This window comes from Pleurodeles waltl, chromosome 2_2 (genome assembly GCF_031143425.1).
Source record: "Pleurodeles waltl isolate 20211129_DDA chromosome 2_2, aPleWal1.hap1.20221129, whole genome shotgun sequence".
NCBI classification, from domain to species: Eukaryota; Metazoa; Chordata; class Amphibia; order Caudata; family Salamandridae; genus Pleurodeles; species Pleurodeles waltl.
In genome coordinates this window covers 225,127,792-225,271,970 of record NC_090439.1, presented here as the reverse complement: position 1 = coordinate 225,271,970, position 144,179 = coordinate 225,127,792, and positions in this window count along the sequence as shown.

Sequence of the window (144,179 nt, the reverse complement as noted above, 5' to 3'; positions counted from 1 at the left end):
CATTTTTGAAAACTAGACAACCAGGAGAATGCAGGGTGGAGTGACTTGTGGGGCTCTCACCAAGTTCTGCTACCCAGAATCCTTTGCAAACCTAGCAATTTGGCCACAAAAACCCTTTTTCCTCACATTTGGGAGACAGAAAGTTCTGGAATCTGAGAGGAGCTACAAATTTCCTCTCAATAAAAATGTTACCTCACTTGTGTGGGTAGGCTTAGCGCCCACAACTGGAAATGCCCCAAAACAGAACGTGGACACATCACATTTTCCCAATGAAAACAGCTGTTTTTTGCAAATTGCCTAGCTGTTGATTAGGGAAACCTACCAACCCTACATATTTTTGAAAACTAGACACCTAGGGAAATCCAAGAAGGGGTGACTTGTGGGGTTGTCACCAGGTTCTGTTACCCGGAATCCCTTGCAAACCTCAACATTTGGCCCAAAGACACCGTTTAGTCACATTTTGGTGACAGAAACTTATGCAATCTGAGAGGAGCCACAAATTTCCTTCCACCCCATGCTCCCCCAAGTCTCCCAATAAAAATGGTACCTCACTTGTGTGGGTAGGCCTAGTGCCCTTGACAGGAACTGCCCCAAAACACAACGTGGACATATCACATTTTCCCAAAGAAAACAGAGCTGTTTTTTGCAAAGTGCCTAGCTGTGTATTTTGCCCTCTAGCTCAGCCAACACCTAGGGAAACCTTCCAAACCTTTGCATTTTTTTAAACTAGACACCTAGGGAAATCCAAGAAGGGGTGACTTGTGGGGCTCTCACCAGGTTCTGTTAACCGGAATCCTTTGCAAATCTCAAACTTTGTCCAAAAAAACACCTTTTCCTCACATTTTGGTGACAGAAACTTCTGCAATCTGAGAGGAGCCACAAATTTCCTCTCACCCAGCGTTCCCCCAAGTCTCCCAATAAGAATGGTACCTCACTTGTGTGGGTAGGCCTAGCGCCCACGACAGGAAATGCTCCAACACACAACGTGGACACATCACATTCTCTCAAAGAAAACTGAGCTCCTTTTTGAAAGTGCCTAGCTGTTGATTTTGGCCTCTAGCTCAGTCAGCACCTAGGGAAACCTACCAACCCTACATATTTTTGAAAACTAGACACCTAGGGAAATCCAAGAAGGGGTGACTTGTGGGGTTGTCACTAGGTTCTGTTACCCGAAATCCCTTGCAAACCTCAACATTTGGCCCAAAAACACCCTTTACTCACATTTTGGTGACAGAAACTTCTGCAATCTGAGAGGAGCCACAAATTTCCTCCCACCCCACGCTCCCCCAAGTCTCCCAATAAAAATGGTACCTCACTTGTGTGGGTAGGCCTAGCTCCCGTGACAGGAACTGTCCCAAAACACAACGTGGACACATCACATTTTCCAAAGAAAACAGAGCTGTTTTTTGCAAAGTGCCTAGCTGTGTATTTTGCCCTATAGCTCAGCCGACACCTAGGGAAACCCACCAAACCTGTGCATTTTTTAAAACTAGACACCTAGAGAATTTCAAGAAGGGGTGACTTGTGGGGCTCTCACCAGGTTCTGTTAACCGGAATCCTTTGCAAATCTCAAAATTTGGCCAAAAAAACACCTTTTCCTCACATTTTGGTGACAGAAACTTCTGCAATCTGAGAGGAGCCACAAATGTCCTTCCACCCCACGTACCCCCAAGTCTCCCAATCAAAATGGTACCTCACTTGTTTGGGTAGGCCTAACTCCTGTGACAGGAACTGTCCCAAAACACAACGTGGACACATCACATTTTCCAAAGAAAACAGAGCTGTTTTTTGCAAAGTGCCTAGCTGTGTATTTTGCCCTATAGCTCAGCCGACACCTAGGGAAACTCACCAAACCTGTGCATTTTTTTAAAACTAGACACCTAGGGAAATCCAAGAAGGGGTGACTTGTGGGGCTCTCACCAGGTTCTGTTAACCGGAATCCTTTGCAAATCTCAAAATTTGGCCAAAAAAACACCTTTTCCTCACATTTTGGTGACAGAAACTTCTGCAATCTGAGAGGAGCCACAAATGTCCTTCCACCCCACGTTCCCCCAAGTCTCCCAATAAGAATGGTACCTAGCTTGTGTGGGTAGGCCTAGCGTCTGCAATAGGATATGCCCCAAAACACAACGTGGACACGTCACATTTTCCCAAAGAAAACAGAGCTGTTTTTTGCAAAGTGCCTCACTGTGTATTTTGCCCTATACCTCAGCCGACACCTGGGGAAACCTACCAAACCTTTGCATTTTTGAAAACTAGACACCTAGGGGTGTCCAAAATGGGTTGACTTGTGGGGATCTCACCAGGTTCTGTTAACCATAATCCTTTGCAAACCTCAAAATTTGGCCCAAAAACACTTTTTCCTCACATGTTGGTGAAAGAAAGTTCTGGAATCTGAGAGGAGCCACAAATTTCCTTCCACCCAGTGTTCCCCCATGTCTCCCAATAAAAATGGTACCTCAAATGTGTGGGTAGGCCTAGCGCCCGCAACAGGAAATGCCCCAAAACACTACGTGGACACATCACATTTTCCCAATGAAAACAGCTGTTTTTTGCAAATTGCCTAGCTGTTGATTAGGGAAACCTACCAACCCTACATATTTTTGAAAACTAGACACCTAGGGAAATCCAAGAAGGGGTGACTTGTGGGGTTGTCACCAGGTTCTGTTACCCGGAATCCCTTGCAAACCTCAACATTTGGCCCAAAGACACCGTTTAGTCACATTTTGGTGACAGAAACTTATGCAATCTGAGAGGAGCCACAAATTTCCTTCCACCCCATGCTCCCCCAAGTCTCCCAATAAAAATGGTACCTCACTTGTGTGGGTAGGCCTAGTGCCCTTGACAGGAACTGCCCCAAAACACAACGTGGACATATCACATTTTCCCAAAGAAAACAGAGCTGTTTTTTGCAAAGTGCCTAGCTGTGTATTTTGCCCTCTAGCTCAGCCAACACCTAGGGAAACCTACCAAACCTTTGCATTTTTTTAAACTAGACACCTAGGGAAATCCAAGAAGGGGTGACTTGTGGGGCTCTCACCAGGTTCTGTTAACCGGAATCCTTTGCAAATCTCAAACTTTGTCCAAAAAAACACCTTTTCCTCACATTTTGGTGACAGAAACTTCTGCAATCTGAGAGGAGCCACAAATTTCCTCTCACCCAGCGTTCCCCCAAGTCTCCCAATAAGAATGGTACCTCACTTGTGTGGGTAGGCCTAGCGCCCACGACAGGAAATGCTCCAACACACAACGTGGACACATCACATTCTCTCAAAGAAAACTGAGCTCCTTTTTGAAAGTGCCTAGCTGTTGATTTTGGCCTCTAGCTCAGTCAGCACCTAGGGAAACCTACCAACCCTACATATTTTTGAAAACTAGACACCTAGGGAAATCCAAGAAGGGGTGACTTGTGGGGTTGTCACTAGGTTCTGTTACCCGAAATCCCTTGCAAACCTCAACATTTGGCCCAAAAACACCCTTTACTCACATTTTGGTGACAGAAACTTCTGCAATCTGAGAGGAGCCACAAATTTCCTCCCACCCCACGCTCCCCCAAGTCTCCCAATAAAAATGGTACCTCACTTGTGTGGGTAGGCCTAGCTCCCGTGACAGGAACTGTCCCAAAACACAACGTGGACACATCACATTTTCCAAAAAAAACAGAGCTGTTTTTTGCAAAGTGCCTAGCTGTGTATTTTGCCCTATAGCTCAGCCGACACCTAGGGAAACCCACCAAACCTGTGCATTTTTTAAAACTAGACACCTAGGGAATTTCAAGAAGGGGTGACTTGTGGGGCTCTCACCAGGTTCTGTTAACCGGAATCCTTTGCAAATCTCAAAATTTGGCCAAAAAAACACCTTTTCCTCACATTTTGGTGACAGAAACTTCTGCAATCTGAGAGGAGCCACAAATGTCCTTCCACCCCACGTACCCCCAAGTCTCCCAATCAAAATGGTACCTCACTTGTTTGGGTAGGCCTAACTCCCGTGACAGGAACTGTCCCAAAACACAACGTGGACACATCACATTTTCCAAAGAAAACAGAGCTGTTTTTTGCAAAGTGCCTAGCTGTGTATTTTGCCCTATAGCTCAGCCGACACCTAGGGAAACTCACCAAACCTGTGCATTTTTTAAAACTAGACACCTAGGGAAATCCAAGAAGGGGTGACTTGTGGGGCTCTCACCAGGTTCTGTTAACCGGAATCCTTTGCAAATCTCAAAATTTGGCCAAAAAAACACCTTTTCCTCACATTTTGGTGACAGAAACTTCTGCAATCTGAGAGGAGCCACAAATGTCCTTCCACCCCACGTTCCCCCAAGTCTCCCAATAAGAATGGTACCTAGCTTGTGTGGGTAGGCCTAGCGTCTGCAATAGGATATGCCCCAAAACACAACGTGGACACGTCACATTTTCCCAAAGAAAACAGAGCTGTTTTTTGCAAAGTGCCTCACTGTGTATTTTGCCCTATACCTCAGCCGACACCTGGGGAAACCTACCAAACCTTTGCATTTTTGAAAACTAGACACCAAGGGGTGTCCAAAATGGGTTGACTTGTGGGGATCTCACCAGGTTCTGTTAACCATAATCCTTTGCAAACCTCAAAATTTGGCCCAAAAACACTTTTTCCTCACATGTTGGTGAAAGAAAGTTCTGGAATCTGAGAGGAGCCACAAATTTCCTTCCACCCAGTGTTCCCCCATGTCTCCCAATAAAAATGGTACCTCAAATGTGTGGGTAGGCCTAGCGCCCGCAACAGGAAATGCCCCAAAACACTACGTGGACAAATCAAATTTTCCCAAAGAAAGCATTGCTGTTTTTTGCAAAGTGCTTAGCTGTGTATTTTGGGCTGTAGCTCAGCCGATACCTAGGGAAACCTACCAAACCTGTCCATTTTTTAAAACTAGATACCTAGGGGAGACCAAAATGGGTTGACTTGTGGGGCTCTCAGCAGGTTCTGTTAACCATAATCCTTTGCAAACCTCAAACTTTGGCCAAAAAAACACTTTTTCCTAACATTTCGGTGACAGAAAGTTCTGGAATCTGAGAGGAGCCACATATTTCTTTCCACCCAGCGTTCCCCCAAGTCTCACAATAAATATGGTACCTCACTTGTGTCGGTAGGCTTAGTGCCCGCAACAGAACATGCCCCAAAACACAACGTGGACACGTCACATTTTCCCAAAGAAAACAGAGCTGTTTTTTGCAAAGTGCCTAGCTGTGGATTTTGGGCTCTAGCTCAGCCGACACCCAGGGAAACCTACAAACCTCTGCATTTTTTTAAACTAGTCAACTAGGAGAATCCAGGATGAAGTGACTTGTGGGGCTCTCACCAGGTTCTGCTACCCAGAATCCTTTGCAAACCTAGCAATTTGGCCACAAAAAACCCTTTTCCTCACATTTGGGTGACTGAAAGTTCTGGAATCTGAGAGGAGCCACAAATTTTCTTCCACCCACCGTTCCCCCAAGCCTCCCAATAAAAATGGTACCTCACTTGTGTGGGTAGGCCTAGCGCCAACAACTGGAAATTCCCCAAAGCACAATGTGGACACATCACATTCTCCCAAAAAAAGCAGAGCGTTTTTTTGCAAGGTGTCTAGCTGTGGATTTTGGCTTCCAGCTCAGCTGACACCTAGGGAAACCTACCAAACCTTTCCATTTTTGAAAACTAGACACCTAGGGCTGTCCAAAATGGGTTGACTTGTGGGGCTCTCACCAGGTTCTGTTAACCATAATCCTGTGCAAACCTCAAACTTTGGCCAAAAAACACTTTCTCCTCAGATTTCGGTGACAGAAAGTTCTGGAATCTGAGATGAGCCACAAATTTCCTTCCACCCAGGGTTCCCCCAAGTCTCACAATAAAAATGGTACCTCACTTGTGTGGGTAGGCCTAGCGCCTGTGACAGGAAATACCCCAAAACACAACGTGGACACATCACATTTTCCCAAAGAAAACATTGCTGTTTTTTGCAAAGTGCCTAGCTGTGGATTTTGGCCTCTTGTCCAGCCGACACCTAGGGAAACCAACAAACCTGTGCATTTTTTAAAACTAGACAACCAGGGGAATGCAGGGTGGAGTGACTTGTGGGGCTCTCACCAAGTTCTGCTACCCAGAATCCTTTGCAAACGTAGCAATTTGGCCACAAAAACCCTTTTTCCTCACATTTGGGAGACAGAAAGTTCTGGAATCTGAGAGGAGCTACAAATTTCCTTCCACCCAGCGTTCCGCCAAGCCTCCCAATAAAAATGTTACCTCACTTGTGTGGGTAGGCCTAGCGCCCACAACTGGAAATGCCCCAAAACAGAACGTGGACACATCACATTTTCCCAATGAAAACAGCTGTTTTTTGCAAATTGCCTAGCTGTGTATTTTGGCATCTAGTTCAGCCAGCACTTAGGGAAACCTACCAACCCTGCACATTTTTTAAAACTAGACACCTAGGGAAATCCGAAATGGGGTGACTTGTGGGGCTCTCATCAGTTTCTGTTAAGAAGAATTTTTCGCAAACCTCAAAATGTGGGCAAAAAACACTTTTTCCTCACATTTTGGTGACAGAAACTTCTGCAATCTGAGAGGAGCCACAAATTTCCTTCCACCCCACGCTCCCCCAAGTCTCCCAATAAAAATGGTACCTCATTTGTGTGGGTAGGCCTAGCGCCAGTGACAGGAACTGCCCCAAAACACAACGTGGACACATCACATTTTCCCAAAGAAAACAGAGCTGTTTTTTGCAAAGTGCCTAGCTGTGTATTTTGCCCTCTAGCTCAGCCGACACCTAGGGAAACCCACCAAACCTGTGCATTTTTTGAAACTAGACACGTAGGGAAATCCAAGAAGGGGTGACTTGTGGGGCTCTCACCAGGTTCTGTTAACCGGAATCCTTTGCAAATCTCAAAATTTGGCCAAAAAAAACACCTTTTCCTCACATTTTGGTGACAGAAACTTCTGCAATCTGAGAGGAGCCACAAATTTCCTCTCACCCAGCGTTCCCCCAAGTCTCCCAATACAAATGGTACCTCACTTGTGTGGGTAGGCCTAGCGCCCGCGACAGGAAATTCCCCAAAACACAACGTGGACACATCACATTCTCTCAAAGAAAACAGAGCTCTTTTTTGAAAGTGCCTAGCTGTTGATTTTGGCCTATAGCTCAGTCAGCACCTGGGAAACCTACCAACCCTACATATTTTTGAAAACTAGACACCTAGGGAAATCCAAGAAGGGGTGACTTGTGGGGTTGTCACTAGGTTCTGTTACCCGAAATCCCTTGCAAACCTCAACATTTGGCCCAAAAACACCCTTTACTCACATTTTGGTGACAGAAACTTCTGCAATCTGAGAGGAGCCACAAATTTCCTCCCACCCCACGCTCCCCCAAGTCTCCCAATAAAAATGGTACCTCACTTGTGTGGGTAGGCCTAGCGCCCGTGACAGGAACTGCCCCAAAACACAACGTGGACATATCACATTTTCCCAAAGAAACCAGAGCTGTTTTTTGCAAAGTGCCTAGCTGTGTATTTTGCCCTCTAGCTCAGCCAACACCTAGGGAAACCTACCAAACCTTTGCATTTTTTAAAACTAGACACCTAGGGAAATCCAAGAAGGGGTGACTTGTGGGGCTCTCACCAGGTTCTGTTAACCGGAATCCTTTGCAAATCTCAAAATTTGTAAAAAAAAACACCTTTTCCTCACATTTTGGTGACAGAAACTTCTGCAATCTGAGAGGAGCCACAAATTTCCTCTCACCCAGCGTTCCCCCAAGTCTCCCAATAAAAATGGTACCTCACTTGTCTGGGTAGGCCTAGCGCCCGCGACAGGAAATGCCCCAAAACACAACGTGGACACATCACATTCTCTCAAAGAAAACAGAGCTCTTTTTTTAAAGTGCCTAGCTGTTGATTTTGGCCTCTAGCTCAGCCAACACCTAGGGAAACCTACCAAACCTTTGCATTTTTTAAAACTAGACACCTAGGGAAATCCAAGAAGGGGTGACTTGTGGGGCTCTCACCAGGTTCTGTTAACCGGAATCCTTTGCAAATCTCAAAATTTGTCAAAAAAAACACCTTTTCCTCACATTTTGGTGACAGAAACTTCTGCAATCTGAGAGGAGCCACAAATTTCCTCTCACCCAGCGTTCCCCCAAGTCTCCCAATAAAAATGGTACCTCACTTGTCTGGGTAGGCCTAGCGCCCGCGACAGGAAATGCCCCAAAACACAACGTGGACACATCACATTCTCTCAAAGAAAACAGAGCTCTTTTTTTAAAGTGCCTAGCTGTTGATTTTGGCCTCTAGCTCAGTCAGCACCTAGGGAAACCTACCAACCCTACATATTTTTGAAAACTAGACACCTAGGGAAATCCAAGAAGGGGTGACTTGTGGGGTTGTCACCAGGTTCTGTTACCCGAAATCCCTTGCAAACCTCAACATTTGGCCCAAAAACACCCTTTACTCACATTTTGGTGACAGAAACTTTTGCAATCTGAGAGGAGCCACAAATTTCCTCCCACCCCACGCTCCCCCAAGTCTCCCAATAAAAATGGTACCTCACTTGTGTGGGTAGGCCTAGCGCCCGTGACAGGAACTGTCCCAAAACACAACGTGGACACATCACATTTTCCCATGGAAACACAGCTGTTTTTTGCAAAGTGCCTAGCTGTGTATTTTGCCCTCTAGCTCAGCCGACACCTAGGGAAACCCACCAAACCTGTGCATTTTTTAAAACTAGACACCTAGGGAAATCCAAGAAGGGGTGACTTGTGGGGCTCTCACCAGGTTCTGTTAACCAGAATCCTTTGCAAATCTCAAAATTTGGCCAAAAAAAACACCTTTTCCTCACATTTTGGTGACAGAAACTTCTGCAATCTGAGAGGAGCCACAAATTTCCTCTCACCCAGCGTTCCCCCAAGTCTCCCAATACAAATGGTACCTCACTTGTGTGGGTAGGCCTAGCGCCCGCGACAGGAAATGCCCCAAAACACAACGTGGACACATCACATTCTCTCAAAGAAAACAGAGCTCTTTTTTGAAAGTGCCTAGCTGTTGATTTTGGCCTATAGCTCAGTCAGCACCTAGGGAAACCTACCAACCCTACATATTTTTGAAAACTAGACACCTAGGGAAATCCATGAAAGGGTGACTTGTGGGGTTGTCACCAGGTTCTGTTACCCGGAATCCCTTGCAAACCTCAATATTTGGCCCCAAAACACCTTTCACTCACATTTTGGTGACAGAAACTTCTGCAAACTGAGAGGAGCCACAAATTTCGTTCCACCCCACGCTCCCCCAAGTCTCCCAATAAAAATGGTACCGCACTTGTGTGGGTAGGCCTAGCGCCCGTGACAGGAACTGCCCCAAAACACAACGTGGACATATCACATTTTCCCAAAGAAAACAGAGCTGTTTTTTGCAAAGTGCCTATCTGTGTATTTTGCCCTCTAGCTCAGCCAACACCTAGGGAAACCTACCAAACCTTTGCATTTTTTTAAACTAGACACCTAGGGAAATCCAAGAAGGGGTGACTTGTGGGGCTCTCACTAGGTTCTGTTAACCGGAATCCTTTGCAAATCTCAAAATTTGGCCAAAAAAACACCTTTTCCTCACATTTTGGTGACAGAAACTTCTGCAATCTGAGAGGAGCCACAAATTTCCTTCCACCCCACGTTCCCCCAAGTCTCCCAATAAAAATGGTACCTCACTTGTGTGGGTAGGCCTAGCGCCTGCGATAGGAAATGCCCCAAAACAGAACGTGGACACATCACATTTTCCCAATGCAAACAGCTGTTTTTTGCAAAGTGCCTAGCTGTGAATTTTGGCCTCTAGCTCAGCCAGCACTTAGGGAAACCTACCAACCCTACACATTTTTTAAAACTAGACACCTAGGGAAATCCCAAATAGGGTGACTTGTGGGGCTCTCATCAGTTTCTGTTAAGAAGAATTTTTCGCAAACCTCAAAATGTGGGCAAAAAACACTTTTTCCTCACATTTTGGTGACAGAAACTTCTGCAATCTGAGAGGAGCCACAAATGTCCTTCCACCCCACGCTCCCCCAAGTCTCCCAATAAAAATGGTACCTCACTTGTGTGGGTAGGCCTAGCGCCCGCGACAGGAAATGTTCCAAAACACAACGTGGACACATCACATTCTCTCAAATAAAACAGAGCTCTTTTTTGAAAGTGCCTAGCTGTTGATTTTGGCCTATAGCTCAGTCAGCACCTAGGGAAACCTACCAACCCTACATATTTTTTAAAACTAGACACCTAGGGAAATCCAAGAAGGGGTGACGTGTGGGGTTGTCACCAGGTTCTGTTACCCGGAATCCCTTGCAAACCTCAACATTTGGCCCAAAAACACCCTTTACTCACATTTTGGTGACAGAAACTTCTGCAATCTGAGAGGAGCCACAAATTTCCTTCCACCCCACGCTCCCCCAAGTCTCCCAATAAAAATGGTACCTCACTTGTGTGGGTAGGCCTAGCGCCCGTGACAGGAACTGCCCCAAAACACAACGTGGACACATCACATTCTCTCAAAGAAAACAGAGCTCTTTTTAGCAAAGTGCCTAGCTGTGTATTTTGCCCTCTAGCTCAGCCAGCAACTAGGGAAACCCACCAAACCTTTGCATTTTTTAAAACTAGACACCTAGGGAAATCCAAGAAGGGGTGACTTGTGTGGCTCTCACCAGGTTCTGTTAACCGGAATCCTTTGCAAATCTCAAACTTTGTCCAAAAAAACACCTTTTCCTCACATTTTGGTGACAGAAACTTCTGCAATCTGAGAGGAGCCACAAATTTCCTCTCACCCAGCGTTCCCCCAAGTCTCCCAATAAGAATGGTACCTCACTTTTGTGGGTAGGCCTAGCGCCCGTGACAGGAAATGCCCCAACACACAACGTGGACACATCACATTCTCTCAAAGAAAACAGAGCTCCTTTTTGAAAGTGCCTAGCTGTTGATTTTGGCCTCTAGCTCAGTCAGCACCTAGGGAAACCTACCAACCCTACATATTTTTGAAAACTAGACACCTAGGGAAATCCAAGAAGGGGTGACTTGTGGGGTTGTCACCAGGTTCTGTTACCCGAAATCCCTTGCAAACCTCAACATTTGGCCCAAAAACACCCTTTACTCACATTTTGGTGACAGAAACTTCTGCAATCTGAGAGGAGCCACAAATGTCCTTCCACCCCACGTTCCCCCAAGTCTCCCAATAAAAATGGTACCTAACTTGTGTGGGTAGGCCTAGCGCCTGCAATAGGATATGCCCCAAAACACAACGTGGACACGTCACATTTTCCCAAAGAAAACAGCTGTTTTTTGCAAAGTGTCTATCTATGAATTTTGGCCTCTAGCTCAGCCGACACCTAGGGAAACCTACCAAACCTTTGCATTTTTGAAAACTAGACACCTAGGGGAGTCCAAAATGCGTTGACTTGTGGGGCTCTCACCAGGTTCTGTTAACCATAATCCTTTCCAAACCTCAAAATTTGGCCCAAAAACACATTTTCCTCACATGTTGGTGAAAGAAAGTTCTGGAATCTGAGAGGAGCCACAAATTTCCTTCCACCCAGTTTTCCCCCATGTCTCCCAATAAAAATGATACCTCAAATATATGGGTAGGCCTAGCGCCAGCAACAGGAAATGCCCCAAAACACAACGTGGACAAATCAAATTTTCCCAAAGAAAACATTGCTGTTTTTTTAAAAGTGCCTAGCTGTGCATTTTGGGCTCTAGCTCAGCCGACACCTAGGGAAACCTACCAAACCTGTTCATTTTTTAAAACTAGTCAACTAGGAGAATCCAGGATGAAGTGACTTGTGGGGCTCTCACCAGGTTCTGCTACCCAGAATCCTTTGCAAACCTAGCAATTTGGCCACAAAACCCCCTTTTCCTCACATTTGGGTGACTGAAAGTTCTGGAATCTGAGAGGACCCACAAATTTTCTTCCACCCACCGTTCCCCCAAGCCTCCCAATAAAAATGGTACCTCACTTGTGTGGGTAGGCCTAGCGCCCACAACTGGAAATTCCCCAAAACACAATGTGGAGACATCACATTTTCCCAAAAAAAGCAGAGCAGTTTTTTTGCAAGGTGCCTAGCTGTGGATTTTGGCTTCCAGCTCAGCTGACACCTAGGGAAACCTACCAACCCTTTCCATTTTTGAAAACTAGACACCTAGGGGAGTCCAAAAAGGGTTGACTTGTGGGGCTCTCACCAGGTTCTTTTAACCATAATCCTTTGCAAACCTCAAACTTTGGCCAAAAAACACTTTCTCCTCAGATTTCGGTGACAGAAAGTTCTGGAATCTGAGAGGAGCCACAAATTCCTTCCACCCAGTGTTCCCCCAAGTCTCCCAATAAAAATGGTACCTCACTTGTTTGGGTAGGCCTAGCGCCCAGGACACAAAATGCCCCAAATCACAACATGGACACATCACATTTTCCCAAAGAAAACAGAGCTGTTTTTTGCAAAGTGCCTAGCTGTGGATTTTGGCCTCTAGCTCAGCCGACACCTAAGGAAACCTACCAATCCTGTGCATTTTTTAAAACTAGACACCTAGGGGAGTCCAATATGGGTTGACTTGTGGGGCTCTCACCAGGTTCTGTTAACCATAATCCTGTGCAAACCTCAAAATGTGGTAAAAAAAACACTTTTTCCTCAAATTTTGGTGACAGAAAGTTCTGGAATCTGAGAAGAGCCACAAATTTCCTTCTACCCAGTGTTCCCCCAAGTCTCCCAATAAAAATGGTACCTCACTTGTGTGGGTAGGCCTAGCGCCCGCGACAGGAAATGCCCCAAAACACAACGTGCACACATCACATTCTCTCAAAGAAAACAGAGCTCTTTTTTCACAGTACCTAGCTGTTGACTTTGGCCTCTAGCTCGGTCAGCACCTAGGTAAACCTACCAACCCTACACATTTTTGAAAATTAGACACCTAGGGAAATCCAAGAAGGGGTGACTTGTGGGGTTGTCACCAGGTTCTGTTACCCGGAATCCCTTCAAACCCCAACATTTGGCCCAAAAACACCCTTTACTCACATTTTGGTTACAGAAACTTCTGCAATCTGAGAGGAGCCACAAATTTCCTTCCACCCCACGTTCCCCCAAGTCTCCCAATAAAAATGGTGCCTAACTTGTGTGGGTAGGCCTAGCGCCTCCAATAGGATATGCCCCAAAACACAACGTGGACACGTCACATTTTCCCAAAGAAAACAGCTGTTTTTTGCAAAGTGTCTATTTGTGAATTTTGGCCTCTAGCTCAGCCGACACCTAGGGAAACCTACCAAACCTTTGCATTTTTTAAAACTAGGCACCTAGGGGAGTCCAAAATGCGTTGACTTGTGGGGCTCTCACCAGGTTCTGTTAACCATAACCCTTTCCAAACCTCAAAATTTGGCCCAAAAACACTTTTTCCTCACATTTTGGTGAAAGAAAGTTCTGGAATCTGAGAGGAGCCACAAATTTCCTTCCACCCAGCGTTCCCCCATGTCTCCCAATAAAAATGGTATCTCAAATATATGGTTAGGCCTAGCGCCCGCAACAGGAAATGCCCCAAAACACTACGTGGACAAATCAAATTTTCCCAAAGAAAACATTGCTGTTTTTTGCAAAGTGCCTAGCTGTGTATTTTGGGCTCTAGCTCAGCCGACACCTAGGGAAACCTACCAAACCTGTTCATTTTTTTAAACTAGTCAACTAGGAGAATCCAGGATGAAGTGACTTGTGGGGCTCTCACCAGGTTCTGCTACTCAGAATCCTTTTCAAACCTAGCAATTTGGCCACAAAAAACCCTTTTCCTCACATTTGGGTGACTGAAAGTTCTGGAATCTGAGAGGAGCCACAAATTTTCTTCCACCAATCGTTCCCCCAAGCCTCCCAATAAAAATGGTACCTCACTTGTGTGGGTAGGCCTAGCGCCCACAACTGGAAATTCCCCAAAACACAATGTGGACACATCACATTTTCCCAAAAAAAGCAGAGCATTTTTTTGCAAAGTGCCTAGCTGTGGATTTTGGCTTCCAGCTCAGCTGACACCTAGGGAAACCTACCAAACCTTTCCATTTATGAAAACTAGACACCTAGGGGAGTCCAAAAAGGGTTGACTTGTGGGGCTCTCACCAGGTTCTGTTAACCATAATCCTTTGCAAACCTCAAACTTTGCCCAAAAAACACTTTCTCCTCAGATTTCGGTGACAGAAAGTTCTGGAATCTGAGAGGAGCCACAAATTCCTTCCACCCAGTGTTCCCCCAAGTCTCCCAATAAAAATGGAACCTCACTTGTTTGGGTAGGCCTAGCGCCCAGGACAAAAAATGCCCCAAATCACAACATGGACACATCACATTTTCCCAAAGAAAACAGAGCTGTTTTTTGCAAAGTGCCTAGCTGTGGATTTTGGCCTCTAGCTCAGCCGACACCTAAGGAAACCTACCAATCCTGTGCATTTTTGAAAACTAGACACCTAGTGGAGTCCAATATGGGTTGACTTGTGGGGCTCTCACCAGGTTCTGTTAACCATAATCCTGTGCAAACCTCAAAATGTGGTAAAATAAACACTTTTTCCTCAAATTTCGGTGACAGAAAGTTCTGGAATCTGAGAAGAGCCACAAATTTCCTTCCACCCAGGGTTCCCCCAAGTCTCACAATACAAATGGTACCTCACTTGTGTGGGTAGGCCTAGCGCCCGTGACAGGAAATACCCCAAAACACAACGTGGACACATCACATTTTCCCAAAGAAAACATTGCTGTTTTTTGCAAAGTGCCTAGCTGTGGATTTTGGCCTCTTGTCCAGCCGACACCTAGGGAAACCAACAAACCTGTGCATTTTTGAAAACTAAACAACCAGGGGAATGCAGGGAGGAGTGGCTTGTGGGGCCCTCACCAAGTTCTGCTACCCAGAATCCTTTGCAAACCTAGCAATTTGGCCACAAAAAACCCTTTTTCCTCACATTTTGGTGAAAGAAAGTTCTGGAATCTGAGAGGAGCCACAAATTTCCTTCCACCCAGCGTTCCCCCATGTCTCCCAATAAAAATGGTACCTCAAATATGTGGGTAGGCCTAGCGCCCGCAACAGGAAATGCCCCAAAACACTACGTGGACAAATCAAATTTTCCCAAAGAAAACATTGCTGTTTTTTGCAAAGTGCCTAGCTGTGTATTTTGGGCTCTAGCTCAGCCGACACCTAGGGAAACCTACCAAACCTGTTCATTTTTTAAAACTAGTCAACTAGGAGAATCCAGGATGAAGTGACTTGTGGGGCTCTCACCAGGTTCTGCTACCCAGAATCCTTTGCAAACCTAGCAATTTGGCCACAAAAAACCCTTTTCCTCACATTTGGGTGACTGAAAGTTCTGGAATCTGAGAGGAGCCACACATTTTCTTCCACCCACCGTTCCCCCAAGCCTCCCAATAAAAATGGTACTTCACTTGTGTGGGTAGGCCTAGCGCCCACAACTGGAAATTCCCCAAAACACAATGTGGACACATCACATTTTCCCAAAAAAAGGAGAGCATTTTTTTGCAAGGTGCCTAGCTGTGGATTTTGGCTTCCAGCTCAGCTGACACCTAGGGAAACCTACCAAACCTTTCCATTTTTTAACACTAGACACCTAGGGGAGTCCAAAAAGGGTTGACTTGTGGGGCTCTCACCAGGTTCTGTTAACCATAATCCTTTGCAAACCTCAAACGTTGGCCAAAAAACACTTTCTCCTCAGATTTCGGTGACAGAAAGTTCTGGAACCTGAGAGGAGCCACAAATTCCTTCCACCCAGTGTTCCCCCATGTCTCCCAATAAAAATGGTACCTCACTTGTGTGGGTAGGCCTAGCGCCCAGGACACAAAATGCCCCAAATCACAACAGGGACACATGACATTTTCCCAAAGAAAACAGAGCTGTTTTTTGCAAAGTGCCTAGCTGTGGATTTTGGCCTCTAGCTCAGCCGACACCTAAGGAAACCTACCAATCCTGTGCATTTTTGAAAACTAGACACCTAGGGGAGTCTAAAATGGGTTGACTTGTGGGGCTCTCACCAGGTTCTGTTAACCATTATCCTGTGCAAACCTTAAAATGTGGTAAAATAAACACTTTTTCCTCAAATTTCGGTGACAGAAAGTTCTGGAATCTGAGAAGAGCAAAATTCCTTCCACCCAGGGTTCCCCCAAGTCTCACAATAAAAATGGTACCTCAAATATGTGGGTAGGCCTAGCGCCCGCAACAGGAAATACCCCAAAACACAACGTGGACACATCACATTTTCCCAAAGAAAACATTGCTGTTTTTTGCAAAGTGCCTAGCTGTGGATTTTGGCCTCTTGTCCAGCCGACACCTAGGGAAACCAACAAACCTGTGCATTTTTGAAAACTAGACAACCAGGAGAATGCAGGGTGGAGTGACTTGTGGGGCTCTCACCAAGTTCTGCTACCCAGAATCCTTTGCAAACCTAGCAATTTGGCCACAAAAACCCTTTTTCCTCACATTTGGGAGACAGAAAGTTCTGGAATCTGAGAGGAGCTACAAATTTCCTCCCAATAAAAATGTTACCTCACTTGTGTGGGTAGGCTTAGCGCCCACAACTGGAAATGCCCCAAAACAGAACGTGGACACATCACATTTTCCCAATGAAAACAGCTGTTTTTTGCAAATTGCCTAGCTGTTGATTAGGGAAACCTACCAACCCTACATATTTTTGAAAACTAGACACCTAGGAAAATCCAAGAAGGGGTGACTTGTGGGGTTGTCACCAGGTTCTGTTACCCGGAATCCCTTGCAAACCTCAACATTTGGCCCAAAGACACCGTTTAGTCACATTTTGGTGACAGAAACTTATGCAATCTGAGAGGAGCCACAAATTTCCTTCCACCCCATGCTCCCCCAAGTCTCCCAATAAAAATGGTACCTCACTTGTGTGGGTAGGCCTAGTGCCCTTGACAGGAACTGCCCCAAAACACAACGTGGACATATCACATTTTCCCAAAGAAAACAGAGCTGTTTTTTGCAAAGTGCCTAGCTGTGTATTTTGCCCTCTAGCTCAGCCAACACCTAGGGAAACCTACCAAACCTTTGCATTTTTTTAAACTAGACACCTAGGGAAATCCAAGAAGGGGTGACTTGTGGGGCTCTCACCAGGTTCTGTTAACCGGAATCCTTTGCAAATCTCAAACTTTGTCCAAAAAAACACCTTTTCCTCACATTTTGGTGACAGAAACTTCTGCAATCTGAGAGGAGCCACAAATTTCCTCTCACCCAGCGTTCCCCCAAGTCTCCCAATAAGAATGGTACCTCACTTGTGTGGGTAGGCCTAGCGCCCACGACAGGAAATGCTCCAACACACAACGTGGACACATCACATTCTCTCAAAGAAAACAGAGCTCCTTTTTGAAAGTGCCTAGCTGTTGATTTTGGCCTCTAGCTCAGTCAGCACCTAGGGAAACCTACCAACCCTACATATTTTTGAAAACTAGACACCTAGGGAAATCCAAGAAGGGGTGACTTGTGGGGTAGTCACTAGGTTCTGTTACCCGAAATCCCTTGCAAACCTCAACATTTGGCCCAAAAACACCCTTTACTCACATTTTGGTGACAGAAACTTCTGCAATCTGAGAGGAGCCACAAATTTCCTCCCACCCCACGCTCCCCCAAGTCTCCCAATAAAAATGGTACCTCACTTGTGTGGGTAGGCCTAGCTCCCGTGACAGGAACTGTCCCAAAACACAACGTGGACACATCACATTTTCCAAAGAAAACAGAGCTGTTTTTTGCAAAGTGCCTAGCTGTGTATTTTGCCCTATAGCTCAGCCGACACCTAGGGAAACCCACCAAACCTGTGCATTTTTTAAAACTAGACACCTAGGGAAATCCAAGAAGGGGTGACTTGTGGGGCTCTCACCAGGTTCTGTTAACCGGAATCCTTTGCAAATCTCAAAATTTGGCCAAAAAAACACCTTTTCCTCACATTTTGGTGACAGAAACTTCTGCAATCTGAGAGGAGCCACAAATGTCCTTCCACCCCACGTACCCCCAAGTCTCCCAATCAAAATGGTACCTCACTTGTTTGGGCAGGCCTAACTCCCGTGACAGGAACTGTCCCAAAACACAACGTGGACACATCACATTTTCCAAAGAAAACAGAGCTGTTTTTTGCAAAGTGCCTAGCTGTGTATTTTGCCCTATAGCTCCGCCGACACCTAGGAAAACTCACCAAACCTATGCATTTTTTAAAACTAGACACCTAGGGAAATCCAAGAAGGGGTGACTTGTGGGGCTCTCACCAGGTTCTGTTAACCGGAATCCTTTGCAAATCTCAAAATTTGGCCAAAAAAACACCTTTTCCTCACATTTTGGTGACAGAAACTTCTGCAATCTGAGAGGAGCCACAAATGTCCTTCCACCCCACGTTCCCCCAAGTCTCCCAATAAGAATGGTACCTAACTTGTGTGGGTAGGCCTAGCGTCTGCAATAGGATATGCCCCAAAACACAACGTGGACACGTCACATTTTCCCAAAGAAAACAGAGCTGTTTTTTGCAAAGTGCCTCACTGTGTATTTTGCCCTATACCTCAGCCGACACCTGGGGAAACCTACCAAACCTTTGCATTTTTGAAAACTAGACACCTAGGGGTGTCCAAAATGGGTTGACTTGTGGGGATCTCACCAGGTTCTGTTAACCATAATCCTTTGCAAACCTCAAAATTTGGCCCAAAAACACTTTTTCCTCACATGTTGGTGAAAGAAAGTTCTGGAATCTGAGAGGAGCCACAAATTTCCTTCCACCCAGTGTTCCCCCATGTCTCCCAATAAAAATGGTACCTCAAATGTGTGGGTAGGCCTAGCGCCCGCAACAGGAAATGCCCCAAAACACTACGTGGACAAATCAAATTTTCCCAAAGAAAACATTGCTGTTTTTTGCAAAGTGCTTAGCTGTGTATTTTGGGCTGTAGCTCAGCCGATACCCAGGGAAACCTACCAAACCTGTCCATTTTTTAAAACTAGATACCTAGGGGAGACCAAAATGGGTTGACTTGTGGGGCTCTCAGCAGGTTCTGTTAACCATAATCCTTTGCAAACCTCAAACTTTGGCCAAAAAAACACTTTTTCCTAACATTTCGGTGACAGAAAGTTCTGGAATCTGAGAGAAGCCACATATTTCTTTCCACCCAGCGTTCCCCCAAGTCTCACAATAAATATGGTACCTCACTTGTGTCGGTAGGCTTAGTGCCCGCAACAGAACATGCCCCAAAACACAACGTGGACACGTCACATTTTCCCAAAGAAAACAGAGCTGTTTTTTGCAAAGTGCCTAGCTGTGTATTTTGCCCTCTAGCTCAGCCAACACCTAGGGAAACCTACCAAACCTTTGCATTTTTTTAAACTAGACACCTAGGGAAATCCAAGAAGGGGTGACTTGTGGGGCTCTCACCAGGTTCTGTTAACCGGAATCCTTTGCAAATCTCAAACTTTGTCCAAAAAAACACCTTTTCCTCACATTTTAGTGACAGAAACTTCTGCAATCTGAGAGGAGCCACAAATTTCCTCTCACCCAGCGTTCCCCCAAGTCTCCCAATAAGAATGGTACCTCACTTGTGTGGGTAGGCCTAGCGCCCACGACAGGAAATGCTCCAACACACAACGTGGACACATCACATTCTCTCAAAGAAAACAGAGCTCCTTTTTGAAAGTGCCTAGCTGTTGATTTTGGCCTCTAGCTCAGTCAGCACCTAGGGAAACCTACCAACCCTACATATTTTTGAAAACTAGACACCTAGGGAAATCCAAGAAGGGGTGACTTGTGGGGTAGTCACTAGGTTCTGTTACCCGAAATCCCTTGCAAACCTCAACATTTGGCCCAAAAACACCCTTTACTCACATTTTGGTGACAGAAACTTCTGCAATCTGAGAGGAGCCACAAATTTCCTCCCACCCCACGCTCCCCCAAGTCTCCCAATAAAAATGGTACCTCACTTGTGTGGGTAGGCCTAGCTCCCGTGACAGGAACTGTCCCAAAACACAACGTGGACACATCACATTTTCCAAAGAAAACAGAGCTGTTTTTTGCAAAGTGCCTAGCTGTGTATTTTGCCCTATAGCTCAGCCGACACCTAGGGAAACCCACCAAACCTGTGCATTTTTTAAAACTAGACACCTAGGGAAATCCAAGAAGGGGTGACTTGTGGGGCTCTCACCAGGTTCTGTTAACCGGAATCCTTTGCAAATCTCAAAATTTGGCCAAAAAAACACCTTTTCCTCACATTTTGGTGACAGAAACTTCTGCAATCTGAGAGGAGCCACAAATGTCCTTCCACCCCACGTACCCCCAAGTCTCCCAATCAAAATGGTACCTCACTTGTTTGGGTAGGCCTAACTCCCGTGACAGGAACTGTCCCAAAACACAACGTGGACACATCACATTTTCCAAAGAAAACAGAGCTGTTTTTTGCAAAGTGCCTAGCTGTGTATTTTGCCCTATAGCTCCGCCGACACCTAGGAAAACTCACCAAACCTATGCATTTTTTAAAACTAGACACCTAGGGAAATCCAAGAAGGGGTGACTTGTGGGGCTCTCACCAGGTTCTGTTAACCGGAATCCTTTGCAAATCTCAAAATTTGGCCAAAAAAACACCTTTTCCTCACATTTTGGTGACAGAAACTTCTGCAATCTGAGAGGAGCCACAAATGTCCTTCCACCCCACGTTCCCCCAAGTCTCCCAATAAGAATGGTACCTAACTTGTGTGGGTAGGCCTAGCGTCTGCAATAGGATATGCCCCAAAACACAACGTGGACACGTCACATTTTCCCAAAGAAAACAGAGCTGTTTTTTGCAAAGTGCCTCACTGTGTATTTTGCCCTATACCTCAGCCGACACCTGGGGAAACCTACCAAACCTTTGCATTTTTGAAAACTAGACACCTAGGGGTGTCCAAAATGGGTTGACTTGTGGGGATCTCACCAGGTTCTGTTAACCATAATCCTTTGCAAACCTCAAAATTTGGCCCAAAAACACTTTTTCCTCACATGTTGGTGAAAGAAAGTTCTGGAATCTGAGAGGAGCCACAAATTTCCTTCCACCCAGTGTTCCCCCATGTCTCCCAATAAAAATGGTACCTCAAATGTGTGGGTAGGCCTAGCGCCCGCAACAGGAAATGCCCCAAAACACTACGTGGACAAATCAAATTTTCCCAAAGAAAACATTGCTGTTTTTTGCAAAGTGCTTAGCTGTGTATTTTGGGCTGTAGCTCAGCCGATACCCAGGGAAACCTACCAAACCTGTCCATTTTTTAAAACTAGATACCTAGGGGAGACCAAAATGGGTTGACTTGTGGGGCTCTCAGCAGGTTCTGTTAACCATAATCCTTTGCAAACCTCAAACTTTGGCCAAAAAAACACTTTTTCCTAACATTTCGGTGACAGAAAGTTCTGGAATCTGAGAGGAGCCACATATTTCTTTCCACCCAGCGTTCCCCCAAGTCTCACAATAAATATGGTACCTCACTTGTGTCGGTAGGCTTAGTGCCCGCAACAGAACATGCCCCAAAACACAACGTGGACACGTCACATTTTCCCAAAGAAAACAGAGCTGTTTTTTGCAAAGTGCCTAGCTGTGGATTTTGGGCTCTAGCTCAGCCGACACCCAGGGAAACCTACAAACCTCTGCATTTTTTTAAACTAGTCAACTAGGAGAATCCAGGATGAAGTGACTTGTGGGGCTCTCACCAGGTTCTGCTACCCAGAATCCTTTGCAAACCTAGCAATTTGGCCACAAAAAAACCTTTTCCTCACATTTGGGTGACTGAAAGTTCTGGAATCTGAGAGGAGCCACAAATTTTCTTCCACCCACCGTTCCCCCAAGCCTCCCAATAAAAATGGTACCTCACTTGTGTGGGTAGGCCTAGCGCCAACAACTGGAAATTCCCCAAAGCACAATGTGGACACATCACATTCTCCCAAAAAAAGCAGAGCGTTTTTTTGCAAGGTGCCTAGCTGTGGATTTTGGCTTCCAGCTCAGCTGACACCTAGGGAAACCTACCAAACCTTTCCATTTTTGAAAACTAGACACCTAGGGCTGTCCAAAATAGGTTGACTTGTGGGGCTCTCACCAGGTTCTGTTAACCATAATCCTGTGCAAACCTCAAACTTTGGCCAAAAAACACTTTCTCCTCAGATTTCGGTGACAGAAAGTTCTGGAATCTGAGAAGAGCCACAAATTTCCTTCCACCCAGGGTTCCCCCAAGTCTCACAATAAAAATGGTACCTCACTTGTGTGGGTAGGCCTAGCGCCTGTGACAGGAAATACCCCAAAACACAACGTGGACACATCACATTTTCCCAAAGAAAACATTGCTGTTTTTTGCAAAGTGCCTAGCTGTGGATTTTGGCCTCTTGTCCAGCCGACACCTAGGGAAACCAACAAACCTGTGCATTTTTTAAAACTAGACAACCAGGGGAATGCAGGGTGGAGTGACTTGTGGGGCTCTCACCAAGTTCTGCTACCCAGAATCCTTTGCAAACGTAGCAATTTGGCCACAAAAACCCTTTTTCCTCACATTTGGGAGACAGAAAGTTCTGGAATCTGAGAGGAGCTACAAATTTCCTTCCACCCAGCGTTCCGCCAAGCCTCCCAATAAAAATGTTACCTCACTTGTGTGGGTAGGCCTAGCGCCCACAACTGGAAATGCCCCAAAACAGAACGTGGACACATCACATTTTCCCAATGAAAACAGCTGTTTTTTGCAAATTGCCCAGCTGTGTATTTTGGCCTCTAGTTCAGCCAGCACTTAGGGAAACCTACCAACCCTGCACATTTTTTAAAACTAGACACCTAGGGAAATCCGAAATGGGGTGACTTGTGGGGCTCTCATCAGTTTCTGTTAAGAAGAATTTTTCGCAAACCTCAAAATGTGGGCAAAAAACACTTTTTCCTCACATTTTGGTGACAGAAACTTCTGCAATCTGAGAGGAGCCACAAAGTTCCTTCCACCCCACGCTCCCCCAAGTCTCCCAATAAAAATGGTACCTCACTTGTGTGGGTAGGCCTAGCGCCAGTGACAGGAACTGCCCCAAAACCCAACGTGGACACATCACATTTTCCCAAAGAAAACAGAGCTGTTTTTTGCAAAGTGCCTAGCTGTGTATTTTGCCCTCTAGCTCAGCCGACACCTAGGGAAACCCACCAAACCTGTGCATTTTTTTTAACTAGACACGTAGGGAAATCCAAGAAGGGGTGACTTGTGGGGCTCTCACCAGGTTCTGTTAACCGGAATCCTTTGCAAATCTCAAAATTTGGCCAAAAAAACACCTTTTCCTCACATTTTGGTGACAGAAACTTCTGCAATCTGAGAGGAGCCACAAATTTCCTCTCACCCAGCGTTCCCCCAAGTCTCCCAATACAAATGGTACCTCACTTGTGTGGGTAGGCCTAGCGCCCGCGACAGGAAATGCCCCAAAACACAACGTGGACACATCACATTCTCTCAAAGAAAACAGAGCTCTTTTTTTAAAGTGCCTAGCTGTTGATTTTGGCCTATAGCTCAGTCAGCACCTAGGGAAACCTACCAACCCTACATATTTTTGAAAACTAGACACCTAGGGAAATCCAAGAAGGGGTGACTTGTGGGGTTGTCACCAGGTTCTGTTACCCGGAATCCCTTGCAAACCTCAACATTTGGCCCAAAAACACCCTTTACTCACATTTTGGTGACAGAAACTTCTGCAATCTGAGAGGAGCCACAAATTTCCTTCCACCCCACGCTCCCCCAAGTCTCCCAATAAAAATGGTACCTCACTTGTGTGGGTAGGCCTAGCGCCCGTGACAGGAACTGCCCCAAAACACAACGTGGACATATCACATTTTCCCAAAGAAAACAGAGCTGTTTTTTGCAAAGTGCCTAGCTGTGTATTTTGCCCTCTAGCTCAGCCAACACCTAGGGAAACCTACCAAACCTTTGCATTTTTTAAAACTAGACACCTAGGGAAATCCAAGAAGGGGTGACTTGTGGGGCTCTCACCAGGTTCTGTTAACCGGAATCCTTTGCAAATCTCAAAATTTGTCAAAAAAAACACCTTTTCCTCACATTTTGGTGACAGAAACTTCTGCAATCTGAGAGGAGCCACAAATTTCCTCTCACCCAGCGTTCCCCCAAGTCTCCCAATAAAAATGGTACCTCACTTGTCTGGGTAGGCCTAGCGCCCGCGACAGGAAATGCCCCAAAACACAACGTGGACACATCATATTCTCTCAAAGAAAACAGAGCTCTTTTTTTAAAGTGCCTAGCTGTTGATTTTGGCCTCTAGCTCAGTCAGCACCTAGGGAAACCTACCAACCCTACATATTTTTGAAAACTAGACACCTAGGGAAATCCAAGAAGGGGTGACTTGTGGGGCTCTCACCAGGTTCTGTTAACCGGAATCCTTTGCAAATCTCAAAATTTGTCAAAAAAAACACCTTTTCCTCACATTTTGGTGACAGAAACTTCTACAATCTGAGAGGAGCCACAAATTTCCTCTCACCCAGCGTTCCCCCAAGTCTCCCAATAAAAATGGTACCTCACTTGTCTGGGTAGGCCTACCGCCCGCGACAGGAAATGCCCCAAAACACAACGTGGACACATCACATTCTCTCAAAGAAAACAGAGCTCTTTTTTTAAAATGCCTAGCTGTTGATTTTGGCCTCTAGCTCAGCCAACACCTAGGGAAACCTACCAAACCTTTGCATTTTTTAAAACTAGACACCTAGGGAAATCCAAGAAGGGGTGACTTGTGGGGCTCTCACCAGGTTCTGTTAACCGGAATCCTTTGCAAATCTCAAAATTTGTCAAAAAAAACACCTTTTCCTCACATTTTGGTGACAGAAACTTCTGCAATCTGAGAGGAGCCACAAATTTCCTCTCACCCAGCGTTCCCCCAAGTCTCCCAATAAAAATGGTACCTCACTTGTCTGGGTAGGCCTAGCGCCCGCGACAGGAAATGTCCCAAAACACAACGTGGACACATCACATTCTCTCGAAGAAAACAGAGCTCTTTTTTTAAAGTGCCTAGCTGTTGATTTTGGCCTCTAGCTCAGTCAGCACCTAGGGAAACCTACCAACCCTACATATTTTTGAAAACTAGACACCTAGGGAAATCCAAGAAGGGGTGACTTGTGGGGTTGTCACCAGGTTCTGTTACCCGAAATCCCTTGCAAACCTCAACATTTGGCCCAAAAACACCCTTTACTCACATTTTGGTGACAGAAACTTCTGCAATCTGAGAGGAGCCACAAATTTCCTCCCACCCCACGCTCCCCCAAGTCTCCCAATAAAAATGGTACCTCACTTGTGTGGGTAGGCCTAGCGCCCGTGACAGGAACTGTCCCAAAACACAACGTGGACACATCACATTTTCCCATGGAAACACAGCTGTTTTTTGCAAAGTGCCTAGCTGTGTATTTTGCCCTCTAGCTCAGCCGACACCTAGGGAAACCCACCAAACCTGTGCATTTTTTAAAACTAGACACCTAGGGAAATCCAAGAAGGGGTGACTTGTGGGGCTCTCACCAGGTTCTGTTAACCAGAATCCTTTGCAAATCTCAAAATTTGGCCAAAAAAAACACCTTTTCCTCACATTTTGGTGACAGAAACTTCTGCAATCTGAGAGGAGCCACAAATTTCCTCTCACCCAGCGTTCCCCCAAGTCTCCCAATACAAATGGTACCTCACTTGTGTGGGTAGGCCTAGCGCCCGCGACAGGAAATGCCCCAAAACACAACGTGGACACATCACATTCTCTCAAAGAAAACAGAGCTCTTTTTTGAAAGTGCCTAGCTGTTGATTTTGGCCTATAGCTCAGTCAGCACCTAGGGAAACCTACCAACCCTACATATTTTTGAAAACTAGACACCTAGGGAAATCCATGAAAGGGTGACTTGTGGGGTTGTCACCAGGTTCTGTTACCCGGAATCCCTTGCAAACCTCAATATTTGGCCCCAAAACACCTTTCACTCACATTTTGGTGACAGAAACTTCTGCAAACTGAGAGGAGCCACAAATTTCGTTCCACCCCACGCTCCCCCAAGTCTCCCAATAAAAATGGTACCGCACTTGTGTGGGTAGGCCTAGCGCCCGTGACAGGAACTGCCCCAAAACACAACGTGGACATATCACATTTTCCCAAAGAAAACAGAGCTGTTTTTTGCAAAGTTCCTATCTGTGTATTTTGCCCTCTAGCTCAGCCAACACCTAGGGAAACCTACCAAACCTTTGCATTTTTTTAAACTAGACACCTAGGGAAATCCAAGAAGGGGTGACTTGTGGGGCTCTCAGTAGGTTCTGTTAACCGGAATCCTTTGCAAATCTCAAAATTTGGCCAAAAAAACACCTTTTCCTCACATTTTGGTGACAGAAACTTCTGCAATCTGAGAGGAGCCACAAATTTCCTCTCACCCAGCGTTCCCCCAAGTCTCCCAATAAAAATGGTACCTCACTTGTGTGGGTAGGCCTAGCGCCCGCGACAGGAAATGCCCCAAAACACAACGTGGACACATCACATTCTCTCAAAGAAAACAGAGCTCTTTTTTTAAAGTGCCTCGCTGTTGATTTTCGCCTATAGCTCAGTCAGCACCTAGGGAAACCTACCAACCCTACATATTTTTGAAAACTAGACACCTAGGGAAATCCAAGAAGGGGTGATTTGTGGGGTTGTCACCAGGTTCTGTTACCCGGAATCCCTTGCAAACCTCAACATTTGGCCCCAAAACACCCTTTACTCACATTTTGGTGACAGAAACTTCTGCAATCTGAGAGGAGCCACAAATTTCCTTCCACCCCACGCTCCCCCAAGTCTCCCCATAAAAATGGCACCTCACTTGTGTGGGTAGGCCTAGCGCCCGCAACAGGAAATGCCCCAAAACACAACGTGGACATATCACATTTTCCCAAAGAAAACTGAGCTGTTTTTTGCAAAGTGCCTAGGTGTGTATTTTGCCCTCTAGCTCAGCCAACACCTAGGGAAACATACCAAACCTTTGCATTTTTTTAAACTAGACACCTAGGGAAATCCAAGAAGGGGTGACTTGTGGGGCTCTCACCAGTTTCTGTTAACCGGAATCCTTTGCAAATCTCAAAATTTGTCCAAAAAAAACCTTTTCCTCTCATTTTGGTGACAGAAACTTCTGCAATCTGAGAGGAGCCACAAACTTCCTCTCACCCAGCGTTCCCCCAAGTCTCCCAATAAGAATGGTACCTCACCTGTGTGGGTAGGCCTAGCGCCCACGACAGGAAATGCCCCAACACACAACATGCACTCATCACATTCTCTCATAGAAAACAGAGCTCCTTTTTGAAAGTGCCTAGCTGTTGATTTTGGCCTCTAGCTCAGTCAGCACCTAGGGAAACCTACCAACCCTACATATTTTTGAAAACTAGACACCTAGGGAAATCCAAGAAGGGGTGGCTTGTGGGGTTGTCACCAGGTTCTGTTACACGAAATCCCTTGCAAACCTCAACATTTGTCCCAAAAACACCCTTTACTCACATTTTGGTGACAGAAACTTCTGCAATCTGAGAGGAGCCACAAATTTCCTTCCACCCCACGCTCCCCCAAGTCTCCCAATAAAAATGGTACCTCACTTGTGTGGGTAGGCCTAGCTCCCGTGACAGGAACTGTCCCAAAACACAACGTGGACACATCACATTTTCCCAAAGAAAACAGAGCTGTTTTTTGCAAAGTGCCTAGCTGTGTATTTTGCCCTCTAGCTCAGCCGACACCTAGGGAAACCCACCAAACCTGTGCATTTTTTAAAACTAGACACCTAGGGAAATCCAAGAAGGGGTGACTTGTGGGGCTCTCACCAGGTTCTGTTAACCGGAATCCTTTGCAAATCTCAAAATTTGGCCAAAAAAACACCTTTTCCTCACATTTTGGTGACAGAAACTTCTGCAATCTGAGAGGAGCCACAAATGTCCTTCCACCCCACGTACCCCCAAGTCTCCCAATAAAAATGGTACCTCACTTGTGTGGGTAGGCCTAGCTCCCGTGACAGGAACTGTCCCAAAACACAACGTGGACACATCACATTTTCCCAAGGAAACACAGCTGTTTTTTGCAAAGTGCCTAGCTGTGTATTTTGCCCTATAGCTCAGCCGACACCTAGGGAAACCCACCAAACCTGTGCATTTTTTAAAACTAGACACCTAGGGAAATCCAAGAAGGGGTGACTTGTGGGGCTCTCACCAGGTTCTGTTAACCGGAATCATTTGCAAATCTCAAAATTTGGCCAAAAAAACACCTTTTCCTCACATTTTGGTGAAAGAAACTTCTGCAATCTGAGAGGAGCCACAAATGTCCTTCCACCCCACGTTCCCCCAAGTCTCCCAATAAAAATGGTACCTAACTTGTGTGGGTAGGCCTAGCGTCTGCAATAGGATATGCCCCAAAACACAACATGGACACGTCACATTTTCCTAAAGAAAGCAGAGCTGTTTTTTGCAAAGTGCCTAGCTGTGTATTTTGCCCTATAGCTCAGCCGACACCTAGGGAAACCTACCAAACCTTTGCATTTTTGAAAACTAGACACCCAGGGGAGTCCACAATGGGTTGACTTGTGGGGCTCTCACCAGGTTCTGTTAACCATAATCCTTTGCAAACCTCAAAATCTAGCCCAAAAACACTTTTTCCTCACATGTTGGTGAAAGAAAGTTCTGGAATCTGAGAGGAGCCACAAATTTCCTTCCACCCAGTGTTCCCCCATGTCTCCCAATAAAAATGGTACCTCAAATGTGTTGGAAGGCCTAGCGCCCGCAACAGGAAATGCCCCAAAACACTACGTGGACAAATCAAATTTTCCCAAAGAAAACATTGCTGTTTTTTGCAAAGTGCCTAGCTGTGTATTTTGGGCTCTAGCTCAGCCGATACCTAGGGAAACCTACCAAACCTGTCCATTTTTTTAAACTAGATTCCTAGGGGAGTCCAAAATGGGTTGACTTGTGGGGCTCTCAGCAGGTTCTGTTAACCATAATCCTTTGCAAACTTCAAACTTTGGCCAAAAAAACACTTTTTCCTCACATTTCGGTGACAGAAAGTTCTGGAATCTGAGAAGAGCCACATATTTCTTTCCACCCAGCGTTCCCCCAAGTCTCACAATAAATATGGTACCTCACTTGTGTTGGTAGGCTTAGTGCCCGCAACAGAACATGCCCCAAAACACAACGTGGACACGTCACATTTACCCAAAGAAAACAGAGCTGTTTTTTGCAAAGTGCCTAGCTGTGGATTTTGGCCTCTAGCTCAGCCGACACCCAGGGAAACCTACAAACCTCTGCATTTTTTTAAACTAGTCAACTAGGAGAATCCAGGATGAAGGGACTTGTGGGGCTCTCACCAGGGACTGCTACCCAGAATCCTTTGCAAACCTAGCAATTTGGCCACAAAAAACCCTTTTCCTCACATTTGGGTGACTGAAAGTTCTGGAATCTGAGAGGAGCCACAAATATTCTTCCACCCACCGTTCCCCCAAGCCTCCCAATAAAAATGGTACCTCACTTGTGTGGGTAGGCCTAGCGCCCACAACTGGAAATTCCCCAAAACACAATGTGTACACATCACATTTTCCCAAAAAAAGCAGAGCATTTTTTTGCAAGGTGCCTAGCTGTGGATTTTGGCTTCCAGCTCAGCTGACACCTAGGGAAACCTACCAAACCTTTCCATTTTTGAAAACTAGACACCTAGGGGAGTCCAAAAAGGGTTGACTTGTGGGGCTCTCACCAGGTTCTGTTAACCATAATCCTTTGCAAACCTCAAGCTTTGGCCAAAAAACACTTTCTCCTCAGATTTATGTGACAGAAAGTTCTGGAATCTGAGAGGAGCCACAAATTCCTTCCACCCAGTGTTCCCCCAAGTCTCCCAATAAAAATGGTACCTCACTTGTGTGGGTAGGCCTAGCGCCCAGGACACAAAATGCCCCAAATCACAACATGGACACATCACATTTTCCCAAAGAAAACAGAGCTGTTTTTTGCAAAGTGCCTAGCTGTGGATTTTGGCCTCTAGCTCAGCCGACACCTAAGGAAACCTACCAATCCAGTGCATTTTTGAAAACTAGACACCTAGGGGAGTCCAATATGGGTTGACTTGTGGGGCTCTCACCAGGTTCTGTTAACCATAATCCTGTGCAAACCTCAAAATGTGGTAAAATAAACACTTTTTCCTCAAATTTCGGTGACAGAAAGTTCTGGAATCTGAGAAGAGCCACAAATTTCCTTCCACCCAGGGTTCCCCCAAGTCTCACAATACAAATGGTACCTCACTTGTGTGGGTAGGCCTAGCGCCCGTGACAGGAAATACCCCAAAACACAACGTGGACACATCACATTTTCCTAAAGAAAACATTGCTGTTTTTTTCAAAGTGCCGAGCTGTGGATTTTGGCCTCTTGTCCAGCCGTCACCTAGGGAAACCAACAAACCTGTGCATTTTTCAAAACTAGACAACCAGGGGAATGCAGGGTGGAGTGACTTGTGGGGCTCTCACCAAGTTCTGCTACCCAGAATCCTTTGCAAACCTAGCAATTTGGCCACAAAAACCCTTTTTCCTCACATTTTGGTGAAAGAAAGTTCTGGATTCTGAGAGGAGCCACAAATTTCCTTCCACCCAGCGTTCCCCCATGTCTCCAATAAAAATGGCACCTCAAATATGTGGGTAGGCCTAGCACCCGCAACAGGAAATGCCCCAAAAACTACGTGGACAAATCAAATTTTCCCAAAGAAAACATTGCTGTTTTTTGCAAAGTGCCTAGCTGTGTATTTTGGGCTCTAGCTCAGCCGACACCTAGGGAAACCTACCAAACCTGTTCATTTTTTAAAACTAGTCAACTAGGAGAATCCAGGATGAAGTGACTTGTGGGGCTCTCACCAGGTTCTGCTACCCAGAATCCTTTGCAAACCTAGCAATTTGGCCACAAAAACCCCTTTTCCTCACATTTGGGTGACTGAAAGTTCTGGAATCTGAGAGGAGCCACAAATTTTCTTCCACCCACCGTTCCCCCAAGCCTCCCAATAAAAATGGTACCTCACTTGTGTGGGTAGGCCTAGCGCCCACAACTGGAAATTCCCCAAAACACAATGTGGACACATCACATATTCCCCAAAAAAGCAGAGCATTTTTTTGCAAGGTGCCTAGCTGTGGATTTTGGCTTCCAGCTCAGCTGACACCTAGGGAAACCTACCAAACCTTACCATTTTTGAAAACTAGACACCTAGGGGAGTCCAAAAAGGGTTGACTTGTGGGGCTCTCACCAGGTTCTGTTAACCATAATCCTTTGCAAACCTCAAACTTTGGCCAAAAACACTTTCTCCTCAGATTTCGGTGACAGAAAGTTCTGGAACCTGAGAGGAGCCACAAATTCCTTCCACCCAGTGTTCCCCCAAGTCTCCCAATAAAAATGGTACCTCACTTGTGTGGGTAGGCCTAGCGCCCAGGACACAAAATGCCCCAAATCACAACATGGACACATCACATTTTCCCAAAGAAAACAGAGCTGTTTTTTGCAAAGTGCCTTGCTGTGGATTTTGGCCTCTAGCTCAGCAGACACCTAAGGAAACCTACCAATCCTGTGCATTTTTTTAAACTAGACACCTAGGGGAGACCAATATGGGTTGACTTGTGGGGCTCTCACCAGGTTATGTTAACCATAATCCTGTGCAAACCTCAAAATGTGGTAAAATAAACACTTTTTCCTCAAATTTCGGTGACAGAAAGTTCTGGAATCGGAGAAGAGCCACAAATGTCCTTCCACCCAGGGTTCCCCCAAGTCTCACAATAAAAATTGTACCTCACTTGTGTGGGTAGGCCTAGCGCCCGTGACAGGAAATACCCCAAAACACAACGTGGACACATCACATTTTCCCAAAGAAAACATTGCTGTTCTTTGCAAAGTGCCTAGCTGTGGATTTTGGCCTCTTGTCCAGCCGACACATAGGGAAACCAACAAACCTGTGCATTTTTGAAAACTAGACAACCAGGGGAATGCAGGGTGGAGTGACTTGTGGGGCTCTCATCAGTCTCTGTTAAGAAGAATTTTTTGCAAACCTAGCAATTTGGCCGCAAAAACCCTTTTTCCTCACATTTGGGAGACAGAAAGTTCTGGAATCTGAGAGGAGCTACAAATTTCCTTCCACCCCACGTTCCCCCAAGTCTCCCAATAAAAATGGTGCCTAACTTGTGTGGGTAGGCCTAGCGCCTGCAATAGGATATGCCCCAAAACACAACGTGGACACGTCACATTTTCCCAAAGAAAACAGCTGTTTTTTGCAAAGTGTCTATTTGTGAATTTTGGCCTCTAGCTCAGCCAACACCTAGGGAAACCTACCAAACCTTTGCATTTTTGAAAACTAGACACCTAGGGGAGTCCAAAATGGGTTGACTTGTGGGGCTCTCACCAGGTTCTGTTAACCATAATCCTTTGCAAACCTCAAAATTTGGCCCAAAAACACTTTTTCCTCACATTTTGGTGAAAGAAAGTTCTGGAATCTGAGAGGAGCCACAAATTTCCTTCCACCCAGCGTTCCCCCATGTCTCCCAATAAAAATGGTACCTCAAATATATGGGTAGGCCGGTAAACAACATTTATGCCGAATTTTTTATAACGAAGTCCTGGTTAACGAAAGCGGAACAACGCTTTCTTTAACCACGACTTCGTTATTTTGTGCCTTAACCACGCATGTCCTGAACAACGAACATGCATGGTTAAGGTACAAACAAGGGAGTCGGCTGAGGAGGACGACGCAGATGACAAGGTGACGAATCAGGTAAGTGGGGGGTTTTAGGTTTTGGGGAGGGGGACGGGGTCAGGGGGTTTTAGGTTTTGGGGTGGGGTTGGGGGGGTGGGGTGTTTTTGGTTTTGGGGAGGGGGTGGGGGGTCGGGGATTTTAGGTTTTGGGGTGGGGCGTTTTTGGTTTTGGGGAGGGGGTGGGGGGTCGGGGGTTTTAGGTTTTTTGGGTGGGGTTGGGGGGTGGGGCGTTTTTGGTTTTGGGGAGTGGGTGGGGGTCAGGGGGTTTTAGGTTTTAGGGTGGGGTTGGGGGGTAGGGCGTTTTTGGTTTTGGGGAGTGGGTGGGGGGGTCAGGGGGTTTTAGGTTTTAGGGTGGGGTTGGGGGTGGGGCGTTTTTGGTTTTGGGGAGTGGGTGGGGGGTCAGGGGGTTTTAGGTTTTGGGGTGGGGTTGGGGGGGTGGGGTTGTGGGATATAGGGTGAATGGTGCCTATTGCTAATGATTTTATCAGGAATGCCTTTACAACGAAATATCGTTGTTAAGGCATTCGTGGTGAAATCATTAGTAGTAAAGACGAGGTCGGTGTTCCGACCTCGTTGTTAAGGTTAGTAGTAGTTTAAGATTCGGTGTTCCGTCATATAACCGGGCAGGCCTAGCACCCGCAACAGGAAATGCCCCAAAACACTACGTGGACAAATCAAATTTTCCCAAAGAAAACATTGCTGTTTTTTGCAAAGTGCCTAGCTGTGTATTTTGGGCTCTAGCTCAGCCGACACCTAGGGAAACCTACCAAACCTGTTCATTTTTTAAAACTAGTCAACTAGGAGAATCCAGGATGAAGTGACTTGTGGGGCTCTCACCAGGTTCTGCTACCCAGAATCCTTTGCAAACCTAGTAATTTGGCCACAAAAACCCCTTTTCCTCACATTTGGGTGACTGAAAGTTCTGGAATCTGAGAGGAGCCACAAATTTTCTTCCACCCACCGTTCCCCCAAGCCTCCCAATAAAAATGGTACCTCACTTGTGTGGGTAGGCCTAGCGCCCACAACTGGAAATTCCCCAAAACACAATGTGGACACATCACATTTTCCCAAAAAAAGCAGAGCATTTTTTTGCAAGGTGCCTAGCTGTGCATTTTGGCTTCCAGCTCAGCTGACACCTAAGGAAACCTACCAATCCTGTGCATTTTTGAAAACTAGACACCTAGGGGAGTCCAATATGGGTTGACTTGTGGGGCTCTCACCAGGTTCTGTTAACCTTAATCCTTTGCAAACCTCAAACTTTGGCCAAAAAACACTTTCTCCTCAGATTTCGGTGACAGAAAGTTCTGGAATCTGAGAGGAGCCACAAATTCCTTCCACCCAGTGTTCCCCCAAGTCTCCCAATAAAAATGGTACCTCACATGTGTGGGTAGGCCTAGCGCCCAGGACACAAAATGCCCCAAATCACAACATGGACACATCACATTTTCCCAAAGAAATCAGAGCTGTTTTTTGCAAAGTGCCTAGCTGTGGATTTTGGCCTCTAGCTCAGCTGACACCTAAGGAAACCTACCAATCCTGTGCATTTTTGAAAACTAGACACCTAGGGGAGTCCAATATGGGTTGACTTGTGGGGCTCTCACCAGGTTCTGTTAACCATAATCCTGTGCAAACCTCAAAATGTGGTAAAATAAACACTTTTTCCTCAAATTTCGGTGACAGAAAGTTCTGGAATCTGAGAAGAGCCACAAATTTCCTTCCACCCAGGGTTCCCCCAAGTCTCACAATAAAAATGGTACCTCACTTGTGTGGGTAGGCCTAGCGCCCGTGATAGGAAATACCCCAAAACACAACGTGGACACATCACATTTTCCCAAAGAAAACATTGCTGTTTTTTTCAAAGTGCCTAGCTGTGGATTTTGGCCTCTTGTCCAGCCGACACCTAGGGAAACCAACAAACCTGTGCATTTTTTAAAACTAGACAACCAGGGGAATGCAGGGTGGAGTGACTTGTGGTGCTCTCACCAAGTTCTGCTACCCAGAATCCTTTGCAAACCTAGCAATTTGGCCACAAAAACCCTTTTTCCTCACATTTTGGTGAAAGAAAGTTCTGGAATCTGAGAGGAGCCACAAATTTTCTTCCACCCACCGTTCCCCCAAACCTCCCAATAAAAATGGTACCTCACTTGTGTGGGTAGGCCTAGCGACCACAACTGGAAATTCCCCAAAACACAATGTGGACACATCACATTTTCCCAAAAAAAGCAGAGCATTTTTTTGCATGGTGCCTAGCTGTGGATTTTGGCTTCAAGCTCAGCTGACACCTATTGAAACCTACCAAACCTTTCCATTTTTGAAAACTAGACACCTAGGGGAGTCCAAAAAGGGTTGACTTGTGGGGCTCTCACCAGGTTCTGTTAACCATAATCCTTTGCAAACCTCAAACTTTGGCCAAAAACACTTTCTCCTCAGATTTCGGTGACAGAAAGTTCTGGAACCTGAGAGGAGCCACAAATTCCTTCCACCCAGTGTTCCCCCAAGTCTCCCAATAAAAATGGTACCTCACTTGTGTGGGTAGGCCTAGCGCCCAGGACAAAAAATGCCCCAAATCACAACATGGACACATCACATTTTCCCAAAGAAAACAGAGCTGTTTTTTGCAAAGTGCCTTGCTGTGGATTTTGGCCTCTAGCTCAGCAGACACCTAAGGAAACCTACCAATCCTGTGCATTTTTTTAAACTAGACACCTAGGGGAGACCAATATGGGTTGACTTGTGGGGCTCTCACCAGGTTATGTTAACCATAATCCTGTGCAAACCTCAAAATGTGGTAAAATAAACACTTTTTCCTCAAATTTCGGTGACAGAAAGTTCTGGAATCGGAGAAGAGCCACAAATGTCCTTCCACCCAGGGTTCCCCCAAGTCTCACAATAAAAATTGTACCTCACTTGTGTGGGTAGGCCTAGCGCCCGTGACAGGAAATACCCCAAAACACAACGTGGACACATCACATTTTCCCAAAGAAAACATTGCTGTTTTTTGCAAAGTGCCTAGCTGTGTATTTTGGGCTCTAGCTCAGCCGACACCTAGGGAAACCTACCAAACCTGTTCATTTTTTAAAACTAGTCAACTAGGAGAATCCAGGATGAAGTGACTTCTGGGGCTCTCACCAGGTTCTGCTACCCAGAATCCTTTGCAAACCTCGCAATTTGGCCACAAAAACCCCTTTTCCTCACATTTGGGTGACTGAAAGTTCTGGAATCCCCCAAGCCTCCCAATAAAAATGGTAGCTCACTTGTGTGGGTAGGCCTAGCGCCCACAACTGGAAATTCCCCAAAACACAATGTGGACACATCACATTTTCCCAAAAAAAGCAGAGCAATTTTTTGCAAAGTGCCTAGCTGTGGATTTTGGCTTCCAGCTCAGCTGACACCTAGGGAAACCTACCAAACCTTTCCATTTTTGAAAACTAGACACCTAGGGGAGTCCAAAAAGGGTTGACTTGTGGGGCTCTCACCAGGTTCTGTTAACCATAATCCTTTGCAAACCTCAAACTTTGGCCCAAAAACACTTTCTCCTCAGATTTTGGTGACAGAAAGTTCTGGAACCTGAGAGGAGCCACAAATTCCTTCCACCCAGTGTTCCCCCAAGTCTCCCAACAAAAATGGTACCTCACTTGTGTAGGTAGGCCTAGCGCCCAGGACACAAAATGCCCCAAATCACAACATGGACACATCACATTTTCCCAAAGAAAACAGAGCTGTTTTTTGCAAAGTGCCTAGCTGTGGATTTTGACCTCTAGCTCAGCCGACACCTAATGAAACCTACCAATCCTGTGCATTTTTTAAAACTAGACACCTAGGGGAGTCCAATATGGGTTGACTTGTGGGGCTCTCACCAGGTTCTGTTAACCATAATCCTTTGCAAACCTCAAAATGTGGTAAAATAAACACTTTTTCCTCACATTTCGGTGACAGAAAGTTCTGGAATCTGAGAAGAGCCACAAATTTCCTTCCACCCAGGGTTCCTCCAAGTCTCACAATAAAAATGGTACCTCACTAGTGTGGGTAGGCCTAGCGCCCGTGACAGTAAATACCCCAAAACACAACGTGGACACATCACATTTTCCCAAAGAAAACATTGCTTTTTTTTTCAAAGTGCCTAGCTGTGGATTTTGGCCTCTTGTCCAGCCGACACCTAGGGAAACCAACAAACCTGTGCATTTTTCAAAACTAGACAACCAGGGGAATGCAGGGTGGAGTGACTTGTGGGGCTCTCACCAAGTTCTGCTACCCAGAATCCTTTGCAAACCTAGCAATTTGGCCACAAAAAACCTTTTTCCTCACATTTTGGTGAAAGAAAGTTCTGGAATCTGAGAGGAGCCACAAATTTCCTTCCACCCAGCGTTCCCCCATGTCTCCCAATAAAAATGGTACCTCACTTGTGTGGGTAGGCCTAGCACCCGCGACAGGAAATGCCCCAACACACAACGTGGACACATCACATTCTCTCAAAGAAAACAGAGCTCCTTTTTGAAAGTGCCTAGCTGTTGATTTTGGCCTCTAGCTCAGTCAGCACCTAGGGAAACCTACCAACCCTACATATTTTTGAAAACTAGACACCTAGGGAAATACAAGAAGGGGTGACTTGTGGGGTTGTCACCAGGTTCTGTTACCCGAAATCCCTTGCAAACCTCAACATTTGGCCCAAAAACACCCTTTATTCACATTTTGGTGACAGAAACTTCTGCAATCTGAGAGGAGCCACAAATTTCCTCCCACCCCACGCTCCCCCAAGTCTCCCAATAAAAATGGTACCTCACTTGTGTGGGTAGGCCTAGCGCCCGTGACAGGAACTGTCCCAAAACACAACGTGGACACATCACATTTTCCCAAAGAAAACAGAGCTGTTTTGTGCAAAGTGCCTAGCTGTGTATTTTGCCCTATAGCTCAGCCAACACCTAGGGAAACCCACCAAACCTGTGCATTTTTTAAAACTAGACACCTAGGGAAATCCAAGAAGGGGTGACTTGTGGGGCTCTCACCAGGTTCTGTTAACCGGAATCCTTTGCAAATCTCAAAATTTGGCCAAAAAAACACCTTTTCCTCACATTTTGGTGACAGGAACTTCTGCAATCTGAGAGGAGCCACAAATGTCCTTCCACCCCACGTTCCCCCAAGTCTCCCAATAAAAATGGTACCTAACTTGTGTGGGTAGGCCTAGCGTCTGCAATAGGATATGCCCCAAAACACAACATGGACACGTCACATTTTCCCCCAAAAAACAGCTGTTTTTTGCAAAGTGTCTAACTGTGAATTTTGGCCTCTAGCTCAGCCGACACCTAGGGAAACCTACCAACCTTTTGCATTTTTGAAAACTAGACACCTAGGGGAGTCCAAAATGGGTTGACTTGTGGGGCTCTCACCAGGTTCTGTTAACCATAATCCTTTGCAAACCTCAAAATTTGGCCCAAAAACACTTTTTCCTCACATGTTGGTGAAAGAAAGTTCTGGAATCTGAGAGGAGCCACAAATTTCCTTCCACCCAGTGTTCCCCCATGTCTCCCAATAAAAATGGTACCTCAAATGTGTGGGTAGGCCTAGCGCCCACAACAGGAAATGCCCCAAAACACAACGTGGACAAATCAATTTTTCCCACAGAAAACATTGCTGTTTTTTGCAAAGTGCCTAGCTGTGTATTTTGGGCTCTAGCTCAGCCGACACCTAGGGAAACCTACCAAACCTGTCCATTTTTTTAAACTATATACCTAGAGGAGTCCAAAATGGGTTGACTTGTGGGGCTCTCAGCAGGTTCTGTTAACCATAATCCTTTGCAAACCTCAAACTTTGGCCAAAAAAACACTTTTTCCTCAAATTTCGGTGACAGAAAGTTCTGGAATCTGAGAAGAGCCACATATTTCTTTCCACCCAGCGTTCCCCCAAGTCTCACAATAAATATGGTACCTCACTTGTGTCGGTAGGCTTAGTGCCCGCAACAGAACATGCCCCAAAACACAACGTGGACACGTCACATTTTCCCAAAGAAAACAGAGCTGTTTTTTGCAAAGTGCCTAGCTGTGGATTTTGGCCTCTAGCTCAGCCGACACCCAGGGAAACCTACAAACCTCCGCATTTTTCAAAACTAGTCAACTAGGAGAATCCAGGATGAAGTGACTTGTGGGGCTCTCACCAGGTTCTGCTACCCAGAATCCTTTGCAAACCTAGCAATTTGGTCACAAAAAACCCTTTTCCTCACATTTGGGTGACTGAAAGTTCTGGAATCTGAGAGGAGCCACAAATTTTCTTCCACCCACCGTTCCCCCAAGCCTCCCAATACAAATGGTACCTCACTTGTGTGGGTAGGCCTAGCGCCAACAACTGGAAGTTCCCCAAAACACAATGTGGACACATCACATTTTCCCCAAAAAAGCAGAGCATTTTTTTGCAAAGTGCCGAGCTGTGGATTTTGGCTTCCAGCTCAGCTGACACCTAGGGAAACCTACCAAACCTTTCCATTTTTGAGAACTAGACACCTAGGGGTGTCCAAAATGGGTTGACTTGTGGGGCTCACACCAGGTTCTGTTAACCACAATGCTTTGCAAACCTCAAACTTTGGCCAAAAAACACTTTCTCCTCAGATTTCGGTGACAGAAAGTTCTGGAATCTGAGAGGAGCCACACATTCCTTCCACCCAGTGTTCCCCCAAGTCTCCCAATAAAAATGGTACCTCACTTGTGTGGGTAGGCCTAGCGCCCAGGCACAAAATGCCCCAAATCACAACGTGGACACATCAAATTTTCCCAAAGAAAACAGAGCTGTTTTTTGCAAAGTGCCTAGCTGTGGATTTTGGCCTCTAGCTCAGCCGACACCTAAGGAAACCTACCAATCCTGTGCATTTTTGAAAACTAGACACCTAGGGGAGTCCAATATGGGTTGACTTGTGGGACGCTCACCAGGTTCTGTTAACCCTAATCCTGTGCAAACCTCAAAATGTAGTAAAATAAACACTTTTTCCTCAAATTTCGGTGACAGAAAGTTCTGGAATCTGAGAAGAGCCACAAATTTCCTTCCACCCAGGGTTCCCCCAAGTCTCACAATAACAATGGTACCTCACTTGTGTGGGTAGGCCTAGCGCCCGCGACAGGAAATGCCCCAAAACACAACGTGGACACATCACATTCTCTCAAAGAAAACAGAGCTCTTTTTTGAAAGTGCCTAGCTGTGAATTTTGGCCTCTAGCTCAGCCAGCACTTAGGGAAACCTACCAACCCTACACATTTTTTAAAACTAGACACCTAGGGAAATCCGAAATGGGGTGACTTGTGGGGCTCTCATCAGTTTCTGTTAAGAAGAATTTTTCGCAAACCTCAAAATGTGGACAAAAAACACTTTTTCCTCACATTTTGGTGACAGAAACTTCTGCAATCTGAGAGGAGCCACAAATTTCCTTCCACCCCACGCTCCCCCAAGTCTCCCAATAAAAATGGTACCTCACTTGTGTGGGTAGGCCTAGCGCCCGCGACAGGAAATGCCCCAAAACACAACGTGGACACATCACATTCTGTCAAAGAAAACAGAGCTCTTTTTTGAAAGTGCCTAGCTGTGAATTTTGGCCTCTAGCTCAGCCAACACTTAGGAAAACCTACCAACCCTACACATTTTTTTAAACTAGACACCTATGGAAATCCGAAATGGGGTGACTTGTGGGGCTCTCATCAGTTTCTGTTAAGAAGAATTTTTCGCAAACCTCAAAATGTGGGCAAAAAACACTTTTTCCTCACATTTTGGTGACAGAAACTTCTGCAATCTGAGAGGAGCCACAAATTTCCTTCCACCCCACGCTCCCCCAAGTCTCCCAATAAAAATGGTACCTCACTTGTGTGGGTAGGCCTAGCGCCCGCGACAGGAAATGCCCCAAAACATAACGTGGACACATCACATTCTCTCAAAGAAAACAGAGCTCTTTTTTGAAAGTGCCTAGCTGTTGATTCTGGCCTATAGCTCAGTCACCACCTAGGGAAACCTACCAACCCTACACATTTTTTAAAACTAGACACCTAGGGAAATCCAAGAAGGGGTGACTTGTGGGGTTGTCACCAGGTTCTGTTAACCGCAACCCCTTGCAAACCTCAACATTTGGCCCAAAAACACCTTTGACTCACATTTTGGTGACAGAAATTTCTGGACTCTGAGAGGACCCACAAATTTCCTTCCACCCCACGTTCCCCCAAGTCTCCCAATAAAAATGGTACCTCACTTGTGTGGGTAGGCCTAGCGCCTGCGATAGGAAATGCCCCAAAACAGAACGTGGACACATCACCTTTTCCCAATGCAACAGCTGTTTTTTGCAAAGTGCCTAGCTGTGGATTTTGGCCTCTAGCTCAGCCAGCACTTAGGGAAACCTACCAACCCTACACATTTTTTAAAACTAGACGCCTAGGGAAATCCGAAATGGGGTGACTTGTGGGGCTCTCATCAGTTTCTGTTAAGAAGAATTTTTCGCACACCTCAAAATGTGGGCAAAAAACACTTTTTCCTCACATTTTGGTGACAGAAACTTCTGCAATCTGAGAGGAGCCACAAATTTCCTTCCACCCCACGCTCCCCCAAGTCTCCCAATAAAAATGGTACCTCACTTGTGTGGGTAGGCCTAGCGCCCGCGACAGGAAATGCCCCAAAACACAACGTGACACATCACATTCTCTCAAAGAAAACAGAGCTCTTTTTTGAAAGTGCCTAGCTGTTGATTTTGGCCTATAGCTCAGTCAGCACCTAGGGAAACCTACCAACCCTACATATTTTTGAAAATTAGACACCTAGGGAAATCCAAGAAGGGGTGACTTGTGGGGTTGTCACCAGGTTCTGTTACCCGGAATCCCTTGCAAACCTCAACATTTGGCCCAAAAACACCCTTTACTCACATTTTGGTGACAGAAACTTATGCAATCTGAGAGGAGCCACAAATTTCCTTCCACCCCACGCTCCCCCAAGTCTCCCAATAAAAATGGTACCTCACTTGTGTGGGTAGGCCTAGCGCCCGTGACAGGAACTGCCCCAAAACACAACGTGGACACATCACATTTTCTCAAAGAAAACAGAGCTGTTTTTAGCAAAGTACCTAGCTGTGTATTTTGCCCTCTAGCTCAGCCAACAACTAGGGAAACCCACCAAACCTTTGCATTTTTTAAAACTAGACACCTAGGGAAATCCAAGAAGGGGTGACTTGTGTGGCTCTCACCAGGTTCTGTTAACCGGAATCCTTTGCAAATCTCAAAATTTGTCCAAAAAAACACCTTTTCCTCAAATTTTGGTGACTGAAACTTCTGCAATCTTAGAGGAGCCACAAATTTCCTCTCACCCAGCGTTCCCCCAAGTCTCCCAATAAGAATGGTACCTCACTTGTGTGGGTAGGCCTAGCGCCCGCGACAGGAAATGCCCCAACACACAACGTGGACACATCACATTCTCTCAAAGAAAACAGAGCTCCTTTTTGAAAGTGCCTAGCTGTTGATTTTGGCCTCTAGCTCAGTCAGCACCTAGGGAAACCTACCAACCCTACATATTTTTGAAAACTAGACACCTAGGGAAATACAAGAAGGGGTGACTTGTGGGGTTGTCACCAGGTTCTGTTACCCGAAATCCCTTGCAAACCTCAACATTTGGCCCAAAAACACCCTTTACTCACATTTTGGTGACAGAAACTTCTGCAATCTGAGAGGAGCCACAAATTTCCTCCCACCCCACGCTCCCCCAAGTCTCCCAATAAAAATGGTACCTCACTTGTGTGGGTAGGCCTAGCGCCCGTGACAGGAACTGTCCCAAAACACAACGTGGACACATCACATTTTCCCAAAGAAAACAGAGCTGTTTTTTGCAAAGTGCCTAGCTGCGTATTTTGCCCTATAGCTCAGCCAACACCTAGGGAAACCCACCAAACCTGTGCATTTTTTAAAACTAGACACCTAGGGAAATCCAAGAAGGGGTGACTTGTGGGGCTCTCACCAGGTTCTGTTAACCGGAATCCTTTGCAAATCTCAAAATTTGGCCAAAAAAACACCTTTTCCTCATATTTTGGTGACAGAAACTTCTGCAATCTGAGAGGAGCCACAAATGTCCTTCCACCCCACGTTCCCCCAAGTCTCCCAATAAAAATGGTACCTAACTTGTGTGGGTAGGCCTAGCGTCTGCAATAGGATATGCCCCAAAACACAACATGGACACGTCACATTTTCCCAAAGAAAACAGCTGTTTTTTGCAAAGTGTCTATCTGTGAATGTTGGCCTCTAGCTCAGCTGACACCTAGGGAAACCTACCAACCCTTTGCATTTTTGAAAACTAGACACCTAGGGGAGTCCAAAATGGGTTGACTTGTGGGGCTCTCACCAGGTTCTGTTAACCATAATCCTTTGCAAACCTCAAAATTTGGCCCAAAAACACTTTTTCCTCACATGTTGGTGAAAGAAAGTTCTGGAATCTGAGAGGAGCCACAAATTTCCTTCCACCCAGTGTTCCCCCATGTCTCCCAATAAAAATGGTACCTCAAATGTGTGGGTAGGCCTAGCGCCCAAAACAGGAAATGCCCCAAAACACAACGTGGACAAATCAAATTTTCCCAAAGAAAACATTGCTGTTTTTTGCAAAGTGCCTAGCTGTGTATTTTGGGCTCTAGCTCAGCCGACACGTAGGGAAACCTACCAAACCTGTCCATTTTTTAAAACTAGATACCTAGAGGAGTCCAAAATGGGTTGACTTGTGGGGCTCTCAGCAGGTTCTGTTAACCATAATCCTTTGCAAACCTCAAACTTTGGCCAAAAAAACACTTTTCCTCAAATTTCAGTGACAGAAAGTTCTGGAATCTGAGAAGAGCCACATATTTCTTTCCACCCAGCGTTCCCCCAAGTCTCACAATAAATATGGTACCTCACTTGTGTCGGTAGGCTTAGTGCCCGCAACAGAACATGCCCCAAAACACAACGTGGACACGTCACATTTTCCCAAAGAAAACAGAGCTGTTTTTTGCAAAGTGCCTAGCTGTGGATTTTGGCCTCTAGCTCAGCCGACACCCAGGGAAACCTACAAACCTCTGCATTTTTCAAAACTAGTCAACTAGGAGAATCCAGGATGAAGTGACTTGTGGGGCTCTCACCAGGTTCTGCTACCCAGAATCCTTTGCAAACCTAGCAATTTTGCCACAAAAACCCCTTTTCCTCACATTTGGGTGACTGAAAGTTCTGGAATCTGAGAGGAGCCACAAATTTTCTTCCACCCACCGTTCCCCCAAGCCTCCCAATACAAATGGTACCTCACTTGTGTGGGTAGGCCTAGCGCCAACAACTGTAAATTCCCCAAAACACAATGTGGATACATCACATTTTCCCAAAAAAGCAGAGCGTTTTTTTGCAAGGTGCCTAGCTGTGGATTTTGGCTTCCAGCTCAGCTGACACCTAGGGAAACCTACCAAACCTTTCCATTTTTGAAAACTAGACACCTAGGGGTGTCCAAAATGGGTTGACTTGTGGGGCTCTCACCAGGTTCTGTTAACCATAATGCTTTGCAAACCTCAAACTTTGGCCAAAAAACACTTTCTCCTCAGATTTCGGTGACAGAAAGTTCTGGAATCTGAGAGGAGCCACATATTCCTTCCACCCAGTGTTCCCCCAAGTCTCACAATAAAAATGGTACCTCACTTGTGTGGGTAGGCCTAGCGCCCAGGACACAAAATGCCCCAAATCACAACGTGGACACATCAAATTTTCCCAAAGAAAACAGAGCTGTTTTTTGCAAAGTGCCTAGCTGTGGATTTTGGCCTCTAGCTCAGGCGACACCTAAGGAAACCTACCAATCCTGTGCATTTTTGAAAACTAGACACCTAGGGGAGTCCAATATGGGTTGACTTGTGGGACGCTCACCAGGTTCTGTTAACCATAATCCTGTGCAAACCTCAAAATGTAGTAAAATAAACACTTTTTCCTCAAATTTCGGTGACAGAAAGTTCTGGAATCTGAGAAGAGCCACAAATTTCCTTCCACCCAGGGTTCCCCCAAGTCTCACAATAAAAATGGTACCTCACTTGTGTGGGTATGCCTAGCGCCCGTGACAGGAAATACCCCAAAACACAACGTGGACACATCACATTTTCCCAAAGAAAACATTGCTGTTTTTTGCAAAGTGCCTACCTGTGGATTTTGGCCTCTTGTCCAGCCGACACCTAGGGAAACCAACAAACCTGTGCATTTTTTAAAACTAGACAACTGGGGGAATGCAGGGTGGAGTTACTTGTGGGGCTCTCACCAAGTTCTGCTACCCAGAATCCTTTGCCAACCTAGCAATTTGGCCACAAAAACACTTTTTCCTCACATTTGGGAGACAGAAAGTTCTGGAATCTGAGAGGAGCTACAAATTTCGTTCCACCCAGCGTTCCGCCAAGCCTCCCAATAAAAATGTTACCTCACTTGTGTGGGTAGGCCTGGCGCCCACAACTGGAAATGCCCCAAAACAGAACGTGGACACATCACATTTTCCCAAAGAAAACAGAGTTGTTTCTTACAAAGTGCCTAGTTGTGGATTTTGGCCTCTAGCTCAGTCGACACCAAGGGATACCTACCAAATCTGTCCTATTTTGAAAACTAGACACCTAGGGGAGTCCAAAATGGGATGACTTGTGGGGCTCTCACCAGGTTCTGTTAACCATAATCCTTTGCAAACCTCAAAAGTTGGCCAAAAAGCACTTTCTAATCATATTTCGATGACAGAAAGGTCTGGAATCTGAGAGGAGCCACAAATTTCCTCTTACCCAGCGTTCCCCCAAGTCTCCCAACAAAAATGGTACCTCACTTGTGTGGGTAGGCCTAGCCACCGCGACAGAAAATGCCCCAAAACACAACGTGGACACATCACATTCTCTCAAAGAAAACAGAGCTCTTTTTTGAAAGTGCTTAGCTGTTGATTTTGGCCTCTAGCTCAGTCAGCACCTAGGGAAACCTACCAACCCTACACATTTTTGAAAACTAGACACCTAGGGAAATCCAAGAAGGGGTGACTTGTGGGGTTGTCACCAGGTTCTGTTAACCGGAATCCCTTGCAAACCTCAACGTTTGGCCCAAAAACACTTTCACTCACATTTTGGTGACAGAAAGTTCTGGAATCTGAGAGGAGCCACAAATTTCCTTCCACCCCACGTTCCCCCAAGTCTGCCAATAAAAATGGTACCTCACTTGTGTGGGTAGGCCTAGCGCCTGCGATAGGAAATGCCCCAAAACACAACGTGGACACATCACATTTTCCCAATGAAAACAGCTCTTTTTTGCAAAGTGCCTAGCTCTGAATTTTGGCTTCTAGCTCAGCCAGCACTTAGGGAAACCTACCAACCCTACACATTTTATAAAACTAGACACCTAGGGAAATCCAAAATGGGGTGACTTGTGGGGCTCTCATCAGTTTCTGTTAAGAAGAATTCTTTGCAAACCTCAAAATGTGGGCAAAAAACACTTTTTCCTCACATTTTGGTGACAGAAACTTTTGCAATCTGAGAGGAGCCACAAATTTCCTTCCACCCCACCCTCCCCCAAGTCTCCCAATAAAAACGGTACCTCACTTGTGTGGGTACGCCTAGCGCCCGTGACAGGAACTGCCCCAAAACACAACGTGGACACATCACATTTTCCCAAAGAAAACAGAGCTGTTTTTTGCAAAGTGCCTAGCTGTGGATTTTGGCCTCTAGCTCAGCCGACACCTAGGGAAACCCACCAAACCTGTGCAGTTTTTTAAAACTAGACACCTAGGGAAATCCAAGAAGGAGTGACTTGTGGGGCTCTCACCAGGTTCTGTTAACCGGAATCCTTTGCAAATCTCAAAATGTGGCCAAAAAAACACCTTTTCCTCACATTTTGGTGACAGAAACTTCTGCAATCTGAGAGGAGCCACAAATTTCCTCTCACCCAGCGTTCCCCCAAGTCTCCCAATAAAAATGGTACCTCACTTGTGTGGGTAGGCCTAGCGCCCGCGACAGGAAATGCCCCAAAACACAACGTGGACACATCACATTCTCTCAAAGAAAACAGAGCTCTTTTTTTAAAGTGCCTAGCTGTTGATTTTGGCCTATAGCTCAGTCAGCACCTAGGGAAACCTACCAACCCTACATATTTTTGAAAACTAGACACCTAGGGAAATCCAAGAAGGGGTGACTTGTGGGGTTGTCACCAGGTTCTGTTACCTGGAATCCCTTGCAAACCTCAACATTTGGCCCAAAAACACCCTTTACTCACATTTTGGTGACAGAAACTTCTGCAATCTGAGAGGAGCCACAAATTTCCTTCCACCCCACGCTCCCCCAAGTCTCCCAATAAAAATGGTACCTCACTTGTGTGGGTAGGTCTAGCGCCCGTGACAGGAACTGCCCCAAAACACAACGTGGACACATCACATTTTCCCAAAGAAAACAGAGCTGTTTTTTGCAAAGTGCCTAGCTGCGTATTTTGCCCTATAGCTCAGCCAACACCTAGGGAAACCCACCAAACCTGTGCATTTTTTAAAACTAGACACCTAGGGAAATCCAAGAAGGGGTGACTTGTGGGGCTCTCACCAGGTTCTGTTAACCGGAATCCTTTGCAAATCTCAAAATTTGGCCAAAAAAACACCTTTTCCTCATATTTTGGTGACAGAAACTTCTGCAATCTGAGAGGAGCCACAAATGTCCTTCCACCCCACGTTCCCCCAAGTCTCCCAATAAAAATGGTACCTAACTTGTGTGGGTAGGCCTAGCGTCTGCAATAGGATATGCCCCAAAACACAACATGGACACGTCACATTTTCCCAAAGAAAACAGCTGTTTTTTGCAAAGTGTCTATCTGTGAATGTTGGCCTCTAGCTCAGCTGACACCTAGGGAAACCTACCAACCCTTTGCATTTTTGAAAACTAGACACCTAGGGGAGTCCAAAATGGGTTGACTTGTGGGGCTCTCACCAGGTTCTGTTAACCATAATCCTTTGCAAACCTCAAAATTTGGCCCAAAAACACTTTTTCCTCACATGTTGGTGAAAGAAAGTTCTGGAATCTGAGAGGAGCCACAAATTTCCTTCCACCCAGTGTTCCCCCATGTCTCCCAATAAAAATGGTACCTCAAATGTGTGGGTAGGCCTAGCGCCCACAACAGGAAATGCCCCAAAACACAACGTGGACAAATCAAATTTTCCCAAAGAAAACATTGCTGTTTTTTGCAAAGTGCCTAGCTGTGTATTTTGGGCTCTAGCTCAGCCGACACGTAGGGAAACCTACCAAACCTGTCCATTTTTTAAAACTAGATACCTAGAGGAGTCCAAAATGGGTTGACTTGTGGGGCTCTCAGCAGGTTCTGTTAACCATAATCCTTTGCAAACCTCAAACTTTGGCCAAAAAAACACTTTTTCCTCAAATTTCAGTGACAGAAAGTTCTGGAATCTGAGAAGAGCCACATATTTCTTTCCACCCAGCGTTCCCCCAAGTCTCACAATAAATATGGTACCTCACTTGTGTCGGTAGGCTTAGTGCCCGCAACAGAACATGCCCCAAAACACAACGTGGACACGTCACATTTTCCCAAAGAAAACAGAGCTGTTTTTTGCAAAGTGCCTAGCTGTGGATTTTGGCCTCTAGCTCAGCCGACACCCAGGGAAACCTACAAACCTCTGCATTTTTCAAAACTAGTCAACTAGGAGAATCCAGGATGAAGTGACTTGTGGGGCTCTCACCAGGTTCTGCTACCCAGAATCCTTTGCAAACCTAGCAATTTTGCCACAAAAACCCCTTTTCCTCACATTTGGGTGACTGAAAGTTCTGGAATCTGAGAGGAGCCACAAATTTTCTTCCACCCACCGTTCCCCCAAGCCTCCCAATACAAATGGTACCTCACTTGTGTGGGTAGGCCTAGCGCCAACAACTGTAAATTCCCCAAAACACAATGTGGATACATCACATTTTCCCAAAAAAAGCAGAGCGTTTTTTTGCAAGGTGCCTAGCTGTGGATTTTGGCTTCCAGCTCAGCTGACACCTAGGGAAACCTACCAAACCTTTCCATTTTTGAAAACTAGACACCTAGGGGTGTCCAAAATGGGTTGACTTGTGGGGCTCTCACCAGGTTCTGTTAACCATAATGCTTTGCAAACCTCAAACTTTGGCCAAAAAACACTTTCTCCTCAGATTTCGGTGACAGAAAGTTCTGGAATCTGAGAGGAGCCACATATTCCTTCCACCTAGTGTTCCCCCAAGTCTCACAATAAAAATGGTACCTCACTTGTGTGGGTAGGCCTAGCGCCCAGGACACAAAATGCCCCAAATCACAACGTGGACACATCAAATTTTCCCAAAGAAAACAGAGCTGTTTTTTGCAAAGTGCCTAGCTGTGGATTTTGGCCTCTAGCTCAGGCGACACCTAAGGAAACCTACCAATCCTGTGCATTTTTGAAAACTAGACACCTAGGGGAGTCCAATATGGGTTGACTTGTGGGACGCTCACCAGGTTCTGTTAACCATAATCCTGTGCAAACCTCAAAATGTAGTAAAATAAACACTTTTTCCTCAAATTTCGGTGACAGAAAGTTCTGGAATCTGAGAAGAGCCACAAATTTCCTTCCACCCAGGGTTCCCCCAAGTCTCACAATAAAAATGGTACCTCACTTGTGTGGGTATGCCTAGCGCCCGTGACAGGAAATACCCCAAAACACAACGTGGACACATCACATTTTCCCAAAGAAAACATTGCTGTTTTTTGCAAAGTGCCTACCTGTGGATTTTGGCCTCTTGTCCAGCCGACACCTAGGGAAACCAACAAACCTGTGCATTTTTTAAAACTAGACAACTGGGGGAATGCAGGGTGGAGTTACTTGTGGGGCTCTCACCAAGTTCTGCTACCCAGAATCCTTTGCCAACCTAGCAATTTGGCCACAAAAACACTTTTTCCTCACATTTGGGAGACAGAAAGTTCTGGAATCTGAGAGGAGCTGCAAATTTCGTTCCACCCAGCGTTCCGCCAAGCCTCCCAATAAAAATGTTACCTCACTTGTGTGGGTAGGCCTGGCGCCCACAACTGGAAATGCCCCAAAACAGAACGTGGACACATCACATTTTCCCAAAGAAAACAGAGTTGTTTCTTACAAAGTGCCTAGTTGTGGATTTTGGCCTCTAGCTCAGTCGACACCAAGGGATACCTACCAAATCTGTCCTATTTTGAAAACTAGACACCTAGGGGAGTCCAAAATGGGATGACTTGTGGGGCTCTCACCAGGTTCTGTTAACCATAATCCTTTGCAAACCTCAAAAGTTGGCCAAAAAGCACTTTCTAATCATATTTCGATGACAGAAAGGTCTGGAATCTGAGAGGAGCCACAAATTTCCTCTTACCCAGCGTTCCCCCAAGTCTCCCAACAAAAATGGTACCTCACTTGTGTGGGTAGGCCTAGCCACCGCGACAGAAAATGCCCCAAAACACAACGTGGACACATCACATTCTCTCAAAGAAAACAGAGCTCTTTTTTGAAAGTGCTTAGCTGTTGATTTTGGCCTCTAGCTCAGTCAGCACCTAGGGAAACCTACCAACCCTACACATTTTTGAAAACTAGACACCTAGGGAAATCCAAGAAGGGGTGACTTGTGGGGTTGTCACCAGGTTCTGTTAACCGGAATCCCTTGCAAACCTCAACGTTTGGCCCAAAAACACTTTCACTCACATTTTGGTGACAGAAAGTTCTGGAATCTGAGAGGAGCCACAAATTTCCTTCCACCCCACGTTCCCCCAAGTCTGCCAATAAAAATGGTACCTCACTTGTGTGGGTAGGCCTAGCGCCTGCGATAGGAAATGCCCCAAAACACAACGTGGACACATCACATTTTCCCAATGAAAACAGCTCTTTTTTGCAAAGTGCCTAGCTCTGAATTTTGGCTTCTAGCTCAGCCAGCACTTAGGGAAACCTACCAACCCTACACATTTTATAAAACTAGACACCTAGGGAAATCCAAAATGGGGTGACTTGTGGGGCTCTCATCAGTTTCTGTTAAGAAGAATTCTTTGCAAACCTCAAAATGTGGGCAAAAAACACTTTTTACTCACATTTTGGTGACAGAAACTTTTGCAATCTGAGAGGAGCCACAAATTTCCTTCCACCCCACCCTCCCCCAAGTCTCCCAATAAAAATGGTACCTCACTTGTGTGGGTACGCCTAGCGCCCGTGACAGGAACTGCCCCAAAACACAACGTGGACACATCACATTTTCCCAAAGAAAACAGAGCTGTTTTTTGCAAAGTGCCTAGCTGTGGATTTTGGCCTCTAGCTCAGCCGACACCTAGGGAAACCCACCAAACCTGTGCAGTTTTTTAAAACTAGACACCTAGGGAAATCCAAGAAGGAGTGACTTGTGGGGCTCTCACCAGGTTCTGTTAACCGGAATCCTTTGCAAATCTCAAAATGTGGCCAAAAAAACACCTTTTCCTCACATTTTGGTGACAGAAACTTCTGCAATCTGAGAGGAGCCACAAATTTCCTCTCACCCAGCGTTCCCCCAAGTCTCCCAATAAAAATGGTACCTCACTTGTGTGGGTAGGCCTAGCGCCCGCGACAGGAAATGCCCCAAAACACAACGTGGACACATCACATTCTCTCAAAGAAAACAGAGCTCTTTTTTGAAAGTGCCTAGCTGTTGATTTTGGCCTATAGCTCAGTCAGCACCTAGGGAAACCTACCAACCCTACATATTTTTGAAAACTAGACACCTAGGGAAATCCAAGAAGGGGTGACTTGTGGGGTTGTCACCAGGTTCTGTTACCTGGAATCCCTTGCAAACCTCAACATTTGGCCCAAAAACACCCTTTACTCACATTTTGGTGACAGAAACTTCTGCAATCTGAGAGGAGCCACAAATTTCCTTCCACCCCACGCTCCCCCAAGTCTCCCAATAAAAATGGTACCTCACTTGTGTGGGTAGGTCTAGCGCCCATGACAGGAACTGCCCCAAAACACAACGTGGACACATCACATTTTCCCAAAGAAAACAGAGCTGTTTTTTGCAAAGTGCCTAGCTGTGTATTTTGCCCTCTAGCTCAGCCAACACCTAGGGAAACCTACCAAACCTGTGCATTTTTTAAAACTAGACACCTAGGGAAATCCAAGAAGGGGTGACTTGTGGGACTCTCACCAGGTTCTGTTAACCGGAATCCTTTGCAAATCTCAAAATTTGGCCAAAAAAACACCTTTTCCTCACATTTTGGTGACAGAAACTTCTGCAATCTGAGAGGAGCCACAAATTTCCTTCCACCCACGTTCCCCCAAGTCTCCCAATAAAAATGGTACCTAACTTCTGTGGGTAGGCCTAGCGCCTGCAATAGGATATGCCCCAAAACACAACGTGGACACGTCACATTTTCCCAAAGAAAACAGCAGTTTTTTCCAAAATGTCTATCTGTTTATTTTGGCCTCTAGCTCAGCCGACACCTAGGGAAACATACCAAACCTTTGCATTTTTTAAAACTAGACACCTAGGGGAGTCCAAAATGGGTTGACTTGTGGGGCTCTCACCAGGTTCTGTTAACAATAATCCCTTGCAAACCTCAAAATTTGGCCCCAAAACACTTTTTCCTCACATGTTGGTGAAAGAAAGTTCTGGAATCTGAGAGGAGCCACAAATTTCCTTCCACCCAGCGTTCCCCCTTGTCTCCCAATAAAAATGGTACCTCAAATGTGTGGGTAGGCCTAGCGCCCGTAACAGGAAATGCCCCAAAACACTACGTGGACAAATCAAATTTTCCCAAAGAAAACATTGCTGTTTTTTGCAAAGTGCCTAGCTGTGTATTTTGGGCTCTAGCTAAGCCGACAACTAGGGAAACCTGCCAAACCTGTCCATTTTTTAAAACTAGACACCTAGGGGAGTCCAAAATCGGTTGACTTGTGGGGCTCTCAGCAGGTTCTGTTAACCATAATCCTTTGCAAACCTCAAACTTTGGCCAAAAAAACACTTTTTCCTCACATTTCGGTGACAGAAAGTTCTGGAATCTGAGAAGAGCCACATATTTCTTTCCACCCAGCATTCCCCCAAGTCTCACAATAAATATGGTACCTCACTTGTGTCGGTAGGCTTAGTGCCCGCAACAGAACATGCCCAAAACACAACGTGGACACGTCACGTTTTCCCAAAGAAAACAGAGCTGTTTTTTGCAAAGTGCCTAGCTGTGGATTTTGGCCTCTAGCTCAGCCGACACCTAGGGAAACCTACAAACCTCTGCATTTTTTAAAACTAGTCAACTAGGAGAATCCAGGAAGAAGTGACTTGTGTGGCTCTCACCAGGTTCTGCTACCCAGAATCCTTTGCAAACCTAGCAATTTGGCCACAAAAACCACTTTTCCTCACATTTGGGTGACTGAAAGTTATGATATCTGAGAGGAGCCACAAATTTTCTTCCACCCACCGTTCCCCCAAGCCTCCCAATAAAAATGGTACCTCACTTGTGTGGGTAGGCCTAGCGCCCACAACTGGAAATTCCCCAAAACACAATGTGGACGCATCACATTTTCCCAAAAAAAGCAGACTGTTTTTTGGCAAGGTGCCTAGCTGTGGATTTTGGCTTCCAGCTCAGCTGACACCTAGGGAAACCTTCCAAACCTTTCCATTTTTGAAAACTATACACCTAGGGGAGTCCAAAATGGGTTGACTTGTGGGGCTCTCACCAGGTTCTGTTAACCATAATCCTTTGCAAACCTCAAACTTTGGCCAAAAAACACTTTCTCCTCAGATTTCGGTGACAGAAAGTTCTGGAATCTGAGAGGAGCCACAAATTCCTTCCACCTAGTGTTCCCCCAAGTCTCCCAAAAAAAATGGTACCTCACTTGTGTGGGTAGGCCTAGTGCCCAGGACACAAAATGCCCCAAATCACAACGTGGACACATCACATTTTCCCAAAGAAAACAGAGCTGTTTTTTGCAAAGTGCCTAGCTGTGGATTTTGGCCTCTAGCTCAGCCGAAACCTAAGGAAACCTACCAATCCTGTGCAATTCTTAAAACTAGACACCTAGGGGAGTCCAATATGGGTTGACTTGTGGGGCTCTCACCAGGTTCTGTTAACTATAATCCTGTGCAAACCTCAAAATGTGGTAAAATAAACACTTTTTCCTCAAATTTCGGTGACAGAAAGTTCTGGAATCTGAGAAGAGCCACAAATTTCCTTCCACCCAGGGTTCCCCCAAGTCTCACAATAAAAATGGAACCTCACTTGTGTGGGTAGGCCTAGCACCCGTGACAGGAAATGCCCCAAAACACAACGTGGACACATCACGTTTTCCCAAAGAAAACATTGCTGTTTTTTGCAAAGTGCCTACCTGTGGATTTTGGCCTCTTGTCCAGCCGACACCTAGGGAAACCAACAAACCTGTGCATTTTTTAAAACTAGACAACTGGGGGAATGCAGGGTGGAGTTACTTGTGGGGCTCTCACCAAGTTCTGCTACCCAGAATCCTTTGCCAACCTAGCAATTTGGCCACAAAAACACTTTTTCCTCACATTTGGGAGACAGAAAGTTCTGGAATCTGAGAGGAGCTGCAAATTTCGTTCCACCCAGCGTTCCGCCAAGCCTCCCAATAAAAATGTTACCTCACTTGTGTGGGTAGGCCTGGCGCCCACAACTGGAAATGCCCCAAAACAGAACGTGGACACATCACATTTTCCCAAAGAAAACAGAGTTGTTTCTTACAAAGTGCCTAGTTGTGGATTTTGGCCTCTAGCTCAGTCGACACCAAGGGATACCTACCAAATCTGTCCTATTTTGAAAACTAGACACCTAGGGGAGTCCAAAATGGGATGACTTGTGGGGCTCTCACCAGGTTCTGTTAACCATAATCCTTTGCAAACCTCAAAAGTTGGCCAAAAAGCACTTTCTAATCATATTTCGATGACAGAAAGGTCTGGAATCTGAGAGGAGCCACAAATTTCCTCTTACCCAGCGTTCCCCCAAGTCTCCCAACAAAAATGGTACCTCACTTGTGTGGGTAGGCCTAGCCACCGCGACAGAAAATGCCCCAAAACACAACGTGGACACATCACATTCTCTCAAAGAAAACAGAGCTCTTTTTTGAAAGTGCTTAGCTGTTGATTTTGGCCTCTAGCTCAGTCAGCACCTAGGGAAACCTACCAACCCTACACATTTTTGAAAACTAGACACCTAGGGAAATCCAAGAAGGGGTGACTTGTGGGGTTGTCACCAGGTTCTGTTAACCGGAATCCCTTGCAAACCTCAACGTTTGGCCCAAAAACACTTTCACTCACATTTTGGTGACAGAAAGTTCTGGAATCTGAGAGGAGCCACAAATTTCCTTCCACCCCACGTTCCCCCAAGTCTGCCAATAAAAATGGTACCTCACTTGTGTGGGTAGGCCTAGCGCCTGCGATAGGAAATGCCCCAAAACACAACGTGGACACATCACATTTTCCCAATGAAAACAGCTCTTTTTTGCAAAGTGCCTAGCTCTGAATTTTGGCTTCTAGCTCAGCCAGCACTTAGGGAAACCTACCAACCCTACACATTTTATAAAACTAGACACCTAGGGAAATCCAAAATGGGGTGACTTGTGGGGCTCTCATCAGTTTCTGTTAAGAAGAATTCTTTGCAAACCTCAAAATGTGGGCAAAAAACACTTTTTACTCACATTTTGGTGACAGAAACTTTTGCAATCTGAGAGGAGCCACAAATTTCCTTCCACCCCACCCGCCCCCAAGTCTCCCAATAAAAATGGTACCTCACTTGTGTGGGTACGCCTAGCGCCCGTGACAGGAACTGCCCCAAAACACAACGTGGACACATCACATTTTCCCAAAGAAAACAGAGCTGTTTTTTGCAAAGTGCCTAGCTGTGGATTTTGGCCTCTAGCTCAGCCGACACCTAGGGAAACCCACCAAACCTGTGCAGTTTTTTAAAACTAGACACCTAGGGAAATCCAAGAAGGAGTGACTTGTGGGGCTCTCACCAGGTTCTGTTAACCGGAATCCTTTGCAAATCTCAAAATGTGGCCAAAAAAACACCTTTTCCTCACATTTTGGTGACAGAAACTTCTGCAATCTGAGAGGAGCCACAAATTTCCTCTCACCCAGCGTTCCCCCAAGTCTCCCAATAAAAATGGTACCTCACTTGTGTGGGTAGGCCTAGCGCCCGCGACAGGAAATGCCCCAAAACACAACGTGGACACATCACATTCTCTCAAAGAAAACAGAGCTCTTTTTTGAAAGTGCCTAGCTGTTGATTTTGGCCTATAGCTCAGTCAGCACCTAGGGAAACCTACCAACCCTACATATTTTTGAAAACTAGACACCTAGGGAAATCCAAGAAGGGGTGACTTGTGGGGTTGTCACCAGGTTCTGTTACCTGGAATCCCTTGCAAACCTCAACATTTGGCCCAAAAACACCCTTTACTCACATTTTGGTGACAGAAACTTCTGCAATCTGAGAGGAGCCACAAATTTCCTTCCACCCCACGCTCCCCCAAGTCTCCCAATAAAAATGGTACCTCACTTGTGTGGGTAGGTCTAGCGCCCATGACAGGAACTGCCCCAAAACACAACGTGGACACATCACATTTTCCCAAAGAAAACAGAGCTGTTTTTTGCAAAGTGCCTAGCTGTGTATTTTGCCCTCTAGCTCAGCCAACACCTAGGGAAACCTACCAAACCTGTGCATTTTTTAAAACTAGACACCTAGGGAAATCCAAGAAGGGGTGACTTGTGGGACTCTCACCAGGTTCTGTTAACCGGAATCCTTTGCAAATCTCAAAATTTGGCCAAAAAAACACCTTTTCCTCACATTTTGGTGACAGAAACTTCTGCAATCTGAGAGGAGCCACAAATTTCCTTCCACCCACGTTCCCCCAAGTCTCCCAATAAAAATGGTACCTAACTTCTGTGGGTAGGCCTAGCGCCTGCAATAGGATATGCCCCAAAACACAACGTGGACACGTCACATTTTCCCAAAGAAAACAGCAGTTTTTTCCAAAGTGTCTATCTGTTTATTTTGGCCTCTAGCTCAGCCGACACCTAGGGAAACATACCAAACCTTTGCATTTTTTAAAACTAGACACCTAGGGGAGTCCAAAATGGGTTGACTTGTGGGGCTCTCACCAGGTTCTGTTAACCATAATCCCTTGCAAACCTCAAAATTTGGCCCCAAAACACTTTTTCCTCACATGTTGGTGAAAGAAAGTTCTGGAATCTGAGAGGAGCCACAAATTTCCTTCCACCCAGCGTTCCCCCTTGTCTCCCAATAAAAATGGTACCTCAAATGTGTGGGTAGGCCTAGCGCCCGTAACAGGAAATGCCCCAAAACACTACGTGGACAAATCAAATTTTCCCAAAGAAAACATTGCTGTTTTTTGCAAAGTGCCTAGCTGTGTATTTTGGGCTCTAGCTAAGCCGACAACTAGGGAAACCTGCCAAACCTGTCCATTTTTTAAAACTAGACACCTAGGGGAGTCCAAAATCGGTTGACTTGTGGGGCTCTCAGCAGGTTCTGTTAACCATAATCCTTTGCAAACCTCAAACTTTGGCCAAAAAAACACTTTTTCCTCACATTTCGGTGACAGAAAGTTCTGGAATCTGAGAAGAGCCACATATTTCTTTCCACCCAGCATTCCCCCAAGTCTCACAATAAATATGGTACCTCACTTGTGTCGGTAGGCTTAGTGCCCGCAACAGAACATGCCCAAAACACAACGTGGACACGTCACGTTTTCCCAAAGAAAACAGAGCTGTTTTTTGCAAAGTGCCTAGCTGTGGATTTTGGCCTCTAGCTCAGCCGACACCTAGGGAAACCTACAAACCTCTGCATTTTTTAAAACTAGTCAACTAGGAGAATCCAGGAAGAAGTGACTTGTGTGGCTCTCACCAGGTTCTGCTACCCAGAATCCTTTGCAAACCTAGCAATTTGGCCACAAAAACCACTTTTCCTCACATTTGGGTGACTGAAAGTTATGATATCTGAGAGGAGCCACAAATTTTCTTCCACCCACCGTTCCCCCAAGCCTCCCAATAAAAATGGTACCTCACTTGTGTGGGTAGGCCTAGCGCCCACAACTGGAAATTCCCCAAAACACAATGTGGACGCATCACATTTTCCCAAAAAAAGCAGACTGTTTTTTGGCAAGGTGCCTAGCTGTGGATTTTGGCTTCCAGCTCAGCTGACACCTAGGGAAACCTTCCAAACCTTTCCATTTTTGAAAACTATACACCTAGGGGAGTCCAAAATGGGTTGACTTGTGGGGCTCTCACCAGGTTCTGTTAACCATAATCCTTTGCAAACCTCAAACTTTGGCCAAAAAACACTTTCTCCTCAGATTTCGGTGACAGAAAGTTCTGGAATCTGAGAGGAGCCACAAATTCCTTCCACCTAGTGTTCCCCCAAGTCTCCCAAAAAAAATGGTACCTCACTTGTGTGGGTAGGCCTAGTGCCCAGGACACAAAATGCCCCAAATCACAACGTGGACACATCACATTTTCCCAAAGAAAACAGAGCTGTTTTTTGCAAAGTGCCTAGCTGTGGATTTTGGCCTCTAGCTCAGCCGAAACCTAAGGAAACCTACCAATCCTGTGCAATTCTTAAAACTAGACACCTAGGGGAGTCCAATATGGGTTGACTTGTGGGGCTCTCACCAGGTTCTGTTAACTATAATCCTGTGCAAACCTCAAAATGTGGTAAAATAAACACTTTTTCCTCAAATTTCGGTGACAGAAAGTTCTGGAATCTGAGAAGAGCCACAAATTTCCTTCCACCCAGGGTTCCCCCAAGTCTCACAATAAAAATGGAACCTCACTTGTGTGGGTAGGCCTAGCGCCCGTGACAGGAAATGCCCCAAAACACAACGTGGACACATCACGTTTTCCCAAAGAAAACATTGCTGTTTTTTGCAAAGTGCCTAGCTGTGGATTTTGGACTCTTGTCCAGCCGACACCTAGGGGAACCAACAAACCTGTGCATTATTTAAAACTAGACAACTAGGGGAATGCAGGGTGGAGTGACTTGTGGGGCTCTCACCAAGTTCTGCTACCCAGAATCCTTTGCAAACCTAGCAATTTGGCCACAAAAACCCTTTTTCCTCACATTTGGGTGACTGAAAGTTCTGGAATCTGAGAGGAGCTACAAATTTCCTTCCACCCAGCGTTCCCCCAAGCCTCCCAATAAAAATGGTACCTCACTTGTGTGGGTAGGCCTAGCGCCCACAACTGGAAATTCCCCAAAACACAATGTGGACACATCACATTTTCCCCAAAAAAGCAGAGCGTTTTTTTGCAAGGTGCCTAGCTGTGGATTTTGGCTTCCAGCTCAGCTGACACCTAGGGAAACCTACCAAACCTTTCCATTTTTGAAAACTAGACACCTAGGGGATTCCAAAATGGGTTGACTTGTGGGGCTCTCACCAGGTTCTGTTAACCATAATCCTTTGCAAACCTCTAACTTTGGCCAAAAAACACTTTCTCCTCAGATATCGGTGACAGAAAGTTCTGGAATCTGAGAGGAGCCACAAATTCCTTCCACCCAGTGTTCCTCCAAGTCTCCCAATAAAAATGGTACCTCACTTGTGTGGGTAGGCCTAGTGCCCAGGACACAAAATACCCCAAATCACAACATGGACACATCACATTTTCCCAAAGAATACAGAGCTGTTTCTTGCAAAGTGCCTAGTTGTGGATTTTGGCCTCTAGCTCAGTCGACACCAAGGGATATCTACCAAATCTGTCCTATTTTGAAAACTAGACACCTAGGGGAGTCCAAATTGGGATGACTTGTGGGGCTCTCACCAGGTTCTGTTAACCATAATCCTTTGCAAACCTCAAACTTTGGCCATAAAACACTTTCTCCTCAGATATCGGTGACAGAAAGTTCTGGAATCTGAGAGGAGCCACAAATTCCTTCCACCCAGTGTTCCTCCAAGTCTCCCAATAAAAATGGTACCTCACTTGTGTGGGTAGGCCTAGTGCCCAGGACACAAAATACCCCAAATCACAACGTGGACACATCACATTTTCCCAAAGAATACAGAGCTGTTTTTTGCAAAGTGCCTAGCTGTGGATTTTGGCCTCTAGCTCAGCCGACACCTAAGGAAACCTACCAATCCTGTGCATTTTTTAAAACTAGACACCTAGGGGGGTCCAATATGGGTTGACTTGTGGGGCCCTCACCAGGTTCTGTTAACTATAATCCTGTGCAAACCTCAAAATGTGGTAAAATAAACACTTTTTCCTCAAATTTCGGTGACAGAAAGTTCTGGAATCTGAGAAGAGCCACAAATTTCCTTCCACCCTGGGTTCCCCCAAGTCTCACAATCAAAATTGTACCTCACTTGTGTGGGTAGGTCTAGCGCCCGTGACAGGAAATGCCCCAAAACACAACGTGGACACATCACATTTTCCCAAAGAAAACATTGCTGTTTTTTGCAAAGTGCCTAGCTGTGGATTTTGGCCTCTTGTCCAGCCGACACCTAGGGAAACCAACAAACCTGTGCATTTTTGAAAACTAAACAACTAGGGGAATGCAGGGTGGAGTGACTTGTGGGGCTCTCACCAAGTTCTGCTACCCAGAATCCTTTGCAAACCTAGCAATTTGGCCACAAAAACCCTTTTTCCTCACATTTGGGAGACAGAAAGTTCTGGAATCTGAGAGGAGCTACAAATTTCCTTCCACCCAGCGTTCCGCCAAGCCTCCCAATACAAATGTTACCTCACTTGTGAGGGTAGGCTTAGCGCCCACAACTGGAAATGCCCCAAAAAAGAACGTGGACACATCAAATTTTCCCAAAGAAAAAAGAGCTGTGAGGTACTGGGTTTTTCAGAACCGGTACTGATCCGGTAACCCAGCGGTGCCAGGGTACACCCAAAGACCTCGGGTACTTTCCTGATTCAGACCACAGAAACTCAGAGTCTTCTAGGTGAAGTCAAAGATCGAATTTATTGGCTGCAGCCAAGTAACAAGCGTCCTAGAAGTACAACAGCACGGTTTGTATGTTCTCAGGAGACTGTGTGTCAATGCAAAATCAGGTTTCCTTATATACAGTTTTTTAAGCTTCAGGCAAACATTCTTGACATTTTGGTTGGTCATTCACATGTTTTCACTACAAAGGAAAAAACAGTGTCATGATGAAACCTCATATTTCATGTCATTCAACCCATAATAAATTACCCGGCAAGGCCTAGTATTTTACATCAGATAAGTGTGGACCCCCAATAAAAACGGGCACCTCCCCCTCGTAAAGTAAGAAGAAGAAAAGAGCAGGTGCAGGTGTGAGCAAGATTAGGCAGGGTGTGTGAGCGATAATAAGGGTTTTATGGCATGGTGTGCCTTGATGCTATCTGATTCGGCCACTGGGAGAGGGACTGACCAAACAGGTTTGGCCTGAGGCAATGGTTCCAGCTTGCCCAGGTCAGAGAAAAGTCAATCAAGGTGTACGTGTCCTTGGAATCAAATCTGACTGTATTATAAGCCTATGTGAGGGCAACTTTTAAAAATGGGAGCCACGAGTGCAGGACGAAAATGGCGATTTCGAGGTGAAAACGCTGCTGGAATTGAGCGAAAATGCTCATGCTTAGTGTACTAGTCATTATCGGTCTTTTGATACTAAAATCGTACTCCTGTGGCAAAGTAGATTACATGGGTCCAGAATTTTTAGAACCACAAACCCTCCTTTTGCCCTTACATAGGCAATAAACCTATTCTCATGCTAATCTGAGTCCAGGTCTATGTTTCTAAAGTCGTTGAGATGTTGCTGTAACATCATCCTAGTATTTAGCTCGTCTCTTGGTGCAGGTTTCCTTATGCATGATGTAACACAGAAACCACATATCGCAGGAGCACACTGCACGCATAGACAGAACAGGAAAAGAATGGCCAAGATCATCCCAATGACCATCAGAATCTTCCATCCCCATGCTGATATCAGTTCCCAGAACCATCCCATTAATGACCAATCTCCTTTATCTTAATGAATAGATTCGGAAATTCTATGCAGTTTGGAGATGGCCTGGTATACTGTTGGAGCGTTATCTGGGACAAAAACACAGCAACTCGATTGGATCAATGTACATACTCCACCCCGGTCTGCAAGTATGACATCTAATGCGACCCTGTTCTGAAGGGTCATAAGACGATCCGACTGGAGCTCAGCAGTCAAGTTACCAAGGGCACCAGCGGTTTCAGCCACGGTGGATTCAACCACTCTTACCAGTTGCCTTATGCTCCTGCTGTTACTTATTTGTCCCCAGAACGGCAGAAAACCCTTTACGAAGTCCCCAAATTCTTGTCCTGCAGTGTCTTCTTCACTGAAGACGCCTCTAACTATGCTTGTCTTGTGGTAATCTGCCGCTGCTGTGTAGGTAGGGGGCAACAGGAACGAAACGAAGCATGTGCCCGAAAAGTCAGGGGGCAACCATGTAAAGGCTCTATCATGGCAGATGAAATAGGTTCCTTCATCATGTCTATGATACCTTTAACTAAAGCATTTTTCTTAGGGTTGTCTTCCGCAAAACGTAGGGGGTAGTGTGCATAGATGAATATCGTTCTGAATGCCCACACGGAACCATTGAGGCTAAAAGGCAGGATCAGATAAGGGATACCTTTATCTGCTGTGTGAGGCATAAGGCCACACACCCAACAGTTAGTTGTATTTATCACTAGTTGGTGTTGGTGCAAAAGCTGGATGAAGGAGTTATTAATGAACTCTAGTCTCCTAGCAGATTTATGTTTAGGGAGGAGTTGAAAAGAATGTGGGGAAACAGTGGAAGGAGGAGGTATAGACGAGGTAGTGGGTGCCAATATCACGTTAAAACAGAATAAAATATATCCTATAAAAAACATAAGTATACTAAATAACATAAAAATGCACAGCAGCAAAAACCGTTTCCTGGTTATCGTTTCACATATTCTCTTCTTGAAACTCAGTCTTTCAACATGTTCTCCATTTTGGAAAGATTCCATCCTCTAACCGTTGCCGTTCGAGGCGGTTGGTTTACTTCACTTAGGAGTGTTCTGAATGTTCCAGGCCACCCTAGAACAAACCAGACCTGTAGACCTTGTGTCCACAGGCTACCCCCCTAAGTCTTTTCAGCCACGATCCTACAGCTGAACCCGGATGGAGGTTCAAAAAATACAAAAAGCAAAAAGTCATTCAAAAATAATTTTCCATATTGGAGAACTTTGCTAAAGAGAAGAAAAGTAAACTGTTTTATTTGTCCTTTATTCTTGGTCGTAGATTATAACGGTTAGTCCCAGGTATCGTGTGGTCCTGAAAAAGGAGTTCAGGTTCTGTAGTGTCCAATCGAACTGACGGTGATACTGCTGATTGTAAAATGTCATCACTTTCTTTCTCAGTGAGTGTTCCTTTTATTCGTGCATCGCTGAAAGGCAGAAAACGTGGCACGGTTTCAGTCTCTGAGTCGGCGACACCTTCCTGGATCCACCGGTCATATGGCAGAGGTAGGGGTACCCTTTTGCAATGGGTCCCATGGATCCAGTGTTTCTTCCCTTCTACTCGAACAGCTGATCTTGTGGAGAGAAGAACGAGGTGCGGTCCGGTCCACCTGGGCTGCTCGTTTTTGGTTCGCTGAAAGTTCTTTATTAAAACCCAGGATCCAGGCTCAATAGGATGACCTGGAGATTCAGAGACCGGGGGCAGGGTGTCGTGGACCTGTTGATGTAAGACACGCAATGTAGCCGTCAATTCATACAGATAGTCAAGCAAAACAGGATGCTCTATCTCGCTAAACTTCTTGGGCCTAGGCACTCCCCATAGATTGGCCGGGCAGCCGAAGACTATTTCATAAGGACTAAGTTTCACTCGTGAATGCACAGTCATTCTGGTTGATAGGAGTGCTAAGGGTAGAGCGTCAGGCCATTTGAGACCAGAGCTCGCTTGTATCTTGGCCAATTTTAGCTTTAGAGTGCCATTATAGCACTCCACTAATCCAGCTGATTGGGGGTGATTTGCAGCGTGAAACTTTTGGTTTATGCCTAGCCCTTCGCATACTTTCTTCATCACTTGACCCACAAATTCACTTCCATTGTCACTCCAGATCATTCTCGGCATTCCGAATCTAGGGAAGAACTCTTTCACAAGGGCTTTGGCTGTGGATAGCGCAGTATTGTCTTTTAGGGGATAGGCTTCCACCCATCTTGAAAAGGCACAAACAACAACAAGTACGTATTTTAAGTTGTTGCACCTCTCCATGTGGATGAAATCTAGCTGCAAAACCTCAAACGGATACGTAGGAGGTGCAAAATGACCAGCTGGAGTTGGGGTTCCTCTACCAGGGTTGTGTTTCAGGCATACCATGCAATTTTTAACCACATTTTCGGCGCACTTGGGAATTCCTGCATTTTGCCATACTGGGGCCAACAACTTACAAATCCCTTTCACACTGATGTGAGCCATTCCATGAGCCATTGTAACTACTGCAAGCACATACGCATCGGGTAGCAACCATCTCTGATGTTCTGACAACTCGACCCAACAACCATTCGCATCCAATTTACCCGTACTTTCTCTCCACACACTCAATTCTCTCTCTGTGGCTTCAGCTTGAATCGATTTCACGCTTTCTATCGTGTCTTCACACATTCCAACATCACCAATCCATCTTGCAGGGCCCGCAACATACATTCGGCTCATCATATTCCTTGCCGTCTCTTTTGCGACCTCGTCAGCAAATGCATTCCCACGACCAACATCATCAGTCACCTTTTTATGTGCGCTACACTTCACAATCGCAACTTGCAACGGTAAAGTAAGTGAATCAAGGAGCTCATTTACCAACTGACCATGCTGTATTTTAGTTCCATGCGAGGTCAGGAACCCACGTTCCTTCCACAAACGCCCAAAACTATGGGCCACACCAAACGCATATTGGCTATAGATAGTCCCTTTCATTCCTTTTGATACTGTACATGCTCTTGTTAGGGCTATTAACTCAGCTGCTTGGGCTGAATTATGTGGGATACGTGCAGCTTCAACAATCGTACACAAAGTTGTCACAGCATACGCCGCAGTCGTGTCACCATTCGGGAGCTTAAAGCATGAACCATCCACCCACAAAGTACCATCACTCTTTGCAATGGGAGTGTCCAGAAGGTCTATTCTCCCTTTCGTTTCTTCTTCTGTTCTATGGAGACAATCATGTTGTTCAGAAGTATCTAACTCCGTCACAATTGGCAATAACGTAGCTGGGTTAAGTGTAGTGCATCTTTTTATATGTACATGGCTTGCTAACAATGTCAACTCGTAACCTGACAATCGAGCACTAGTTAAATGCTGTGTCTTGGTTCTGTTTAACAACGTGTCCACTGCATGTGGAACCATTACGATTAATGTGTTATTCATCACTAAACCAGCAGACTGTCGGATAGAAACAGCAGCTGCCGCTCTTAAGCAGCTCGGTAGTGCCTTAGCTACTGGGTCTAAGGTTGAAGAGAAATAGGCGCATGGACGCTCCCTGTCTCCAAACTGTTGTGTCAAAACTGCTAATGCACATCCTTCTTTCTCATGGACATACAATGTAAAAGGCTTGCTGTAGTTGGGGGTACCCAACACAGGAGCTGAACATAATGCATCACGTAATTCGACAAAACTTTTCTGACAATCTTCAGACCATGGGACGGGATTTGGTATATCTTTACAAGTTAATGCCACCAAGGGTTTGGCTATTAACGAAAAATTAGGTATCCATTGTCTGCAATATGATGTAATACCCAAGAAAGCACGCACTTCTCTTTGTGTTCTTGGCACACTCATTGCTGCAACAGCCCTGATTCTCTCTGGGGTTAGTTGCCTTCCCTCCTTCGAAAAGAGATGACCTAAATAGGTCACTTCTTTTTGACAATACTGTAACTTTGAAAGGGACACTTTGTGGTGTAAATCAGTCAAATGACGCAATAATGACAATGTTGCTTCTTTGCAGATCTCCTTAGTATCTGCGGCAACTAGCAAATCATCGACATATTGAATGAGAGTGGCACCATCAGGTAACATAAGAGTGTCAAGTTGTGCTTTCAAAGCCTGACTATAGATAGATGGACTTTCACAATAGCCTTGAGGAACTCTCTTAAATCTGAAGCTTCGTCCTCCCAAATTGAAGCCAAAAATGTCCCTGCTCTCTTCTGCAATAGGGATGCTGAAGAAAGCATTTTTCAGGTCTATTACTGAAAACCAAGTGGCTGAAGCTGGAATCATTGTCAACAATGCAGTGATATCGGGGACGACTGGAAACTGTGGCACAACTATTTTGTTCACCTCTCTAAGATCAATTACAAACCTATAAACAGGTGGCTGAGTAGGGTCAGTATGCTTCAAGACAGGCAAAACAGGACTATTGCAAACGTTGCCTCTTGTCTCTTCAATTACATCCTTCTCAATCAGATCACGAATAATTGCCATCAACGCTTTTTCCCCTTCACCAGAGATCTTGTATTGGGGAATACGTGGCATTTTAACATTGGCTTTTAATGTTATCACATATGGCTGAATTTCCAAAAGACCTACATCATTAGGTCCAGTAGCCCAAAGAGTATTAGGAAGAGACGAAAATTCTGGTGGAAATCTGTCCTTTGACAAATACATTGGTGAAACCACTTTCTTACCCAATGTGAGTTGCACTCCAGAAGGAGAGCAATACAATGTCGCATACAATCTCTTTAACAGATCTAATCCTAACAAGTTCTCGCCACAACCTGTTGTCAAAATAAGGGGTGTTTCAAATTTACAAGGTCCAACAGAAAGAGATATAGGGTTAGAAATCGGATTTCTAACTGGGGCGCCGGAAAACCCTACTGATACATTTGTTTCGCCAGACAAAGGTGCGCCAGGGAGTTTTGAGTGCATAATAGAACTCTTGGTAGCACCAGTGTCCAACAGAAAAGGTTCTGACACACCTGATGCAATCACCTTAACATAAGGCCCACTCTGATCTACTGGAACTGAAACAACTCCCTCTCTTTGTCTATGGCTGTCCTAGCAATCATTACTGTCCAAATGCTCATCTTCTGTATGGTAATCATCAGTATAGTACTGAGCCGTCCTACCAGATGCATTAACCTGTTGATCAAATCTGTTCATTGAGTTTTGAGGGAGGAATGGGCGTGCGCTCTGGGGAACATATCCACGTCCTCTTCCTCTAGGTGCTTGTGGAACACCTCGACCTCTTAAACCGGAAGTACCATTTGCGCTCTGTAGCAAAGCAGGGCAACTATACTTGAAATGACCCTCTTCCTTGCAATATGAACACTGATTGGGACCTACTGGGATACGTGAATGAGCATACTCGGTTCTTTGCGAGTTTCTCTGAAACGGTTGGGGCTGATAGTTATTCTGATAGTTGTTCTGTGCACCACTATTCTGACCACCATGTGGCGGGTACGCTTGTTGTAACAGAACCTTCGTTTTCAATTCTTTTGTTTTCTTCTCTACTCTATCTCTCTCATCTTTATCTCTATTTTCGTAGTATTGTGCAGTAGCCAATATCTGCGCTGAAGAGGAAACTGCCCAAGAACTTTCTGAATCTTTTAACTTTTTACACAACTCAGGAAGCAGATTATGCACAAATTTATCGACGAACAAACGTTGACCACCTTCCGTGCTCATATCTTGACCACTGTGGTCCACAAACGTTTCTTCAAACCTGGTGAAGAAATCTGATACCGTTTCTTCTTTCTTTTGCTTACATGCAGACAATTTATCCCAGTTTACACGCATCGCAGGCATTATAGTTTTCATGTAATCAATAATCCTACCAGGAAGCTCTGTCACTAAAGGCTCAGGTTTAGCACCACCAATTTGTCGGGCATCTGCAGCAGCAATATTAGCCCATGTGTCACCTAACTCTTAAGCATGGTCTGTATGGCGAATCTTTCCCCATAAAGGCTGTGGAACAACATTCCCAAACAACATGTCTATGTCAGCTAAATTCATAATGCAAGACCCCGCAGTCTGTGTCAATTCCTTGTAATACCCTGTAGGATTCTTACGGGGATCAGGCAATGTCTGCTTAAGGGCTAAAACTTCAGCTCGCTTCCATGGAACGTGTACCCATACACGCTGGAAGTGAGGCAGGACAGGTGGATTAGCATTTGGATCCCCTTCCCTCCACTGTGGGGGAACTTCTCTCATGGGGTACTGTTTCCCTTTCTTTTTAGCAGAAGAATCATATTTAAACAATAACCTGGAAACACCTTCAGTCCTAAACGACAATAACATCGCAACTGCTTTCTCGACATCTGAACCCACAATCAAACCTGTCGCAAAATCGAACCGTACACGACACAACTTAGGCGGATTGGGCTCCAAACCATTTTCCTCTAAATCCTCAGAAAGAAAAGTACACATTTTCTCAAAAACGTATCTCTGTTTCGGTTCTTCCCACTGATGGAAGACATCCATAACAGACTCTAGTTCATATCTCGCTGGTTCAGTAACCCATTTATGCGCCAAATAATTCAGTGTCTCTTTCTCCATACCATCAGGCAATTGGCTACGCAATTGTTTACGCTCTGTAACTGGGGTCGTAGCTAATGACCCAAAGAGAGGGGATAAAAGACTAGTCACAGTGTTTGTCATTCTCTGACGGATAGAGGGAGAGGTTGACAAATGAACAGCAGGAAAAACAGAATGAGACAAGGCAGAGACAGAAGCAGTGTCAGAAACAGTACCAGGAGTGGTAGTCGCTATAGTAGTCAAAGTTGTAGGAAGTAAAGGCAGAGCAGATGTCAAAGCCGGTGGCCCTTGAGGAGGCTGCACCGTAGAAATAGGAACCAACTGAAGAATAGCTGGTGGGTGCTGGGGAGGAGCAGGAGGCAATGCAACCACTGGTTGTGCAACTAGAGGTTGCGGAGGTGCCGTTGCATTCTGCGCATAGGGTGGTGGCGAACTTAGCAAATGCGACATTAGGGGATCTTTTTCAGAGTCTTTTGCTGCATCTTGCTGAAGAGGCGGCAAAACTGGATAGCATTTATCTACTGTCATTTTATGTCGCCTATGCAACTGTTCATTCAACTGTTCTACTTCGTTATCTTTAAACTGTATAGCAGCTTGCATAATCGAAATACCTTTTTCTCTCTTATTTTTCTTAGCTAATTTAATTTCCTTTTGCTTGGCTTCCTTACGCCATAAGCGGAAAGAATCAAACATTTCCGGCCGGGCTTTCTTCTTAAAAAGTCTAACTTCGAGGTTATCTAAGATTTCTGTGTCAAAGCTACCATTTTGGCGCCATTTTAAAACACCATCTTTTCTGGTGTAACGGATCCATACTTCATTATATGTGATGGGGCCTACTCCGTGCTTCACATATAGTTCATAGGTTGGAGTTCCAATCGGAGGAACCGGACATGAGTCCTCCAACCGGGAGTCCCTTTTACAACCAAGACAAAACAAATTTCCAAGTCTGCTAAAACCAGGCATCTTCGCTCACTAGTCTAGCTTCAAACTTCAAAGGATTATCGTTTACGATAGTCTCGTGAATACACGAGTCCTTGGGCTTTGGTACTTGCAAGTTCCAAATCAAAGTGATCCCGAAGGGATACCAAACCAAATGTCCAACTTAAGGACCAAACCAAGTGTCCAACTAAGGACTGGGAGACGCTCCACTTATACTTAACTGAAAATATCAATGACGTCACCAGAAGACTCGTCTTATCGTTTCGCTCTACCAAACATCAAGGGTCCAAATCAGGGCGATAGCCAGGGCAGCAGTCCTTCGTAGCCGTCGGGAAGCGGGGAACCTCGCAGCAAAGACTTTTGGACCACGTCGACATGCAGGGGTCGATGAAGTGGCGGCCTTCCTCCAGAATTTTCACACGAAGCTCCCCACGGACCTCAGGCTTGGACCGGTACCGCTGGTATCGCCCCACGTTGGACGCCAACTGAGGTACTGGGTTTTTCAGAACCGGTACTGATCCGGTAACCCAGCGGTGCCAGGGTACACCCAAAGACCTCGGGTACTTTCCTGATTCAGACCACAGAAACTCAGAGTCTTCTAGGTGAAGTCAAAGATCGAATTTATTGGCTGCAGCCAAGTAACAAGTGTCCTAGAAGTACAACAGCACGGTTTGTATGTTCTCAGGAGACTGTGTGTCAATGCAAAATCAGGTTTCCTTATATACAGTTTTTTAAGCTTCAGGCAAACATTCTTGACATTTTGGTTGGTCATTCACATGTTTTCACTACAAAGGAAAAAACAGTGTCATGATGAAACCTCATATTTCATGTCATTCAACCCATAATAAATTACCCGGCAAGGCCTAGTATTTTACATCAGATAAGTGTGGACCCCCAATAAAAACGGGCACCTCCCCCTCGTAAAGTAAGAAGAAGAAAAGAGCAGGTGCAGGTGTGAGCAAGATTAGGCAGGGTGTGTGAGCGATAATAAGGGTTTTATGGCATGGTGTGCCTTGATGCTATCTGATTCGGCCACTGGGAGAGGGACTGACCAAACAGGTTTGGCCTGAGGCAATGGTTCCAGCTTGCCCAGGTCAGAGAAAAGTCAATCAAGGTGTACGTGTCCTTGGAATCAAATCTGACTGTATTATAAGCCTATGTGAGGGCAACTTTTAAAAATGGGAGCCACGAGTGCAGGACGAAAATGGCGATTTCGAGGTGAAAACGCTGCTGGAATTGAGCGAAAATGCTCATGCTTAGTGTACTAGTCATTATCGGTCTTTTGATACTAAAATCGTACTGCTGTGGCAAAGTAGATTACATGGGTCCAGAATTTTTAGAACCACAGCTGTTTCTTGCAAAGTGCCTAGCTGCAGATTTTGGCCTCTAGCTCAGTCGACACCAAGGGATACCTACCAAACCTGTGCTTTTTTGAAAACTAGACACCTAGGGGAGTCCAAAATGGGATGACTTGTGGGGCTATCACCAGGTTCTGTTAACCATAATCCTTTGCAAACCTCAAAAGTTGGCCAAAAAAACACTTTCTAATCATATTTCGGTGACAGAAAGGTCTGGAATCTGAGAGGAGAAACAAATTTCCTCTCACCCAGCGTTCCCCCAAGTCTCCCAATAAAAATGGTACCTCACTTGTGTGGGTAGGCCTAGCGCCCGCAACAGGAAATGCCCCAAAACACAACGTGGACACATCACATTCTCTCAAAGAAAACAGAGCTCTTTTTTTAAAGTGCCTAGCTGTTGATTTTGCCCTCTAGCTCAGTCAGCACCTAGGGAAACCTACCAACCCTACACATTTTTGAAAACTATACACCTAGGGAAATCCAAGAAGGGGTGACTTGTGGGGTTGTCACCAGGTTCTGTTAACCGGAATCACTTGCAAACCTCAACATTTGGCCCAAAAACACCTTTCACTCACATTTTGGTGACAGAAAGTTCTGGAATCTGAGAAGAGCCACAAATTTCCTTCCACCCAGGGTTCATCCAAGTCTCACAATAAAAATGGTACCTCACTTGTGTGGGTAGGCCTAGCGCCCGTGACAGGAAATACCCCAAAACACAACGTGGACACATCACATTTTCCCAAAGAAAACATTGCTGTTTTTTGCAAAGTGCCTAGCTGTGGATTTTGGCCCCTTGTCCAGCCGACACCTAGGGAAACCAACAAACCTGTGCATTTTTTAAAACTAGACAACCAGGGGAATACAGGGTGGAGTGACTTGTGGGGCTCTCACCAAGTTCTGCTACCCAGAATCCTTTGCAAACCCAGCAATTTGGCCACAAAAACCCTTTTTCCTCACATTTGGGAGACAGAAAGTTCTGGAATCTGAGAGGAGCCACAAATTTCCTTCCACCCAGCGTTCCCCCATGTCTCCCAATAAAAATGGTACCTCAAATATGTGGGTAGGCCTAGCGCCCGCAACAGGAACTGCCCCAAAACACTACGTGGACAAATCAAATTCTCCCAAAGAAAACATTGCTGTTTTTTGCAAAGTGCCTAGCTGTGGATTTTGGCCTCTTGTCCTGCCGACACCTAGGGAAACCAACAAACCTGTGCATTTTTTAAAACAAGACAACCAGGGGAATGCAGGGTGGAGTGACTTGTGGGGCTCTCACCAAGTTCTGCTACCCAGAATCCTTTGCAAACCTAGCAATTTGGCCACAAAAACCCTTTTTCCTCACATTTGGGAGACAGAAAGTTCTGGAATCTGAGAGGAGCTACAAATTTCCTCCCAATAAAAATGTTACCTCACTTGTGTGGGTAGGCTTAGCGCCCACAACTGGAAATGCCCCAAAACAGAACGTGGACACATCACATTCTCTCAAAGAAAACAGAGCTCTTTTTTGAAAGTGCCTAGCTGTTGATTTTGGCCTATAGCTCAGTCAGCACCTAGGGAAACCTACCAAACCTACATATTTTTGAAAACTAGACACCTAGGGAAATCCAAGAAGGGGTGACTTGTGGGGTTGTCACCAGGTTCTGTTAACCGGAATCCCTTGCAAACCTCAACATTTGGCCCAAAGACACCCTTTACTCACATTTTGGTGACAGAAACTTCTGCAATCTGAGAGGAGCCACAAATTTCCTTCCACCCCACGTTCCCCCAAGTCACCCAATAAAAATGGTACCTCACTTGTGTGGGTAGGCCTAGCGCCTGCAATAGGAATTGCCCCAAAACACAACGTGGACACATCACAATTTCCCAATGAAAACAGCTGTTTTTTGCAAAGTGCCTAGCTGTGAATTTTGGCCTCTATCTCAGCCAGCACTTAGGGAAACCTACCAACCCTACACATTTTTTAAAACTAGACACCTAGGGAAATCCGAAATAGGGTGACTTGTGGGGCTCTCATCAGTTTCTGTTAAGAAGAATTTTTCGCAAACCTCAAAATCTGGGCAAAAAAACCTTTTTCCTCACATTTTGGTGACAGAAACTTCTGCAATCTGAGAGGAGCCACAAATTTCCTTCCACCCCACGCTCCCCCAAGTCTCCCAATAAAAATGGTACCTCACTTGTGTGGGTAGGCCCAGCGCCCGTGACAGGAACTGCCCCAAAACACAACGTGGACACATCACATTTTCCCAAAGAAAACAGAGCTGTTTTTTGCAAAGTGCCTAGCTGTGTATTTTGCCCTCTAGCTCAGCCGACACCTAGGGAAACCCACCAAACCTGTGCATTTTTTAAAACTAGACACCTAGGGAAATCCAAGAAGGGGTGACTTGTGGGGCTCTCACCAGGTTCTGTTAACTGGAATCCTTTGCAAATCTCAACATTTGGCCAAAAACACACCTTTTACTCACATTTTGGTGACAGAAACTTCTGCAATCTGAGAGGAGCCACAAATTTCCTCTCACCCAGCGTTCCCCCAAGTCTCCCAATAAAAATGGTACCTCACTTGTGTGGGGGTAGGCCTAGCGCCCGTGACAGGAAATGCCCCAAAACACAACGTGGACACATCACATTCTCTCAAAGAAAACAGAGCTCTTTTTTGAAAGTGCCTAGCTGTTGATTTTGGCCTATAGCTCAGCCAGCACTCAGGGAAACCTACCAACCCTACACATTTTTTAAAACTAGACACCTAGGGAAATCCAAGAAGGGGTGACTTGTGGGGCTCTCATCAGTTTCTGTTAAGAAGAATTATTTGCAAACCTCAAAATGTGGGCAAAAAACACTTTTTCCTCACATTTTGGTGACAGAAACTTCTGCAATCTGAGAGGATCCACAAATTTCCTTCCACCCCACGCTCCCCCAAGTCTCCCAATAAAAATGGTACCTCACTTGTGTGGGTAGGCCTAGCGCCCGTGACAGGAACTGCCCCAAAACACAACGTGGACACATCATATTTTCCCAAAGAAAACAGAGCTGTTTTTTGCAAAGTGCCTAGCTGTGTATTTTGCCCTCTAGCTCAGCCGACATCTAGGGAAACCCACCAAACCTGTGCATTTTTTTAAACTAGACACCTAGGGAAATCCAAGAAGGGGTGACTTGTGGGGCTCTCACCAGGTTCTGTTAACCGGAATCCTTTGCAAATCTCAAAATTTGGCCAAAAAAACACCTTTTCCTCACATTTTGGTGACAGAAACTTCTGCAATCTGAGAGGAGCCACAAATTTCCTCTCACCCATCATTCCTCCAAGTCTCCCAATAAAAATGGTACCTCACTTGTGTGGGTAGGCCTAGCGCCCGCGACAGGAAATGCCCCAAAACACAACGTGGACACATCACATACTCTCAAAGAAAACAGAGCTCTTTTTTCAAAGTGCCTAGCTGTTGACTTTGGCCTCTAGCTCGGTCAGCACCTAGGTAAACCTACCAACCGTACACATTTTTGAAAATGAGACACCTAAGGAAATCCAAGAAGGGGTGATTTGTGGGGTTGTCACCAGGTTCTGTTAACCGGAATCCTTTCCAAGCCTCAAAATTTGGCCCCAAAACACTTTTTCCTCACATTTGGGTGACTGAAAGTTCTGGAATCTGAGAGGAGCCACAAATTTTCTTCCACCTATCGTTCCCCCAAGCCTCCCAATAAAAATGGTACCTCACTTGTGTGGGTAGGCCTAGCGCCAACAACTGGAAATTCCCCAAAACACAATGTGGACACATCACATTTTCCCAAAAAAAAGCAGAGCATTTTTTTGCAAGGTGCCTAGCTGTGGATTTTGGCTTCCAGCTCAGCTGACACCTAGGGAAACCTACCAAACCTTTCCATTTATGAAAACTAGACACCTAGGGGAGTCCAAAAAGGGTTGACTTGTCGGGCTCTCACCAGGTTCTGTTAACCATAATCCTTTGCAAACCTCAAACTTTGGCCAAAAAACACTTTCTCCTCAGATTTCGGTGACAGAAAGTTCTGGAATCTGAGAGGAGCCACAAATTCCTTCCACCCAGTGTTCCCTCAAGTCTCCCAATAAAAATGGTACCTCACTTGTGTGGGTAGGCCTAGCGCCCGCGACAGGAAATGCCCCAAAACACAACGTGGACACATCACATTCTCTCAAAGAAAACAGAGCTCTTTTTTTAAAGTGCCTAGCTGTTGATTTTGGCCTATAGCTCAGTCAGCACCTAGGGAAACCTACCAACCCTACATATTTTTGAAAACTAGACACCTAGGGAAATCCAAGAAGGGGTGACTTGTGGGGTTGTCACCAGGTTCTGTTACCCGGAATCCTTTGCAAACCTCAACATTTGGCCCAAAAACTTCGTTTACTCACATTTTGGTGACAGAAACTTCTGCAATCTGAGAGGAGCCACAAATTTCCTTCCACCCCACGCTCCCCCAAGTCTCCCAATAAAAATGGTACCTCACTTGTGTGGGTAGGCCTAGCGCCCGTGACAGGAACTGCCCCAAAACACAACGTGGACATATCACATTTTCCCAAAGAAAACAGAGCTGTTTTTTGCAAAGTGCCTAGCTGTGTATTTTGCCCTCTAGCTCAGCCAACACCTAGGGAAACCTATCAAACCTTTGCATTTTTTAAAACTAGACACCTAGGGAAATCCAAGAAGGGGTGATTTGTGGGGCTCTCACCAGGTTCTGTTAACCGGAATCCTTTGCAAATCTCAAAATTTGTCCAAAAAAACACCTTTTCCTCACATTTTGGTGACAGAAACTTCTGCAATCTGAGAGGAGCCACAAATTTCCTCTCACCCAGCGTTCCCCCAAGTCTCCCAATAAAAATGGTACCTCACTTGTGTGGGTAGGCCTAGCGCCCGCGACAGGAAATGCCCCAACACACAATGTGGACACATCACATTCTCTCAAAGAAAACAGAGCTCCTTTTTGAAAGTGCCTAGCTGTTGATTTTGGCCTCTAGCTCAGTCAGCACCTAGGGAAACCTACCAACCCTACATATTTTTGAAAACTAGACACCTAGGGAAATCCAAGAAGGGGTGACTTGTGGGGTTGTCACCAGGTTCTGTTACCCAAAATCCCTTGCAAACCTCAACATTTGGCCCAAAAACACCCTTTACTCACATTTTGGTGACAGAAACTTCTGCAATCTGAGAGGAGTCACAAATTTCCTTCCACCCCCCGCTCCCCCAAGTCTCCCAATAAAAATGGTACCTCACTTGTGTCGGTAGGCCTAGCGCCCGTGACAGGAACTGCCCCAAAACAAAACGTGGACACATCACATTTTCCCAAAGAAAACAGAGCTGTTTTTTGCAAAGTGCCTAGCTGTGTATTTTGCCCTCTAGCTCAGCCGACACCTAGGGAAACCCACCAAACCTTTGCATTTTTTAAAACTAGACACCTAGAGAAGTCCAAGAAGGGGTGACTTGTGGGGCTCTCACCAGGTTCTGTTAACCGGAATCCCTTGCAAATCTCAAAATTTGGCCAAAAAAACACCTTTTCCTCACATTTTGGTGACAGAAACTTCTGCAATCTGAGAGGAGCCACAAATTTCCTCTCACCCAGCGTTCCCCCAAGTCTCCCAATAAAAATGGTACCTCACTTGTGTGGGTAGGCCTAGCGCCCGCGACAGGAAATGCCCCAACACACAACGTGGACACATCACATTCTCTCAAAGAAAACAGAGCTCTTTTTTGAAAGTGCCTAGCTGTTGATTTTGGCCTATAGCTCAGTCAGCACCTAGGGAAACCTACCAACCCTACATATTTTTGAAAACTAGACACCTAGGGAAATCCAAGAAGAGGTGACTTGTGGGGTTGTCACCAAGTTCTGTTACCCGGAATCCCTTGCAAACCTCAACATTTGGCCCAAAAACACCCTTTACTCACATTTTGGTGACAGAAACTTCTGCAATCTGAGAGGAGCCACAAATTTCCTTCCACCCCACGCTCCCCCAAGTCTCCCAATAAAAATGGTACCTCACTTGTGTGGGTAGGCCCAGCGCCCGTGACAGGAACTGCCCCAAAACACAACGTGGACACATCACATTTTCCCAAAGAAAACAGAGCTGTTTTTTGCAAAGTGCCTAGCTGTGTATTTTGCCCTCTAGCTCAGCCGACACCTAGGGAAACCCACCAAACCTGTGCATTTTTTAAAACTAGACACCTAGGGAAATCCAAGAAGGGGTGACTTGTGGGGCTCTCACCAGGTTCTGTTAACTGGAATCCTTTGCAAATCTCAACATTTGGCCAAAAACACACCTTTTCCTCACATTTTGGTGACAGAAACTTCTGCAATCTGAGAGGAGCCACAAATTTCCTCTCACCCAGCGTTCCCCCAAGTCTCCCAATAAAAATGGTACCTCACTTGTGTGGGGGTAGGCCTAGCGCCCGTGACAGGAAATGCCCCAAAACACAACGTGGACACATCACATTCTCTCAAAGAAAACAGAGCTCTTTTTTGAAAGTGCCTAGCTGTTGATTTTGGCCTATAGCTCAGCCAGCACTCAGGGAAACCTACCAACCCTACACATTTTTTAAAACTAGACACCTAGGGAAATCCAAGAAGGGGTGACTTGTGGGGCTCTCATCAGTTTCTGTTAAGAAGAATTATTTGCAAACCTCAAAATGTGGGCAAAAAACACTTTTTCCTCACATTTTGGTGACAGAAACTTCTGCAATCTGAGAGGATCCACAAATTTCCTTCCACCCCACGCTCCCCCAAGTCTCCCAATAAAAATGGTACCTCACTTGTGTGGGTAGGCCTAGCGCCCGTGACAGGAACTGCCCCAAAACACAACGTGGACACATCATATTTTCCCAAAGAAAACAGAGCTGTTTTTTGCAAAGTGCCTAGCTGTGTATTTTGCCCTCTAGCTCAGCCGACATCTAGGGAAACCCACCAAACCTGTGCATTTTTTTAAACTAGACACCTAGGGAAATCCAAGAAGGGGTGACTTGTGGGGCTCTCACCAGGTTCTGTTAACCGGAATCCTTTGCAAATCTCAAAATTTGGCCAAAAAAACACCTTTTCCTCACATTTTGGTGACAGAAACTTCTGCAATCTGAGAGGAGCCACAAATTTCCTCTCACCCATCATTCCTCCAAGTCTCCCAATAAAAATGGTACCTCACTTGTGTGGGTAGGCCTAGCGCCCGCGACAGGAAATGCCCCAAAACACAACGTGGACACATCACATACTCTCAAAGAAAACAGAGCTCTTTTTTCAAAGTGCCTAGCTGTTGACTTTGGCCTCTAGCTCGGTCAGCACCTAGGTAAACCTACCAACCGTACACATTTTTGAAAATGAGACACCTAAGGAAATCCAAGAAGGGGTGATTTGTGGGGTTGTCACCAGATTCTGTTAACCGGAATCCTTTCCAAGCCTCAAAATTTGGCCCCAAAACACTTTTTCCTCACATTTGGGTGACTGAAAGTTCTGGAATCTGAGAGGAGCCACAAATTTTCTTCCACCTATCGTTCCCCCAAGCCTCCCAATAAAAATGGTACCTCACTTGTGTGGGTAGGCCTAGCGCCAACAACTGGAAATTCCCCAAAACACAATGTGGACACATCACATTTTCCCAAAAAAAGCAGAGCATTTTTTTGCAAGGTGCCTAGCTGTGGATTTTGGCTTCCAGCTCAGCTGACACCTAGGGAAACCTACCAAACCTTTCCATTTATGAAAACTAGACACCTAGGGGAGTCCAAAAAGGGTTGACTTGTCGGGCTCTCACCAGGTTCTGTTAACCATAATCCTTTGCAAACCTCAAACTTTGGCCAAAAAACACTTTCTCCTCAGATTTCGGTGACAGAAGTTCTGGAATCTGAGAGGAGCCACAAATTCCTTCCACCCAGTGTTCCCCCAAGTCTCCCAATAAAAATGGTACCTCACTTGTTTGGGTAGGCCTAGCGCCCAGGACACAAAATGACCCAAATCACAACATGGACACATCACATTTTCCCAAAGAAAACAGAGCTGTTTTTTGCAAAGTGCCTAGCTGTGGATTTTGGCCTCTAGCTCAGCTGACTCCTAAGGAAACCTACCAATCCTGTGCATTTTTGAAAACTAGACACCTAGGGGAGTCCAATATGGGTTGACTTGTGGGGCTCTCACCAGGTTCTGTTAACCATAATCCTGTGCAAACCTCAAAATGTGGTAAAATAAACACTTTTTCCTCAAATTTCGGTGACAGAAAGTTCTGGAATCTGAGAAGAGCCACAAATTTCCTTCCACCCAGGGTTCCCCCAAGTCTCACAATAAAAATGGTACCTCACTTGTGTGGGTAGGCTAGCGGCCCGTGACAGGAAATACCCCAAAACACAACGTGGACACATCACATTTTCCCAAAGAAACATTGCTGTTTTTTGCAAAGTGCCTAGCTGTGGATTTTGGCCTCTTGTCCAGCCGACACCTAGGGAAACCAACAAACCTGTGCATTTTTGAAAACTAGACAACCAGGGGAATGCAGGGAGGAGTGGCTTGTGGGGCTCTCATCAAGTTCTGCTACCCAGAATCCTTTGCAAACCTAGCAATTTGGCCACAAAAACCCTTTTTCCTCACATTTTGGTGAAAAAAAGTTCTGGAATCTGAGAGGAGCCACGAATTTCCTTCCACCCAGCGTTCCCCCATGTCTCCCAATAAAAATGGTTCCTCAAATATGTGGGTAGGCCTAGCGCCCACAACAGGAAATGCCCCAAAACACTACGTGGACAAATCAAATTTTCCCAAAGAAAACATTGCTGTTTTTTGCAAAGTGCCTAGCTGTGTATTTTGGGCTCTAGCTCAGCCGACACCTAGGGAAACGTACCAAACCTGTTCATTTTTTAAAACTAGTCAACTAGGAGAATCCAGGATGGGGTGACTTGTGGGGCTCTCACCAGGTTCTGCTACCCAGAATCCTTTGCAAACCTAGCAATTTGGCCACAAAAACCCCTTTTCTCACATTTGGGTGACTGAAAGTTCTGGAATCTGAGAGGAGCCACAAAATTTTCTTCCACCCACCGTTCCCCCAAGCCTCCAATAAAAATGGTACCTCACTTGTGTGGGTAGGCCTAGCGCCCACAACTGGAAATTCCCCAAAACACAATGTGGACACATCACATTTTCCCCAAAAAAGCAGAGCATTTTTTTGCAAGGTGCCTAGCTGTGGATTTTGGCTTCCAGCTCAGCTGACACCTAGGGAAACCTACCAAACCTTTCGATTTTTGAACACTAGACACCTAGGGGAGTCCAAAAAGGGTTGACTTGTGGGGCTCTCACCAGGTTCTGTTAACCACAATCCTTTGCAAACCTCAAACGTTGGCCAAAAAACACTTCTCCTCAGATTTCGGTGACAGAAAGTTCTGAAACCTGAGAGGAGCCACAAATTCCTTCCACCCAGTGTTCCCCATGTCTCCCAATAAAAATGGTACCTCACTTGTGTGGGTAGGCCTAGCGCCCAGGTCACAAAATGCTCCAAATCACAACATGGACACATGACATTTTCCCAAAGAAAACAGAGCTGTTTTTTGCAAAGTGCCTAGCTGTGGATTTTGGCCTCTAGCTCAGCCGACACCTAAGGAAACCTACCAATCCTGTGCATTTTTGAAAACTAGACACCTAGGGGAGTCCAATATGGGTTGACTTGTGGGGCTTCACCAGGTTCTGTTAACCATAATCCTGTGCAAACCTCAAAATGTGGTAAAATAAACACTTTTTCCTCAAATTTCGGTGACAGAAAGTTCTGGAATCTGAGAAGAGCCACAAATTTCCTTCCACCCAGGGTTCCTCCAAGTCTCACAATAAAAATGGTACCTCACTTGTGTGGGTAGGCTAGCGCCCGTGACAGGAAATACCCCAAAACACAACGTAGACACATCACATTTTCCCAAGAAATCATTGCTGTTTTTTGCAAAGTGCCTAGCTGTGGATTTTGGCCCCTTGTCCAGCCGAAACCTAGGGAAACCAACAAACCTGTGCATTTTTTAAAACTAGACAACCAGGGGAATACAGGGTGGAGTGACTTGTGGGGCTCTCACCAAGTTCTGCTACCCAGAATCCTTTCCAAACCTAGCAATTTGGCCACAAAAACCCTTTTTCCTCACATTTGGGGAGACAGAAAGTTCTGGAATCTGAGAGGAGCTACAAATTTCCTCCCAATAAAAATGTTACCTCACTTGTGTGGGTAGGCTTAGCGCCACAACTGGAAATGCCCAAAACAGAACGTGGACACATCACATTTTCCCAATGAAAACAGCTGTTTTTTGCAAATTGCCTAGCTGTTGATTTTGGCCTATAGCTCAGTCAGCACCTAGGGAAACCTACCAACCCTACATATTTTTGAAAACTAGACACCTAGGGAAATCCAAGAAGGGGTGACTTGTGGGGTTGTCACCAGGTTCTGTTACCCGGAATCCCTTGCAAACCTCAACATTTGGCCCAAAGACACTGTTTAGTCACATTTTGGTGACAGAAACTTCTGCAATCTGAGAGGAGCCACAAATTTCCTTCCACCCCACGCTCCCCCAAGTCTCCCAATAAAAATGGTACCTCACTTGTGTGGGTAGGGCTAGCGCCCTTGACAGGAACTGCCCCAAAACACAACGTGGACATATCACATTTTCCCAAAGAAAACAGAGCTGTTTTTTGCAAAGTGCCTAGCTGTGTATTTTGCCCTCTAGCTCAGCCACCACCTAGGGAAACCTACCAAACCTTTGCATTTTTTTTAAACTAGACACCTAGGGAAATCCAAGAAGGGGTGACTTTTGGGCTCTCACCAGGTTCTGTTAACCGGAATCCTTTGCAAATCTCAAATTTGGCCAAAAAAACACCTTTTCCTCACATTTTGGTGACAGAAACTTCTGCAATCTGAGAGGAGCCACAAATTTCCTCTCACCCAGCGTTCCCTCAAGTCTCCCAATAAAAATGGTACCTCACTTGTGTGGGTAGGCCTAGCGCCCGCGACAGGAAATGCCCCAAAACACAACGTGGACACATCACATTCTCTCAAAGAAAACAGAGCTCTTTTTTTAAAGTGCCTAGCTGTTGATTTTGGCCTATAGCTCAGTCAGCACCTAGGGAAACCTACCAACCCTACATATTTTTGAAACTAGACACCTAGGGAAATCCAAGAAGGGGTGACTTGTGGGGTTGTCACCAGGTTCTGTTACCCGGAATCCTTTGCAAACCTCAACATTTGGCCCAAAAACTTCGTTTACTCACATTTTGGTGACAGAAACTTCTGCAATCTGAGAGGAGCCACAAATTCCTTCCACCCCACGCTCCCCCGAGTCTCCCAATAAAAATGGTACCTCACTTGTGTGGGTAGGCCTAGCGCCCCGTGACAGGAACTGCCCCAAAACACAACGTGGACATATCACATTTTCCCAAAGAAAACAGAGCTGTTTTTTGCAAAGTGCCTAGCTGTGTATTTTGCCCTCTAGCTCAGCCAACACCTAGGGAAACCTATCAAACCTTTGCATTTTTTTAAACTAGACACCTAGGGAAATCCAAGAAGGGGTGATTTGTGGGCTCTCACCAGGTTCTGTTAACCGGAATCCTTTGCAAATCTCAAAATTTGTCCAAAAAAACACCTTTTCCTCACATTTTGGTGACAGAAACTTCTGCAATCTGAGAGGAGCCACAAATTTCCTCTCACCCAGCGTTCCCCCAAGTCTCCCAATAAAAATGGTACCTCACTTGTGTGGGTAGGCCTAGCGCCCGCGACAGGAAATGCCCCAACACACAACGTGGGACACATCACATTCTCTCAAAGAAAACAGAGCTCCTTTTTGAAAGTGCCTAGCTGTTGATTTTGGCCTCTAGCTCAGTCAGCACCTAGGGAAACCTACCAACCCTACATATTTTTGAAAACTAGACACCTAGGGAAATCCAAGAAGGGGTGACTTGTGGGGTTGTCACCAGGTTCTGTTACCCAAAATCCCTTGCAAACCTCAACATTTGGCCCAAAAACACCCTTTACTCACATTTTGGTGACAGAAACTTCTGCAATCTGAGAGGAGTCACAAATTTCCTTCCACCCCCCGCTCCCCCAAGTCTCCCAATAAAAATGGTACCTCACTTGTGTCGGTAGGCCTAGCGCCCGTGACAGGAACTGCCCCAAAACAAAACGTGGACACATCACATTTTCCCAAAGAAAACAGAGCTGTTTTTTGCAAAGTGCCTAGCTGTGTATTTTGCCCTCTAGCTCAGCCGACACCTAGGGAAACCCACCAAACCTTTGCATTTTTTAAAACTAGACACCTAGAGAAGTCCAAGAAGGGGTGACTTGTGGGGCTCTCACCAGGTTCTGTTAACCGGAATCCCTTGCAAATCTCAAAATTTGGCCAAAAAAACACCTTTTCCTCACATTTTGGTGACAGAAACTTCTGCAATCTGAGAGGAGCCACAAATTTCCTCTCACCCAGCGTTCCCCCAAGTCTCCCAATAAAAATGGTACCTCACTTGTGTGGGTAGGCCTAGCGCCCGCGACAGGAAATGCCCCAACACACAACGTGGACACATCACATTCTCTCAAAGAAAACAGAGCTCTTTTTTGAAAGTGCCTAGCTGTTGATTTTGGCCTATAGCTCAGTCAGCACCTAGGGAAACCTACCAACCCTACATATTTTTGAAAACTAGACACCTAGGGAAATCCAAGAAGAGGTGACTTGTGGGGTTGTCACCAAGTTCTGTTACCCGGAATCCCTTGCAAACCTCAACATTTGGCCCAAAAACACCCTTTACTCACATTTTGGTGACAGAAACTTCTACAATCTGAGAGGAGCCACAAATTTCCTTCCACCCCACGCTCCCCCAAGTCTCCCAATAAAAATGGTACCTCACTTGTGTGGGTAGGCCTAGCGCCCGTGACAGGAACTGCCCCAAAACACAACGTGGACATATCACATTTTCCCAAAGAAAACAGAGCTGTTTTTTGCAAAGTGCCTAGCTGTGTATTTTGCCCTCTAGCTCAGCCAACACCTAGGGAAACCTACCAAACCTTTGCATTTTTTAAAACTAGACACCTAGGGAAATCCAAGAAGGGGTGACTTGTGGGGCTCTCACCAGGTTCTGTTAACCGGAATCGTTTGCAAATCTCAAAATTTGTCCCAAAAAAACCTTTTCCTCACATTTTGGTGACAGAAACTTCTGCAATCTGAGAGGAGCCACAAATTTCCTCTCACCCAGCGTTCCCCCAAGTCTCCCAATAAAAATGGTACCTCACTTGTGTGGGTAGGCCTAGCGCCCGCGACAGGAAATGCCCCAAAACACAACGTGGACACATCACATTCTCTCAAAGAAAACAGAGCTCTTTTTTGAAAGTGCCTAGCTGTTGATTTTGGCCTCTAGCTCAGTCAGCACCTAGAGAAACCTACCAACCCTACATATTTTTGAAAACTAGACACCTAGGGAAATCCAAGAAGGGGTGACTTGTGGGGTTGTCACCAGGTTCTGTTACCCGAAATACCTTGCAAACCTCAACATTTGGCCCCAAAACACCCTTTACTCACATTTTGGTGACAGAAACTTCTGCAATCTGAGAGGAGCCACAAATTTCCTCCCACCCCACGCTCCCCCAAGTCTCCCAATAAAAATGGTACCTCACTTGTGTGGGTAGGCCTAGCTCCCGTGACAGGAACTGTCCCAAAACACAACGTGGACACATCACATTTTCCCAAAGAAAACAGAGCTGTTTTTTGCAAAGTGCCTAGCTGTGTATTTTGCCCTCTAGCTCAGCCGACACCTAGGGAAACCCACCAAACCTGTGAATTTTTTAAAACTAGACACCTAGGGAAATCCAAGAAGTGGTGACTTGTGGGGCTCTCACCAGGTTCTGTTAACCGGAATCCTTTGCAAATCTCAAAATTTGGCCAAAAAAAACACCTTTTCCTCACATTTTCGTGACAGAAACTTCTGCAATCTGAGAGGAGCCACAAATTTCCTCTCACCCAGCGTTCCCCCAAGTCTCCCCAAAAAATGGTACCTCACTTGTGTGGGTAGGCCTAGCGCCCGCGACAGGAAATGCCCCAAAACACAACATGGACACATCACATTCTCTCAAAGAAAACAGAGCTCTTTTTTTAAAGTGCCTAGCTGTTGATTTTGGCCTATAGCTCAGTCAGCACCTAGGGAAACCTACCAACCCTACATATTTTTGAAAACTAGACACCTAGGGAAATCCATGAAAGGGTGACTTGTGGGGTTGTCACCAGGTTCTGTTACCCAGAATCCCTTGCAAACCTCAATATTTGGCCCCAAAACACCGTTTACTCACATTTTGGTGACAGAAACTTCTGCAATCTGAGAGGAGCCACAAATTTCCTTCCACCCCACGCTCCCCCAAGTCTCCCAATAAAAATGGTACCTCACTTGTGTGGGTAGGCCTAGCATCCGTGACAGGAACTGCCCCAAAACACAACGTAGACATATCACATTTTCCCAAAGAAAACAGAGCTGTTTTTTGCAAAGTGCCTATCTGTGTATTTTGCCCTCTAGCTCAGCCAACACCTAGGGAAACCTATCAAACCTTTGCATTTTTTAAAACTAGACACCTAGGGAAATCCAAGAAGGGGTGATTTGTGGGGCTCTCACCAGGTTCTGTTAACCGGAATCCTTTGCAAATCTCAAAATTTGTCCAAAAAAACACATTTTCCTCACATTTTGGTGACAGAAACTTCTGCAATCTGAGAGGAGCCACAAATTTCCTCTCACCCAGCGTTCCCCCAAGTCTCCCAATAAAAATGGTACCTCACTTGTGTGGGTAGGCCTAGCGCCCGCGACAGGAAATGCCCCAACACACAACGTGGACACATCACATTCTCTCAAAGAAAACAGAGCTCCTTTTTGAAAGTGCCTAGCTGTTGATTTTGGCCTCTAGCTCAGTCAGCACCTAGGGAAACCTACCAACCCTACATATTTTTGAAAACTAGACACCTAGGGAAATACAAGAAGGGGTGACTTGTGGGGTTGTCACCAGGTTCTGTTACCCGAAATCCCTTGCAAACCTCAACATTTGGCCCAAAAACACCCTTTACTCACATTTTGGTGACAGAAACTTCTGCAATCTGAGAGGAGCCACAAATTTCCTTCCACCCCCCGCTCCCCCAAGTCTCCCAATAAAAATGGTACCTCACTTGTGTGGGTAGGCCTAGCGCCCGTGACAGGAACTGCCCCAAAACACAACGTGGACACATCACATTTTCCCAAAGAAAACAGAGCTGTTTTTTGCAAAGTGTCTAGCTGTGTATTTTGCCCTCTAGCTCAGCCGACACCTAGGGAAACCCACCAAACCTGTGCATTTTTTAAAACTAGACACCTAGAGAAATCCAAGAAGGGGTGACTTGTGGGGCTCTCACCAGGTTCTGTTAACCGGAATCCTTTGCAAATCTCAAAATTTGGCCAAAAAAACACCTTTTCCTCACATTTTGGTGACAGAAACTTCTGCAATCTGAGAGGAGCCACAAATTTCCTCTCACCCAGCGTTCCCCGAAGTCTCCCAATAAAAATGGTACCTCACTTGTGTGGGTAGGCTTAGCGCCCGCGACAGGAAATGCCCCAAAACACAACGTGGACACATCACATTCTCTCAAAGAAAACAGAGCTCTTTTTTTAAAGTGCCTCGCTGTTGATTTTGGCCTATAGCTCAGTCAGCACCTAGGGAAACCTACCAACCCTACATATTTTTTAAAACTAGACACCTAGGGAAATCCAAGAAGGGGTGACTTGTGGGGTTGTCACCAGGTTCTGTTACCCGGAATCCCTTGCAAACCTCAACATTTGGCCCAAAAACACCCTTTACTCACATTTTGGTGACAGAAACTTCTGCAATCTGAGAGGAGCCACAAACTTCCTTCCACCCCACACTCCCCCAAGTCTCCCCATAAAAATGGTACCTCACTTGTGTGGGTAGGCCTAGCGCCCGCGACAGGAAATGCCCCAAAACACAACGTGGACATATCACATTTTCCCAAAGAAAACAGAGCTGTTTTTTGCAAAGTGCCTAGCTGTGTATTTTGCCCTCTAGCTCAGCAAACACCTAGGGAAACCTACCAAACCTTTGCGTTTTTTAAAACTAGACACCTAGGGAAATCCAAGAAGGGGTGACTTGTGGGGCTCTCACCAGGTTCTGTTAACCGGAATCCTTTGCAAATCTCAAAATTTGTCCAAAAAAACCTTTTCCTCACATTTTGGTGACAGAAACTTCTGCAATCTGAGAGGAGCCACAAATTTCCTCTCACCCAGCGTTCCCCCAAGTCTCCCAATAAGAATGGTACCTCACTTGTGTGGGTAGGCCTAGCGCCCACGACAGGAAATGCACCAACACACAACGTGCACACATCACATTCTCTCAAAGAAAACAGAGCTCCTTTTTTAAAGTGCCTAGCTGTTGATTTTGGCCTCTAGCTCAGTCAGCACCTAGGGAAACCTACCAACCCTACATATTTTTGAAAACTAGACACCTAGTGAAATCCAAGAAGGGGTAGCTTGTGGGGTTGTCACCAGGTTCTGTTACCCGAAATCCCTTGCAAACCTCAACATTTGGCCCAAAAACACCCTTTACTCACATTTTGGTGACAGAAACTTCTGCAATCTGAGAGGAGCCACAAATTTCCTTCCACCCCACGCTCCCCCAAGTCTCCCAATAAAAATGGTACCTCACTTGTGTGGGTAGGCCTAGCTCCCGTGACAGGAACTGTCCCAAAACACAACGTGGACACATCACATTTTCCCAAAGAAAACATTGCTGTTTTTTTGCAAAGTGCGTAGCTGTGGATTTTGGCCTCTTGTCCAGCCGACACCTAGGGAAACCAACAAACCTGTGCATTTTTTTTAAAACTAGACAACTGGGGAATGCAGGGTGGAGTGACTTGTGGGGCTCTCACCAAGTTCTGCTACCCAGAATCCTTTGCAAACCTAGCAATTTGGCCACAAAATCCCTTTTTCCTCACATTTGGGAGACAGAAAGTTCTGGAATCTGAGAGGAGCTACAAATTTCCTTCCACCCAGCGTTCCGCCAAGCCTCCCAATAAAAATGTTACCTCACTTGTGTGGGGTAGGCCTAGCGCCCGTGACAGGAAATACCCCAAAACACAACGTGGACACATCACATTTTCCAAAGAAAACATTGCTGTTTCTTGCAAAGTGCCTAGTTGTGGATTTTGGCCTCTAGCTCAGTCGACACCAAGGGATACCTACCAAACCTGTACTTTTTTGAAAACTAGACACCTAGGGGAGTCCAAAATGGGATGACTTGTGGGGCTCACCCCAGATTCTGTTAACCATAATCCTTTGCAAACCTCAAAAGTTGGCCAAAAAACACTTTCTAATCATATTTCGGTGACAGAAAGGCCTGGAATCTGAGAGGAGCCACAAATTTCCTCTCACCCAGTGTTCCCCCAAGTCTCCCAATAAATATGGTACCTCACTTGTGTGGGTAGGCCTAGCGCCCGCGACAGGAAATGCCCCAAAACACAACGTGGGCACATCACATTCTCTCAAAGAAAACAGAGCTCTTTTTTTTAAAGTGCCTAGCTGTTGATTTTGGCCTCTAGCTCAGTCAGCACCTAGGGAAACCTACCAACCCTACACATTTTTGAAAACTAGACACCTAGGAAAATCCAAGAAGGGGTGACTTGTGGGGTTGTCACCAGGTTCTGTTAACCGGAATCCCTTGCAAACCTCAACATTTGGCCCAAAAACACCTTTCACTCACATTTTGGTGACAGAAATTTCTGGAATCTGAGAGGAGCCACAAATTCTCTTCCACCCCACGTTCCTCCAAGTCTCCCAATAAAAATGGTACCTCACTTGTGTGGGTAGGCCTAGCGCCTGCGATAGGAAATGCCCCAAAACACAATGTGGACACATCACATTTTCCAATGAAAACAGCTGTTTTTTTGCAAAGTGCCTAGCTGTGAATTTTGGCCTCTAGCTCAGCCAGCACTTAGGGAAACCTACCAACCCTACACATTTTTTAAAACTAGACACCTAGGGAAATCCGAAATGGGGTGACTTGTGGGGCTCTCATCAGTCTCTGTTAAGAAGAATTTTTTGCAAACCTCAAATGTGGGCAAAAAAAACTTTTTCCTCACATTTTGGTGACAGAAACTTCTGCAATCTGAGAGGAGCCACAAATTTCCTTCCACCCCACGCTCCCCCAAGTCTCCCAATAAAAATGGTACCTCACTTGTGTGGGTAGGCCTAGCGCCCGTGACAGGAACTGCCCCAAAACACAACGTGGACACATCACATTTTCCCAAAGAAAACGGAGCTGTTTTTTGCAAAGTGCCTAGCTGTGTATTTTGCCCTCTAGCTCAGCCGACACCTAGGGAAACCCACCAAACCTGTGCATTTTTTAAAACTAGACACCTAGGGAAATCCAAGAAGGGGTGACTTGTGTGGCTCTCACCAGGTTCTGTTAACCGGAATCCTTTGCAAATCTCAAAATTTGGCCAAAAAAACACCTTTTCCTCACATTTTGGTGACAGAAACTTCTGCAATCTGAGAGGAGCCACAAATTCCTTCCACCCCCACGTTCCCCCAAGTCTCCCAATAAAAATGGTGCCTAACTTGTGTGGGTAGGCCTAGCGCCTGCAATAGGATATGCCCCAAAACACAACGTGGACACGTCACATTTTCCCAAAGAAAACAGCTGTTTTTTGCAAAGTGTCTATTTGTGAATTTTGGCCACTAGCTCAGCCGACACCTAGGGAAACCTACCAAACCTTTGCATTTTTGAAAATTAGACACCTAGGGGAGTCCAAAATGGGTTGACTTGTGGGGCTCTCACCAGGTTCTGTTAACCATAATCCTTTGCAAACCTCAAAATTTGGCCCAAAAACACTTTTTCCTCACATTTTGGTGAAAGAAAGTTCTGGAATCTGAGAGGAGCCACAAATTTCCTTCCACCCAGCGTTTCCCCCATGTCTCCCAATAAAAATGGTACCTCAAATATATGGGTAGGCCTAGTGCCTGCAACAGGAAATGCCCCAAAACACTACGTGGACAAATCAAATTTTCCCAAAGAAAACATTGCTGTTTTTTGCAAAGTGCCTAGCTGTGTATTTTGGGCTCTAGCTCAGCCGACACCTAGGGAAACCTACCAAACCTGTTCATTTTTTAAAACTAGTAAACTAGGAGAATCCAGGATGAAGTGACTTGTGGGGCTCTCACCAGGTTCTGCTACCCAGAATCCTTTGCAAACCTAGCAATTTGGCCACAAAAAACCCTTTTCCTCACATTTGGGTGACTGAAAGTTCTGGAATCTGAGAGGAGCCACAAATTTTCTTCCACCCACCGTTCCCCAAGCCTCCCAATAAAAATGGTACCTCACTTGTGTGGGTAGGCCTAGCGCCCACAACTGGAAATTCCCCAAAACACAATGTGGACACATCACATTTTCCCAAAAAAAGCAGAGCATTTTTTTGCAAGGTGCCTAGCTGTGGATTTTGGCTTCCAGCTCAGCTGACACCTAGGGAAACCTACCAAACCTTTCCATTTTTGAAAACTAGACACATAGGGGAGTCCAAAAAGGGTTGACTTGTGGGGCTCTCAGCAGGTTCTGTTAACCATAATCCTTTGCAAACCTCAAACTTTGGCCAAAAAACACTTTCTCCTCAGATTTCGGTGACAGAAAGTTCTGGAATCTGAGAGGAGCCACAAATTCCTTCCACTCAGTGTTCCCCCAAGTCTCCCAATAAAAATGGTACCTCACTTGTGTGGGTAGGCCTAGCGCCCAGGACACAAAATGCCCCAATCACAACATGGACACATCACATTTTCCCAAAGAAAACAGAGCTGTTTTTTGCAAAGTGCCTAGCTGTGGATTTTGGCCTCTAGCTCAGCCGACACCTAAGGAAACCTACCAATCCTGTGCATTTTTGAAAACTAGACACCTAGGGGAGTCCAATATGGGTTGACTTTTGCGGCTCTCACCAGGTTCTGTTAACCATAATCCTGTGCAAACCTCAAAATGTAGTAAAATAAACACTTTTTCCTCAAATTTCGGTGACAGAAAGTTATGGAATCTGAGAAGAGCCACAAATTTCCTTCCACCCAGGGTTCCCCCAAGTCTCACAATACAAATGGTACCTCACTTGTGTGGGTAGGCCTATCGCCCCGTGACAGGAAATACCCCAAAACACAACGTGGACACATCACATTTTCCTAAAGAAAACATTGCTGTTTTTTTCAAAGTGCCTAGCTGTGGATTTTGGCCTCTTGTCCAGCTGACACCTAGGGAAACCAACAAACCTGTGCATTTTTTAAAACTAGACAACCAGGGGAATGCAGGGTGGAGTGACTTGTGGGGCTCTCACCAAGTTCTGCTACCCAGAATCCTTTGCAAACATAGCAATTTGGCCACAAAAACCCTTTTTCCTCACATTTTGGTGAAAGAAAGTTCTGGAATCTGAGAGGAGCCACGAATTTCCTTCCACCCAGCGTTCCCCCATGTCTCCAATAAAAATGGCACCTCAAATATGTGGGTAGGCCTAGCGCCCACAACAGGAAATGCCCCAAAACACTACGTGGACAAATCAAATTTTCCCAAAGAAAACATTGCTGTTTTTTGCAAAGTGCTTAGCTGTGTATTTTGGCTCTAGCTCAGCCGACACCTAGGGAAACCTACCAAACCTGTTCATTTTTTAAAACTAGTCAACTAGGAGAATCCAGGATGAAGTGACTTGTGGGGCTCTCACCAGGTTCTGCTACTCAGAATCCTTTGCAAACCTAGCAATTTGGCCACAAAAACCCTTTTCCTCACATTTGGGTGACTGAAAGTTCTGGAATCTGAGAGGAGCCACAAATTTTCTTCCACCCACCGTTCCCCCAAGCCTCCCAATAAAAATGGTACCTCACTTGTGTGGGTAGGCCTAGCGCCCACAACTGGAAATTCCCCAAAACACAATGTGGACACATCACATTTTCCCAAAAAAAGCAGAGCAATTTTTTTGCAAGGTGCCTAGCTGTGGATTTTGGCTTCCAGCTCAGCTGACACCTAGGGAAACCTACCAAACCTTTCCATTTTTTAAACTAGACACATAGGGGAGTCGAAAAAGGGTTGACTTGTGGGGCTCTCAGCAGGTTCTGTTAACCAAAATCCTTTGCAAACCTCAAACTTTGGCCAAAAAACACTTTCTCCTCAGATTTCGGTGACAGAAAGTTCTGGAATCTGAGAGGAGCCACAAATTCCTTACACCCAGTGTTCCCCCAAGTCTCCCAATAAAAATGGTACCTCACTTGTGTGGGTAGGCCTAGCGCCCAGTACACAAAATGCCCCAAATCACAACATGGACACATCACATTTTCCCAAAGAAAACAGAGCTGTTTTTTGCAAAGTGCCTAGCTGTGGATTTTGGCCTCTAGCTCAGCCGACACCTAAGGAAACCTACCAATCCTGTGCATTTTTGAAAACTAGACACCTAGGGGAGTCCAATATGGGTTGACTTTTGGGGCTCTCACCAGGTTCTGTTAACCATAATCCTGTGCAAATCTCAAAATGTGGTAAAATAAACACTTTTTCCTCAAATTTCGGTGACAGAAAGTTCTGGAATCTGAGAAGAGCCACAAATTTCCTTCCACCCAGGGTTCCCCCAAGTCTCACAATACAAATGGTACCTCACTTGTGTGGGTAGGCCTATCTCCCGTGACAGGAAATACCCCAAAACACAACGTGGACACATCACATTTTCCTAAAGAAAACATTGCTGTTTTTGTCAAAGTGCCTAGCTGTGGATTTTGGCCTCTTGTCCAGCTGACACCTAGGGAAACCAACAAACCTGTGCATTTTTGAAAACTAGACAACCAGGGGAATGCAGGGTGGAGTGACTTGTGGGGCTCTCACCAAGTTCTGCTACCCAGAATCCTTTGCAAACCTAGCAATTTGGCCAAAAAAAACCTTTTTCCTCACATTTTGGTGAAAGAAAGTTCTGGAATCTGAGAGGAGCCACGAATTTCCTTCCACCCAGCGTTCCCCCATGTCTCCAATAAAAATGGCACCTCAAATATGTGGGTAGGCCTAGCGCCCGCAACAGGAAATGCCCCAAAACACTACGTGGACAAATCAAATTTTCCCAAAGAAAACATTGCTGTTTTTTGCAAAGTGCCTAGCTGTGTATTTTGGGCTCTAGCTCAGCCGACACCTAGGGAAACCTACCAAACCTGTTCATTTTTTAAAACTAGTCAACTAGGAGAATCCAGGATGAAGTGACTTGTGGGGCTCTCACCAGGTTCTGCTACCCAGAATTCTTTGCAAACCTAGCAATTTGGCCACAAAAACCCCTTTTCCTCACATTTGGGTGACTGGAAGTTCTGGAATCTGAGAGGAGCCACAAATTTTTTTCCACCCACCGTTCCCCCAAGCCTCCCAATAAAAATGGTACCTCACTTGTGTGGGTAGGCCTAGCGCCCACAACTGGAAATTACCCAAAACACAATGTGGACACATCACATTTTCCCAAAAAAAGCAGAGCATTTTTTTGCAAGGTGCCTAGCTGTGGATTTTGGCTTCCAGCTCAGCTGACACCTAGGGAAACCTACCAAACCTTTCCATTTTTGAAAACTAGACACCTAGGGGAGTCCAAAAAGGGTTGACTTGTGGTGCTCTCACCAGGTTCTGTTAACCATAATCCTTTGCAAACCTCAAACTTTGGCCAAAAACACTTTCTCCTCACATTTTGGTGACAGAAACTTCTGCAATCTGAGAGGAGCCACAAGTTTCCTCTCACCCAGCGTTCCCCCAAGTCTCCCAATAAGAATGGTTCCTCACTTGTGTGGGTAGGCCTAGCGCCCGCGACAGAAAATACCCCAACACACAACGTGGACACATCACATTCTCTCAAAGAAAACAGAGCTCCTTTTTGAAAGTGCCTAGCTGTTGATTTTGGACTCTAGCTCAGTAAACACCTAGGGAAACCTACCAACCCTACATATTTTTGAAAACTAGACAGCTAGGGAAATCCAAGAAGGGGTGACTCGTGGGTTGTCACCAGGTTCTGTTACCCGAAATCCCTTGCAAACCTCAACATTTGGCCCAAAAACACCCTTTACTCACATTTTGGTGACAGAAACTTCTGCAATCTGAGAGGAGCCACAAATTTCCTCCCACTGCACGCTCCCCCAAGTCTCCAAATAAAAATGGTACCTCACTTGTGTGGGTAGGCCTAGCGCCCGTGACAGGAACTGTCCCAAAACACAACGTGGACACATCACATTTTCCCAAAGAAAACAGAGCTGTTTTTTGCAAACTGCCTAGCTGTGTTTTTTGCCCTATAGCTCAGCCGACACCTAGGGAAACCCACCAAACCTGTGCATTTTTTAAAACTAGACACCTAGGGGTGTCCAAAATGGGTTGACTTGTGGGGATCTCACCAGGTTCTGTTAACCATAATCCTTTGCAAACCTCAAACTTTGGCCAAAAAACACTTTCTCCTCAGATTTCGGTGACAGAAAGTTCTGGAATCTGAGAAGAGCCACAAATTTCCTCCCACACAGGGTTCCCCCAAGTCTCACAATAAAAATGGTACCTCACTTGTGTGGGTAGGCCTAGCGCCCGTGACAGGAAATACCCCAAAACACAACGTGGACACATCACATTTTCCCAAACAAAACATTGCTGTTTCTTGCAAAGTGCCTAGTTGTGGATTTTGGCCTCTAGCTCAGTCGACACCAAGGGATACCTACCAAACCTGTGCTTTTTTGAAAACTAGACACCTAGGGGAGTCCAAAATGGGATGACTTGTGGGGCTCTCACCAGATTCTGTTAACCATAATCCTTTGCAAACCTCAAAAGTTGGCCAAAACACACTTTCTAATCATATTTCGGTGACAGAAAGGTGTGGAATCTCAGAGGAGCCACAAATTTCCTCACACCCAGTGTTCCCCCAAGTCTCCCAATAAAAATGGTACCTCACTTGTGTGGGTAGGCCTAGCGCCCGCGACAGGAAATGCCCCAAAACACAACATGGGCACATCACATTCTCTCAAAGAAAACAGAGCTCTTTTTTTTAAAGTGCCTAGCTGTTGATTTTGGCCTCTAGCTCAGTCAGCACCTAGGGAAACCTACCAACCCTACACATTTTTGAAAACTAGACACCTAGGGAAATCCAAGAAGGGGTGACTTGTGGGGTTGTCACCAGGTCCTGTTAACCGGAATCCCTTGCAAACCTCAACATTTGGCCCAAAAACACCTTTCACTCACATTTTGGTGACAGAAATTTCTGGAATCTGAGAGGAGCCACAAATTCTCTTCCACCCCACGTTCCCCCAAGTCTCCCAATAAGAATGGTACCTCACTTGTGTGGGTAGGCCTAGCGCCTGCGATAGGAAATGCCCCAAAACACAACGTGGACACATCACATTTTCCCAATGAAAACAGCTGTTTTTTGCAAAGTGCCTAGCTGTAAATTTTGGCCTCTAGCTCAGCCAGCACTTAGGGAAACCTACCAACCCTACACATTTTTTTAAACTAGACACCCAGGGAAATCCGAAATGGGGTGACTTGTGGGGCTCTCATCAGTCTCTGTTAAGAAGAATTGTTCGCAAACCTCAAAATGTGGGCAAAAAACACTTTTTCCTCACATTTTGGTGACGGAAACTTCTGCAATCTGAGAGGAGCCACAAATTTCCTTCCACCCCACGCTCCCCAAGCCTCCCAATAAAAATGGTACCTCACTTGTGTGGGTAGGCCTAGCGCCCGTGACAGGAACTGCCCCAAAACACAACGTGGACCCATCACATTTTCCCAAAGAAAACAGAGCTGTTTTTTGCAAAGTGCCTAGCTGTGTATTTTGCCCTTTAGCTCAGCCGACACCTAGGGAAACCCACCAAACCTGTGCATTTTTTAAAACTAGACACCTAGGGAAATCCAAGAAGGGGTGACTTGTGGGGCTCTCACCAGGTTCTGTTAACCGGACTCCTTTGCAAATCTCAAAATTTGGCCAAAAAAACACCTTTTCCTCAAATTTTGGTGACAGAAACTTCTGCAATCTGAGAGGAGCCACAAATTTCCTTCCACCCCACGTTCCCCCAAGTCTCCCAATAAAAATGGTGCCTAACTTGTGTGGGTAGACCTAGCTCCTGCAATAGGATATGCCCCAAAACACAACGTGGACACGTCACATTTTCCCAAAGAAAACAGAGCTGTTTTTTGCAAAGTGCCTAGCTGTGTATTTTGCCCCATAGCTCAGCTGACACCTAGGGAAACCTACCAAACCTTTCCATTTTTGAAAACTAGACACCTAGGGGTGTCCAAAATGGGTTGACTTGTGGGGATCTCACCAGGTTCTGTTAACCATAATCCTTTGCAAACCTCAAACTTTGGCCAAAAAACACTTTGTCCTCAGATTTCGGTGACAGAAAGTTCTGGAATCTGAGAAGAGCCACAAATTTCCTCCCACACAGGGTTCCCCCAAGTCTCACAATAAAAATGGTACCTCACTTGTGTGGGTAGGCCTAGCGCCCGTGACAGGAAATACCCCAAAACACAACGTGGACACATCACATTTTCCCAAACAAAACATTGCTGTTTCTTGCAAAGTGCCTAGTTGTGGATTTTGGCCTCTAGCTCAGTCGACACCAAGGGATACCTACCAAACCTGGGCTTTTTTTAAAACTAGACACCGAGGGGAGTCCAAAATAGGATGACTTGTGGGGCTCTCACCAGATTCTGTTAACCATAATCCTTTGCAAACCTCAAAAGTTGGCCAAAAAACACTTTCTAATCATATTTCGGTGACAGAAATTTCTGGAATCTGAGAGGAGCCACAAATTCTCTTCCACCCCACATTCCCCCAAGTCTCCCAATAAAAATGGTACCTCACTTGTGTGGGTAGGCCTACCGCCTGCGATAGGAAATGCCCCAAAACACAACGTGGACACATCACATTTTCCCAATGAAAACAGCTGTTTTTTGCAAAGTGCCTAGCTGTGAATTTTGGCCTCTAGCTCAGCCAGCACTTAGGGAAACCTACCAACCCTACAAATTTTTTAAAACTAGACACCTAGGGAAATCCGAAATGGGGTGACTTGTGGGGCTCTCATCAGTCTCTGTTAAGAAGAATTTTTCGCAAACCTCCAAATGTGGGCAAAAAACACTTTTTCCTCACATTTTGGTGACAGAAACTTCTGCAATATGAGAGGAGCCACAAATTTCCTTCCACCCCACGCTCCCCCAAGTCTCCCAATAAAAATGGTACCTCACTTGTGTGGGTAGGCCTAGCGCCCGTGACAGGAACTGCCCCAAAACACAACGTGGACCCATCACATTTTCCCAAAGAAAACAGAGCTGTTTTTTGCAAAGTGCCTAGCTGTGTATTTTGCCCTCTAGCTCAGCCGACACCTTGGGAAACCCACCAAACCTGTGCATTTTTTAAAACTAGACACCTAGGGAAATCCAAGAAGGGGTGACTTGTGGGGCTCTCACCAGGTTCTGTTAACCGGAATCCTTTGCAAATCTCAAAATTTGGCCAAAAAAACACCTTTTCCTCACATTTTGGTGACAGAAACTTCTGCAATCTGAGAGGAGCCACAAATTTCCTCTCACCCAGCGTTCCCCCAAGTCTCCCAATAAAAATGGTGCCTAACTTGTGTGGGTTTGCCTAGCGCCTGCAATAGGATATGCCCCAAAACACAACGTGGACACGTCACATTTTCCCAAAGAAAACAGCTGTTTTTTGCAAAGTGTCTATTTGTGAATTTTGGCCACTAGCTCAGCCGACACCTAGGGAAACCTACCAAACCTTTGCATTTTTGAAAACTAGACACCTAGGGGAGTCCAAAATGGGTTGACTTGTGGGGCTCTCACCAGGTTCTGTTAACCATAATCCTTTGCAAACCTCAAAATTTGGCCCAAAAACACTTTTTTCTCACATTTTGGTGAAAGAAAGTTCTGGAATCTGAGAGGAGCCACAAATTTCCTTCCACCCAGCGTTCCCCCATGTCTCCCAATAAAAATGGTACCTCAAATATATGGGTAGGCCGGTAAACAACCTTTATGCCGAATTTTTTATAACGAAGTCCTGGTTAACGAAAGCGGAACAACGCTTTCTTTAACCACGACTTTGTTATTTTGTGCCTTAACCACGCATGTCCTGAACAACGAACATGCATGGTTAAGGTACAAACAAGGGAGTCGGCTGAGGAGGACGACGCAGATGACAAGGTGACGAATCAGGTAAGTGGGTGGTTTTAGGTTTTGGGGAGGGGGTGGGGGTCAGGGGGTGTTAGGTTTTGGGGTGGGGTTTGGGGGGGTGGGGCGTTTTTGGTTTTGGGGAGGGGGTGGGGGGTCGGGGATTTTAGGTTTTGGGGTGGGGTTGGGGGGGTGGGGCGTTTTTCGTTTTGGGGAGGGGGTGGGGGGTCGGGGGTTTTAGGTTTTAGGGTGGGGTTGGGGGGGGTGGGGCGTTTTTGGTTTTGGGGAGTGGGTGGGGGGTCAGGGGGTTTTAAGTTTTGGGGTGGGGTTGGGGGGGTGGGGTGAGGGATATAGGGTGAATGGTGCCTATTGCTAATGATTTTATCAGGAATGCCTTTACAACGAAATATCGTTGTTAAGGCATTCGTGGTAAAATCATTAGTAGTAAAGACGAGGTCGGTGTTCCGACCTCGTTGTTAAGGTTAGTAGTAGTTTAAGATTCAGTGTTCCGTCATATAACCGGGTAGGCCTAGCACCCGCAACAGGAAATGCCCCAAAACACTACGTGGACAAATCAAATTTTCCCAAAGAAAACATTGCTGTTTTTTGCAAAGTGCCTAGCTGTGTATTTTGGGCTCTAGCTCAGCCGACACCTAGGGAAACCTACCAAACCTGTTCATTTTTTAAAACTAGTCAACTAGGAGAATCCAGGATGAAGTGACTTGTGGGGCTCTCACCAGGTTCTGCTACCCAGAATCCTTTGCAAACCTAGTAATTTGGCCACAAAAACCCCTTTTCCTCACATTTGGGTGACTGAAAGTTCTGGAATCTGAGAGGAGCCACAAATTTTCTTCCACCCACCGTTCCCCCAAGCCTCCCAATAAAAATGGTACCTCACTTGTGTGGGTAGGCCTAGTGCCCACAACTGGAAATTCCCCAAAACACAATGTGGACACATCACATTTTCCCCAAAAAAGCAGAGCATTTTTTTGCAAGGTGCCTAGCTGTGGATTTTGGCTTCCAGCTCAGCTGACACCTAAGGAAATCTACCAATCCTGTGCATTTTTGAAAACTAGACACCTAGGGGAGTCCAATATGGGTTGACTTGTGGGGCTCTCACCAGGTTCTGTTAACCATAATCCTTTGCAAACCTCAAACTTTGGCCAAAAAACACTTTCTCCTCAGATTTCGTGACAGAAAGTTCTGGAATCTGAGAGGAGCCACAAATTCCTTCCACCCAGTGTTCCCCCAAGTCTCCCAATAAAAATGGTACCTCACATGTGTGGGTAGGCCTAGCGCCCAGGACACAAAATGCCCCAAATCACAACATGGACACATCACATTTTCCCAAAGAAAACAGAGCTGTTTTTTGCAAAGTGCCTAGCTGTAGATTTTGGCCTCTAGCTCAGCTGACACCTAAGGAAACCTACCAATCCTGTGCATTTTTGAAAACTAGACACCTAGGGGAGTCCAATATGGGTTGACTTGTGGGGCTCTCACCAGGTTCTGTTAACCATAATCCTGTGCAAACCTCAAAATGTGGTAAAATAAACACTTTTTCCTCAAATTTCGGTGACAGAATGTTCTGGAATCTGAGAAGAGCCACAAATTTCCTTCCACCCAGGGTTCCCCCAAGTCTCACAATAAAAATGGTTCCTCACTTGTGTGGGTAGGCCTAGCGCCCGTGACAGGAAATACCCCAAAACACAACGTGGACACATCACATTTTCCCAAAGAAAACATTGCTGTTTTTTTCAAAGTGCCTAGCTGTGGATTTTGGCCTCTTGTCCAGCCGACACCTAGGGAAACCAACAAACCTGTGCATTTTTGAAAACTAGACAACCAGGGGAATGCAGGGTGGAGTGACTTGTTGGGCTCTCACCAAGTTCTGCTACCCAGAATCCTTTGCAAACCTAGCAATTTGGCCACAAAAACCCTTTTTCCTCACATTTTGGTGAAAGAAAGTTCTGGAATCTGAGAGGAGCCACAAATTTCCTTCCACCCAGCGTTCCCCCATGTCTCCCAATAAAAATGGTACCTCAAATATGTGGGTAGGCCTAGCACCCACAACAGGAAATGCCCCAAAACACTACGTGGACAAATCAAATTTTCCCAAAGAAAACATTGCTGTTTTTTGCAAAGTGCCTAGCTGTGTATTTTGGGCTCTAGCTCAGCCGACACCTAGGGAAACCTACCAAACCTGTTCATTTTTTAAAACTAGTCAACTAGGAGAAGGCAAGATGAAGTGACTTGTGGGGCTCTCACCAGGTTCTGCTACCCAGAATCCTTTGCAAACCTAGCAATTTGGCCACAAAAACCCCTTTTCCTCACATTAGGGTGACTGAAAGTTCTGGAATCTGAGAGGAGCCACAAATTTTCTTCCACCCACCGTTCCCCCAAACCTCCCAATAAAAATGGTACCTCACTTGTGTGGGTAGGCCTAGCGCCCACAACTGGAAATTCCCCAAAACACAATGTGGACACATCACATTTTCCCAAAAAAAGCAGAGCATTTTCTTGCAAGGTGCCTAGCTGTGGATTTTGGCTTCAAGCTCAGCTGACACCTAGGGAAACCTACCAAACCTTTCCATTTTTGAAAACTAGACACCTAGGGGAGTCCAAAAAGGGTTGACTTGTGGGGCTCTCACCAGGTTCTGTTAACCATAATCCTTTCCAAACCTCAAACTTTGGCCAAAAAACACTTTCTCCTCAGATTTCGGTGACAGAAAGTTCTGGAACCTGAGAGGAGCCACAAATTCCTTCCACCCAGTGTTCCCCCAAGTCTCCCAATAAAACTGGTACCTCACTTGTGTGGGTAGGCCTAGCGCCCAGGACACAAAATGCCCCAAATCACAACATGGTCACATCACATTTTCCCAAAGAAAACAGAGCTGTTTTTTGCAAAGTGCCTAGCTGTGGATTTTGGCCTCTAGCTCAGCCGACACCTAAGGAAACCTACCAATCCTGTGCATTTTTGAAAACTAGACACCTAGGGGAGTCCAATATGGGTTGACTTGTGGGGCTCTCACAAGGTTCTGTTAACCATAATCCTGTGCAAACCTCAAAATGTGGTAAAATAAACACTTTTTCCTCAAATTTCGGTGACAGAAAGTTCTGGAATCTGAGAAGAGCCACAAATTTCCTTCCACCCAGGGTTCCCCCAAGTCTCCCAATAAAAATGGTACCTCACTTGTGTGGGTAGGCCTAGCGCCCGTGACAGGAAATACCCCAAAACACAACGTGGACACATCACATTTTCCCAAAGAAAACATTGCTGTTTTTTCAAAGTGCCTAGCTGTGGATTTTGGCCTCTTGTCCAGTCGACACCTAGGGAAACCAACAAACCTGTGCATTTTTGAAAACTAGACAACCAGGGGAATGCAGGGTGGAGTGACTTGTGGGGCTCTCATCAAGTTCTGCTACCCAGAATCCTTTGCAAACCTAGCAATTTGGCCACAAAAACCCTTTTTCCTCACATTTTGGTGAAAGAAACTTCTGGAATCTGAGAGGAGCCACAAATTAACTTCCACCCAGCGTTCCCCCATGTCTCCCAATAAAAATGGTACCTCAAATATGTGGGTAGGCCTAGCACCCACAACAGGAAAAGCCCCAAAACACTACGTGGACAAATCAAATTTTCCCAAAGAAAACATTGCTGTTTTTTGCAAAGTGCCTAGCTGTGTATTTTGGGCTCTAGCTCAGCCGACACCTAGGAAAACCTACCAAACCTGTTCATTTTTTAAAACTAGTCAACTAGGAGAATCCAGGATGAAGTGACTTGTGGGGCTCTCACCAGGTTCTGCTACCCAGAATCCTTTGCAAACCTAGCAATTTGGCCACAAAAAACCCTTTTCCTCACATTTGGGTGACTGAAAGTTCTGGAATCTGAGAGGAGCCACAAATTTTCTTCCACCCACCGTTCCCCCAAACCTCCCAATAAAAATGGTACCTCACTTGTGTGGGTAGGCCTAGCGCCCACAACTGGAAATTCTCCAAAACACAATGTGGACACATCACATTTTCCCAAAAAAAGCAGAGCATTTTTTTGCAAGGTGCCTAGCTGTGGATTTTGGCTTCAAGCTCAGCTGACACCCAGGGAAACCTACCAAACCTTTCCATTTTTGAAAACTAGACACCTAGGGGAGTCCAAAAAGGGTTGACTTGTGGGGCTCTCACCAGGTTCTGTTAACCATAATCCTTTGCAAACCTCAAACTTTGGCCAAAAAACACTTTCTCCTCAGATTTCGGTGACAGAAAGTTCTGGAACATGAGAGGAGCCACAAATTCCTTCCACCCAGTGTTCCCCCAAGTATCCCAATAAAAATTGTACCTCACTTGTGTGGGTAGGCCTAGCGCCCAGGACACAAAATGCCCCAAATCACAACATGGACACATCACATTTTCCCAAAGAAAACAGAGCTGTTTTTTGCAAAGTGCCTAGCTGTGGATTTTGGCCTCTAGCTCAGCCGACACCTAAGGAAACCTACCAATCCTGTGCATTTTTGAAAACTAGACACCTAGGGGAGTCCAATATGGGTTGACTTGTGGGGCTCTCACCAGGTTCTGTTAACCATAATCCTGTGCAAACCTCAAAATGTGGTAAAATAAACACTTTTTCCTCAAATTTCGGTGACAGAAAGTTCTGGAATCGGAGAAGAGCCACAAATTTCCTTCCACCCAGGGTTCCCCCAAGTCTCACAATAAAAATGGTACCTCACTTGTGTGGGTAGGCCTAGCGCCCGTGACAGGAAATACCCCAAAACACAACGTGGACACATCACATTTTCCCAAAGAAAACATTGCTGTTTTTTTCAAAGTGCCTAGCTGTGGATTTTGGCCTCTTGTCCAGCCGACACCTAGGGAAACCAACAAACCTGTGCATTTTTGAAAACTAGACAACCAGGGGAATGCAGGGTGGAGTGACTTGTGGGGCTCTCACCAAGTTCTGCAACCCAGAATCCTTTGCAAACCTAGCAATTTGGCCACAAAAACCCTTTTTCCTCACATTTTGGTGAAAGAAACTTCTGGAATCTGAGAGGAGCCACAAATTTCCTCCACCCAGCGTTCCCCCATGTCTCCCAATAAAAATGGTACCTCAAATATGTGGGTAGGCCTAGCACCCGCAACAGGAAATGCCCCAAAACACTACGTGGACAAATCAAATTTTCCCAAAGAAAACATTGCTGTTCTTTGCAAAGTGCCTAGCTGTGTATTTTGGGCTCTAGCTCAGCCGACACCTAGGGAAACCTACCAAACCTGTTCATTTTTTAAAACTAGTCAACTAGGAGAATCCAGGATGAAGTGACTTGTGGGGCTCTCACCAGGTTCTGCTACCCAGAATCCTTTGCAAACCTAGCAATTTGGCCACAAAAAACCATTTTCCTCACATTTGGGTGACTGAAAGTTCTGGAATCTGAGAGGAGCCACAAATTTTCTTCCACCCACCGTTCCCCCAAGCCTCCCAATAAAAATGGTACCTCACTTGTGTGGGTAGGCCTAGCGCCCACAACTGGAAATTCCCCAAAACACAATGTGGACACATCACATTTTCCCAAAAAAAGCAGAGCAATTTTTTGCAAGGTGCCTAGCTGTGGATTTTGGCTTGCAGCTCAGCTGACACATAGGGAAACCTACCAAACCTTTCCATTTTTGAAAACTAGACACCTAGGGGAGTCCAAAAAGGGTTGACTTGTGGGGCTCTCACCAGGTTCTGTTAACCATAATCCTTTGCAAACCTCAAACTTTGGCCCAAAAACACTTTCTCCTCAGATTTCGGTGACAGAAAGTTCTGGAACCTGAGAGGAGCCACAAATTCCTTCCACCCAGTGTTCCCCCAAGTCTCCCAATAAAAATGGTACCTCACTTGTGTGGGTAGGCCTAGCGCCCAGGACACAAAATGCCCCAAATCACAACATGGACACATCACATTTTCCCAAAGAAAACAGAGCTGTTTTTTGCAAAGTGCCTAGCTGTGGATTTTGGCCTCTAGCTCAGCTGACACCCAGGGAAACCTACAAACCTCTGCATTTTTTAAAACTAGTCAACTAGGAGAATCCAGGATGAAGTGACTTGTGGGGCTCTAACCAGGTTCTGCTACCCAGAATCCTTTGCAAACCTAGCAATTTTAGCCACAAAAACCCCTTTTCCTCACATTTGGGTGACTGAAAGTTCTGGAATCTGAGAGGAGCCACAAATTTTCTTCCACCCACCGTTCCCCCAAGCCTCCCAATACAAATGGTACCTCACTTGTGTGGGTAGGCCTAGCGCCAACAACTGGAAATTCCCCAAAACACAATGTGGACACATCACATTTTCCCCAAAAAAGCAGAGCGCTTTTTTGCAAGGTGCACAGCTGTGGATTTTGGCTTCCAGCTCAGCTGACACCTAGGAAACCTACCAAACCTTTCCATTTTTGAAAACTAGACACCCAGGGGAGTCCAAAATGGGTTGACTTGTGGGGCTCTCACCAGGTTCTGTTAACCATAATGCTTTGCAAACCTCAAACTTTGGCCAAAAAACACTTTCTCCTCAGATTTTGGTGACAGAAAGTTCTGGAATCTGAGATGAGCCACAAATTCCTTCCACCCAGTGTTCCCCCAAGTCTCCCAATAAAAATGGTACCTCACTTGTGTGGGTAGGCCTAGCGCCCAGGACACAAAATGCCCCAAATCACAACGTGGACACATCACATTTTCACAAAGAAAACAGAGCTGTTTTTTGCAAAGTGCCTAGCTGTGGATTTTGGCCTCTAGCTCAGCCGACACCTAAGGAAACCTACCAATCCTGTGCATTTTTGAAACCTAGACACCTAGGGGAGTCCAATATGGGTTGACTTGTGGGGCTCTCACCAGGTTCTGTTAACCATAATCCTGTGCAAACCTCAAAATGTGGTAAAATAAACACTTTTCCCTCAAATTTCGGTGACAGAAAGTTCTGGAATCTGAGAAGAGCCACAAATTTCCTTCCACCCAGGGTTCCCCCAAGTCTCACAATAAAAATGGTACCTCACTTGTGTGGGTAGGCCTAGCGCCCGTGACAGGAAATACCCCAAAACACAACGTGGACACATCACATTTTCCCAAAGAAAACATTGCTGTTTTTTTCAAAGTGCCTAGCTGTGGATTTTGGCCTCTTGTCCAGTCGACACCTAGGGAAACCAACAAACCTGTGCATTTTTTAAAACTAGACAACCAGGGGAATGCAGGGTGGAGTGACTTGTGGGGCTCTCACCAAGTTCTGCTACCTAGAATCCTTTGCAAACCTAGCAATTTGGCAATAAAAACCCTTTTTCCTCAAATTTTGGTGAAAGAAACTTCTGGAATCTGAGAGGAGCCACAAATTTCCTTCCACCCAGCGTTCCCCCATGTCTCCCAATAAAAATGGTACCTCAAATATGTGGGTAGGCCTAGCACCCGCAACAGGAAATGCCCCAAAACACTACGTGGACAAATCACATTTTCCCAAAGAAAACATTGCTGTTTTTTGCAAAGTGCCTAGCTGTGTATTTTCGGCTCTAGCTCAGCCGACACCTAGGGAAACCTACCAAACCTGTTCACTTTTTAAAACTAGTCAACTAGGAGAATCCAGGATGAAGTGACTTGTGGGGCTCTCACCAGGTTCTGCTACCCAGAATCCTTTGCAAACCTAGCAATTTGGCCACAAAAACCCCTTTTCCTCACATTTGGGTGACTGAAAGTTCTGGAATCTGAGAGGAGCCACAAATTTACTTCCACCCACCGTTCCCCCAAGCCTCCCAATAAAAATGGTACCTCACTTGTGTGGGTAGGCCTAGCGCCCACAACTGGAAATTCCCCAAAACACAATGTGGACACATCACATTTTCCCAAAAAAAGCAGAGCAATTTTTTGCAAGGTGCCTAGCTGTGGATTTTGGCTTCCAGCTCAGCTGACACCTAGGGAAACCTACCAAACCTTTCCATTTTTGAAAACTAGACACCTAGGGGAGTCCAAAAAGGGTTGACTTGTGGGGCTCTCACCAGGTTCTGTTAACCATAATCCTTTGCAAACCTCAATCTTTGGCCAAAAAACACTTTCTCCTCAGATTTCGGTGACAGATAGTTCTGGAACCTGAGAGTAGCAACAAATTCCTTCCACCCACTGTTCCCCCAAGTCTCCCAATAAAAATGGTACCTCACTTGTGTGGGTAGGCCTAGCGCCCAGGACACAAAATGCCCCAAATCACAACATGGACACATCACATTTTCCCAAAGAAAACAGAGCTGTTTTTTGCAAAGTGCCTTGCTGTGGATTTTGGCCTCTAGCTCAGCCGACACCTAAGGAAACCTACCAATCCTGTGCATTTTTGAAAACTAGACATCTAGGGGAGTCCAATATGGGTTGACTTGTGGGGCTCTCACCAGGTTATGTTAACCATAATCCTGGGCAAACCTCAAAATGTGGTAAAATAAACACTTTTTCCTCAAATATCGGTGACAGAAAGTTCTGGAATCTGAGAAGAGCCACAAATTTCCTTCCACCCAAGGTTCCCCCAAGTCTCACAATAAAAATGGTACCTCACTTGTGTGGGCAGGCCTAGCGCCCGTGACAGGAAATACCCCAAAACACAACGTGGACACATCACATTTTCCCAAAGAAACCATTGCCGTTTTTTGCAAAGTGCTTAGCTGTGGATTTTGGCCTCTTGTCCAGCCGACACCTAGGGAAACCAACAAACCTGTGCATTTTTGAAACTAGACAACCAGGGGAATGCAGGGTGGAGTGACTTGTGGGGCTCGCACCAAGTTCTGCTACCCAGAATCCTTTGCAAACCTAGATATTTGGCCACAAAAACCCTTTTTCCTCACATTTGGGAGACAGAAAGTTCTGGAATCTGAGAGGAGCTACAAATTTCCTTCCACCCAGCGTTCCGCCAAGCCTCCTAATAAAAATGTTACCTCACTTGTGTGGGTAGGCCTAGCGCCCACAACTGGAAATGCCCCAAAACAGAACGTGGACACATCACATTTTCCCAATGAAAACAGCTGTTTTTTGCAAATTGCCTAGCTGTGAATTTTGGCCTCAAGATCAGCCAGCACTTAGGGAAACCTACCAACCCTACACATTTTTTAAAACTAGACACCTAGGGAAATCCGAAATGGGGTGACCTGTGGGGCTCTCATCAGTTTCTGTTAAGAAGAATTTTTCGCAAACCTCAAAATGTGGGCAAAAAACACTTTTTCCTCACATTTTGGTGACAAAAAATTCTGCAATCTGAGAGGAGCCACAAATTTCCTTCCACCCCACGCTCCCCCAAGTCTCCCAATAAAAATGGTACCTCACTTGTGTGGGTAGGCCTAGCGCCCGTGACAGGAACTGCCCCAAAACACAACGTGGACACATCACATTTTCCCAAAGAAAACAGAGCTGTTTTTTGCAAGGTGCCTAGCTGTGTATTTTGCCCTCTAGCTCAGCCGACACCTAGGGAAACCCACCAAACCTGTGCATTTTTTAAAACTAGACACCTAGGGAAATCCAAGAAGGGGTGACTTGTGGGGCTCTCACCAGGTTCTGTTAACCGGAATCCTTTGCAAATCTCAAAATTTTGCCAAAATATCACCTTTTCCTCACATTTTGGTGACAGAAACTTCAGCAATCTGAGAGGAGCCACAAATTTCCTCTCACCCAGCGTTCCCCCAAGTCTCCCAATAAAAATGGTACCTCACTTGTGTGGGTAGGCCTAGCACCAGCGACAGGAAATGCCCCAAAACACAACGTGGACACATCACATTCTCTCAAAGAAAACAGAGCTCTTTTTTTAAAGTGCCTAGCTGTTGATTTTGGCCTATAGCTCAGTCAGCACCTAGGGAAACCTACCAACCCTACATATTTTTGAAAAATAGACATCTAGAGAAATCCAAGAAGGGGTGACTTGTGGGGTTGTCACCAGGTTCTGTTACCCGGAATCCCTTGCAAACCTCAACATTTGGCCCAAAAACACCCTTTACTCACATTTTGGTGACAGAAACTTCTGCAATCTGAGGGGAGCCACAAATTTCCTTCCACCCCACGCTCCCCCAAGTCTCCCAATACAAATGGTACCTCACTTGTGTGGGTAGGCCTAGCACCCGTGACAGGAACTGCCCCAAAAAACAACGTGGACATATCACATTTTCCCAAAGAAAACAGAGCTGTTTTTTTCAAAGTGCCTAGCTGTGTATTTTGCCCTCTAGCTCAGCCAACACCTAGGGAAACCCACCAAACCTTTGCATTTTTTAAAACTAGACACCTAGGGAAATCCAAGAAGGGGTGACTTGTGGGGCTCTCACCAGGTTCTGTTAACCGGAATCCTTTGCAAATCTCAAAATTTGTCCAAAAAAACACCTTTTCCTCACATTTTGGTGACAGAAACTTCTGCAATCTGAGAGGAGCCACAAATTTCCTCCCACCCCACGCTCCCCCAAGTCTCCCAATAAAAATGGTACCTCACTTGTGTGGGTAGGTCTAGCGCCCGTGACAGGAACTGTCCCAAAACACAACGTGGACACATCACATTTTCCCAAAGAAAACAGCTGTTTTTTGCAAAGTGTCTATTTGTGAATTTTGGCCACTAGCTCAGCCGACACCTAGGGAAACCTACCAAACCTGTCCATTTTTGAAAACTAGACACCTAGGGGAGTCCAAAATGGGTTGACTTGCGGGGCTCTCACCAGGTTCTGTTAACCATAATCCTTTGCAAACCTCAAAATTTGGCCCAAAAACACTTTTTCCTCACATTTTGGTGAAAGAAAGTTCTGGAATCTGAGAGGAGCCACAAATTTCCTTCCACCCAGCGTTCCCCCATGTCTCCCAATAAAAATGGTACCTCAAATATGTGGGTAGGCCTAGCAACCGCAACAGGAAATGCCCCAAAACACTACGTGGACAAATCAAATTTTCCGAAAGAAAACATTGCTGTTTTTTGCAAAGTGCCTAGCTGTGTATTTTGGGCTCTACCTCAGCCGACACCTAGGGAAACCTACCAAACCTGTTCATTTTTTAAAACTAGTCAACTAGGAGAATCCAGGATGAAGTGACTTGTGGGGCTCTCACCAGGTTCTGCTACCCAGAATCCTTTGCAAACCTAGCAATTTGGCCACAAAAACCCCTTTTCCTCACATTTGGGTGACTGAAAGTTCTGGAATCTGAGAGGAGCCACAAATTTTTTTCCACCCACCGTTTCCCCAAGCCTCCCAATAAAAATGGTACCTCACTTGTGTGGGTAGGCCTAGCGCCCACAACTGGAAATTCCCCAAAACACAATGTGGACACATCACATTTTCCCAAAAAAAGCAGAGCATTTTTTTGCAAGGTGCCTAGCTGTGGATTTTGGCTTCCAGCTCAGCTGACACCTACGGAAACCTACCAAACCTTTCCATTTTTGAAAACTAGACACCTAGGGGAGTCCAAAAAGGGTTGACTTGTGGGTCTCTCACCAGGTTCTGTTAACCATAATCCTTTGCAAACCTCAAACTTTGGCCAAAAAACACTTTCTCCTCAGATTTCGGTGACAGAAAGTTCTGGAATCTGAGAGGAGCCACAAATTCTTTCTACCCAGTGTTTCCCCAAGTCTCCCAATAAAAATTGTACCTCACTTGTGTTGGTAGGCCTAGCGCCCAGGACACAAAATGCCCCAAATCACAACATGGACACATCACATTTTCCCAAAGAAAACAGAGCTGTTTTTTGCAAAGTGCCTAGCTGTGGATTTTGGCCTCTAGCTCAGCCGACACCTAAGGAAACCTACCAATCCTGTGCATTTTTGAAAACTAGACACCTAGGGGAGTCCAATATGGGTTGACTTGTGGGGCTCTCACCAGGTTCTGTTAACCATAATCCTGTGCAAACCTCAAAATGTGGTAAAATAAACACTTTTCCCTCAAATTTCGGTGACAGAAAGTTCTGGAATCTGAGAAGAGCCACAAATTTCCTTCCACCCAGGGTTCCCCCAAGTCTCACAATAAAAATGGTACCTCACTTGTGTGGGTAGGCCTAGCGCCCGTGACAGGAAATACCCCAAAACACAACGTGGACACATCACATTTTCCCAAAGAAAACATTGCTGTTTTTTTCAAAGTGCCTAGCTGTGGATTTTGGCCTCTTGTCCAGCCGACACCTAGGGAAACCAACAAAACTGTGCATTTTTTAAAACTAGACAACCAGGGGAATGCAGGGTGGAGTGACTTGTGGGGCTCTCACCAAGTTCTGCTACCCAGAATCCTTTGCAAACCTAGCAATTTGGCCACAAAAACCCTTTTTCCTCACATTTTGGTGAAAGAAAGTTCTGGAATCTGAGAGGAGCCACAAATTTCCTTCCACCCAGCGTTCCCCCATGTCTCCCAATAAAAATGGTACCTCAAATATGTGGGTAGGCCTAGCACCCGCAACAGGAAATGCCCCAAAACACTACGTGGACAAATCAAATTTTCCCAAAGAAAACATTGCTGTTTTTTGCAAAGTGCCTAGCTGTGTATTTTGGGCTCTAGCTGAGCCGACACCTAGGGAAACCTACCAAACCTGTTCATTTTTTAAAACTAGTCAACTAGGAGAATTCAGGATGAAGTGACTTGTGGGGCTCTCACCAGGTTCTGCTACCCAGAATCCTTTGCAAACCTAGCAATTTGGCCACAAAAAACCCTTTTCCTCACATTTGGGTGACTGAAAGTTCTGGAATCTGAGAGGAGCCACAAATTTTCTTCCACCCACCGTTCCCCCAAGCCTCCCAATAAAAATGGTACCTCACTTGTGTGGGTAGGCCTAGCGCCCACAACTGGAAATTCCCCAAAACACAATGTGGACACATCACATTTTCCCAAAAAAAGCAGAGCAATTTTTTGCAAGGTGCCTAGCTGTGGATTTTGGCTTCCAGCTCAGCTGACACCTAGGGAAACCTACCAAACCTTTCCATTTTTGAAAACTAGACACCTAGGGGAGTCCAAAAAGGGTTGACTTGTGGGGCTCTCACCAGGTTCTGTTAACCATAATCCTTTGCAAACCTCAAACTTTGGCCAAAAAACACTTTCTCCTCAGATTTCGGTGACAGAAAGTTCTGGAACCTGAGAGGAGCCACAAATTCATTCCACTCAGTGTTCCCCCAAGTCTCCCAATAAAAATGGTACCTCATTTGTGTGGGTAGGCCTAACGCCCAGGACACAAAATGCCCCAAATCACAACATGGACACATCACATTTTCCCAAAGAAAACAGAGCTGTTTTTGGCAAAGTGCCTTGCTGTGGATTTTGGCCTCTAGCTCAGCCGACACCTAAGGAAACCTACCAATCCTGTGCATTTTTTAAAACTAGACATCTAGGGGAGTCCAATATGGGTTGACTTGTGGGGCTCTCACCAGGTTATGTTAACCATAATCCTGTGCAAACCTCAAAATGTGGTAAAATAAACACTTTTTCCTCAAATTTCGGTGACAGAAAGTTCTGGAATCTGAGAAGAGCCACAAATTTCCTTCCACCCAGGGTTCCCCCAAGTCTCACAATAAAAATGGTACCTCACTTGTGTGGGTAGGCCTAGCGCCCGTGACTGGAAATACCCCAAAACACAACGTGGACAAATCAAATTTTCCCAAAGAAAACATTGCTGTTTTTTGCAAAGTGCCTAGCTGTGTATTTTGGGCTCTAGCTCAGCCGACACCTAGGGAAACCTACCAAACCTGTTCATTTTTTAAAACTAGTCAACTAGGAGAATCCAGGATGAAGTGACTTGTGGGGCTCTCACCAGGTTCTGCTACCCAGAATCCTTTGCAAACCTAGCAATTTGGCCACAAAAACCCCTTTTCCTCACATTTGGGTGACTGAAAGTTCTGGAATCTGAGAGGAGCCACAAATTTTCTTCCACCCACCGTTCCCCCAAGCCTCCCAATAAAAATGGTACCTCACTTGTGTAGGTAGGCCTAGCGCCCACAACTGGAAATTCCCCAAAACACAATGTGGACACATCACATTTTCCCAAAAAAAGCAGAGCAATTTTTTGCAAGGTGCCTAGCTGTGGATTTTGCCTTCCAGCTCAGCTGACACCTAGGGAAACCTACCAAACCTTTCCATTTTTGAAAACTAGACACCTAGGGGAGTCCAAAAAGGGTTGACTTGTGGGGCTCTCACCAGGTTCTGTTAACCATAATCCTTTGCAAACCTCAAACTTTGGCCAAAAAACACTTTCTCCTCAGATTTCGGTGACAGAAAGTTCTGGAACCTGAGAGGAGCCACAAATTCATTCCACTCAGTGTTCCCCCAAGTCTCCCAATAAAAATGGTACCTCATTTGTGTGGGTAGGCCTAGCGCCCAGGACACAAAATGCCCCAAATCACAACATGGACACATCACATTTTCCCAAAGAAAACAGAGCAGTTTTTGGCAAAGTGCCTTGCTGTGGATTTTGGCCTCTAGCTCAGCCGACACCTAAGGAAACCTACCAATCCTGTGCATTTTTTAAAACTAGACATCTAGGGGAGTCCAATATGGGTTGACTTGTGGGGCTCTCACCAGGTTATGTTAACCATAATCCTGTGCAAACCTCAAAATGTGGTAAAATAAACACTTTTCCCTCAAATTTCAGTGACAGAAAGTTCTGGAATCTGAGAAGAGCCACAAATTTCCTTCCACCCAGGGTTCCCCCAAGTCTCACAATAAAAATGGTACCTCACTTGTGTGGGTAGGCCTAGCGCCCGTGACTGGAAATACCCCAAAACACAACGTGGACACAGCACATTTTCCCAAAGAAAACATTGCTGTTTTTTGCAAAGTGCTTAGCTGTGGATTTTGGCCTCTTGTCCAGCCGACACCTAAGGAAACCAACAAACCTGTGCATTTTTTAAAACTAGACAACCAGGGGAATGCAGGGTGGAGTGACTTGTGGGGCTCTCACCAAGTTCTGCTACCCAGAATCCTTTGCAAACCTAGCAATTTGGCCACAAAAACCCTTTTTCCTCACATTTGGGAGACAGAAAGTTCTGGAATCTGAGAGGAGCTACAAATTTCCTTCCACCCAGCGTTCCGCCAAGCCTCCCAATAAAAATGTTACCTCACTTGTTTGGGTAGGCCAGCGCCCACAACTGGAAATTCCCCAAAACAAAATGAGAACACATCACATTTTCCCTAAAAAGCAGAGCGTTTTTTTGCAAGGTGCCTAGCTGTGGATTTTGGCTTCCAGCTCAGCTGACAGCTAGGGAAACCTACCAAACCTTTCCATTTTTTAAAACTAGACACCTAGGGGTGTCCCAAATGTGTTGACTTGTGGGGATCTCACCAGGTTCTGTTAACCATAATCCTTTGCAAACCTCAAACTTTGGCCAAAGAACACTTTCTCCTCAGATTTCGGTGACAGAAAGTTCTGGAATCTGAGAAGAGCCACAAATTTCCTTCCACACAGGGTTCCCCCAAGTCTCACAATAAAAATGGTACCTCACTTGTGTGGGTAGGCCTAGCGCCCGTGACAGGAAATACCCCAAAACACAAGGTGGACACATCACATTTTCCCAAAGAAAACATTGCTGTTTCTTGCAAAGTGCCTAGTTGTGGATTTTGGCCTCTAGCTAAGTCGACACCAAGGGATACCTACCAAACCTGTGCTTTTTTGAAAACTAGACACCTAGGGGAGTCCAAAATGGGATGACTTGTGGGGCTCTCACCAGGTTCTGTTAACCATAATCCTTTGCAAACCTCAAAAGTTGGCCAAAAAACACTTTCTAATCATATTTCGGTGACAGAAAGGTCTGGAATCTGAGAGGAGCCACAAATTTCCTCTCACCCAGTGTTCACCCAAGTCTCCCAATACAAATGGTACCTCACTTGTGTGGGTAGGCCTAGCGCCCGTGACAGGAATTGCCCCAAAACACTACGTGGACAAATCAAATTTTCCCAAAGAAAACATTGCTGTTTTTTGCAAAGTGCCTAGCTGTGTATTTTGGGCTCTAGCTCAGCCGACACCTAGGGAAACCTACCAAACCTGTCCATTTTTTTAAACTAGATACCTAGGGGAGTCCAAAATGGGTTGACTTGTGGGGCTCTCAGCAGGTTCTGTTAACCATAATCCTTTGCAAACCTCAAACTTTGGCCAAAAAAATACTTTTTCCTCACATTTCGGTGACAGAAAGTTCTGGAATCTGAGAAGAGCCACATATTTCTTTCCACCCAGCGTTCCCCCAAGTCTCACAATAAATATGGTACCTCACTTGTGTCGGTAGGCTTAGTGCCCGCAACAGAACATGCCCCAAAACACAACGTGGACACGTCACATTTTCCCAAAGAAAACAGAGCTGTTTTTTGCAAAGTGCCTAGCTGTGGATTTTGGCCTCTAGCTCAGCCGACACCCAGGGAAACCTACAAACCTCTGCATTTTTTAAAACTAGTCAACTAGGAGAATCCAGGATGAAGTGACTTGTGGGGCTCTCACCAGGTTCTCCTACCCAGAATCCTTTGCAAACCTAGCAATTTGGCCACAAAAACCCCTTTTCCTCACATTTGGGTGACTGAAAGTTCTGGAATCTGAGAGGAGCCACAAATTTTCTTCCACCCACCGTTTCCCCAAGCCTCCCAATACAAATGGTACCTCACTTGTGTGGGTAGGCCTAGCGCCAACAACTGGAAATTCCCCAAAACACAATGTGGACACATCACATTTTCCCCAAAAAAGCAGAGCGTTTTTTTGCAAGGTGCCTAGATGTGGATTTTGGCTTCCAGCTCAGCTGACACCTAGGGAAACCTACCAAACCTTTCCATTTTTTTAAACTAGACAGCTACGGGTGTCCAAAATGGGTTGACTTGTGGGGCTCTCACCAGGTTCTGTTAACCATAATGCTTTGCAAACCTCAAACTTTGGCCAAAAAACACTTTCTCCTCAGATTTCGGTGACAGAAAGTTCTGGAATCTGAGATGAGCCACACATTCCTTACACCCAGTGTTCCCCCAAGTCTCCCAATAAAAATGGTACCTCACTTGTGTGGGTACGCCTAGCGCCCAGGACACAAAATGCCCCAAATCACAACGTGGACACATCACATTTTCCCAAAGAAAACAGAGCTGTTTTTTGCAAAGTGCCTAGCTGTGGATTTTGGCCTCTAGCTCAGCCGACACCTAAGGAAACCTACCAATCCTGTGCATTTTTGAAAACTAGACACCTAGGGAGTTCAATATGGGTTGACTTGTGGGGCTCTCACCAGGTTCTGTTAACCATAATCCTGTGCAAACCTCTAAATGTGGTAAAATAAACACTTTTTCCTCAGATTTCGGTGACAGAAAGTTCTGGAATCTGAGAAGAGCCACAAATTTCCTTCCACCCAGGGTTCCCCCAAGTATCACAATAAAAATGGTACCTCACTTGTGTGGGTAGGCCTAGCGCCCGTGACAGGAAATACCCCAAAACACAACGTGGACACATCACATTTTCCCAAAGAAAACATTGCTGTTTTTTGCAAAGTGCCTAGCTGTGGATTTTGGCCTCTTGTCCAGCCGACACCTAGGGAAACCAACAAACCTGTGCATTTTTGAAAACTAGACAACTAGGGGAATGCAGGGTGTAGTGTCTTGTGGGGCTCTCACCAAGTTCGGCTACCCAGAATCATTTGCAAACCTAGCAATTTGGCCACAAAAACCCTTTTTCCTCACATTTGGGAGACAGAAAGTTCTGGAATCTGAGAGGAGCTACAAATTTCCTTCCACCCAGCGTTCCGCCAAGCCTCCCAATAAAAATTTTACCTCACTTGTGTCGGTAGGCCTAGCGCCCACAACTGGAAATTCCCCAAAACACAATGTGGACACATCACATTTTACCAAAAAAAGCAGAGCGTTTTTTTGCAAGGTGCCTAGCTGTGGATTTTGGCTTCCAGCTCAGCTGACACCTAGGGAAACCAACAAACCTTTCCATTTTTGAAAACTAGACACCTAGGGGTGTCCAAAATGGGTTGACTTGTAGGGATCTCACCAGGTTCTGTTAACCATAATCCTTTGCAAACCTCAAACTTTGGCCAAAAAACACTTTCTCCTCAGATTTCGGTGACAGAAAGTTCTGGAATCTGAGAAGAGCCTCAAATTTCCTTCCACCCATGGTTCCCCCAAGTCTCACAATAAAAATGGTACCTCACTTGTGTGGGTAGGCCTAGCGCCCGTGACAGGAAATACCCCAAAACACAACGTGGACACATCACATTTTCCCAAAGAAAACATTGCTGTTTCTTGCAAAGTGCCTAGTTGTGGATTTTGGCCTCTAGCTCAGTCGACACCAAGGGATACCCACCAAACCTGTGCTTTTTTTAAAACTAGACACCTAGGGGAGTCCAAAATGGGATGACTTGTGGGGCTCTCACCAGGTTCTGTTAACCATAATCCTTTGCAAACCTCAAAAGTTGGACAAAAAACACTTTCTAGTCATATTTCGGTGACAGAAAGGTCTGGAATCTGAGAGGAGCCACATATTTCCTCTCACCCAGTGTTCCCCCAAGTCTCCCAATAAAAATGGTACCTCACTTGAGTGGGTAGGCCTAGCGCCCGCGACAGGAAATACCCCAAAACACAACGTGGACACATCACATTCTCTCAAAGAAAACAGAGCTCTTTTTTAAAAGTGCCTAGCTGTTGATTTTGGCCTCTAGCTCAGTCAGCACCTAGGGAAACCTACCGACCCTACACTTTTTTGAAAACTAGACACCTAGGGAAATCCAAGAAGGGGTGACTTGTGGGGTTGTCACCAGGTTCTGTTAACCGGAATCCCTTGCAAACCTCAACATTTGGCCCAAAAACACCTTTCACTCACATTTTGGTGACAGAAAATTCTGGAATCTGAGAGGAGCCACAAATTTCCTTCCACCCCACGTTCCCCCAAGTCTCCCAATAAAAATGGTACCTCACTTGTGTGGGTAGGCCTAGCGCCCGTGACAGGAACTGCCCCAAAACACAACGTGGACACATCACATTTTCCCAATGAAAACAGCTGTTTTTTGCAAAGTGCCTAGCTGTGAATTTTGGCCTCTAGCTCAGCCAGCACTTAGGGAAACCTACCTACCCTACACATTTTTTAAAACTAGACACCTAGGGAAATCCGAAATGGGGTGACTTGTAGGGCTCTCATCAGTTTCTGTTAAGAAGAATTTTTCGCAAACCTCAAAATGTGGGCAAAAAACACTTTTTCCTCACATTTTGGTGACAGAAACTTCTGCAATCTGAGAGGAGCCACAAATTTCCTTCCACCCCACGCTCCCCCAAGTCTCCCAATAAAAATGGTACCTCACTTGTGTGGGTAGGCCTAGCACCCGTGACAGGAACTGCCCCAAAACACAACGTGGACACATCACATTTTCCCAAAGAAAACAGAGCTGTTTTTTGCAAAGTGCTTAGCTGTGTATTTTGCCCTCTAGCTCAGCCGACACCTAGGGAAACCCACCAAACCTGTGCATTTTTTAAAATTAGACACCTAGGGAAATCCAAGAAGGGGTGACTTGTGGGGCTCTCACCAGGTTCTGTTAACCGGAATCATTTGCAAATCTCAAAATCTGGCCAAAAAAACACCTTTTCCTCACATTTTGGTGACAGAAACTTCTGCAATCTGAGAGGAGCCACAAATTTCCTCTCACCCAGTGTTCCCCCAAGTCTCCCAATAAAAATGGTACCTCACTTGTGTGGGTAGGCCTAGCGCCCGCGACAGGAAATGCCCCAAAACACAACGTGGACACATCACATTCTCTCAAAGAAAACAGAGCTCTTTTTTGAAAGTGCCTAGCTGTTGATTTTGGCCTATAGCTCAGTCAGCACCTAGGGAAACCTACCAACCCTACATATTTTTGAAAACTAGACACCTAGGGAAATCCAAGAAGGGGTGACTTGTGGGGTTGTCACCAGGTTCTGTTACCCGGAATCTCTAGCAAACCTCAACATTTGGCCCAAAAACACCCTTTACTCACATTTTGGTGACAGAAACTTCTGCAATCTGAGAGGAGCCACAAATTTCCTTCCACCCCACGCTCCCCCAAGTCTCCCAATATAAAAAATGGTACCTCACTTGTGTGGGTAGGCCTAGGGCGCGTGACAGGAACTGCCCCAAAACACAACGTGGACACATCACATTCTCTCAAAGAAAACAGAGCTCCTTTTTGAAAGTGCATAGCTGTTGATTTTGGCCTCTAGCTCAGTCAGCACCTAGGCAAACCTACCAACCCTACATATTTTTGAAAACTAGACACCTAGGGAAATCCAAGAAGGGGTGACTTGTGGGGTTGTCACCAGGTTCTGTTACCCGAAATCCCTTGCAAACCTCAACATTTGGCCCCAAAACACCCTTTACTCACATTTTGGTGACAGAAACTTCTGCAATCTGAGAGGAGCCACAAATTTCCTCCCACCCCACGCTCCCCCAAGTCTCCCAATAAAAATGGTACCTCACTTGTGTGGGTAGGCTTAGCGCCAGTGACAGGAACCGTCCCAAAACACAACGTGGACACATCACATTTTCCCAAAGAAAACAGAGCTGTTTTTTGCAAAGTGCCTAGCTGTGTATTTTGCCCTCTAGCTCAGCCGACACCTAGGGAAACCCACCAAACCTGTGCATTTTTTAAAACTAGACACCTAGGGAAATCCAAGAAGGGGTGACTTGTGGGGCTCTCACCAGGTTCTGTTAACCGGAATCCTTTGCAAATCTCAAAATTTGGCCAAAAAAACACCTTTTCCTCACATTTTGGTGACAGAAACTTCTGCAATCTGAGAGGAGCCACAAATGTCCTTCCACCCCACGTTCCCCCAAGTCTCCCAATAAAAATGGTACCTAACTTGTGTGGGTAGGCCTAGCGTCTGCAATAGGATATGCCCCAAAACACAACGTGGACACATCACATTTTCCCAAAGAAAACAGCTGTTTTTTGCAAAGTGTCTATCTGTGAATTTTGGCCTTTAGCTCAGCCGACACCTAGGGAAACCTACCAAACCTTTGCTTTTTTGAAAACTAGACACCTAGGGGAGTCCAAAATGGGTTGACTTGTGGGGCTCTTACCAGGTTCTGTTAACCATAATCCTTTGCAAACCTCAAAATTTGGCCCAAAAACACTTTTTCCTCACATGTTGGTGAAAGAAAGTTCTGGAATCTGAGAGGAGCCACAAATTTCCTTCCACCCAGTGTTCCCCCATGTCTCCCAATAAAAATGGTACCTCAAATGTGTGGCTAGGCCTAGCGCCCGCAACAGGAAATGCCCCAAAACACTACGTGGACAAATCAAATTTTCCGAAAGAAAACATTGCTGTTTTTTGCAAAGTGCCTAGCTGTGTATTTTGGGCTCTAGCTCAGCCGACACCTAGGGAAACCGACCAAACCTGTCCATTTTTTAAAACTAGATACCTAGGGGAGTCCAAAATGGGTTGACTTGTGGGGCTCTCAGCAGGTTCTGTTAACCATAATCCTTTGCAAACCTCAAACTTTGGCCAAAAAAACACTTTTTCCTCACATTTCGGTGACAGAAAGTTCTGGAATCTGAGAGGAGCCACAAATTTCCTTCCACCCAGCGTTCCCCCATGTCTCCCAATAAAAATGGTACCTCAAATATGTGGGTAGGCCTAGCGCCCGCAACAGGAAATGCCCCAAAACACTACGTGGACAAATCAAATTTTCCCAAAGAAAACATTGCTGTTTTTTGCAAAGTGCCTAGCTGTGTATTTTGGGCTCTAGCTCAGCCGACACCTAGGGAAACCTACCAAACCTGTTCATATTTTAAAACTAGTCAACTCAGCAAATCCAGGATGAAGTGACTTGTGGGTCTCTCACCAGGTTCTGCTACCCAGAATCCTTTCCAAACCTAGCAATTTGGCCACAAAACCCCCTTTTCCTCACATTTGGGTGACTGAAAGTTCTGGAATCTGAGAGGAGCCACAAATTTTCTTTCACCCACCGTTCCCCCAAGCCTCCCAATAAAAATGGTACCTCACTTGTGTGGGTAGGCCTAGCGCCCAGGACACAAAATGCCCCAAATCACAACATGGACACATCACATTTTCCCAAAGAAAACAGAGCTGTTTTTGGCAAAGTGCCTTGCTGTGGATTTTGGCCTCTAGCTCAGCCGACACCTAAGGACACCTACCAATCCTGTGCATTTTTTAAAACTAGACATCTAGGGGAGTCCAATATGGGTTGACTTGTGGGGCTCTCACCAGGTTATGTTAACCATAATCCTGTGCAAACCTCAAAATGTGGTAAAATAAACACTTTTTCCTCAAATTTCGGTGACAGAAAGTTGTGGAATCTGAGAAGAGCCACAAATTTCCTTCCACCCAGGGTTCCCCCAAGTCTCACAATAAAAATGGTACCTCACTTGTGTGGGTAGGCCTAGTGCCCGTGACAGGAAATACCCCAAAACACAACGTGGACACATCACATTTTCCTAAAGAAAACATTGCTGTTTTTTGCAAAGTGCCTAGCTGTGGATTTTGGCCTCTTGTTCAGCCGACACCTAGGGAAACCAACAAACCTGTGCATTTTTGAAAACTAGACAACCAGGGGAATGCAGGGTGGAGTGACTTGTGGGGCTCTCACCAAGTTCTGCTACCCAGAATCCTTTGCAAACCTAGCAATTTGGCCACAAAAACCCTTTTTCCTCACATTTGGGAGACAGAAAGTTCTGGAATCTGAGAGGAGCTACAAATTTCCTTCCACCCAGCGTTCCGCCAAGCCTCCCAATAAAAATGTTACCTCACTTGTTTGGGTAGGCCTAGCGCCCACAACTGGAAATTCCCCAAAACACAATGTGGACACATCACATTTTCCCTAAAAAGCAGAGCGTTTTTTTGCAAGGTGCCTAGCTGTGGATTTTGGCTTCCAGCTCAGCTGACACCTAGGGAAACCTACCAAACCTTTCCATTTTTTAAAACTAGACACCTAGGGGTGTCCAAAATGGGTTGACTTGTGGGGATCTCACCAGGTTCTGTTAACCATAATCCTTTGCAAACCTCAAACTTTGGCCAAAAAACACTTTCTCCTCAGATTTTGGTGACAGAAAGTTCTGGAATCTGAGAAGAGCCACAAATTTCCTTCCACACAGGGTTCCCCCAAGTCTCACAATAAAAATGGTACCTCACTTGTGTGGGTAGGCCTAGCGCCCGTGACAGGAAATACCCCAAAACACAACGTGGACACATCACATTTTCCCAAAGAAAACATTGCTGTTTCTTGCAAAGTGCCTAGTTGTGGATTTTGGCCTCTAGCTCAGTCGACACCAAGGGATACCTACCAAACCTGTGCTTTTTTGAAAACTAGACACCTAGGGGAGTCCAAAATGGGATGACTTGTGGGGCTCTCACCAGGTTCTGTTAACCATAATCCTTTGCAAACCTCAAAAGTTGGCCAAAAAACACTTTCTAATCATATTTCGGTGACAGAAAGGTCTGGAATCTGAGAGGAGCCACAAATTTCCTCTCACCCAGTGGTCCCCCAAGTCTCCCAATACAAATGGTACCTCACTTGTGTGGGTAGACCTAGCGCCCGTGACAGGAATTGGCCCAAGGCACTACGTGGACAAATCAAATTTTCCCAAAGAAAACATTGCTGTTTTTAGCAAAGTGCCTAGCTGTGTATTTTGGGCTCTAGCTCAGCCGACACCTAGGGAAACCTACCAAACCTGTCCATTTTTTTAAACTAGATATCTAGGGGAATCCAAAATGGGTTGACTTGTGGGGCTCTCAGCAGGTTCTGTTAACCATAATCCTTTGCAAACCTCAAACTTTGGCCAAAAAAATACTTTTTCCTCACATTTCGGTGACAGAAAGTTCTGGAATCTGAGAAGAGCCACATATTTCTTTCCACCCAGCGTTCCCCCAAGTCTCACAATAAATATGGTACCTCACTTGTGTCGGTAGGCTTAGTGCCTGCAACAGAACATGCCCCAAAACACAACGTGGACACGTCACATTTTCCCAAAGAAAACAGAGCTGTTTTTTGCAAAGTGCCTAGCTGTGGATTTTGGCCTCTAGCTCAGCCAACACCCAGGGAAACCTACAAACCTCTGCATTTTTTAAAACTAGTCAACTAGGAGAATCCAGGATGAAGTGACTTGTGGGGCTCTCACCAGGTTCTCCTACCCAGAATCCTTTGCAAACCTAGCAATTTGGCCACAAAAACCCCTTTTCCTCACATTTGGGTGACTGAAAGTTCTGGAATCTGAGAGGAGCCACAAATTTTCTTCCACCCACCATTTCCCCAAGCCTCCCAATACAAATGGTACCTCACTTGTGTGGGTAGGCCTAGCGCCAACAACTGGAATTTCCCCAAAACACAATGTGGACACATCACATTTTCCCAAAAAAAGCAGAGCGTTTTTTTGCAAGGTGCCTAGCTGTGGATTTTGGCTTCCAGCTCAGCTGACACCTAGGGAAACCTACCAAACCTTTCCATTTTTTAAAACTAGACAGCTACGGGTGTCCAAAATGGGTTGACTTGTGGGGCTCTCACCAGGTTCTGTTAACCATAATGCTTTGCAAACCTCAAACTTTGGCCAAAAAACACTTTCTCCTCAGATTTCGGTGACAGAAAGTTCTGGAATCTGAGATGAGCCACACATTCCTTCCACCCAGTGTTCCCCAAGTCTCCCAATAAAAATGGTACCTCACTTGTGTGGGTAGGCCTAGCGCCCAGGACACAAAATGCCCCAAATCACAACGTGGACACATCACATTTTCCCAAAGAAAACAGAGCTGTTTTTTGCAAAGTGCCTAGCTGTGGATTTTGGCCTCTAGCTCAGCCGACACCTAAGGAAACCTACCAATCCTGTGCATTTTTGAAAACTAGACACCTAGGGGAGTTCAATATGGGTTGACTTGTGGGGCTCTCACCAGGTTCTGTTAACCATAATCCTGTGCAAACCTCTAAATGTGGTAAAATAAACACTTTTTCCTCAGATTTCGGTGACAGAAAGTTCTGGAATCTGAGAAGAGCCACAAATTTCCTTCCACCCAGGGTTCCCCCAAGTCTCACAATAAAAATGGTACCTCACTTGTGTGGGTAGGCCTAGCGCCCGTGACAGGAAATACCCCAAAACACAACGTGGACACATCACATTTTCCCAAAGAAAACATTGCTGTTTTTTGCAAAGTGCCTAGCTGTGGATTTTGGCCTCTTGTCCAGCCGACACCTAGGGAAACCAACAAACCTGTGCATTTTTGAAAACTAGACAACTAGGGGAATGCAGGGTGGAGTGTCTTGTGGGGCTCTCACCAAGTTCTGCTACCCAGAATCATTTGCAAACCTAGCAATTTGGCCACAAAAACCCTTTTTCCTCACATTTGGGAGACAGAAAGTTCTGGAATCTGAGAGGACCTACAAATTTCCTTCCACCCAGCGTTCCGCCAAGCCTCCCAATAAAAATGTTACCTCACTTGTGTCGGTAGGCCTAGCGCCCACAACTGGAAATTCCCCAAAACACAATGTGGACACATCACATTTTACCAAAAAAAGCAGAGCGTTTTTTTGCAAGGTGCCTAGCTGTGGATTTTGGCTTCCAGCTCAGCTGACACCTAGGGAAACCAACAAACCTTTCCATTTTTGAAAACTAGACACCTTGGGGTGTCCAAAATGGGTTGACTTGTAGGGATCTCACCAGGTTCTGTTAACCATAATCCTTTGCAAACCTCAAACTTTGGCCAAAAAACACTTTCTCCTCAGATTTCGGTGACAGAAAGTTCTGGAATCTGAGAAGAGCCTCAAATTTCCTTCCACCCATGGTTCCCCCAAGTCTCACAATAAAAATGGTACCTCACTTGTGTGGGTAGGCCTAGCGCCCGTGACAGGAAATACCCCAAAACACAACGTGGACACATCACATTTTCCCAAAGAAAACATTGCTGTTTCTTGCAAAGTGCCTAGTTGTGGATTTTGGCCTCTAGCTCAGTCGACACCAAGGGATACCCACCAAACCTGTGCTTTTTTAAAAACTAGACACCTAGGGGAGTCCAAAATGGGATGACTTGTGGGGCTCTCACCAGGTTCTGTTAACCATAATCCTTTGCAAACCTCAAAAGTTGGACAAAAAACACTTTCTAGTCATATTTCGGTGACAGAAAGGTCTGGAATCTGAGAGGAGCCACATATTTCCTCTCACCCAGTGTTCCCCCAAGTCTCCCAATAAAAATGGTACCTCACTTGTGTGGGTAGGCCTAGCGCCCGCGACAGCAAATACCCCAAAACACAACGTGCACCCATCACATTCTCTCAAAGAAAACAGAGCTCTTTTTTAAAAGTGCCTAGCTGTTGATTTTGGCCTCTAGCTCAGTCAGCACCTAGGGAAAACTACCAACCCTACACTTTTTTGAAAACTAGACACTTAGGGATATCCAAGAAGGGGTGACTTGTGGGGTTGTCACCAGGTTCTGTTAACCGGAATCCCTTGCAAACATCAACATTTGGCCCAAAAACACCTTTCACTCACATTTTGGTGACAGAAAATTCTGGAATCTGAGAGGAGCCACAAATTTCCTTCTACCCCACGTTCCCCCAAGTCTCCCAATAAAAATGGTACCTCACTTGTGTGGGTAGGCCTAGCGCCTGCGATAGGAAATGCCCCAAAACACAACGTGGACACATCACATTTTCCCAATGAAAACAGCTGTTTTTTGCAAAGTGCCTAGCTGTGAATTTTGGCCTCTAGCTCAGCCAGCACTTAGGGAAACCTACCTACCCTACACATTTTTTAAAACTAGACACCTAGGGAAATCCGAAATGGGGTGACTTGTAGGGCTCTCATCAGTTTCTGTTAAGAAGAATTTTTCGCAAACCTCAAAATGTGGCCAAAAAACACTTTTTCCTCACATTTTGGTGACAGAAACTTCTGCAATCTGAGAGGAGCCACAAATTTCCTTCCACCCCACGCTCCCCCAAGTCTCCCAATAAAAATGGTACCTCACTTGTGTGGGTAGGCCTAGCACCCGTGACAGGAACTGCCCCAAAACACAACGTGGACATTATCACATTTTCCCAAAGAAAACAGAGCTGTTTTTTGCAAAGTGCCTAGCTGTGTATTTTGCCCTCTAGCTCAGCCGACACCTAGGGAAACCCACCAAACCTGTGCATTTTTTAAAATTAGACACCTAGGGAAATCCAAGAAGGGGTGACTTGTGGGGCTCTCACCAGTTTCTGTTAACCGGAATCCTCTGCAAATCTCAAAATCTGGCCAAAAAAACACCTTTTCCTCACATTTTGGTGACAGAAACTTCTGCAATCTGAGAGGAGCCACACATTTCCTCTCACCCAGTGTTCCCCCAAGTCTCCCAATAAAAATGGTACCTCACTTGTGTGGGTAGGCCTAGCGCCCGCGACAGGAAATGCCCCAAAACACAACGTGGACACATCACATTCTCTCAAAGAAAACAGAGCTCTTTTTTGAAAGTGCCTAGCTGTTGATTTTGGCAAATAGCTCAGTCAGCACCTAGGGAAACCTACCAACCCTACATATTTTTTAAAACTAGACACCTAGGGAAATCCAAGAAGGGGTGACTTGTGGGGTTGTCACCAGGTTCTGTTTCCCGGAATCCCTTGCAAACCTCAACATTTGGCCCAAAAACACCCTTTACTCACATTTTGGTGACAGAAACTTCTGCAATCTGGGAGGAGCCACAAATTTCCTTCCACCCCACGCTCCCCCAAGTCTCCCAATAAAAATGGTACCTCACTTGTGTGGGTAGGCCTAGCGCCCGTGACAGGAACTGCCCCAAAACACAACGTGGACACATCATATTCTCTCAAAGAAAACAGAGCTCCTTTTTGAAAGTGCCTAGCTGTTGATTTTGGCCTCTAGCTCAGTCAGCACCTAGGGAAACCTACCAACCCTACATATTTTTGAAAACTAGACACCTAGGTAAATCCAAGAAGGGGTGACTTGTGGGGTTGTCACCAGGTTCTGTTACCCGAAATCCCTTGCAAACCTCAACATTTGGCCCCAAAACACCCTTTACTCACATTTTGGTGACAGAAACTTCTGCAATCTGAGAGGAGCCACAAATTTCCTCCCACCCCACGCTCCCCCAAGTCTCCCAATAAAAATGGTACCTCACTTGTGTGGGTAGACCTAGCGCCCGTGACAGGAACCGTCCCAAAACACAACGTGGACACATCACATTTTCCCAAAGAAAACAGAGCTGTTTTTTGCAAAGTGCCTAGCTGTGTATTTTGCCCTCTAGCTCAGCCGACACCTAGGGAAACCCACCAAACCTGTGCATTTTTTAAAACTAGACACCTAGGGAAATCCAAGAAGGGGTGACTTGTGGGGCTCTCACCAGGTTCTGTTAACCGGATTCCTTTGCAAATCTCAAAACTTGGCCAAAAAAACACCTTTTCCTCACATTTTGGTGACAGAAACTTCTGCAATCTGAGAGGAGCCACAAATGTCCTTCCACCCCACGTTCCCCCAAGTCTCCCAATAAAAATGGTACCTAACTTGTGTGGGTAGGCCTATCGTCTGCAATAGGATATGCCCCAAAACACAACGTGGACACGTCACATTTTTCCAAAGAAAACAGCTGTTTTTTGCAAAGTGTCTATCTGTGAATTTTGGCCTTTAGCTCAGCCGACACCTAGGGAAACCTACCAAACCTTTGCTTTTTTGAAAACTAGACACCTAGGGGAGTCCAAAATGGGTTGACTTGTGGGGCTCTCAGCAGGTTCTGTTAACCATAATCCTTTGCAAACCTCAAACTTTGGCCAAAAAAACACTTTTTCCTCACATTTCGGTGACAGAAAGTTCTGGAATCTGAGAGGAGCCACAAATTTCCTTCCACCCAGCGTTCCCCCATGTCTCCCAATAAAAATGGTACCTCAAATATGTGGGTAGGCCTAGCGCCCGCAACAGGAAATGCCCCAAAACACTACGTGGACAAATCAAATTTTCCCAAAGAAAACATTGCTGTTTTTTGCAAAGTGCCTAGCTCTGTATTTTGGGCTCTAGCTCAGCCGACACCTAGGGAAACCTACCAAACCTGTTCATATTTTAAAACTAGTCAACTTGGAGAATCCAGGATGAAGTGACTTGTGGGTCTCTCACCAGGTTCTGCTACCCAGAATCCTTTGCAAACCTAGCAATTTGGCCACAAAACCCCCTTTTCCTCACATTTGGGTGACTGAAAGTTCTGGAATCTGAGAGGAGCCACAAATTTTCTTCCACCCACCGTTCCCCCAAGCCTCCCAATAAAAATGGTACCTCACTTGTGTGGGTAGGCCTAGCGCCCGCAACTGGAAATTCCCCAAAACACAATGTGGACACATCACATTTTCCCAAAAAAAGCAGAGCATTTTTTTGCAAGGTGCCTAGCTGTGGATTTTGGCTTCCAGCTCAGCTGACACCTAGGGAAACCTACCAAACCTTTCCATTTTTGAAAACTAGACACCTAGAGGAGTCCAAAAAGGGTTGACTTGTGGGGCTCTCACCAGGTTCTGTTAACCATAATCCTTTGCAAACCTCAAACTTTGGCCAAAAAACACTTTCTCCTCAGATTTCGGTGACAGAAAGTTCTGGAACCTGAGAGGAGCCACAAATTCCTTCAACCCAGTGTTCCCCCAAGTCTCCCAATAAAAATGGTACCTCATTTGTGTGGGTAGGCCTAGCGCCCAGGACACAAAATGCCCCAAATCACAACATGGACACATCACATTTTCCCAAAGAAAACAGAGCTGTTTTTTGCAAAGTGCCTAGCTGTGGATTTTGGCCTCTTGTCCAGCCGACACCCAGGGAAACCAACAAACCTGTGCATTTTTGAAAACTAGACATGCAGGGGAATGCAGGGTGGAGTGACTTGTTGGGCTCTCACCAAGTTCTGCTACCCAGAATCCTTTGCAAACCTAGTAATTTGGCCACAAAAACCCTTTTTCCTCACATTGGGGAGACAGAAAGTTCTGGAATCTGAGAGGAGCTACAAATTTCCTTCCACCCAGCGTTCCGCCAAGCCTCCCAATAAAAATGTTACCTCACTTGTGTGGGTAGGCCTAGCGCCCACAACTGGAAATTCCCCAAAACACAATGTGGACACATCACATTTTCCCAAAAAAAGCAGAGCGTTTTTTTGCACGGTGCCTAGCTGTGGATTTTGGCTTCCTTCTCAGCTGACACCTAGGGAAACCTACCAAACCTTTCCATATTTGAAAACTAGACACCTAGGGGTGTCCAAAATGGGTTGACTTGTGGGGATCTCACCAGGTTCTGTTAACCATAATCCTTTGCAAACCTCAAACTTTGGCCAAAAAACACTTTCTCCTCAGATTTCGGTGACAGAAAGTTCTGGAATCTGAGAAGAGCCACAAATTTCCTTCCACACAGGGTTCCCCCAAGTCTCACAATAAAAATGGTACCTCACTTGTGTGGGTAGGCCTAGCGCCCGTTACAGGAAATACCCCAAAACACAACGTGGACACATCACATTTTCCCAAAGAAAACATTGCTGTTTCTTGCAAAGTGCCTAGTTGTGGATTTTTTGCCTCTAGCTCAGTCGACACCAAGGGATACCTACCAAACCTGTGCTTTTTTTGAAAACTAGACACCTAGGGGAGTCCAAAATGGGATGACTTGTGGGGCTCTCACCAGGTTCTGTTAACCATAATCCTTTGCAAACCTCAAAAGTTGGCCAAAAAACACTTTCTAATCATATTTCGGTGACAGAAAGGTCTGGAATCTGAGAGGAGCCACAAATTTCCTCTCACCCAGTGTTCCCCCAAGTCTCCCAATACAAATGGTACCTCACTTGTGTGGGTAGGCCTAGCGCCCGCGACAGGAATTGCCCCAAAACACTACGTGGACAAATCAAATTTTCCCAAAGAAAACATTGCTGTTTTTTGCAAAGTGCCTAGCTGTTTATTTTGGGCTCTAGCTCAGCCGACACCTAGGGAAACCTACCAAACCTGTCCATTTTTTTAAACTAGATACCTAGGGGAGTCCAAAATGGGTTGACTTGTGGGGCTCTCAGCTGGTTCTGTTAACCATAATCCTTTGCAAACCTCAAACTTTGGCCAAAAAAACACTTTTTGCTCACATTTCGGTGACAGAAAGTTCTGGAATCTGGGAAGAGTCACATATTTCTTTCCACCCAGCGTTCCCCCAAGTCTCACAATAAATATGGTACCTCACTTGTGTCGGTAGGCTTAGTGCCCGCAACAGAACATGCCCCAAAACACAACGTGGACACGTCACATTTTCCCAAAGAAAACAGAGCTGTTTTTTGCAAAGTGCCTAGCTGTGGATTTTGGCCTCTAGCTCAGCTGACACCCAGGGAAACCTACAAACCTCTGCATTTTTTAAAACTAGTCAACTAGGAGAATCCAGGATGAAGTGACTTGTGGGGCTCTAACCAGGTTCTGCTACCCAGAATCCTTTGCAAACCTAGCAATTTGGCCACAAAAACCCCTTTTCCTCACATTTGGGTGACTGAAAGTTCTGGAATCTGAGAGGAGCCACAAATTTTCTTCCACCCACCGTTCCCCCAAGCCTCCCAATACAAATGGTACCTCACTTGTGTGGGTAGGCCTAGCGCCAACAACTGGAAATTCCCCAAAACACAATGTGGACACATCACATTTTCCCCAAAAAAGCAGAGCGCTTTTTTGCAAGGTGCATAGCTGTGGATTTTGGCTTCCAGCTCAGCTGACACCTAGGAAACCTACCAAACCTTTCCATTTTTGAAAAATTGACACCCAGGGGAGTCCAAAATGGGTTGACTTGTGGGGCTCTCACCAGGTTCTGTTAACCATAATGCTTTGCAAACCTCAAACTTTGGCCAAAAAACACTTTCTCCTCAGATTTTGGTGACAGAAAGTTCTGGAATCTGAGATGAGCCACAAATTCCTTCCACCCAGTGTTCCCCCAAGTCTCCCAATAAAAATGGTACCTCACTTGTGTGGGTAGGCCTAGCACCCAGGACACAAAATGCCCCAAATCACAACGTGGACACATCACATTTTCACAAAGAAAACAGAGCTGTTTTTTGCAAAGTGCCTAGCTGTGGATTTTGGCCTCTAGCTCAGCCGACACCTAAGGAAACCTACCAATCCTGTGCATTTTTGAAAACTAGACACCTAGGGGAGTCCAATATGGATTGACTTGTGGGGCTCTCACCAGGTTCTGTTAACCATAATCCTGTGCAAACCTCTAAATGTGGTAAAATAAACACTTTTTCCTCAGATTTCGGTGACAGAAAGTTCTGGAATCTGAGAAGAGCCACAAATTTCCTTCCACCCAGGGTTCCCCCAAGTCTCACAATACAAATGGTACCTCACTTGTGTGGGTAGGCCTAGCGCCTGTGACAGGAAATACCCCAAAACACAACGTGGACACATCACATTTTCCCAAAGAAAACATTGCTGTTTTTTGCAAATTGCCTAGCTGTGGATTTTGGCCTCTTGTACAGCCGACACCTAGGGAAACCAACAAACCTGTGCATTTTTGAAAACTAGACAACTGGGGGAATGCAGGGTGGAGTGACTTGTGGGGCTCTCACCAAGTTCTGCTACCCAGAATCCTTTGCAAACCTAGCAATTTGGCCACAAAAACCCTTTTTCCTCACATTTGGGAGACAGAAAGTTCTGGAATCTGAGAGGAGCTACAAATTTCCTTCCACCCAGCGTTCCGCCAAGCCTCCCAATAAAATTTTAACCTCACTTGTGTGGGTAGGCCTAGCGCCCACAACTGGAAATTCCCCAAAACACAATGTGGACACATCACATTTTCCCAAAAAAAGCAGAGCGTTTTTTTGCAAGGTGCCTAGCTGTGGATTTTGGCTTCCAGCTCAGCTGACACCTAGGGAAACCTACCAAACCTTTCCATTTTTGAAAACTAGACACCTAGGGGTGTCCAAAATGGGTTGACTTGTGGGGATCTCACCAGGTTCTGTTAACCATAATCCTTTGCAAACCTCAAACTTTGGCCATAAAACACTTTCTGCTCAGATTTCGGTGACAGAAAGTTCTGGAATCTGAGAAGAGCCACAAATTTCCTTCCACCCAGGGTTCCCCCAAGTCTCACAATAAAAATGGTACCTCACTTGTGTGGGTAGGCCTAGCGCCCGTGACAGGAAATACCCCAAAACACAATGTGGACACATCACATTTTCCCAAAGAAAACATTGCTGTTTCTTGCAAAGTGCCTAGTTGTGGATTTTGGCCTCTAGCTCAGTCGACACCAAGGGATACCTACCAAACCTGTGCTTTTTTGAAAACTAGACACCTAGGGGAGTCCAAAATGGGATGACTTGTGGGGCTCTCACCAGGTTCTGTTAACCATAATCCTTTGCAAACCTCAAAAGTTGGCCAAAAAACACTTTCTAATCATATTTCGGTGACAGAAAGGTTTGGAATCTGAGAGGAGCCACATATTTCCTCTCACCCAGTGTTCCCCCAAGTCTCCCAATAAAAATGGTACCTCACTTGTGTGGGTAGGCCTAGCGCCCGCGACAGGAAATACCCCAAAACACAACGTGGACACATCACATTCTCTCAAAGAAAACAGAGCTCTTTTTTTAAAGTGCCTAGCTGTTGATTTTGGCCTCTAGCTCAGTCAGCACCTAGGGAAACCTACCAACCCTACACATTTTTGAAAACTAGACACCTAGGGAAATCCAAGAAGGGGTGACTTGTGGGGTTGTCACCAGGTTCTGTTAACCGGAATCCCTTGCAAACCTCAACATTTGGCCCAAAAACACCTTTCACTCACATTTTGGTGACAGAAATTTCTGGAATCTGAGAGGAGCCACAAATTTCCTTCCACCCCACGTTCCCCCAAGTCTCCCAATAAAAATGGTACCTCACTTGTGTGGGTAGGCCTAGCGCCCGTGCCAGGAACTGCCCCAAAACACAACGTGGACACATCACATTTTCCCAAAGAAAACAGAGCTGTTTTTTGCAAAGTGCCCAGCTGTGTATTTTGCCCTCTAGCTCAGCCGACACCTAGGGAAACCCACCAAACCTGTGCATTTTTTAAAACTAGACACCTAGGGAAATCCAAGAAGGGGTGACTTGTGGGGCTCTCACCAGGTTCTGTTAACCGGAATCCTTTGCAAATCTCAAAATTTGTAAAAAAAAACACCTTTTCCTCACATTTTGGTGACAGAAACTTCTGCAATCTGAGAGGAGCCACAAATTTCCTCTCACCCAGCGTTCCCCCAAGTCTCCCAATAAAAATGGTACCTCACTTGTCTGGGTAGGCCTAGCGCCCGCGACAGGAAATGCCCCAAAACACAACGTGGACACATCACATTCTCTCAAAGAAAACAGAGCTCTTTTTTTAAAGTGCCTAGCTGTTGATTTTGGCCTCTAGCTCAGCCAACACCTAGGGAAACCTACCAAACCTTTGCATTTTTTAAAACTAGACACCTAGGGAAATCCAAGAAGGGGTGACTTGTGGGGCTCTCACCAGGTCCTGTTAACCGGAATCCTTTGCAAATCTCACAATTTGGCCAAAAAAACACCTTTTCCTCACATTTTGGTGACAGGAACTTCTGCAATCTGAGAGGAGCCACAAATTTCCTCTCACCCAGCGTTCCGCCAAGCCTCCCAATAAAAATGTTACCTCACTTGTGTGGGTAGGCCTAACGCCCAGAACTGGAAATGCCCCAAAACAGAACGTGGACACATCAAATTTTCCCAAAGAAAACAGAGCTGTTTCTTGCAAAGTGCCTAGCTGTGGATTTTGGCCTCTAGCTCAGTCGACACCAAGGGATACCTACCAAACCTGTGCTTTTTTCAAAACTAGACACCTAGGGGAGTCCAAAATGGGATCACTTGTGGGGCTCTCACCAGGCTCTTTTAACCATAATCCTTTGCAAACCTCAAAAGTTGGCCAAAAAACACTTTCTAATCATATTTTGGTGACAGAAAGGTCTGGAATCTGAGAGGAGCCACCAATTTCCTCTTACGCAGCGTTCCCCCAAGTCTCCCAATAAAAATGGTACCTCACCTGTGTGGGTAGGCCTAGCGCCCGCAACAGGAAATGCCCCAAAACACAACGTGGACACATCACATTCTCTCAAAGAAAACAGAGCTCTTTTTTTAAAGTGCCTAGCTGTTGATTTTGGCCTCTAGCTCAGTCAGCACCTAGGGAAACCTACCAACCCTACACATTTTTGAAAACTAGACACCTAGGGAAATCCAAGAAGGGGTGACTTGTGGGGTTGTCACCAGGTTCTGTTAACCGGAATCCCTTGTAAACCTCAACATTTGGCCCAAAAACACCTTTCACTCACATTTTGGTGACAGAAAGTTCTGGAATCTGAGAGGAGCCACAAATTTCCTTCCAACCCACGTTCCCCCAAGTCTCCCAATAAAAATGGTACCTCACTTGTGTGGGTAGGCCTAGCGCCTGCGATAGGAAATGCCCCAAAACACAATGTGGACACATCACATTTTCCCAATGAAAACAGCTGCTTTTTGAAAAGTGCCTAGCTGTGAATTTTGGCCTCTAGCTCAGCCAGCACTTAGGGAAACATACCAACCCTACACATTTTTTAAAACTAGACACCTAGGGAAATCCAAGAAGGGGTGACTTGTGGGGTTGTCACCAGGTTCTGTTACCCGGAATCCCTTGCAAACCTCAACATTTGGCCCAAAAACACCCTTTACTCACATTTTGGTGAAAGAAACTTCTGCAATCTGAGAGGAGCCACAAATTTCCTTCCACCCCACGCTCCCCCAAGAATCCCAATAAAAATGGTACCTCACTTGTGTGGGTAGGCCTAGCGCCCGTGACAGGAATTGCCCCAAAACACAACGTGGACACATCACATTTTCCCAAAGAAAACAGAGCTGTTTTTTGCAAAGTGCCTAGCTGTGTATTTTGCCCTCTAGCTCAGCCGACACCTAGGGAAACCCACCAAACCTGTGCATTTTTTAAAACTAGACACCTAGGGACATCCAAGAAAGTGTGACTTGTGGGGCTCTCACCAGGTTCTGTTAACCGGAATCCTTTGCAAATCTCAAAATTCGGCCAAAAAAACACCTTTTCCTCACATTTATGGTGACAGAAACTTCTGCAATCTGAGAGGAGCCACAAATTTCCTTCCACCCCACGTTCCCCCAAGTCTCCCAATAAAAATGGTACCTAACTTGTGTGGGTAGGCCTAGCGCCTGCAATAGGATATGCCCCAAAACACAACGTGGACACGTCACATTTTCCCAAAGAAAACAGCTGTTTTTTGCAAAGTGTCTATCTGTGAATTTTGGCCTCTAGCTCAGCCGACACCTAGGGAAACCTACCAAACCTTTGCATTTTTTAAAACTAGACACCTAGGGGAGTGCAAAATGGGTTGACTTGTGGGGCTCTCACCAGGTTCTGTTAACCATAATCCTTTGCAAACCTCAAAATTTAGCCCAAAAACACTTTTTCCTCACATTTTGGTGAAAGAAAGTTCTGGAATCGGAGAGGAGCCACAAATTTCCTTCCACCCAGCGTTTCCCCATGTCTCCCAATAAAAATGGTACCTCAAATGTATGGGTAGGCCTAGCGCCCGCAACAGGAAATGCCCCAAAACACTACGTGGACAAATCAAATTTTCCCAAGGAAAACATTGCTGTTTTTTGCAAAGTGCCTAGCTGTGTATTTTGGGCTCTAGCTCAGCCGACACCTAAGAAAACCTACCAAACCTGTCCATTTTCTTAAATTAGACACCTAGGGGAGTCCAAAATGGGTTGACTTGTGGGCCTCTCAGCAGGTTCTGTTAACCATAATCCTTTGCAAACCTCAAACTTTGGCCAAAAAAACACTTTTTCCTCACATTTCGGTGGCAGAAAGTTCTGGAATCTGAGAAGAGCCACATATTTCTTTCCACCCAGCGTTCCCCCAAGTCTCACAATAAATATGGTACCTCACTTGGGTCGGTCGGCTTAGTGCCCGCAACAGAACATGCCCCAAAACACAACGTGGACACGTCACATTTTCCCAAAGAAAACAGAGCTGTTTTTTGCAAAGTGCCTAGCTGTGGATTTTGGCCTCTAGCTCAGCCGACACCTAGGGAAACCTACAAACCTCTGCATTTTTTAAAACTAGTCAACTAGGAGAATCCAGGATAAAGTGACTTGTGGGGCTCTCACCAGGTTCTGCTACCCAGAATCCTTTGCACACCTAGCAATTTGGCCACAAAAACCCCTTTTCCTCATATTTGGGTGACTGAAAGTTCTGGAATCTGAGAGGAGCCACAAATTTTCTTCCACCCACCGTTCCCCCAAGCCTCCCAATAAAAATGGTACCTCACTTGTGTGGGTAGGCCTAGCGACTACAACTGGAAATTCCCCAAAACCCAATGTGGACACATCACATTTTCCCCAAAAAAGCAGAGCGTTTTTTTGCAAGGTGCCTAGCTGTAGATTTTGGCTTCCAGCTCAGCTGACACCTAGGGAAACCTACCAAACCTTTCCATTTTTTAATACTAGACACCCAGGGGAGTCCAAAATGGGTTGACTTGTGGGGCTCTCACCAGGTTCTGTTAACCATAATCCTTTGCAAACCTCAAAAGTTGGCCAAAAAACACTTTCTAATCATATTTTGGTGACAGAAAGGTCTGGAATCTGAGAGGAGCCACCAATTTCCTCTCACGCAGCGTTCCCCCAAGTCTCCCAATAAAAATGGTACCTCACCTGTGTGGGTAGGCCTAGCGCCCGCAACAGGAAATGCCCCAAAACACAACGTGGACACATCACATTCTCTCAAAGAAAACAGAGCTCTTTTTTTAAAGTGGCTAGCTGTTGATTTTGGCCTCTAGCTCAGTCAGCACCTAGGGAAACCTACCAACCCTACACATTTTTGAAAACTAGACACCTAGGGAAATCCAAGAAGGGGTGACTTGTGGGGTTGTTACCAGGTTCTGTTAACCGGAATCCCTTGTAAACCTCAACATTTGGCCCAAAAACACCTTTCACTCACATTTTGGTGACAGAAAGTTCTGGAATCTGAGAGGAGCCACAAATTTCCTTCCAACCCACGTTCCCCCAAGTCTCCCAATAAAAATGGTACCTCACTTGTGTGGGTAGGCCTAGCGTCTGCGATAGGAAATGCCCCAAAACACAACGTGGACACATCACATTTTCCCAATGAAAACAGCTGCTTTTTGCAAAGTGCCTAGCTGTGAATTTTGGCCTCTAGCTCAGCCAGCACTTAGGGAAACCTACCAACCCTACACATTTTTTAAAACTAGACACCTAGGGAAATCCAAGAAGGGGTGACGTGTGGGGTTGTCACCAGGTTCTGTTACCCGGAATCCCTTGCAAACCTCAACATTTGGCCCAAAAACACCCTTTACTCACATTTTGGTGAAAGAAACTTCTGCAATCTGAGAGAAGCCACAAATTTCCTTCCACTTCACGCTCCCCCAAGTATCCCAATAAAAATGGTACCTCACTTGTGTGGGTAGGCCTAGCGCCCGTGACAGGAACTGCCCCAAAACACAACGTGGACACATCACATTTTCCCAAAGAAAACAGAGCTGTTTTTTGCAAAGTGCCTAGCTGTGTATTTTGCCCTCTAGCTCAGCCGACACCTAGGGAAACCCACCAAACCTGTGCATTTTTTAAAACTAGACACCTAGGGACATCCAAGAAAGTGTGACTTGTGGGGCTCTCACCAGGTTCTGTTAACCGGAATCCTTTGCAAATCTCAAAATTCGGCCAAAAAAACACCTTTTCCTCACATTTATGGTGACAGAAACTTCTGCAATCTGAGAGGAGCCACAAATTTCCTTCCACCCCACGTTCCCCCAAGTCTCCCCATAAAAATTGTACCTAACTTGTGTGGGTAGGCCTAGCGCCTGCAATAGGATATGCCCCAAAACACAACGTGGACACGTCACATTTTCCCAAAGAAAACAGCTGTTTTTTGCAAAGTGTCTATCTGTGAATTTTGGCCTCTAGCTCAGCCGACACCTAGGGAAACCTACCAAACCTTTGCATTTTTTAAAACTAGACACCTAGGGGAGTGCAAAATGGGTTGACTTGTGGGGCTCTCACCAGGTTCTGTTAACCATAATCCTTTGCAAACCTCAAAATTTAGCCCAAAAACACTTTTTCCTAACATTTTGGTGAAAGAAAGTTCTGGAATCGGAGAGGAACCACAAATGTCCTTCCACCCAGCGTTCCCCCATGTCTCCCAATAAAAATGGTACCTCAAATGTGTGGGTAGGCCTAGCGCCCGCAACAGGAAATGCCCCAAAACACTACGTGGACAAATCAAATTTTCCCAAGGAAAACATTGCTGTTTTTTGCAAAGTGCCTAGCTGTGTATTTTGGGCTCTAGCTCAGCCGACACCTAAGAAAACCTACCAAACCTGTCCATTTTCTTAAATTAGACACCTAGGGGAGTCCAAAACGGGTTGACTTGTGGGCCTCTCAGCAGGTTCTGTTAACCATAATCCTTTGCAAACCTCAAACTTTGGCCAAAAAAACACTTTTTCCTCACATTTCGGTGACAGAAAGTTCTGGAATCTGAGAAGAGCCACATATTTCTTTCCACCCAGCGTTCCCCCAAGTCTCACAATAAATATGGTACCTCACTTGGGTCGGTCGGCTTAGTGCCCGCAACAGAACATGCCCCAAAACACAACGTGGACACGTCACATTTTCCCAAAGAAAACAGAGCTGTTTTTTGCAAAGTGCCTAGCTGTGGATTTTGGCCTCTAGCTCAGCCGACACCTAGGGAAACCTACAAACCTCTGCATTTTTTAAAACTAGTCAACTAGGAGAATCCAGGATAAAGTGACTTGTGGGGCTCTCACCAGGTTCTGCTACCCAGAATCCTTTGCAAACCTAGCAATTTGGCCACAAAAAACCCTTTTCCTCATATTTGGGTGACTGAAAGTTCTGGAATCTGAGAGGAGCCACAAATTTTCTTCCACCCACCGTTCCCCCAAGCCTCCCAATAAAAATGGTACCTCACTTGTATGGGTAGGCCTAGCGACTACAACTGGAAATTCCCCAAAACACAATGTGGACACATCACATTTTCCCAAAAAAAGCAGAGCGTTTTTTTGCAAGGTGCCTAGCTGTGGATTTTGGCTTCCAGCTCAGCTGACACCTAGAGAAACCTACCAAACCTTTCCATTTTTTAATACTAGACACCCAGGGGAGTCCAAAATGGGTTGACTTGTGGGGCTCTCACCAGGTTCTGTTAACCATAATCCTTTGCAAACCTCAAACTGTGGCCAAAAAACACTTTCTCCTCAGATTTCGGTGACAGAAAGTTCTGGAATCTGAGAGGAGCCACAAATTCCTTCCATCCAGTGTTCCCCCAAGTCTCCCAATAAAAATGGTACCTCACTTGTGTGGGTAGGCCTAGCGCCCGTGACAGGAAATACCCCAAAACACAACGTGGACACATCACATTTTCCCAAAGAAAACATTGCTGTTTTTTGCAAAGTGCCTAGCTGTGGATTTTGGCCTCTAGCTCAGCCGACACCTAAGGAAACCTACCAATCCTGTGCATTTTTGAAAACTAGAACCTAGGGGAGTCCAATATGGGTTGACTTGTGGGGCTCTCACCAGGTTCTGTTAACCATAATCCTGTGCAAACCTCAAAATGTGGTAAAATAAACACTTTTTCCTCAAATTTCGGTGACAGAAAGTTCTGGAATCTGAGAAGAGTCACAAATTTCCTTCCACCCAGCGTTCCCCCAAGTCTCACAATAAAAATGGTACCTCACTTGTGTGGGTAGGACTAGCGCCCGTGACAGGAAATACCCCAAAACACAACGTGGACACATCACATTTTCCCAAAGAAAACATTGCTGTTTTTTGCAAAGTGCCTAGCTGTGGATTTTGGCCTCTTGTCCAGCCGACACCTAGGGAAACCGACAAACCTGTGCATTTTTGAAAACTAGACAATTAGGGGAATGCAGGGTGGAGTGACTTGTGGGGCTCTCACCAAGTTCTGCTACCCAGAATCCTTTGCAAACCTAGCAATTTGACCACAAAAACCCTTTTTCCTCACATTTGAGAGACAGAAAGTTCTGGAATCTGAGAGGAGCTACAAATTTCCTTCCACCCAGCGTTCCGCCAAGCCTCCCAATAAAAATGTTACCTCACTTGTGTGGGTAGGCCTAGCGCCCACAACTGGAAATGCCCCAAAACAGAACGTGGACACATCCAATTTTCCCAAAGAAAACAGAGCTGTTTCTTACAAAGTGCCTAGCTGTGTATTTTGCCCCCTAGCTCAGCCGACACCTAGGGAAACCGACAAACCTGTGCATTTTTTAGAACTAGACAATTAGGGGAATGCAGGGTGGAGTGACTTGTGGGGCTCTCACCAAGTTCTGCTAACCAGAATCCTTTGCAAACCTAGCAATTTGGCCACAAAAACCCCTTTTCCTCAAATTTGGGTGACTGAAAGTTCTGGAATCTGAGAGGAGCCACAAATTTTCTTCCACCCACCGTTCCCCCAAGCCTCCCAATAAAAATGGTACCTCACTTGTGTGGGTAGGCCTAGCGCCCACAACTGGAAATTCCCCAAAACACAATGTGGACACATCACATTTTCCCAAAAAAAGCAGAGCGTTTTTTTTGCAAGGTGCCTAGCTGTGGATTTTGGCTTCCAGCTCAGCTGACACCTAGGGAAACCTACCAAACCTTTCCATTTTTTAATACTAGACACCCAGGGGAGTCCAAAATGGGTTGACTTGTGGGGCTCTCACCAGGTTCTGTTAACCATAATCCTTTGCAAACCTCAAACTGTGGCCAAAAAACACTTTCTCCTCAGATTTCGGTGACAGAAAGTTCTGGAATCTGAGAGGAGCCACAAATTCCTTCCACCCAGTGTTCCCCCAAGTCTCCCAATAAAAATGGTACCTCACTTGTGTGGGTAGGCCTAGCGCCCAGGACACAAAATGCCCCAATTCACAACGTGGACACATCACATTTTCCCAAAGAAAACAGAGCTGTTTTTTGCAAAGTGCCTAGCTGTGGATTTTGGCCTCTAGCTCAGCCGACAACTAAGGAAACCTTCCAATCCTGTGCATTTTTGAAAACTAGAACCTAGGGGAGTCCAATATGGGTTGACTTGTGGGGCTCACACCAGGTTCTGTTAACCATAATCCTGTGCAAACCTCAAAAATGTGGTAAAATAAACACTTTTTCCTCAAATTTCGGTGACAGAAAGTTCTGGAATCTGAGAAGAGTCACAAATTTCCTTCCACCCAGCGTTCCCCCAAGTCTCACAATAAAAATGGTACCTCACTTGTGTGGGTAGGCCTAGCGCCCGTGACAGGAAATACCCCAAAACACAACGTGGACACATCACATTTTCCCAAAGAAAACATTGCTGTTTTTTGCAAAGTGCCTAGCTCTGGATTTTGGCCTCTTGTCCAGCCGTCACCTAGGGAAACTGACAAACCTGTGCATTTTTTAAAACTAGACAATTAGGGGAATGCAGGGTGGAGTGACTTGTGGGGCTCTCACCAAGTTCTGCTACCCAGAATCCTTTGAAAACCTAGCAATTTGACCACAAAAACCCATTTTCCTCACATTTGGGAGACAGAAACTTCTGCAATTTGAGAGGAGCCACAAATTTCCTTCCACCCAACGCTCCCCCAAGTATCCCAATAAAAATGGTGCCTCACTTGTGTGGGTAGGCCTAGCGCCCGTGACAGGAACTGCCCCAAAACACAACGTGGACACATCACATTTTCCCAAAGAAAACAGAGCTGTTTTTTGCAAAGTGCTTAGCTGTGTATTTTGCCCCCTAGCTCAGCCGACACCTAGGGAAACCCACCAAACCTGTGCATTTTTTAAAACTAGACACCTAGGGAAATCCAAGAAAGTGTGACTTGTGGGGCTCTCACCAGGTTCTGTTAACCGGAATCCTTTGCAAATCTCAAAATTCGGCCAAAAAAACACCTTTTCCTCACATTTTGGTGACAGAAACTTCTGCAATCTGAGAGGAGCCACAAATTTCCTTCCACCCCACGTTCCCCCAAGTCTCCCAATAAAAATGGTACCTAACTTGTGTGGGTAGGCCTAGCGCCTGCAATAGGATATGCCCCAAAACACAACGTGGACAAGTCACATTTTCCCAAATAAAAAACACATGTTTTTTGCAAAGTGTCTATCTGTGAATTTTGGCCTCTAGCTCAGCTGACACCTAGGGAAACCAACCAAACCTTTACATTTTTTAAAACTAGACACCTAGGGGAGTGCAAAATGGGTTGACTTGTGGGGCTCTCACCAGGTTCTGTTAACCATAATCCTTTGCAAACCTCAAAATTTGGCGCAAAAACACTTTTTCCTCACATTTTGGTGAAAGAAAGTTCTGGAATCGGAGAGGAGCCACAAATTTCCTTCCACCCAGCGTTCCCCCATGTCTCCCAATAAAAATGGTACCTCAAATGTGTGGGTAGGCCTAGCGCCCGCAACAGGAAATGCCCCAAAACACTACGTAGACAAATCAAATTTTCCCAAAGAAAACATTGCTGTTTTTTGCAAAGTGCCTAGCTGTGTATTTTGGGCTCTAGCTCAGCCGACACCTAGGAAAACCTACCAAACCTGTCCATTTTTTTAAACTAGACACCTAGGGGAGTCCAACATGGGTTGACTTGTGGGCCTCTTAGCAGGTTCTGTTAACCATAATCCTTTGCAAACCTCAAACTTTGGCCAAAAAAACACTTTTTCCTCACATTTCGGTGACAGAAAGTTCTGGAATCTGAGAAGAGCCACATATTTCTTTCCACCAAGCGTTCCCCCAAGTCTCACAATAAATATGGTACCTCACTTGTGTCGGTAGGCTTAGTGCCCGCAACAGAACATGCCCCAAAACACAACGTGGACACGTCACATTTTCCCAAAGAAAACAGAGCTGTTTTTTCCAAACTGCCTAGCTGTGGATTTTGGACTCTAGCTCAGCCGACACCTAGGGAAACCTACAAACCTCTGCATTTTTTAAAACTAGACAACTAGGGGAATCCAGGATGAAGTGACTTGTGGGGCTCTCACCAGGTTCTGCTACCCAGAATCCTTTGCAAACCTAGCAATTTGGCCACAAAAAAACCTTTTCCTCACATTTGGGTGACTGAAAGTTCTGGAATCTGAGAGGAGCCACTTTTTTGCAAAGTGCCTAGCTGTGGATTTTGGCCTCCAGCTCAGCCGACACCTAAGGAAACCTACCAAACCTGTACATTTTTTTAAAATAGAGACCTAGGGGAGTCCAATATGGGTTGACTTGTGGGGCTCTCACCGGGTTCTGTTAACCATAATCCTGTGCAAACCTCAAAATGTGGTCAAAAAAACACTTTTTCCTCACATTTCGGGGACAGAAAGTTCTGGAATCTGAGAAGAGCCACAAATTTCCTTCCACCCAGCATTCCCCCAAACCTCCCAATAAAAATGGTACCTCACTTGTGTGGGTAGGCCTAGCGCCCACAACTGGAAATGCCCCAAAACAGAACGTGGACACATCAAATTTTCCCAAAGAAAACAAAGCGGTTTTTTGCAAGGTGCCTAGCTGTGGATTTTGGCCTCTAGCTCATCCGCCACCTAGGGAAACCTACCAAACCTGTCCATTTTTTAAAACTAGACACCTAGGGGAGTCCAAAATGGGTTGACTTGTGGGGCTCTCACCAGGTTCTGTTAACCATAATCCTTTGCAAACCTCAAACTTTGGCCAAAAAAACACTTTCTCCTCAGATTTCGGTGACAGAAAGTTCTGAAATCTGAGAGGAGCCACAAATTTCGTTCCACCCATTGTTCCCCCAAGTCTCCCAATAAAAATGGTACCTCACTTGTGTGGGTAGGCCTAGCGCCCATGACAGGAACTGCCCCAAAACACAACGTGGACACATCACATTTTCCCAAGGAAAACAGAGCTGTCAAAAATGCACAGGTTTGGTAGGTTTCCCTAGGGGTCGGCTGAGCTAGAGGCCAAAATCCACAGCTAGGCATTTTGCAAAAAACAGCTGTTTTCCTTGGGAAAATGTGATGTGTCCACGTTGTGTTTTGCGGCATTTTGTGTCCTGGGCGCTAGGCCTACCCACACAAGTGAGGTACCATTTTTATTGGGAGGCTTAGGGGAACGCTGGGTGGAAAGAAATTTGTGGCTCCTCTCAGATTCCAGAACTTTCTGTCACCCAAATGTGAGGAAAAGGGGTTTTTGTTGCCAAATTGCTAGGTATGCAAAGGATTCTAGGTAGCAGAACCTGGTGAGAGCCCCACAAGTCACTCCATCCTGGATTCCCCTAGTTGTCTAGTTTTAAAAAATGCACAGGTTTGTAGGTTTCCCTAGGTGTCGGCTGGACAAGAGGCCAAAATCCACAGCTAGGCACTTTGCAAAAAACATCTCTGTTTTCTTTGGGAAAATGTGACGTGTCCACGTTGTGTTTTGGGGCATGTTCTGTTGCGGGCACTAAGCCTACCGACACAAGTGAGGTACGATTTTTATTGGGAGACTTGGGGGAACTCTGGGTGGAAGGAAATTTGTGGCTCCTCTCAGATTCCAGAACTTTCTGCAACCCAAATGTGAGGAAAAAGTATTTTTTTGGCCAAATTTTGAGGTTTGCAAAGGATTATGGTTAACAGAACCTGGTGAGAGCCCCACAAGTCAACCAATTTTGGACTCCCTTAGGTGTCTAGTTTTAAAAAATGCCAAGGTTTGGTAGGTTTCCCTAGGTGTCAGCTGAGGTAGAGGCCAAAATCCACAGCTAGGCACCTTGCAAAAAAACACCTCTGTTTTCCTTGGGAAAATGTGATGTGTCCACGTTGGGTTTTTGGGCATTTCCTGCGGCGGGCGCTAGGCCTACCCACACAAGTGAGGTACCGTTTTTATTGGGAGACTTGGGGTAACTCTGGGTGGAAGGAAATTTGTGGTCCTTCTCAGATTCCAGAACTTTCTGTCACCAAAATGTGAGGAAAAAGTGTTTTTGTGGACACATTTTTAGGTTTGCAAAGGATTCTGGGTAGCAGAACCTCGTCAGAGCCCCCAAGTCACTCCATCCTGGATTCCCCTAGGTGTCTAGATTTAAAAAATGCACAGGTTTGGTAGGTTTCCCTAGGTGTTGGCTGAGCAAGAGACCAAAATCCACAGCTAGGCACTTTGCAAAAAACAGCAATGTTTTATTTGGGAAAATTTGATGTGTCCACGTTGTGTTTTGGGGCATTTCCTGTCACGGGAGCTAGGCCTACCCACACACGTGAGGTACCATTTTTATTGTGAGACCTGGGGGAACGCTGGGTGGAAGAAAATTTGTGGCTCTTCTCAGATTCCAGAACTTTCTGTCACCGAAATGTGAGGAAAAAGTCTTTTTTTGACCACATTTTGAGGTTTGCACAGGATTATGGTTAACAGAACCTGGTGAGAGCCCCACAAGTCAACCCATATTGGACTCCCCTAGGTGTCTAGTTTTCAAAAATGCACAGGTTTGGTAGGTTTCCTTAGGTGTCGGCTGAGCTAGAGGCCAAAATCCACAGCTAGACACTTTGCCAAAAACAGCTCTGTTTTCTTTGGGAAAATGTGATGTGTCCACGTTGTGTTTTGGGGCATTTTGTGTCCTCGGCGCTAGGCCTACCCACACAAGTGAGGTACCATTTTTATTGGGAGACTTGGAGGAACACTGGGTGGAAGGAAATTTGTGGCTCACATTTTCCTCACATTTTAGTGATAGAAAGTTCTGGAATCTGAGAGGAGCCACCCAGCATTACCCCAA